We start from the raw sequence: 144,179 nt of genomic DNA on the forward strand, positions 1-144,179 counted from the left end.
ACGCCCATCCAGCCTGGATCTCCGCCCCCCCTCCCTTTTATAAATCCCTCCAAATCCTTGAACGCCATGCTCTCCGCCTTGCCTATCGCATCCGTCTCCCCTCCCCCACGCGGATCCTGTATGATCTCATCCCCTTCCCCCACCTCCTCCTTTTCCTTGAAAGGATACGGATCCTGTACACCTCCCGTAAACTTGATCCTCCTCACCCGCTCGTATCCCCGATCCTCTCCCACCCCCGCATGCTGCCGCGCCTGTATTCCCGCATCCCACCCGGTCTCCATCTCTCCACCCTCCTTACCCTCTCCCAAGGTGGCTTCCGCCAGCTCCCCCTCCCTGATGATGTCCTCGTCCCCTCTATCTACCCCTCCTATCAACTTTGATCCTACCCCACCCCCCACTTCCTGTGTCCTTTCCTTTCGGCACCCTCCCTCCCTTCTCTTCTCTTCCCTTCTCTTTCCTTTTCCCCCATCCCCTCCCTCCACCACTCTTCCCCCGGGCTTCCCCTCCCCCTTCCTCCCTCCCCCCTATCTCCCCTGCCCGTGGCATCCCTGCTCTCCCCTCTCGCTATCCCACTCCCCTTCCTCCTCCTCCTCTCTTGGCAGGTCCCCGGACTCGCACACACATAGTGAACATTCGCGCGCCGGAGATCATCGTCTTCTGTGTCTCGTGTGCGTGACGTCGTTTAGTGTTTTTGGTGTCCGCCGTCCCACTACTACGTTCACTTGTGCCGTCGGATTCATCAGTGTTCTGTGCGCCGTGCCAACGTGTTTTCAGTGTTGTTATCGTCACGTGTGAACGACTCCGGGTTTTTTTGTGTCTCTGTGACCTCTCTCTTTTGCCCGTCACTGTGTTCATTATCATTCTCCGTTCTTATACTATTGTAAACACTATGGCTGAAGAGCGGTGTAGTGTGCCGCTGACAGCCTACCTGATTTGTACAGGTATCAAAATAACAATAAAGTAAAAAAAAAACTATTATATCATCTTCTCCAGAATCGTCGTCCATATCGAGGTCCACGGACGGTGGTCGGGTCGTCCCAGCCGGCGGGTCGAACGAAGCTGTCGGGTGAGCGAGCCCCTTATAACGCCTCTTCTTCTTGATGATTTGGTTTGATTTGTACTTGGCCTCGGCTAAAACTCGGCGCCAGTCGGTAGAGTCTTGAGATCGTTATCAAGTTACGAAGACGACGTGACACAAAATAACAGTGCTGAACCGAAATGTCGGCGTGCGTGAGATATTTACTTCACCAAGAATCGTAATTGTTGTTGTGGTCTTCAGTCCTGAGACTGGTTTGATGCAGCTCTCCATGCTACTCTATCCTGTGCAAGCTTCTTCATCTCCCAGTACCTACTGCAGCCTACATCCTTCTGAATCTGCTTAGTGTATTCATCTCTTGGTCTCCCTCTACGATTTTTACCCTCCACGCTGCCCTCCAATACTAAATTGGTGATCTCTTGATGCCTCAGAACATGCCCTACCAACCGATCCCTTCTTCTAGTCAAGTTGTGCCACAAACTTCTCTTCTCCCCAATCCTATTCAATATCTCCTCATTAGTTATTTGATCTACCCATCTAATCTTCAGCATTCTTCTGTAGCACCACATTTCGAAAGATTCTATTCTCTTCTTGTCCCAACTAGTTATCGTCCATGTTTCACTTCCATACTTATCTGCACTCCATACAAGTACTTTCAGAAACGATCTCCTGACATTTAAATCAATACTCGATGTTAACAAATTTCTCTTCTTCAGAAACACTTTCCTTGCCATTGCCAGTCTACATTTTATATCCTCTCTACTTCGACCATCATCAGTTATTTTGCTCCCCAAATAGCAAAACTGCTTTACTACTTTAAGTGTCTCATTTCCTAATCTAATTCCCTCAGCATCACCCGAATTAATTCGACTACGTTGCATTATCTTCGTTTTGCTTTTGTTTATGTTCAAGACACTATCCATTCCGTTCAACTGGTCTTCCAAGTCCTTTGCTGTCTCTGACAGAATCACAATGTCATCGGCGACCTGAAAGTTTTTATTTCTTCTTCATGGATTTTAATACCTATTCCGAATTTTTCTTTTGGTTCCTTCACTGCTTGCTCAATATACAGATTGAATAACATCGGGGAGAGGCTACAACCTTCTCTCACTCCCTTCCCAATCACTGCTTTCCTTTTCATGTCCCTCGACTCTTATAACTGCCATCTGGTTTCTGTACAAATTTTAAATAGCCTTTCGCTCCCTGTATTTGACCTCTGCCACCTTCAGAATTTGAAAGAGAGTATTCCAGTCAACATTGTCAAAAGCTTTCTCTAAGTCTAAAAATGCTAGAACCGTAATTAATCGTTCGTAATCGATGTTTAACTGATTAATGATGAAATATTAAAGCCCGTATTACACGATGTGCCTGAACTGTACACCTATGTACCAACGCCCCTAACGTGCATACTTGTAACTACAGACTGGTTCACTTCCGACCTATTACACCATCCATGCAGGATATACCAAGGGCGCATGCGCAACAGCACATTGTACGCGCGAAAAGGAAATAGATGTCGTATGTCCTGATGTCTTGTAAAGTCGTTCGTTCTACCGCGCGCAACTAAAGGGCGACTGTATGATATACTGAGGCATCATACGTTCAAATTATTTGTGAACTCAAGGTTCCTATCTATAAAGAAATTGTTTTCTACCATTGTGTATTAAGTAATAGTTCTTCTCTTGTGTAGGTTAGTACTGTTCAGAATTACAGACGCAACAGTTGATTACACAGGTATATGTATATCGAAATTTACATTTATACAGCATATTGCACATGGAGGATCCACTTGTTTTTGGAGCTATTGCCCTGGCAGTGACAGTAAATCTTCGGATTAGGGCAGATTGGCGACGAAAACGAAAAGTCAGACGCTGTTGGGTTCGACCCTGACTGACAAGAAGGGTGGAAGGCAGGGAAATATATTCACTGTTAATGAAAGAACTGAGGCCTGAAGATCCGCAAGAATTTCGGAACTTCGTTAGGATGGACATGGCCTGTTTCGAGAAGCTACTGTCTATGATAGAAGATGGAAACAAAGTGTGACACAGTCATGAGGGAGGCTACCTCACCTTCTAGAGAGTAAGATTATATGGTTATGTTTTGTGGTCATACCAGCCTAGATCACTAATAAAATACCTGTGAACGACCTGTTATGGTGTTGGCTGGTTGTAACGTTACGTTTCCTGGCGAAAGGGGAATCTTTCAAAAGTCTCGCTTTTAGCCACAGAATAGCACATCCCACCATTTCAAAAGTTGTTGTGGATGTATGCACTGCAATTTGCAACACATTAAATGACCAATACTTAGGTGACCTTGTGTTATTTTTCCAAATTTGGACTATACTCAGAATTTTGCAGTCCTCGTCTGTCGCACTGGGGACAACTGCAAGGACTTTCTCCCTTTCACTGCCAGTTTCTCTTTTCTGGCATGTTGAAATCAAGCAAGAGGTGCAGTTAAATCAAACCTGAACTTTCGTATACTATAGACATTACGATACAAATCGAAAATCACCGTATAACGTTATAAGGATATTCCTCAGAAAGAAACAATTTCCAACTACCTTATTATGATACAGTTGGTCATACATATCCCTTTCCTCGTTGTATGCCTGATTTCAGACGCTTAATTCCTCTCTGCTCCATTTCATTTCTAGAATAAGAAGCTATCAATAGAAAAAAATATCCTTTCACAAACAGCTACTGTATAAGAGTCTACTGCAAAAAAATGTTTCTTTTCTTCATTTGTGAAACCTGTTTACTGAAAAATAATGCAGATCATTCCCAACGTGAAAAATCCCCAACACGAACGTCTGAAATTAGCCACTACACGCCTAACAATAACCAAACAATAAGCAGAAAGCACCGTGGTACATCCTTCTGCGCATGCGCGAATTATCGCTGCCTACTGCGCATGCGCGGATTGACGGCAGTTTAGAACTACTCTCTATTCCTGCGAGCAGGTAATGTGTCAGCTAATTTTCGTAGTTACACCCGTTCTACCGCTAGATGGCTGTCGCGATAGACCAGTACCGTTCGCGGCGGATCGTCTTGTAATATCGGCTTAATGATAAAACCAATACAGTCACATCCACAACAAATTCCCTACCTGCTAGTCGCAATTTCAAGTATCTAAGGAATCGTAACAGTGAGCTTGATATTTGAGTCAAAGATTCTACACAAGCGCCGAGCGCTACAGTCAAATATTATCGCTGCGCGTAATTATTACTCGCGCGTTTCATGTCAATAATTTGATAGAATTTTAAATCACAAATGCACGACTTGGCACGAGAGGGCGTTTTACTGCACAATATCAATCACTTCCTAACTGAGCCTTGAGAAGAAAAGTATCCCAGGTATTGGGGGGATTTAAATTATATGCTTCGAACCTATCACTGAAGTTCCATAAACCACTGGCTATTATGAATGAAAATTGTCTACCAGTGTTCGTTGCCTAAATCAATGTCTAAGTAATGTTTAGTTCAATTATCTAGTTAAAAGTCCACTTTATTCTAGTAGGTAAAAGTCCTCCGTTCGAATTCTAATGCCGTGATATTTAAAGCCAGAAGATCGTATTACTGCGTCATAATGGATCGCAATTATTCAATCTCAAAAACAATCTAAGCGCGCCTACAAGTACGAGCATTCAAATATATGACCTGCTTCGGCTAACTCTCGTAACGTAGTGACAATGCATTGAATTATAGTTAGTCATTACTCACGATTCCCAAAGACTACTCACACGGAGTATTCTTTGGGATCGTTGGTTCTACTTTGCGAATGTTAATTTATGCTAATTTTGCAATTTATTATGATTTTGATTTTAATTTTAGTGAAATTTAATCTTTCTTTCGTAGATTGCTAAATTGTCAAGTCTTAGATTCTTGATTTAATTACTTGTTATTGTCCTAATAATAGTGATAAATGGAACTTCGTTCACTTATTCACTTTTCTGGGAATTTGGGACTTGGGGGGGGGGGGGGGGAATATTTGGGTTATTGGGAGCTAATTTTTGACTTTTATTTCTCGTCCGAGGAAGTGGCATTACATCTTCCGAACGGCGGTCTGCTGCCATACCAGCATCTGCAGTCCTACTTTGTTCACGAAGACGTCCAATAGCAGCGTACACTGTCAAATGTTTGGCGAACGTAATAAAGTCAGACGTATTGTTTGATCGTATACAGGGATCTTCACGAACTGTAGGCGGTGACAAGAGACGAGGTTACAACGACCGTTACGTTTTCCTGGCGGCCGGCAGCGTATAGAGCTGACATCTGTTGGCAACGCCGAGCAACAGCGTAGCACCCAACGGCTGTATATTGGATCTCGCCAACAGAACTTTAACAGGAAAATACTGAAAGTAAAAAACTTCTCCTTATCGATATCAATTATTTATTTCAGGTTGCTTAAGGAAATTTGAATAAGTATCCATATCTGTTGACAACTTGTGAAGAGAATACTTCATACCCAGCAATATTCTTGTTAACGTGTTCATTATATATCGCAAGTATTAGTCTGCAGTGGAAAATAATCTCTTCACACGAAATTATACTGCAATTTTTGGAGGAGGTGGGCAATATAGTCCGCGTCTAAATCGAAATAGAACGTTAGATTTACGTTATGCGAGCATGAGTCCATTGATAGAGCGGCGTCATGATAAACGTCGAATTATTTGCAGCCTGTACTGCGGACGTATCTTTGAAATGATACTTACTTTCTCGTTCGACGTGCTGGATATTATGTAATCTATGACCCTGGCTATACGGAGCACCTACCTCATCATGCCTCCCCTACTATCGTAATTACGTCCACCACCCCAGTCCGCTCCCTGACACACGTGTGTTTTCCTGTCTGTCCCGGTGATTCCCAGCGCATAACTCTCCTCAGCTTTATAACAGCTCCCGCATCTAACGAACACCGGCACATCTCGTTGTTAAAAGGCTCCCTTTCAGATAGATCGGAAGCTTAGTTATAGAAGCCCTCCCGACTTTACAGAACAGCAGCCCATATCGTTTTCATTCTCTTGTTCCTTTCTCTCTCCGCCAATCATCGTCAGTTGCCGGAATTAAATAAAAAACTCAAACTTAGCTTCTTATGAATTTCATCAGCCTGTACGAAAGAACTTGCCCTCCTTCTAACAGCCGTGTACCGCAAGTCTCAAGAGAAACGGAGGGTTCCAAATGGTTGGAAAAGAGCACAGGTAGTCCCAGTCTTCAAGAAGGGTCGTCGAGCAGATGCGCAAAACTATAGACCTATATCTCTGACGTCGATCTGTTGTAGAATTTTAGAACATGTTTTTGCTCGCATATCATGTCATTTCTGGAAACCCAGAATCTACTCTGTAGGAATCAACACGAATTCCGGAAACAGCAATCGTGTGAGACCCAACTCGCTTTATTTGTTCATGAGACCCAGAAAATATTAGATACAGACTCCCAGGTAGATGCAATTTTCCTTGACTTCCGGAAGGCGTTCGATACAGTTCCGCACTGTTGCCTGATAAACAAAGTAAGAGCCTACGGAATATCAGACCAGCTGTGTGGCTGGATTGAAGAGTTTTTAGCAAACAGAACACAGCGTGTTGTTCTCAATGGAGAGACGTCTACAGACGTTAAAGTAACCTCTGGCGTGCCACAGGGGAGTGTTATGGGACCATAGCTTTTCACAATATATATAAATGACCTAGTAGATAGTGTCGGAAGTTCCGTGCGGCTTTTCGCAGATGATGCTGTAGTATACAGAGAAGTTGCAGCATTAGAAAATTGCAGCGAAATGCAGGAAGATCTGCAGCGGATAGGCACTTGGTGCAGGGAGTGGCAACTGACCCTTAACATAGACAAATGTAATGTATTGCGAATACGTAGAAAGGAGGATCCTTTATTGTATGATTATATGATAGCAGAACAAACACTGGTAGCAGTTACTTCTGTAAAATATCTGGGAGTATGCGTACGGAACGATTTGAAGTGGAATGATCATATAAAATTAATTGTTAGTAAGGCGGGTGCCATGTTGAGATTCATTGGGAGAGTCCTTATAAAATGTAGTCCATCAACAAAGGAGGTGGCTTACAAAACACTCGTTCGACCTATACTTGAGTATTGCTCATCAGTGTGGGATCAGTACCAGGTCGGGTTGACGGAGGAGATAGAGAAGATCCAAAGAAGAGCGGCGCGTTTCGTCACAGGATTATTTGGTAAGCGTGACAGGGTCACGGAGATGTTTAGCAAACTCGAGTGGCAGACTCTGCAAGAGAGGCGCTCTGCATCGCGGTGTAGGTCGCTGTCCAGGTTTCGAGAGGGTGCGTTTCTGGATGAGGTATCGAATATATTGCTTCCCCCTACTTATAGCTCCTGAGGAGATCACGAATGTAAAATTAGAGAGATTCGAGCGCACACGGAGGCTTTACGGCAGTCGTTCTTTCCGCGAACTGTACGCGACTGGAACATGAAAGGAAGGTAATCACAGTGGCACGTAAAGTGTCCTCCACCACACACCGTTGGGTGGCTTGCGGTGTATAAATGTAGATGTAGATGTTTTGTAGGGGAGTTTGTGAGGGATATATAAAGTGTAGGAGGCCTTTGGGGGGCCAGTTGTTATAGTCGAAATCGATGAGTCTCATTTTGGCAAAGCCAAGTACAACAGAGGGGAACCTGCGGTGGGATTATGGGTTTGGGGGTCTGTAGTTGCAGATCCAGAATGTGATGGTGCAGTTTTTAATGTAGTTCCTAATCGAAGAGAGTGTTGGTGAAATAAATTGAAGGTCATGTTGCAGAGGGTACTTTAGTTATTTCCGATGGTTTTTCTTCATATATGGATTTGAGGTATATGGGTTTTCAGCATCTTGTCGTCAATCATAATATTGAATTCAGATCTTCAACAACTGGGGCTTATACTAATAGTATAGAAGATTGTTGGTCAGCCATAAGATCTGTTGTAGGGAGGGGGAAACGACATGTAACGACATTACAGAGCCATTTAGATGAATATTCATGGAGGTGTCGAGTTCCCGATACATATTCCCGTTAAGTGTTTCCTTAAACGTGTTGCGCAAATGTATCCTCCAAAATTTGCTAGTTAATTTCAGGTTGGGACGGTGGTTGGGGGGGGGGGGGGGGGGTGGATTGATAATTAAGGAAAAGCGTGGGTTTGGTCGGGATTGTTAAAATATCGATTTGGATTTTTTGGGGTTGACCCATCATTCATCATTTTCTTACGTTGTATGTTTCTTCTGTGAATATTTTTTGATTAATTTTACTTCATTTCGTTGATGTAAACTTCTGGGTTTATATATTTGTATGTATCTACATCCATACTCGGCAAGCCACTTGACGGTGTGTGGCGGAGGGTACCTTGAGTACCTCTATCGGTTCTCCCTTCTATTCCAGTCTCGTATTGTTCGTGGAAAGAAAGATTGTCGGTACGCCTCTGTGTGGGCTCTAATCTCTCTGATTTTGTCCTCATGGTCACTTCGCGAGACATATGTAGGAGGGAGCAATATACTGCTAGACTCCTCGGTGGAGATATGTTCTCAAAGCTTCAACAAATCCCGTAGCGAGCTACTGAGCGTCTCTCTTGCCAATGTTTGTGCGTATGTGTGGTTTTTTGTGATGTGTTTCTTGTGTATGTGGGTGTGTGATTTTTCTTGGCTTCTTTAAAACGCGAGCTTTGATATTTTGCGGAGGAGTTGGTGTATGGTAATCTTAGTCTTTTATTTTTATGTTGTACTGAATTGGTCTATTTTGATGTAGTTCTTTGTCGTAGTATATTGTTCTGCCTTAAGTACGGGTTTGTCAGCTGCAGTACGGAATACAAATTTTGCAGTTGTTGTTTACTCCCCTTTTCTATTACTAGTATCACTACGATTTTTTCGAGTCTACACTAGCACTACTGATACATAAAATTTCTATCCCGAACTTCGGTCGAAATATACAGATCAACTGAAGTTCGGGATACTGGTGCTAGACGAAAAAAGCGACATACGTAACATTGGTATAATTTACCTACACAGATCAACTGAAGAACAGGATACAAATGTTATGTATGTCGTTATTTTTCGCCTACGCTAGCACTAATATCCTCTTCTTCTGTTGACCCCTATAGTTCAACTGAAGAAAGGGATACAAAATTTACTGTTGTCGGTTTTTTTGTTGTCGACAGCAAGACCATCATAGTTTTCAGTCCATAGTATTAGTATCGAAAGCAAAAAAGTTCTATCCCATACTTCACTTTACCTATAGGGTTTAAATGAAGTATAGGATACAAATTCTACGTCTGTCTTTTTTTTTTTCGCCTTTGCGTAGTACAACTGAGGTACAGGATGCCAATATTTTGTACGTCGATTTCTTCGTTTTCATTAGCACTAGTTTCCTAGTCTTCAGTTGACTATATAGGTCAACTGAAGTACGGGATACAAATATTATGTATGTAAATCTTTTCGCATTCGCTGGTAATAATATCTATATAAGAACAGAATGGTGGTAGTAACAGAGGCCAAAAAAGCAACAGCTGTAACAGTTGTATCCCGTACTTCAGTTGACCAATATAGGTCAACTGAAGGATAGGATACCAATGCAAATGAAAACGAAGAAATCTACGTACGTTAAATGTGTATCCTTTACCGCAGCTAACCTATACAGATCGGCTGCAGTTCGAGATACAACTCATTTAAATATCATCTGAACTTTTACATGCTAACGTTACTTCTATCCCTTTTTTCCTTTATTTTTTACAGAAGTATTAGGCCGGCCGGTGTGGCCGTGCGGTTCTAGGCGCTACAGTCTGGAACCGCGCGACCGCTGCGGTCGCAGGTTCGAATCCTGCCTCGGGCATGGATGTGTGTGATGTCCTTAGGTTAGTTAGGTTTAAGTAGTTCTAGGGGACTGATGATCTCAGATGTTGAGTCCCATAGTGCTCAGAGCCATTTGAACAATTTTTTGAACAGAAGTATTAGGACTCAAACAAGCGATTTACTTAACGTTATGTTCGAAATATTAATGCATGTTGAATATGTCTACCATCTTTTTTCTCTCTCCTGCATTCCTTTGTTTACGAACACTCGTCTTTGCTGTTAAATCTGTGTAATAAATCAGGTCTGGCAAAGTATGACGTCATTGGTCAAAGCTGACGCGTTGTATCCCGTTCTTTAGTAGTCCCCAAAGATTCCTAGATTAGATGAGATTAGATTAGATTAGGTTTTCATTCCATAGATCCGTGCTGAGGAGATCCTCGTGGATGTGGAACATGTCAATTTTTTCTAAACTGAAATAACAGTACTAATAGTATGAATATATACAATATATCATTTGTTTCTATTAAAAAAAAGTCAATGGAATAGAAGGAGTTGGCCACTAGTAAGTCTTTCGGGCTCCTTTTAAACTGATCTTTATTTGTAAATAAATTTTTTATGTTTGCTGGCAAATGATTGAAGATGAGTGTTCCTGAGCAGTGGACCCTTTTTTGAACTAAAGTAAGTGCTTTTAAGTCCTTGTGCAGATCAGTTTTGTTCCTGGTATTTTATGTATGAACTGAGCTGTTTGTTGGAAAAAGAGATATATTATTTAGGACAAATTTCATTAAGGAGTAAATATACTGAGAGGCAGTAGTTAGTATACCCAGTACTTTGAAGAGGTTTCTACAGGACGTCCGTGAATTTACTCCACAAATAATACGTATTACACGCTTCTAGACTCTGAAAAGTTTTGTTTAACTTGAAGAGTTACCCCAAAATATTATACCATATGACATTATGGAATGAAAGTAGGCAAAGTATGCATGCTTTTTCATTTTTATGTCGCCTATGTCTGCTAACACTCGAATTGCAAATACAGATTTGCTAAGGCGTTTCTGCAGTTCTGTGGTGTGCTCCTCCCAACTGAATTTATTATCAAGTTGTATCCCAGGAATTTAAGACTGTCAACCTCTTCTATCTGCTCTTCTTCATACTTTATGCATATGCTGGGTGGAAACCTCTTACAGGTTCTGAATTGCATATAGTTTGTCTTTTCGAAGTTTAATGTCAGTGAGTTGGCTTTAAACCATTTATTAATATCCATGAAAATATGATTAGCAGAGCTTTCTAGAACTACACTCGACATATTATTTATTCCGTTTCAAAGGCTGGCAGTGTTGTTTTGCATATCTTGATGATATACTCATATTTTCAGAGACCCCAGAAGAACACAAACAGCTCCTGCTTGAGGTATTTAAATGCCTTGACGAATATGGAGTAGTGTTGAACACCTCAAAGTGTGTTTCTGGCCACAGAGGTTACCATTTTAGGCCACCGGATTTCGTCAAAGGGGTCATTGCCCTTACCTGAGAAAGTAGATGCTATATTGAATATTCCACAGCCAGAAACTGCTAAAGAAGTGCGACGATTCTTGGGAGTCCTTAACTTCTACCAACGTCATCTACCTCGTGTGTCAGAATTCCAAGACCCTTTTACCGCTGTTTTCAAATGGTTAAAATGGCTCTGAGCACAATGGGACTTAACTTCTGAGGTCATCAGTCCCCTAGAACTAAGATCTACTTGAACCTAACTAACCTAAGGACATCACACACATCCATGCCCGAGGCAGGATTCGAACCTGCGACTGTAGCGGTTGCGCGGTTCCAGACTGTAGCGCCTAGAACCGCTCGGCCACTATGGCCGGCACTGCAGCTTTAGCTGGTCCTAAGGTTAAAGGCCAAATGCCAGTATTGTGGACAGAGTCGACGGAAAACGCGTTCAGCGGGGCCAAGAAAAGTATAGCAGACACAGCCTTTCTTGCAAAATGTTCAAATGTGTGTGAGTTCTTATGGGACCAAATTGCAGTGGTCATCGGTCCCTAGACTTAGACACTATGAGGTGCATTCAAGTTCTAAGGCCTCCGATTTTTTTTTCTCCAGACTGGAAAGAGATAGAAACATGTGCATTGTTTTAAAATGAGGCCGCGTTCATTGTCAATACGTCCCAGAGATGGCAGCACCGTACGGCAGATGGAATTCTACCGTCAGCGGCGAGAATGAGAATTGTTTTAAATACTTAAAATGGCGACGTTTTCCGTACTTTGAACAGCGTGCAATTATTCGTTTTCTGAATTTACGTGGTGTGAAACCAATTGAAATTCATTGACAGTTGAAAGAGACATGTGGTGATGGAGTTACGGATGTGTCAAAGTGCGCTCGTGGGTGTGACAGTTTAATGAAGGCAGAACATCGTGTGACAACAAACCGAAACAACCTCGGGCTCGCACAAGCCGGTCTGACGACATGATCGAGAAAGTGGAGAGAATTGTTTTGGGGGATCGCCGAATGACTGTCGAACAGATCGCCTCCAGAGTTGGCATTTCTGTGGGTTCTGTGCACAAAATCCTGCATGACGACCTGAAAATGCGAAAAGTGTCATCCAGGTGGGTGCCACGAATGCTGATGGACGACCACACGGCTGCCCATGTGGCACGTTGCCAAGTAATGTTGACGCACAATGACAGCACGAATGGGACTTTCTTTTTGTCGGTTGTGACAATGGATGAGACGTGGATGCCATTTTTCAATCCAGAAACAAAGCGCCAGTCAGCTCAATGGAAGCACACAGATTCACCGCCACCAAAAAAATTTCGGGTAACCGCCAGTGCAGAAAAAATGATGGTGTCCATGTTCTGGGACAGCGAGGGCGTAATCCTTACCCATTGCGTTCCTAAGGGCACTACCGTAAGAGGTGCATCCTACGAAAATGTTTTGAAGAACAAATTCCTTTCTGCACTGCAACAGAAACGTCCGGGAAGGGCTGCACATGTGCTGTTTCACCAAGACAACGCACCCGTACATCGAGCTAACGTTACGCAACAGTTTCTTCGTGATAACAACTTTGAAGTGATTCCTCGTGCTCCCTACTCACCTGACCTGGCTCGTAGTGGCTTTTGGCTTTTTCCAACAATGAAAGACACTCTCCGTGGCCGCACATTCACCAGCCGTGCTGCTATTGCCTCAGCGATTTTCCAGTGGTCAAAACAGACTCCTAAAAAAGCCTTCGCCACTGCCATGGAATCATGGCGTCAGCGTTGTGAAAAATGTGTACGTCTGCAGGGCGATTACGTCGAAAAGTAACGCCAGTTTCATCGATTTCGGGTGAGTAGTTAATTAGAAAAAAAATCTGAGGCCTTAGAACTTGAATGCACCTCGTACTTAAACTAACGTAAACTAACCTATGATAAGAACAACACACACACCAATGCCCGAGGGAGGACTCGAACCTCCGGTGGGAGGGACCGCGCAGTCAGTGCCTCTAACCACGCAGTCACTCCGCAGCCAAACGGCAATCGTTGCTGCCTTCCAACACCAATGCCCGATGGAGGACTTGAACTTCCAGCGTGAGGGGCCGCGCAGTCAGTGACATGGCGCCTCTACCCATGTGGCCACTCCGCGTGGCCCCTTCTTGCACATCCGGCTTTGGAAGCACCTCTCGCACTGGTAGTAGACGCTAGCCAGATGGCAATCGGTGCTGGCTTGCAACAATATGTAGACAGAGCCTGGCAGCCTCTCGCATTCTTTTCACGTAAGCCAGGGGCGGGCAGGAACCCTGCACATGTGCGGCGCACTTGCACGCGTGCAGTTAACAGGTGTTCCGCGTGCACACAGGGGCAAGCTGGCCACCCGCTTATCTCCCATCCCCACCATACCTTCTGTCCGCTCCTTCCTCTGCAATGCGTTTTGTTTCCTAGCTTGCTTTATTGAGTGAATGAATAAGGTTAGTAGGAGTGCTTGAAAGAAATCGTGGTTTGAAAGAGTACCTATTACCTACGATACGTTTTATTTAACTATCACAGGTGGAGTTTACAATACGTTTAATATCTGGAACAAAATTTCTACATACAGACAAACACAAACAGTGACGTAAATTTTCATCACTGATGTTTGCTCTTAACCGAGACTTATTAATTCAGCAAATGGTTTTCCAGCTCTCGCTATATTAAGGGCAGTGTTATAACTTGCACATACCGCTGGGCTATTATTGTTGTCGTCCTGAAAGCCTCAAACAGTGCTCCATAAAATGTTAAATCAGTTAGATGAGAGACATGACGAGAGAAAGTCGCAGATCTCTCGTGACAACAGCAACTACGACAAATTCAAATGCCTCTGAGGACTATGGGACTTAACTGCTGTGCTCATCAGTCCCCTAGAACTTAGAACTACTTAAACCTAACTAACCTAAGGACATCACACATATCCATGCCCGAGGCAGGATTTGAACCTGCGATCATATCGGTCGCGCGGTTCCAGACTGTAGTACCTAGAACCGCTCGGCCACTCCGGCCGGCCAACTACGACAGATTCATCTGGTATCGTCAGATCGCTCTTCTTAAGCTCAGTCAATTCCCCATCCGCTCAGAATCCGACAATAAATTGTACTCGTCCTTGTGAAATTTATTATAATGGCCTTCAATACTAAACTTCCGTTGACCAGCGAGAATACTGCCACATATTAAACATTTCGAATTTTCACGTTTTTGCACAAAGAAAAAATGATTCTCCCATTACTTTTTAAAAAGATAGCAAATCTCCACTTCTCCGTTTCTTGAAATACAACGTTCACTACTAGTGCTCGCTTCGCATCAACGTCCGCAGCTTAGCCTGGCACTGCACTGCCGCAACCTACCGGCTGTCGCCACAGCCCTGGTCGATGGCTGCACGCGAGCAGCACACGTGCAGCGCTGTGCGCTCATGAGCCGCGTGCGTTTTCCCGCCCCTGACGTAAGCTATCTCATGCTCAGCAAAAATGGAGCACATAAGACCGCGAATTGTTAGCGGTTTATGAGTCCATTAAATATTTCTGTCCATAGCTGGAAGCTAGAGTTTCTGTCATTTTTACAGACCATCAACCCCTCACCTGTGCCTTTCGGTAAAACAGGCAAATGTTCTCCGCGACGATATAATCAACTGGAGTTCATCGCACAATTCACTACAGATGTACGGCATATACCAGGGGTCTGCAAACTTTTTAGTCCGCGGGTCACATTGACTCCTCCACGAAGTCATAAGGGCCAAGATCTACCTAGTGCGATTAATGCGCCCTAGCACTCCATGATCACCGTAATGTAAGGCTAAACGAAAGATGAAATCGCAAAAATCTAATGTTGTGGGAATAGCTAGCACTGAAACGAACTAAGATTTTTATTTAATTACATAATTTTGATTGGTGGACGTACCTGACCGAAATTCTGGCGTATTTTATTCTGGCGAATTTCACCGACGAAAAAGTATGTCACTGCACATTCTGTATGTATTTTACAACCTAATCAAAAGAAAGTGAAACCTCGCTTAAGAAGCATCTTCCATAATGATTGATTACTAAGGGTAGTCGCCGAAGTGGCGTCCATTTGAAAGACTTGCACCAGACTCGTGAGTAGAATAAAATGCAAAGAATTTTTTTACTTAAAATTTTTTCGTCAAACTAGTGTGTTAACCTTTTTTTTTCTTCACTATCGCACGGAGAATGGTCTGCCTGTTTATTGTGGACAGGCACAAGTTTAACCGTGACCTTCCGCTTTGTAAAGACAGTAGTGATGGGGAGCTCGTGAATGAGTCGTTCAAATGAACGCTTCACTCCAGTGAAGTGTGAACTAACCACTCAATTTCAATGAACTGGTACTTCAAACTCTTCACCGATAACACACTCCACACTTTCTTCTAGTTCACTCACTCTCTTCCCCTCTCCCTCATCCCATTACATCGGCGTTACGTCACTCATTCTCCCTTCACTTCAGTCCCCCCTCTATTGCCTGTCGACGAATCGCGCGGTGTTTGTGGGGAACGATAGGTTTATTAGGGGTTTTGGTGGTGAGGGGCGAGGGGAAGGCAGCGTCAGCTGCTTCCTGCAGTGCTGACATCATTACCCGTGACTATTTGTGCAGTTATACTTCGCGTCTACGAGTAGCCTACACGTGGCTGCGCTTTCGGACAAATTAATATTACAGATACAAACGAAGATGCTGGCTGTGTGAGCACGCACAGCCAACATAAAAATAAAAGTTTTGTTAATAACACTGGAAGAGGGATTTTACCTGAAATCGTACCAATTACTACAGGTGACAGTTTACGTTTTGAATTTGGAGGGTTATATTATTCTCAACAAAATAAAATCTACAGGAAAACTTCTGAATAATTACTTAACGTAGATATATAGATTTTGTGACAGTGGTAAACATACTCACTCTATTTTGGATTAAATTTTAAAAGGAACATGAAATTGGACTGCATTTTGTTGGTAGCCCTAGTTTTTCAGTCCATGAATACAACAAATAATGTTTCACTTGGCAGATAAAGACTTTTTTGGGCGCTTCATGAGAAAATGTCGAGCAAGATTATATGTAATACCTTCTTTATATGTGACAGGCTTCTCTGTTTATCTTTCCTTTGTCCCTTAAATAGAAGTTAGCTCAGACGCTGTAAGAGCGTAAAACTTTGCGTGCACGTTACTGCATAGTTGGCCATCTGTTGGTAAAATTATGAAGTATTACGAACCCTTATTGTACGAGCGAGGCGAGGCGGCTGATCGGCGAACTGGGCAATTTCGCCAGGCTTCCGTACTTCACGAATGAACTACTTCATTTGAACACTTCACGGCAAAGAGTGAAATGAATGAAGCAGTTCACGGGAATCAACGAGTTCGACCCATCTCTAAAAGACAGAGGTCCGACAATGTGGCTGTGTATTGGTCGCAACAGGTCTCGAAACTCAATTGTTGGCAGTATAGTTACCACCTCAAATATTTGGCGGGCCGGATACCGGGAATGTCCGGCCAGCTAACGCGAGCCGGTTTCGGCCCACGGGCCGTAGTTTGGAGACCCCTGGCATATACCGAAAATTGACAATGTTGTTGCAGACTGTCTATGCCAGGTGAGCAGTATCATGAAGACTGTAGATTTCGCACAGCTAGCCCGTGCGTAAGAGTCCTACCGGGAACTTCGAGACTGTTTACAAGATGCCAAGTCTGGCCTTCAACTGCAGCCAGTTGACGTTCACGCTACAAACACAAAGCTATATTGTGACGCTTCAACTGGGGAAACTCGTCCGTTCGTACTTACGGCACTACGCAAGCAAACCTTCGAAAGACTACATAATTTATGTCACCCTGTCGTGAAGGCAACAATTGGGCTAATAACTAGCCATTTTGTGTGGCCTGGAATAAAAATGGGCTGTTGCACATGGGCTTGCGCATGCGTACAGTGCCAGTGCAGCAAGATTTCTCGCCATGTTTCTGCGCCGGTGGGCAAATTTCCAGACACAACAGCACGGTTTGCCCATATTCATATTGAAGCAGTGACATTTCTACTGAGACGCTAGCTACTGCACTTGTGTCACACTGGATTGCCCATTTTGGTTGTCCACTTCATATAATCATGGACAGAGGACGACAGTTCGAATCTGACCTATTTGCCCAACTAAGTAAATTTTGTGGCGCTGTGCATCAGACAACAAGTTACCACCCTGCCAGTAATGTCATGACTGAACGTTGGCATCGATTACTTAAAGCTGCCAAAATGTGCCATGAATCACAATGAACCTCCGCATTACCACTGGTTTTGCTTGGCCTACGTAAAATGTACACTACTGGCCATTAAAATTGCTACACCAAAAAGAAATGCAGATGATGAAAGGGTATTCATTGACAAACATTTTATACTAGTACTGACATGTGATTACATTTTCACGCAATTTGGGTGCATAGATCCTGAGAAATCAGTACCCAGAACAACCACCTCTGGCCGTAAAAACGGCCTTGATATGCCTGGGCATTGAGTCAAACAGAGCTCGGATGGCGTGTACAGGTACAGCTGCCCATGCAGCTTCAACACGATAGCACAGTTCATCAAGAGTAGTGACTGGCGTATTGTGACGAGCCAGTTGCTCGGCCACCATTGAACAGATGTTTTCACTTGGTGACAGATCTGGAGAATGTGCTGGCCAGGGCAGCAGTCGAACATTTTCTGTATCCAGAAAGGCCCATACAGGACCTGCAAAACGCGGTCGTGCATTATCCTGCTGAAATGTTGGGTTTCGCAGGGATCGAATGAAGGGTAGAGCCACGGGTGGTAACACATCTGAAATGTAACGTCCACTGTTCAAAATGCTGTCAATGCGAACAAGAGGTGACCGACATGTGTAACCAATGGCACCACATACAATCAAGCCGGGTGATATGCCGGTATGGCGATGACGAGTACATGCTTCCAATGTGCGTTCACCACGATGTCGCTAAACACGGATGCGACCATCGTGATGCTGTAAACAGAACCTGGATTCATCCTAAAAAATTACGTTTTGCCATTCGTGCACCCAGGTTCATCGTCAAGTACACCATCGCAGGCTTTCCTGTCTGTGATGCAGTGTCAAGGGTAACCGCAGCCATGGCCTCCGAGTTGATAGTCCGTGCCGCTGCAAACATTATTGAACTGTTCGTGCAGATGGTTGTTGTCTTGCAAATCTCCCCATCTGTTGACTCAGAGATCGAGATGTGGCTGCACGATCCGTTACAGTCGTGTGGATAAGATGCCTGTCATCTCGACTGCTAGTGATACGAGGCCGTTGGGATCCAGCACGGCGTTCCGTATTATCCTCCTGAACTCACCGATTCCATATACTGCTAACAGTCACTGGATCTCGACCAACGCGAGCAGCAATGTCATGATACGATAAACCTGCAATCGCGATAGGCTACAATCCGACCTTTATCAAAGTCTGAAACGTGATGGTATGCATTTCTCCTCCTTACACGAGGCATGACAACAACGTTTCACCTGGCAACGCCGGTCAACTGCCGTTTGTGTATGAGAAATCGGTTGGAAACTTTCCTCATGTCAGCACGTTGTAGGTGTCGCCACCAGCGCCAACCTTGTGTGAATGCTCTGAAAAGCTAATCACTTTCATATCACAGCATCTTCTTCCTGTCGGTTAAATTTCGCGTCTGTAGCATGTCATCTTCGTGGTGTAGCAACTTTAATGGCCAGTAGTGTATAAACCGGATCTAGAAGCCTCAACGTCAGAACTGTTATATGAAGAAGTCCTGCGACTTCCCGGTGAGTTCGTGAACCCACACGCAATGTCACTGGATCATGATAATTCACCAGTATTTGTCACCTGCCTCAGGGGAAGGTTGACATAGATCCACCCGCGACAAGCATCGCGCCATGGTACATCGCAAACATTCGTACCCTGTGAGCTACGATCCTATACACACGTAATGTTGCAAGTAGAGATCATCAACCCGCCACTCACACTGCCATATAATGGTCCACATCATGTCATCAGTAGATGTGGCAAAATATTTTATATCATCGACAATGGCAAGATGATTTCCGCTAATAAAGGGAAACCAGCGTTCGTCTTACTAGACTCTTCACATCTTCTACACTCTCCATATCTGCAATGCAATTAGGTGAAACCTTCGGCCACCACCAAGCAACATCCACCGGCACCATCACCGGCTCCAATTGAACGGCAAACGCGTTCCAAACTACGGATACACTTCCCGGTACGCTTCCGAGACGTCACTTCCAGCATTGTCCAAGGATGGTCCGCTTTCCCGAAGGGGGCTGGTGTAGCCATGGAGGTAAGAATAAGGGGAGATGGCACTACGTATCCCAGCCGTACTAAGTTTTGAAGCCGTGGGGGCGTGGCTTGCTGCCATGACACTCTTCAAAACATTGCCAGTGTGCTATAGCACTGCGTGTATTGCAGTCGCTAATTGCACCACATACGCATGTAACGTCATCAGATTGGTTGTTTCAAAGTTTTTGTTTAAAATAAAATCTCGCAAAGGTGAAAGTCCGCGTTTTTTCTGATTAAAAATAGTTTTTAATGTAATATTACGAATAGCTAGTCTTCAATGTAAACGATACAATTTTGTTAATTCAGTAATCAACGTGTATCACAAACTAGGGTTCTTTCTTTACTTATACTTACGATCATCTGATTGGACGAAGCAATGCCAGATTTACGAAAAGTGACGACGTCTTTTCCGATTTTCGTGACATACAAACCAAAACTTTTCAGTTGTTTGAGTTCAGAATGATGTATTGTAGCAGCTATTTACTAATGTGTAACAGACTGATTGCGGTTCTGACCAACACCTATATCTGAAGAGGTAACCAAATGATCTGTCTTTGTTGTTAATTATTCAAACAATGAAGCAGCAGATAAGTAAGTCTGATAAAATAACTCAATGTGAGTTAATGTTTAGCCAACAACCTGTCACATTGTGCACAACTTTATTCTGTTGTCAAGTGGAATATAACTGCGGAGAATCCCAAGAAATATAAATTAGGTGTTTGTTATACACAAAACAGGTACATTCAGTTTGGATAACATTGACCCTGAGGAAGAAAACAAAACTCTTTGCCATACAGTTCATACACACTTCAATACATACCCACATTTCTTCTCTTAAGTGATATGCAGCAGATCTAATATGAGACTAGCGCACTTTTTTTAGTAACTAACAAATCAACTGCAGCAGCAGCAGCACTTAAATGACATGTCTGTTAGCCAAGGCAGTATAACAGTGTTCCAATTTTCATCTGCTATGGGACTCATTTTAATATTGTAAGGAGTTCTTATTGCTTACTTACCTTAGGTTCCAATTTCTTATTTTAGTATGGAAGAGATTTCTTAACAGGGCAACAATGTCCCAGTGTTTTTAGGTAGCTTGGGCATAAACCATTCTACATTGAGCTTTGTTTATGTCATTCCCTATTTTATAATTTTCATTCTTTTAAATGCAAGCCTTTCTTGTCAAGCTGACAGGTATTTACAGTGGTACAAAATGAAATGATGAAGGGATTGAGACAGATCATGGAGCAAAACTTTACATCATAGTTTGAGAAGCGTGGAATGTCTCAATCAATAAGCAGAAGCTTCATTGCTTGCCAATGACAAAGTTTTACTAACATTGAAACTAGGATTTGCTTTTGAAATCATTGTCCTAATAAAAATATAGGCTATATATTCCTTATTCATTCATAAAAAGTATGGGAACTGGGAATGAAATAAAGCATAAATATTAGGTACTATATTCAGAGTTTTATTCCAGCAAAAAAGCTTTTGATCTGTTGTTATCCACTTTGTTGAACTGCTTGTTACAGGTATACAGAAAAATTATTACAATGTGACTTTTCAGTTAACTGCCTTTTTCACAAGATTGTGGAATTTAAAAATAACACAGTTCTATGTAAAAAAAAAATATTATATGAAATTGTAACAAAGTCCACATCATTGCTTGTTGAGAATGAAAGAAATGTCTCAGTCTCCTGACTGATACAAATGTAATACTATTTACCATTCCACATACATATGATTTATCACAGTGGTCTTGCATAAACCAGGAAAGTAGTCAAACAAACAAACATAAGAAAATATGCAATCATTTATAAAATATGTCTTACTACAGATATAAATGTTGTGGGCTGTAATTTCTGTACAACACATGGGTTACATTTCAGTGGATTAGGGGAGAGACTGCTAGAAAATTTAGTGCCCAATGAAGTTGTGAAAAACCAATAACGCTCACCTGCGAACACTACTATCTCTCTTTTTTTTGAGGGTAAACCACTGTTGGACTAGAACACAAAAAAATATAATTTGTAATGACACACAAGCAAAAACCATAACATACCACACAATGATGGGAATGTATTTCAATGTGCCAAAAATGAGGCAATTCTATTTCTCATTAATATGTTGTCAATCGTGGAAACTTAATTAACAACACTGGCTAGAACATACTACAGCATACTCTGACAAACAATGGCTAAATATTTCAAAAAGAAATGTACGTCCCATTTGGAAGCACACAGATCACAAGCTATTGCAGAACCTGTACTGCATACTGGTATGGTGGAGTATCAATCACTTGGAAACACACTACATATAATGTAATTCCAAATGTTGGTTTGAGGAAGATATATTTGAAAGGTATTACACACACACACATAAAATTATAATTGTCTGACTCCATCACACACCAGGAACAAATTTTCATAGATACACTGAATATGCTAGTACTAATAGTTTTAAGATACAGACATCACAAACATTTTGTAGCTGGTTATAACAACATAGACATAACGGAAAAGGAAGAATGTGCATCATTTATTAATTACAATAAGGTTACATTCCCAGTTTGCCTCAATATAATGAGTGCTTTATACAAGATGCCTCACACACTAGACCTCTGTGTACAAATATCAGTTACTGACCTTTAAAGAGTACTAGTTTTGTATAGGTTTTCCTGATTTTATTTTCATGCAATGCATCACTTATTCTCTTGGCTGCAGCAGGATCATATGATTGTCCAAGGGATTCTGATTTTTCATGTGGTCTGCTAACTCTTTAAACACTGGCTTGAATATGAATTCACTAAGCACTTCAGACACACATTTGGAAAACTGATTTTTCAAAGGAACTTTAGAATTACCTGTAGTATAGCACCTGAACACACTTTCTGCACACATACAGATGTCAACAACATCATTCGATGGTAAAACCAACCATCCCCTACCCTTTCTATGAATGAGAGAATAAGCAACATGGATACCATCCCCTCTCAACACGGATAAACACGGTTCACATTTTAAGGTTTTCTCTAAGTGATGCACCACAAATCCAGCTATATATACTACAACATGGACTGCCACTTTAGAGAGATAAATTCCAGTAGCAAAGTAATCGTGGTCGTAGTCAGTTGTCGCTGCACTATTTTCCGTGCTTAGTAACTGCCAGCGTTCCGAAGTGTTATTTATGTGATCTTCAACATTGGAACTGCTGAAAGAAAGAATGGGAATATCTTCCAAAGTTATACAATTCCCTCTTTCTGATCCATGGATCTCACTATGAATTAGTAGCCTCTTGTATGCTGCAACAAACTGGCGAGCAGTGGGGTTGTTATTCCAACCACCACGACTTCGGATGGCATTAAAAAACATTTCCAAGTGGTCCTGAGAACATTTGTAAAGAGGCAGAAACTTCAATAGAGGAGCATGAGTTTGTGTCCGCAATACTTTGCTATACATGTGTAAAACACTGGATATACACACCAGGAATCCAATAAACCCTGTCTTTCTAGTTGAGTCAACAACTCTCATTGCTTGAGGATTTGGACCAACAGTGAGTTCCTTGATGTACCTCTGTGCCTTTAAAAGAAATCCCTCTACAGCACTAAAATTTGCTGTATTTAATGCCTGCTTGAAACCACTTTGTAAAAGTGTTCTGGAATTGCAGACATCAAAGAGACAGTTGAAAATGCGTATAAATTTTACTGTTGCAGATGCCTGTTCAAAACCTGGGAGTTTCATATCACAACAGTACTGTATGGCATCTGCCACAGAATTGCTAAGCAGCTGAGTAGCCAGTTTCACCTTCATTTTATTTAAAAAAAAATTAAGGTGACTGGCAGTGATCTTGTTGCCTATGTGGAGCCCTTCCTTGACCTGTAATTTATGTAATAGTTCCAAAAAGTGCCAAGAAATGACACCACCTTGATCATCCCAAAGAAATTTTATATCTCCTAAAGCGTTGCGCACAAGTTTCAACATATGTGGAGGGTCTAGGAAAAATGACATTTCATGATCATTCCCTTCAACTGAAAAAGTACTTTTCAAAGTTTCACAATTGAGATTGCAGCCTAAACATCTAGCCATTGACAAATTGCTAGCTGAACCATCACATGTGACCGAAACAAATTTCACACCACTTGAATTGGCAATATCAATGCACTGTTTAATTATCTCGGCTTTTTGCTCACCAGTTATACCAGCAGTCAGGAAATACCCAACTGGGAGCTTCCGAGAAGCATTAATGGCCACAAGCATGAGCACAAATGCTTCTTTGGCAATGGGCAAATTATCTGTGTCTACAGATGCCCCCATGTCAACATAACTGTAATAGCATGTACCATCAAATTCTACATGTTGCCTGATGGCAATTTCATCAACTACCAAGCTACATGGAGTTGGAAACTTTGTTTCACGGTGACAAGCTTCTGCCGTAATTACCTTAAACGCCTCGGATGTGAAGCCAGGTGCTCCACCCACACACTGGTACCACTTTGTTAATGTTCTGGGGTGTGGCAAACATGTATTATAACAGCGCCTAATGTAATTATACGCCCTGTGGGAATAAAAATGCAGTGTTAAGGCAAAGGAGCACAGTTCTGGGCTGTATGACCTAGGTACAGCCTGTGCCCCAGCTTTCGCAGTTTGTCGCTGCAGCAAGTCTCTCTGCATTCCAGGTATGCTTTCTAGTATATTTAGTGAACTTTCATCCACAAGATGCTTGTCTTTCAGTACCTTAATGATAGCACTCAAAGAGGCCACTTTCTTCTTAAGTCGTCGCTTAGACTGCTGAAGAGTTTTAATTTGTTTTTTGTACTGATCAGTTTTTCTTATGAGGTGTTCACACTTCGTCTTCAGTTCCTCACTTTCAGAGGATGTCTTACTATGTTCTGGTGGTCCTGCAGTGTACTCAGGAACAAGAGCAGGAACTTCTTCATCCTGCACTCTGCTGACGGCAGCCAAAACTGAAGATGGAAAGGAAGAGCTCTCCTTCCGCAATGGTGGATTTCTCTTCTTGTCTCCCTAAATGAAATAAATGGAAAACATTAAGAACTGTTTTTAACAGACGGTTGAAGGTGTTACAGTCTTTGTCATGAACAGCATGTTACAGCCCACTAATTACTCCTATTCTTAGTCCTTTCCAGAAATATAAATTCTATTTTTTCCAGCAACTATTTATCTTGTTCATAAAATACTCATTACTCTAACAAAAACCGTTGTTGTGTTCAGCAGACAAATTGAAATGCCTCCCATGTGTGAAGCTACAATTAATACACACTTACCGAAAAAATATAAACTTTGAACATGTAAAATATTTCTGCTGGGGTGTCTTGTTTAACTATCACACTGTATCGCTATGGGTGCTGTCAGTTAACAAGTTCTCAATACAACTGGTCCAACAGTTAATGATATAAAATTGTCTGATATATCTAATTTTGCATTAGTGGTTGGTTCATATTCAATGTTCCACAGTAGTGGATAATGTTAACAAGAAGGCACTGCCAAAGCTTTTTAATCAATGATATCTTTCAATGGAGAATGTCAATGAATAGTGCATCAAACAAAAGAAATGTTCATTTGCTGTGCTTAACCCAAAAAACAGAGTTATATTTAACACAGCCCAAGTGTTAATTTCTGTGACTTCACTAAATAATTATACCAGACAAACTTGTTAGCTTCAGTAGTCTCATAATCTAAACAGTGACCCCGAAATTTCTTCTCAAATATTCTCTTGTGTGCAGAGGCTGATGCTCATCAAAAAGGAGCTTCATAAATTAGTTCCTACATGACAATGTGGAGAACCAGATTATCTCTTTATAACATACTGTGTAGCTGCAGAAACACTTCAGTGTTCCAGCACCTCCCCTCTTAAATTCTATATACAGCATGGAATCATTTCTAGGCAAAAGCTATGCGTAAGGACCTACTCAGGTGGAAAGTGAAATTAATGTATTCAAATGACCTGAAGGAATCCTCCCAAAATCAACATATATATATATATATATATATATATATATATATATATATATATATATATATATATATATATATATATATATATATATATATATATAAGGAAATACGGAAGCGTCCGATCCCGCCCGTCTGCTTTGACCCATGACGTCACAAATATGGCGGAAACAAAAACAAACACACACACTTTCCACAAGAAGCCTAATGACACTAACAGGACAAGCGCGGGAAATGGGGTGTTTTGGGTGGGGGGGGGGGCAAACTAAATATAAACAAATTTAGACGCCTTGCGTAGCTACAACGTGTAAGTGAAGACAGCCATGCATGAATACCCACCCACCTCCCCAGGGGTCGTAACCCCTGCAACCCATAGAAGATAAAGATGCTTCAGTAGCTGATTAGTGTTTTTTGTCTTTTTTTTAAAAAAAAATGTCACAGGATAGAACGAACAGATCAGAAAGATAAATATAATAAACTAAAACAGAAATTGGAGGAAACAGATAATTAAAATAAGTAATAAGCGTTTTTAAATTTAAAAAAAAATCACACGAGATAGAACGAACAGATCCGAAAAGTAAATAAAATAAGATAAAACAGAACTGGAGACAGCTACACTCAAACCAAACTCCACCCCGTCATGACGTCACACACGACAACACCCTTACGTCACGGGTCAAAACCGACGCGTGGGATCGGACGCTTCTGTCGACCCGTGTTTCCCAGTAGTGTAACGTAATTGAAATGTCCCAGTACGTATTACAAACAAGATGTATTTATGGAGCTTTGGAGGGAGGGTGTAGGTAACTTAGTTTTCAGTTTCTATTATTTAGCTCTAACTCCGAATGTAATGGAATACACGTGTGAAGTAAATTATATCAGTTATGTGAATATTTAAGGCAGTAGTTTGTGAACATCTCACTTTGTCTGGTCTACTGTGTTGTACACCCCATTTCCCGCACTTGTCCCGTTAGTGTCATTAGGCTTCTTGTGGAAAGTGTGTGTGTTTGTTTTTGTTTCCGCCATATTTGTGACTTCATGGGTCAAAGCAGACGGGCGGGATCGGACGCTTCCGTATTTCCAGAAACACTGTTAATTACCACCAATATTTACTGAAATACGGTACATAGAATGGCAAATCTACACAGTGTCCTGTTTAGGCCTATACTTTACGCCAGTTAATGTAGTGTTAGCTTTTAATTTGGTACATGATGAAGACAAAGTGAGTTACTCAACACTTCGATTATCGACGATACGTACGTATTATACTGAAATGTTAACTTGAAAACTAAGAATTTAATTCTTTGAATTAACATAACTTTTGCAAATGTTTTGGGTGTGTAGGGAAAACTCATGGTACAGCATTTTCTCGGAGCCTTACTGTTGAAAGGGAAGTTCGGTCTATGTCCTCTTCTCGGAAATGCTGAGAACATATAGTGCTCCATTTAGACGCACGCCAATTCTTCCTCCTCTCGGCATTCTCCCACAGAGCTTTCTGACTTTCATTTTTAGGCAATCTAAAATCATACAGGAGAAAAACACGCTATAGTACAAGTACCGATGTAGCACACGGTCATTCACAATGAAGTTGTAAAATCACACTTAACGAGACAACTTACACATGAAATGTTATTCCCTTCGATTTCGCATCACAATCAGAACGATTCGTACATCCAAACACCACACAAGTCACCATAATAGCGCAAAATCCTTCCAAGAGCGAGCGACAAGCCTATGCACACAAGCTTACAGCAGCAATGTTTTGGTCGGACTGAGATGGCTACCCTCGGCTTCACATAGCTTCGCAGCTGTGACGTCACGGCGTTTCCCTCTATTCTTATCTCCATGGGTGTAGCAACGTATGGTGTTAAGCTGGGTTTACACTAGCAAGTCGCTTGCAGAAATTATTGCTGCAAGTTATTACGATCCGCTTGCAGCTGTGTTTACACTACAACGCAAGAATTAAGCAAGATTCTTCCGCAAGTTCTTTGGCAAGAAACTTGTGTCCACAAGTTGCAGATACTGTTTACATATGCTTTCAGTACCACTACGAGTGTCTGCCAAAGTATAAAATGACAAGTAGGCATGTGAGATATGCTGCAGCTCTTGTAATTGTAATGAAAAACGTGAAAAAGAAAAAGATAAGTATTTGGGTTAGAGAGTGGATAATGAGAAGATCACAATATGGTGCCTATAATAACCTTTTGCAAGAACTTAGTATCGAGAGCATGGATACGTTTGAAAACTTTTGCAGAATGTCCTCAAATGATCTGGAGTGTTTGTTGACATTAATAGCGCCCGTCATATCAAAACGAGACACAAAGTTCCGTACTGCTATTTCAGCAAAGGAACGTTTGCTTGTCACTCTACGATTTACAGCTACAGGTGAGCTACAAATAAAATAGGCCTTTTCGTTTATTTGTGTGAAACATAGAACGAAAACAAGTTTAAATTTTAAAATCTTTTCTTTGTAGGAGACTCATACAAGTCCCTGATGTACTTGTTTCGTATTCCGGTCAGCACGATTTCTCTGATCGTACCTGACATATGTAGAGCCATTTTTGACGTATAGAAAAGGGAAAATTATTTGAAGGTATGTGAAAACACAACAATGAAACTAAATTTTTATTGAAATAAACTGCATTTTACAGAATGATATACTTATAAAAAAAAATTTCTAATGCTCATAAAATGGATAGTGACTGGCTAATTAAATATAACATGTAATAATTACACATCACCTGTTTATAGACTCCTGAAACAACAAGCGAGTGGATGCAGGTGGCAAAGGGGTTTGAAGAGAACTGGAACTTTCCACACTGCATTGGGGCATTGGATGGGAAGCATATTGTGATGCAAGCTCCAAAAGACAGTGGAAGCTATTATTATAATTATAAACATTGCCACAGTGTTGTACTATTGGCACTTGTAGATGCCAGTTACAAGTTGTTATACATGGATGCAGTGGAAGAGTTTCAGATGGTGGTGTATTCAGTACCTGTTTCTTATCTTCAGCCTTGGAGCAAGGACATCTTGACATTCCTCTGCCCAAACCACTTCCTGGCAGAGAAAAGGACACCCCCTTTGTAATCATTGCAGATGATACATTTCCAATGAGGTCATATTTAATGAAGCCCTATCCATTCCATAGCCAGCCGGGTCCGAACAGAGTGTTTAATTACAGGTTATCGAGGGCCAGAAGAGTTGTGGAAATTTTTTTTGGACACATTGCACAATGGTTTAGGATATTGAGGCATCCACTGTTACTAGGTCCTGAAAAAACTGTGACAATAGTTTCAGCTATATGTGCCCTACACAATTTCTTAATGGACAGGAAAGATGGCAGTTGTGCAAACCGAAGTAATTTTGATGTAGAGGATGTACAGAATGGTGAGGTAATAGGGGCCTCATGGAGGAATGAAGAGCAAGGAACACACAATTTAATCCCCATTCAAACAGGGCAATGTAACAGAAATTGTCACGATACTAGAGCAATTTGTGAAGAATTCATGAATTACTTTGTATCGCCATTAGGTGAAGTACCTTGGCAGTACAGATACATTTAAAATGTAAAGTGTAGACTTGGAAAATATATTTGCTGCCTGCGACTTATCATTTATAGCCTTACCATTAAGTTCAATAGTGATGTTCTTTTCTGTGGCTGGCTGCCCCAACACTCATTTCACTACATTCTATATGGCCCTAAGCATGTTTTTGGAGTTACTGATTTCTGACATTACATACATGTTCCTGGACTTTATAGTAAAGTTTCTCAGTAATTTTGAGTAATTTTCTTTTAACGTGCAACTGCAGGACCAGTTGAACACTTATTTACTTAATGTTAAATTGCAAAGATTGGCTGCAGTGAAAAGTATAAAGCCTATCAATATCTGCAAAGAAGCGTATTAGTAAGTAGTGAAATTCAGTTTAAGATCAGAAGAATTGGAGCTTGCACTACTTGACAAGAGTTGTGCCTAATTTTGTTCCACATGGCCATAATGTATGGGCACTCAATGTAATTACAGCTCCACAGAAGATAGAACATCATGTGTATGGTATGCTGTGGTGCAGTAGGGTATTCTATGAAATCAACTATTAATGAATAATATATTTACAAATTAACAATTATGATGAACGGACAAGGAATCTTCTATAGTTTGGTTTCTTTACAGAACTTATCTTACCTTTGTGTAATACCTTTAAATTGTGAACTGCTTGTTTTGTATGCTTATTCCATTACAACCCTTAACACATTTTTAGAAACAGGAGAATATTCATTCATATTCCATTTACATTATGGCGCTCTTGTCTTGTATAAAATCTCACATTTGGAGAACTGTGTACTATTTTATTTATAGAAATTGTAGATGTAGTCAGTGACAGTACAAAGTGACATAATGGCACTGGCCCAACTGCATTTAAGTTATTTGAGGAATCAAAATGTAAACAGGTTCCTCCAACATTACTGCAAATTGGTATTCACAATACTTGGCAATTTATGTTCACTATTTTGTTCTGGAAGGTAGCAATATGTAGGCAATGTTTTTTATTGGATGATAACATGGGAAATGGCAGCTAATATGTCTGATAGACTATATTTGACATGCAACCAAACATTTCAATTTTGAAATAAACTATAGTCTGCACAATACAATTTACACAAGGAGCTGTGGAGGCCAAGAAAGGACCACAATCTACCTTTGAGTTTCTTCACAAAAATTCTTTCCTTAATTGCAGTTTTGAAAATAACTATTCTGCATATAATATATTTAAAAAGAAAGATGATGAGACTTACCAAACAAAAGCGCTGGCAGGTCGATACACACACACGAACACAAACATACACACAAAATTCAAGGTTTTGCAACAAACTGTTGCCTCATCAGGAAAGAGGGAAGGAGAGGGAAAGACGAAAGGATGTGGGTTTCGTCTTTCCCTCTCCTTCCCTCTTTCCTGATGAGGCAACAGTTTGTTGCGAAAGCTTGAATTTTGTGTGTATGTTTGTGTTTGTTTGTGTGTCTATCGACCTGCCAGCACTTTTGTTTGGTAAGTCTCATCTTTCTTTTTAAATATATTTTTCCCACGTGGAATGTTTCCCTCTATTATATTCTGCATATAACTTTCACTATGAGATCCAGGTCAGGTTAGGAATTGAAACCCACTTTGTTTCTTTACAAAAATCCTTCCTTCATTGCAATTTTGAAATACCTTCATTGCAATTTTGAAATATTTTGCACAGTACAATTACAGCTTCAACAGAGTTGTGTAGGCCAAGAAACTAAGCACAACCTACCATTCAGTTTCTTTATGAACTGTCTTTCATTTGTTATTAATATAATCTTACATTTGTGGATAATTATTTTGGCACAGAATTGGAATACAACTACTTCTCATACAATCAGCATTAGTGTACCACATTTAAGTTTCTAGCTAATAATCATACAGATTTAATAAGCATTTACTGTTCCTATATGTGAAACACTTAAAAAATCAATTTCTGAAGATGTTATTTGTAAGACCTTAACAAAAGCCCAAAATGTACACATTACAGTGAGCCTAAATTCACCAATCATTACAGGTTTACTGAGCCATTTTTTTAAAGGTTGTTGAATAAACACTACATTCTGAAAATAAAATAATGTTTTATTTCGGTATCATACAGATATTCTATTATCATTATTCTATGTTTATAAAATCTGTAACATTAAGTATGCATTGACTGGCAGCACTTGTGTCTCTCACTGGTGAAACTGGAGTGGATGGTATTTCTGCACTGTCAATCTCGCTTATTTCAATGATGTTTTTCAGAATCATTATTTTCAGTTTGTTTACATTTTTTTCATTTTTTAGTGACCACAGCTCACTAGCCACATAATCTCCAAATGGTTGGAAAGCATCAATTTCCTGGCCCAGAATTTTTTCTGCCTTTTCAATGAGCCCATTACCACTTCCTTTATTCTCCTTTCTTTTTCGTTTCTTCCCCTCATTAGCAACAGGCACATCATCTCCTGTAACTATTTCTTCTTCCTGCAAAAAGTAACAAAATTGAATATAACAGCAGATCAAGGAATACAAGAGGCAAACAAATGGAACATAACTAAGTTTCCATACAGTGTCGATAGACTTCATTGGAAGCATATTGCTCATACTACAACCAAAAGACAGTTAAGGTAAATAGAATTTAAGTTCACAATGTAAAATGTGACTAATACATATTAGTTATACCATTTTGTACTATCTGTGTTAATGTTATGCGAGAACAACTATTGTGTAAGTCAGCAATCAAAAGATTGTTTTGAACATCACACGGCTTTACAAGCCCTGGTTCTGTTGGTGGTGGTATTATGAAAATAATTTATTTACATTCCCAAAAACTGGATCTACTCAATACTATGACTAATGATCTTACTGCAAATGTATAATTCAACATGGCAATCAAATTTGCAGAGACTAATATAGTTAGTTTCATGTTACGTGGATCATTTAGCATGATAAATTGTAATAATGTGGAAGGAGTCATTACACATAGCAAATTAATTTGTGAACATGTCTACATGCTGAACATTTATAAGGCGTATATATTTTTTATATCCATAAAAGTCTATAACATACAAACTCGTTAGTACCCACCACCTACTGCACATCACAGTAAAAGAAATTCTTCTACGGAAAAGGAGTTGTCAAAGAGAAACTTTTTCAGTTTCTTTTCAATTTTTTACTTTACTTTCTGTCAGACACTTCATATCACTGTGTAAGTAGTCAAAACTTTTAGTTGCAGCATGGTGCGCTGAAGACAACTTTAATGTAGAGTAATTAATGTAATTTCACTAAGGCATATATATACTGTGAAGCAGTAGTCAGAATACCCAATACCTTAAACTGGTGTCTACGGGATGATTGTGGGTGAGCATCACATATTATTCTCACAGCACGCTTTTGGACAATGAAGACTTTCTTACTTAGATATGAGTTGCTCCCAGAACACTATTCCATATAACACTGTATGAAAATATGTCAACTTACTGATTTGTCTCTCCCCAATGATTCTTTCAGTTTTAATTTTCATCAATATGGACACCTAAGAGTTTTGATGTTTCCACCCAATTCATTATTTCCTCACCATCTATTAACTTATCACTGGTGTAGTACACACCTGGATGTGCAGGACTGATTTTTTTTTTCTTTTTAAATTGAGGGTGGGAGCATTTGCAGAAAATCAGGCAACAATACTTTTAACAACACTGTTTACCAATTCTTTTGTTGAAGAATGCTTGGATTGATTACAATACTAGTCTCATCAACAAAAAGAACTAATTCTGCTTCTTGGATATTAGTTGGAAGGTCATTCACCTACATGAGGAACTATAATGCTGGAAGGAGATAAGTGTTGTGCTGAAGCATTCAGTAGAGAAATACTACACAGATACTTAATTATTGGGCTCTGAACAGTGATATTGTGCTAAACAATCATTATTGTTATAAGAAGCCTTAAAAAATATGAACCCACCCAAATCATTTCCACAAATATTGAGGCAACAGACAGTGGTGTAAAAACAAGGTTCTCAAACATCTCAAGGGGGATAAATAAATCATGAGAGTACACTATCACAGTATTTCGCAGTTAATTCTTTAACATAATACAGATAGGTGGTAATAGTCATAAAATTGAAAACTCACAATGAAGAGCACCCTACCCCACTTTTACTTCCCAACAAGGAGCTACAGTAAACAAACAAGGAATCCCAGCTTAACTTCACAGCTACTTACCTTTGTTCATAGCGAAGAGATTCTGTTAGAGGTTGTGGCAACACTACTCTCTAGAAATTTCATTGCTGAAAAATACGGCCACCGAGAATCCGAAACTATGCCAGGAGAGCCGCTTTTCATTTTCTGCAGTTTCCTAACTTCTTGAGAAAATTGGGTCTTTAAGTTGTGCCACTTTCTTTGTACCTCTTTCACCGACGTGTCGAATATTGACGAGATTTCGTTCAATGCACACATCTTCTTCATTCGATCCTTAAAGTCCCGGTTATGTACGTCCCAAATTTCGGGGTAGCTCTCCACAGCTTCAATAAAATTTTCTGTGCCCTGTTTCGTCCATTCTCGTTTATCCTCCATTTCTGAAATTTGTTGGCATATAATACGTGAGATAGCTGCATAACTGTTAAATATGAGTGTTATGCAGACGACATACTTACTATAACTTGCGCTTCCTACTTGCAGGAAATAGAAATAAAGGAAATACGGAAGCGTCCGATCTAACCCGTCGGCTTTGACCCATGACGTCACAAATATAGCGGAAACGACAATTCCAATATGGCGGATCCTAAAAGCTGCAAGTCACTTGCAGATAGCTCTTGCGTGGTGTTCACACTGGAAGCGGAAAACGTGCAGCAAGCAACTTCCGCAATAAATTGCTACGTTCGCTAATCGACTTGGCGATAAGTTTACACTCGCAACTCGCGCGGCAAGTTCCTCCGCGCAAGTAAATTGCTGCAATATGTTGCTAGTGTAAACCCAGCCTTAGCAAAAACAGATGTCAATCACCTGATCGGCTTGCGCATGTCAACAGGGTTCGAGCGCTGACCGCCAGGAGCGCTGTGAGTCGCTTTCTCTTTGCTGCGGCGCGCGCTCCATGAATTTTATAATTTGGTTTGACTTTTTAGTTTCCATGAATGTAATAATTTGTTTTCACATGTTTAGTATTCTTGTTACTGTTACCGTTTCCTCACATAGTTACCAAAAAACTGGCAATATTCGTGGCACTGGAAATGTTTCGTAATGTTTTTCCTGCTGTTATGTGAGCTAAAAATAACTTCTTGTCAAAAAAAAAAAGTGTTGGACAGAATTATATGTCGCGCGTATATTATTCTCACTGCAAACAAGAACACGATAACGAGGTCGCAAGTATAACACACGCAGGGAAACAGTTTGGCGATCACTGATTTAGACTATACATTGAGACTGAGGACCTGTACACGAAGAAATTAGTTTATGACAACGTTAAATCCATTATACTATCAAATATTTACGGACCCATACAGCCCAGTCGTGACTACAAAATTTCAATTTTGCTTGCCATTACAATTTCTATTTAGTGGCATAGCGGAAAAAAAAACCAAGATGCGTTGCCAATCTCTGAAAAGGAGATGATTAAGCATCAAGCGTTGTGTGTTGCGTCATAGTAAACCATTAAACATTATACTTCAGTTGGCAGTTATTATACCAATTAACGACGGAAACGGACATCCATGTCACATACACACAGACAAAACGAGCTACACAGAGCTTCAGTCATTGGCTTTGTTTGTTTTGGTGCCCAATGCGAAGGCGTAACCAAGGAGAGAACAGTTGGACGTAGCATAGCGAGTTTTGTAAATTAATCGAAACGAGTGGAATTTTGTTTATGTCTCGTGCTGGGGGGTCGTTGTCGCTAGTTGTTTGTGCGTGGGCTAAGTGCAGGTTAAAGTATATACTGCAATAACATATTTAATGGTGCGAAACTCCAACAAGTGCTTCACAACAGACGGAGACCTGTAGAAAATTCTAAGCCTATCGTTTGCTTGACAATGTTTTATGGCTTAGATGCGTGTATGGCTGTGCTCGGTAAAATTCAAAATTAAATTGTGATTTTTACATGTCTACCTGCAATTCGTAGTTACAGCAATTACGTGAACTGATGTGAATCCGAGAGTGATTAATCATATCAGCCTAACGAATGTGTGTGTTCGTATTGCTGTATATGCAATTTTTTCAACTCTCTGTTGTTTATCAACAGTGTCTGGGAACACGAACCGACTCCGAGAACTTGATGCTCGAGAATTCCGATCGTCGGCCGATGTGTCACTTTGCCCTATTGCCATGAAGGAAGAACCTATGAACTCTTTCTCGCCGGTTGACGAGGTGAGAATGGACACCAATTCTTTTCTTTCTTTCATTCATCCATCGCTCTAGCTCAATACTGCTAAATGCTATTCACACATATGCCATCTCAGTTTAGCTGAGTAAACTGAAAAGTAGACCTTCCTTTGACAAAGAAGCTGCACATTCCTGAAAGATATTAAGTAGTTCCTGCATATCTTCTGTTGATAGCTTAATACACTGGGATGTTTCGAAGTATATAGTTGTTTTTAATACCGAACCCTATATACAGTACATTACCATCACTACTTCAGCCATTCTCTTAGATGAAGTATGTTAAATCAGTGACTGGATTTACATAGTGTATCAGGACATGGGATGCCACCTACCTCGCAACTTCATGACTTTTTATTAGTCAAGACATCAGTTTGACGTGGATAATTCACTATCATTTCTTTCTCACTTGTGTGACATTCAAATACACCTTCCACTCTGCAGTCACTTCTTCTGGTAATTCTATGTATTTTAATAGAGAAAATGTTATAGTCACATGGAAAAACTGTTAGCTTTCTAGACTTTTAGAAATAGGTCTACTGAAATACCGTGCTGTATCGTGTTCGCCAGAATGCAGTTTTGAAATGCCTGAGTATTTCAGCATTGTCACTCACCTGAAAGCCTGGAGCTCTTGTGTCTGTATAATATGCCATGGAAGTCTACATTCATACTCTACAAACCATGAGTGCATGGCATACGGTACTTCCCATTGTAACTGCTACTAGAGTTTATCCCAATCCATTCACATGTGCAATGTGATAAGAATGCCTGTTTAAACACCACTGTGCATGCTGTAATTAGCTTGCTATTTTCTTTGAGATCTCAGTGGCACTTGTGTATAGGGAGCTGTTGTAAGTTCCTAACTTTCTGATAGCTCATTGTGAGAACTTTCACAGATTTGAGTGTGCCTCACTCTTACTTATTTCCTCCATTCGACTTTCTTTGTGTTACTAATGAATGAAATGAGAAATGATCCATCGTCTTTTTGTCGTAACAAGGCAATGACTAGGAACTTAAAACAGTACAGTCAGTAGGTGCACATAATGAACTTAATCCAATGTTATTGATATTGTTCTTGAAAACGAACCTTAAGTAGCAAGCCAAATAAATACTGTACCCATTAAACATAGCTAGACCAAAAGGGAAATTGTGCATTTAGCAGTAGTAGTTTTATTCATCGGAATTACAGATGCGTCTGATTCCACTTATCTGCTTTCATCCATGACATCATTAGTATGGCCGAAACTGCTAGTTCCAGTGTATACAATATGGTGACAATGGACTACTTATACACGTAAACAAACACAAACAAAAATAAAAATGACCACTTCCACGATAATCAGTACCTCAAAGCCCACAAGAAAACACCAAATCTGAAATCAAACACTTCCCTTGGCCTATATAGGCCAACGGAAAGTATCGATACCAATTCATAAACCACAAAACCTACAACCAGTCATCACTACCTCAAAAACCACAAGAAAGCACAAAATCTGGAATCGAACACTTCCCTTGACCTCACAAGGTCACCAACAACACACAAAACCAACTCACAAATACCAGCAACACAACCCCCCAAAGATGATCCACAAATCATAACACACACACACACACACACACACACACACACACACACACACACACACACACAAAAACCAAGCGCGCGCGCGCGTAAACACCAACAGAATAAATGACAACCAAAAAACTTCCCAACCCTACCCCCCACCCCCAAAAAAATCAAAACCAAAGAAACAAACACTAACCAAAAACGAAAAAAAAAACATACACAGCCTACAACTAAAAAAATCTACAGCAAAATGAATCCTTCACAACAAAAACAAAAATCCACAACCATCCCCCACTCACCTTCCTCCCCAAACCTCACCAACTCCCCCCCCCCCTCATCCCACCCCCTCCTGCAGAGCCACAGCCAACACCCCACCCACCCTCAAAAACCTCTCTAACCCACAACCCTGGGCCTGTATGTCTTACTAACAGCCCTTAAGAAAACCCTAAGAATACAGCACCCCTCAGGGACACTCTTCCGCCAACAGTACTCATTTAAATGAGCCTGAAGGTTGGAAGAGCACCTCTTTCCCCTCCCTATTTCAGATATAGTATTTGTACAGGCTCCACTCTCATAATTATTGAACTCTACATAGTGATTAACAACTAAATGATTGTAACCCTCCCGACCCAACCCACTATAAGACGCAAACCCATCAGAAACTACCGTACTCCCGTGTTCTTATTAATCTTGAATCAACCCCACTAACTCCCTCTTTGTACGATTTTCCACAACCCTAAACACACACTCAGAGGAACCAGACCCCGATACCACAGCCCCCACACCCATAAATGAACCACAGGCTTACCCCTCCCATACTTCCTCTTACCAAACTGTGACTCATCAGTCTCAACCTTTACTCCAGGCCCACCCAACTTACCCTGTATTTAATGTATTCTGAACAAACCTCCTGACAGAAAGAATACTGATCAATGACCGTTCGCTCACTCACACCCACCTCATGCTCGCAAAAACTGTGTGAGGACTGATAGCAAAGATGGTAACTCATCAACACAATTTCACGCATGCCCAACCTAGACTTCTCGAACCAGGTACCCCAGCGAATGGAGTGCCAAATGTCGTCACGCTGGCACCTCCACATTTAGCTGTCCCTGGTCCGAGACGCTGGAACTTTCGTTAACTTCATATGAGAGGGGACCCAAAAATAACCAGAATTTCTTTCTAGAAAGCATGTACTTTATTGTTTTCAAATACAACCTTAATCTCCTTCGAAGTACTCTCCATTAGCATTAATACATTTGTCCAAACGTTCATTCCAGTGTTCGAATCACCTTTTCAATTCGTCCTCTTTGATACGTGCTAGTACTTTCATGACATTGTGTTTTACGTCTTTCACATCTACATCTATATTTATACTCCGCAAGCCACCCAACGGTGTGTGGCGGAGGGCACTTTACGTGCCACTGTCATTACCTCCCTTTCCTGTTCCAGTCGCGTATGGTTCGCGGGAAGAACGACTGTCTGAAACATCTGTGCGCGCTGTAATCTCTCTAATTTTACATTTGTGATCTCCTCGGGAGGTATAAGTAGGGGGAAGCAATATATTCGATACCTCATCCAGAAACGCACCCTCTTGAAACCTGGCGAGCAAGCTACACCACGATGCAGAGTGCCTCTCTTGCACAGTCTGCCACTCGAGTTTGTTAAACATCTCCGTAATGCTATCACGGTTACCAAATAACCCTGTGACGAAACGCGCTGCTCTTCTTTGGATCTTCTCTATCTCCTCCGTCAACCCGATCTGGTACGGATCCCACACTGATGAGCAATACTCAAGTATAGGTCGAATGAGTGTTTTGTAAGCCACCTCCTTTGTTGATGGACTACATTTTCTAAGGACTCTCCCAATGAATCTCAACCTGGTACCTGCCTTACCAACAATTAATTTTATATGATCATTCCACTTCAAATCGTTCCGCACGCATACTCCCAAATATTTTACAGAAGTAACTGCTACCAGTGTTTGTTCCACTATCATATAATCATACAATAAAGGATCCTTCTTTCTATGTATTCGCAATACATTACATTTGTCTATGTTAAGGGTCAGTTGCCACTGCCTGCACCAAGTGCCTATCCACTGCAGATCTTCGTGCATTTCGCTACAATTTTCTAATGCTGCAACTTCTCTGTATACTACAGCATCATCCCCAAAAAGCCGCACGGAACTTCTGACACTATCTACTAGGTCATTTATATATATTGTGAAAAGCAATGATCCCATAACACTCCCCTGGGGCACGCCAGAGGTTACTTTAACGTCTGTAGACGTCTCTTCGTTGATAACAACATGCTGTGTTCTGTTTGCTAAAAACTCTTCAATCCAGCCACACAGCTGGTCTGATATTCCGTAGGCTCGTACTTTGTTTATCAGGCGACAGTGCGGAACTGTATCGAATGCCTTCCGGAAGTCAAGAAAAATAGCATCTACCTGGGAGCCTGTATCTAATATTTTCTGGGTCTCATGAACAAATAAAGCGAGTTGGGTCTCACACGATCGCTGTTTCCGGAATCCATGTTGATTCGAACATAGTAGATTCTGAGTTTCCAAAAACGACATGATACTCGAGCAAAAAACATGTTCTAAAATTCTACAACAGATCGACGTCAGAGATATAGGTCTATAGTTTTGCGCATCTGCTCGACGACCCTTCTTGAAGACTGGGACTACCTGTGCTCTTTTCCAATCATTTGAAACCTTCCGTTCCTCTAGAGACTTGCGGAACGCAAAACGCTTCCCTTTCAAGTCTCTTTTCATCCTCGGGAATAGGAAGAAGTCCGAGGGTGCTAAATCCTGCGAATAGGGCGCATGGGTCAAGGTAATCGTCTTTGTTGAGGCCAAAAACTGGCGAACGCTGAGAGCCGTGTGCGCGGGAGCTTTGTTGTGATCAGGAACCACACGCCAGAATCCCACAAAGCTGGACTTTTTGCGACAAACTTCTGCAAAGCTGTTTCATAACCTCCAGATAGAATTGTTGGTTTACTGTCTGGTTTTCAGAGACGAATTCAGAGTGTACGATCCCTTTGATGTCAAAAAAACAGATCAACATAGTTTTCATATTCGATTTCACTTGTCGAGCTATTTTTGGTCGAGGTGAGCCAGGTGACTTCCATTGTGCTGACTGTTGTTTACTTTCTGGATCATACGCATAGCACTATGACTCATCAGCTGTAATGATTTTGTTGAAAAAATGTGGATCATCTTTGTACGCATCCTTCATTTCAAGACATGCTGTAATGCGACGATCCCTTTGATCTCTGGTAAGAAGCACGAATTTTGCTACCACTCTTTGCATCCCCAAATCGATGGTCAAGATTCGCTGAATCGAGCTCCAGGACAACCCAGACAAGTTCTCGAGTTGGTCGATTGTCCTGCGTCGATATTCACTGATGAGATCACGGATTTTGTCGATGTTGTCTTTGCTTTGAGCAGTTGAAGGTCGACCAGAACGGGGCTGATCTTCAACCACAATTTCTCCCTTTTTAAACCAAGAAAACCATTCGTACACTTGCGTTTTACTAAGAGCGTGGTCTTTGTAGACTCTCTGAATGATCACAACAGTTTCTGCTGCGTTCTTGCGGAGCAAGAAACAAAACTTCACTGCCGAATGTTGTTCGTAAGAACTAGCCGTTTCCTCATGTCACGTCTGCACTGTACACACACTCAAAGAACTGCCAAAGAAACCACACTGCTCACTGTTGGGTGACGTTGCGTGGCAGAATGACTCAGCAGAGATCCTACTACAACACTCTGGCTGCGCAACCTGCTACTACAAGTACACGATGTGCAGCATTACGATACCAGTTACTTTTGGGTCCCCCTCATATACTCGCCACATATAGAGCACTTCACCAGCTTGGCCAGTAATCCAAATAGCTGTAAAAATTTGATGAGCGACATAGTAGTGTCACCCATAATTCCCCACAGCCGAAACCTGTTCAATTTATCGGTCATATCCGTTCCTAACAATGACATAAAAAAGAAATCTCAAACACGACGAACCACATACAACACTACATTACCACAGAAAAAACCAAAAATTAAACCATCAACTCACTGCACAGTATACCACTATTCTTCACTTACAACCACAACAACTGCCGACAACGTCAGCAACTCAAATGAACCCAGTACGACACTCATCACACAACCCACAAACTCCACCAGAGAGCACCAACGAACTACGACGACTCGACATCTACAAACACGTCATAAGCACACACTAAACCAATAACAATACCTTACCCGCAACCTACAGGCACGCCACCAGAGAGCATCACTGACAGCACAACAAAACATCTACAAACACACGACACTTGCAAACTGAACTTTGACCGTCATGACATCACACACCACAACAGACTTACGTCAAAGCCGACGGGTGGTATCGGACGCTTCTGGTGACCCAAAAAAACAATATCTACAATGGTGAAAAGTGGAATCTGAAATATCCCTTGACCTATATAGCTCAGCTGCAGCTACTGATACCAAAAAAACTAACACCTACAACACCGAAAAGTGGAACCAAAACCTCACCAACTCAAAAACCCAAATGCTCCATACCCACTACATGAATTGAAACAGAACTGACCTTCCATAAAAATACTACAGACGAAACAACAGAATAATTGTAGAGTAAAATTGAAATAAAAATTACTTACCAACAAAAGCCTCCGGCAATACCACCTAGGTTGCCCACAGCATGTGCACGCATGGACACACACGTGCCGCCCTCCCCCCCCCCCCCCCCCCCCAAACACACACACAGAGCTAAAAAGTCTCCTAAAACACCCACTCACAAACATCATTGCTATGCTATATCCATTTCTAATTAAAAAGCAATTTAAAAATAGATTTATTTCCACAGAACGAACACCAAACTAATGAGAACTAACAGAAACATCAAACACATACATGAAAAAAAGCCCGAATTCAACTCACTGGAATCACTTAGACAACCCATGTTACTGGACCGACTACCTAAACTCAAAACCACATTAGCACAGTGATAGTCAAAACTTAAATGACCCCAATACCACATCCACCAGCAGAGGGCACCATCAGATTCAACAATACGACATCTGCAAACACAACCAACTCAGAAACACTGCATAGTAGTGATGTCACACTCCACAGCACCATTGCGTCACAGATCAAAGCAGCCAGGTAGAATCGGATGCTTCCATTGACTCTATTCATATGTGTACCACTGTGGCAAGGATATTGGACATGGCATAGTAATACAATTTAGGAACATCAAAAATAACATAATCCGGGTCAACAGAAAGATCCGATCTCACGCGTCTGCTTTGACCCGTGACGTAAGCGTGTTGTGGTGCGTGACGTCATTACGGCGCGGAGTTTGGTTTGTGATTGTGGCGTGTTTGTAGATGTCGTGTTGTTGTTTGTTGTGCCCTCTGGCGGTGTGTTCATGGTTTTCGTTTGTTTGGTGTGTTGGGGTCAGTTTGCTGTTGCTCAGTGGTGAGTGCTGCGTGCGTGGTTTTGAAGCGGAATTTGTATTAGTGAGTTAACGGTTTTGTGTGATGGTTAATGTAATGATGATTGCTGTACGTCGGGTGAGTTTGTTATTAAGTGTATTCGGTTGTGGTTTTTTGTTCAGGAATGGATATGAAAGACCGGATTAATAGTGCTCGGTTGAGGGCTATGATGGGCGAGACACCTTTAGAGCTGATCAAATTTCTTCAGCCATTTGGCTTAATTACCGAAGTCGTAAAGTGCGGTCTGTGCTGTGAGGCAATGAAATTGGTTAAAGTTCCGGCCTCTCGGACCAGGGACGGTTACATGTGGCGCTGTAGGAAAGATGACGTATGGCGTTCCATACAGCGCGGTACCTGGTTCGAGAAGTGAAGGGAAGTGTTTGTTTGCAATGGTTTGCGGTGTATTTTGATTTTTGTATTGGGGGATGGGATCGGGAGATGCTGTTGGGCTATATAGGTCAAGGGAAGTGTTCGATCCTAATTTATGGGATCGGGAGCTGCTGTAGATGTATGTAGGTTAAGGGAAGTGTTTGTTTGCTATGGTTTGTGGTGTTTTTTGATTTTTGTAGGGGGGATGGGATCGGGAGATTCTGTTGAGCTATATAGGTCAAGGGAAGTGTTCGATCCCAATTTATGGGATCGGGAGCTACTGTAGATCTATATAGGTCAAGGGAAGTGTCTGATTCCGGATAAGAATGTGTTTTGTGGTATTTGATGAGTTTTGTGATGTCGACTTTTTTCGTCGTTTTGCGTGGCTTTGTAAGGCGGTCGGTGGCTAAATTTGTGTATATTTAGTTTCTCCCCACCCAAAAACCCCCAATTTCCCACGCTTGTCCCGTTAGAGTCATTAGGCTTTTTGTGAAACCTGTGTGTGTGTTGTTTTTCTATGTATTTTCGTGTTTATGATACGTATGCGATGTTTTTATATTCGCCATATTGGAATTGTTTCCGCCATATTTGTGACGTCATGGGTCAAAGCCGACGGGTAGGATCGGACGCTTCTGTATTTCCCATAATCCATATAAACAGCTGTGTACGTACTTACAGGTGTAGTTTGACAAGGGTTTGAGAGGTAGTTGGCCACCGTCCTGCCATTTACATGGAAGTAATTTCAGGAAATGATAGAATACATAAACCTGGATGGGCGGATGGAGATCGAGCATCCACCCTCCCAAATGCAGGGCAGTTCTCTTTAAAACAGCATGACCTCATGTGGTTCTCCCTTAGAGTACAGTGCTGCTTTGAAAATAAGTTAGTTAATAAGACTGGTGCCATACTGCTCATACATTACTCAGTACCAGTCATGAACACAATACTGACACATTGTTTTGTAGTGTAACACTACACACGCTATCCACTGCCACCAGGACCACAATGAGAGTGTTTGGTTTCGATTTTGTTTGCCGTGGCTTCCCATTTCCTGGCCTGAAAAAACTGAGTGATATTTTAAGTTCAGAAAGGGGGTAAGGTGTTGGTATTATATATTACATATCTTTGGAAGTAAGTTTTTCAGAAAAAAAAATGAAACCAAAAACAGTGCAAAAGCATTATCTGAAATGAAAGATGTTTGTTTATTGTCAACTGTATGTTGCAGATTCCACCCATCTGCTTCAACTGTGTTATGTTGTGTGACTGCATGATGGCACAGTCTTTTTGAGTGAGATCGTGTTAGTAGATAGCCTGTTGTGGTGAGCCACATTCTTGGGTTGGATGTTTATCTTTCAAAGTTATTTGTTAGCTATCTCAGCCAATGATTTGACGTTATTAGTTGAGTGTGTGAGGTTATCATTGAAAGACTTTGTGCTGGTTTGCCAGTGAGTTACATTGATTTTGTGTGTTATGTGTGATTCGGTATTATTAGTGCTGTCTGTTTCTTATGGTCAGAAATTTAATAGTGTTTTTTGCTTTTTTTGTCAGTAATGGATTAGACAAAGAAATTTATAAGGAGGTCTGTGTTCATTGCAGTGGTTGAAGATATGTTGTCCTTATTCAAGTAGCAACAGATGCTTGTGTTTCTAGTGGGTGATTTTGTTTTGTTTTGTTTCATAGGTTTTTTTGTACGATGTGATTTTATTTTGTTTTTATTCCAGTGTGAATGGTATATGTGTTGTTACATCTGTTTGGGTATATCAAATTTGATTATGATGCAAGTACTCGTGAATGTTGCTGTCTTTCCTGTTTGTGTTTGGGAAATGTGGTCAGACTGTGGTTGCTAGGTATTATGGATTTTGATTTACCATTGTTGGTTAGGTTACATTTCTGATATTAAATTACAATGAAATGAACACCCTTAGCTGCTTACAGGCGTTGACATACGTAAACAGGGACGGATGAAAATGTGTGCCCCGACCGGGACTCGAATCTGGGATGTCCTGCTTACATGGCAGATGCTCTATCCATCTGAGCCACCGAGGACACAGAGGATAGCGCGACTGTGGGGATTTATCTCTGGCACGCCTCCCGCGAATGTAGTGCGGGACAATACATTGAGAATATGGGTTTCATGGGAGGCGTGCCAGAGATAAATCCCTGCGGTCGCGCTATCCTCTGTGTCCTCGGTGGCTCATGTAAGCAGGAGATCCCGGGTTTGAGTACTGGTCGGGGCACAAATTTTCATCCGTGCCTGTTGACGTATGTCAACGCCTGTAAGCAGCTAAGGGTGTTCATTTCATTGTAATTTCATTCTAACGAGCTGCATGGTCACCGATGGTATCTGTTCTTTCGGACATGTCCGGAAGAACAGATACCATTTTAGTATATATTTCTGATATTAGATATATGATTAAGTTTTGGTTTGTTATACTGTGAACTTAGTTCTATATCGGTAGGAAAGTGAAGGTTTGGATAATGGATTTGAGTATTTTAATGTATTGCTTTTTGACCCGGCAGCCTTTATTTTAACTGCCATATAGGTCAGGTGAAATTTTCGGTACTGTCAGGTGGGGTAATTGGAAACAATTTTGAGAAGTTTTCACTATCATTTGAAGTAGTTACTAGCTTGATAAAGTTACATGAGTTACTTAATTTGGAGATATAATAGGCTGAAATATGAACTCTACTCTTGGATTCATTAATCTGTTGGTTTTAACTGACATCATTATAAGGTCATGTTTACCCCATGTGTTCCCATTTACCCCATTAGGTCAGGGGTAAATGGAAACTGCTATCTCACAAAGTGTGGGCTTGGTAAGCATTTACCAGCTGGGTTAACTTTAAAGCAACAATGCTCTATTACTTATGAACATTTTCCTGAATGATTAAAACAGTATTACAAGTACCCCAACCAACAATTACTAAAAATTATAAAATGAACCATTTTTCAAAGAAATTTATTAAACATTTCAAAATAAGCAATATTTGAAAGGAATTTATCAAAGAGGGTTAAAACTGAGGTGGTAAGTAATGTGCTCATTGTGAGGATATATAAACAGAACATACAAACACAAAAATGTATGGCTATGCTTTTTCTCCCCATTTGTCAAGAGTTTGTAGTCTGCCAGGTAAATGACTCAGCAAGCACACTAAATGAATGTTATCTCTTACTGACATTTCCACTAGTCTTAAACTGACATGGCTAGCGTGCCCATCAAATATCAAAACAGCATTTTGGTTGGATAATTAGTGATTTGTATGACATTTTTGTATATGAGGGATAAAATCTGTAGTGAACCACTGATAAAACTTAGGCTCCTCCTTCCATCCAGTTTTTGAAGCAACCAAGTGTCCCCGGACAGGTATTACCCAAAGTCCATTGAGTCTGAACTGCACCACCTGTATAAATGTTCAGTTATGGCAAGTGTCATCTGTTGTTGATTCCAAGCCTGATCCAGTAGAACAACATATTCAGGGGCTTTCCCTCTTCCCCGAGAGCTTTCATCCTCGTCGGGTCACTGCCAAACCAAAATTCATCACAACTGTAAGCAAAGCATTAGTTCACATTGTTTGGCCTACATATTTAATACAAATTATTCACCCAGAGTACAGGGTTATTACAAATGATTGAAGCGATTTCATAAATTCACTGTAGCTCCATTCATTGACATATGGTCACGACACACTACAGATACGTAGAAAAACTCATTAAGTTTTGTTCGGCTGAAGCCGCACTGCAGGTTTCAGCCGTCAGAGCGCTCGAGAGCGCAGTGAGACAAAATGGTGACAGGAGCCGAGAAACTGTATGTCGTGCTTGAAATGCACTCACATCAGTCAGTCATAATAGTGCAATGACACTTCAGGACGAAGTTCAACAAAGATCCACCAACTGCTAACTCCATTCGGCGATGGTATGCACAGTTTAAAGCTTCTGGATGCCTCTGTAAGGGTAAGTCAACGGGTCGGCCTGCAGTGAGCGAAGAAACGGTTGAACGCGTGCGGGCAAGTTTCACGCGTAGCCTGCGGAAAATTGGCTCCTGCCACAACTGGAGACCGACAGCGCCGACTTCATCTTTCAACAGGATGGTGCTCCACCGCACTTCCATCATGATGTTCGGCATTTCTTAAACAGGAGATTGGAAAACCGATGGACCGGTCGTGGTGGAGATCACGATCAGCAATTCATGTCATGGCCTCCACGCTCTCCTGACTTAACCCCATGTGATTTCTTTCTGTGGGGTTATGTGAAAGATTCAGTGTTTAAACCTCCTCTACCAAGAAACGTGCCAGAACTGCGAGCTCGCATCGACGATGCTTTCGAACTCATTGATGGGGACATGCTGCGCCGAGTGTGGGAGGAACTTGATTATCGGCTTGATGTCTGCCGTATCACTAAAGGGGCACATATCGAACATTTGTGAATGCCTAAAAAAACTTTTTGAGTTTTTGTATGTGTGTGCAAAGCATTGTGAAAATATCTCAATTAACAAAGTTATTGTAGAGCTGTGAAATTGCTTCAATCATTTATAATAACCCTGTAGAAGGTATAAACTACAAATAGATCTCTAGCATTCTTTTTGGGACTTCTGAAGTTGCTCAGGTTTCTTTAGAGGAATACAGGGATATCGTTTTGCAAAGGCCTGATACCCACCGTCACCAGGATGACCCTATTTAAATGGAGTTCTGTTTAACATATTGTTGTATCAATGACCTAAGTTCCTCTTTAGCACATTCCCATTTCTGCTTGATCAAATAAACAGTTGATCTTTGTAGTTTTAGTATATGTAGAAAGATTTTGATGATGCTTAAGGTCTAATTTATCCAGTGATACTGTCTGATCTAAAAAAGTAGTTCTAATGAAATCAAGTAAATCCTGTATATAAGGTCAGATTTAACGACTTTTTATTCTTTAACTCTGGACTCTCAGAAAAATATCATTTTCACCATTTTATTCGATGGCACATGATTAATTTTGGGACACCAAATGCTGCTTCCGCTTTCCTAAATGTGTTAACTTTATTTACAACATCATGCGTAGCCCTTGACACATCATTTGCAGTGTAACTGCAATCTGAACACTTATTAATATAGGTCCTTGGCATTTTTCATAACTTAACATGGAAGAAAACCATCCTGTTTCTTTGCAATCTTCATTCAGTCTCTGTACCCAATTACACACAGTTACAACAAGCAGTAGTTCTTATTTGGCTTGAAATTGAGTAATTTCATTAATATAATCTCATTTGAGAATGATAATAAACTTAATAAACTGTAAATATGCTAAACTTATGAATAAATAGAGGAATAAATATAATTTTCTTTTTTACAAAATCTGAAACGAACATACTGCTGGTCAACAGGAGCGTCTGACCCCACGCGTCGTCTTTGACCCGCGTCGTTGTGACGGAATCTTCTCACGAAATTCCAATCACTAACTTTCTCCTCCAAATGCGAAAATATTTTGTTGACACCGACCTACATAGGGAGGAACAATCACCACGATAAAATAAGGGCAATCAGAGCTCGTATGGAAAGATATAGGTGTTCATTCTTTCTGTGCACTATACGAGATTGGAATAATAGAGAATTGTGAAGGTGGTTCGATGAACCCACAGCCGGGCACTTAAATGTGATTTGCAGAGTATCCACATAGATGTCCATGTAGATGCAGTGAGGTGGTGCTGACCTGCCCCCACATTGGGCACTGTTCCCTCACATGTGGCTTTTTCCTGCAGTGAGAGGACTCTCGTGTGTGATGCCTGAGTCATACAAGTCAGTGTGTGCCACATTTTAACTGAGCGCTTCTTATTTTGTGACAAACCGGCAGAAGCAAATTTAGTTGGGTATCTGCCCTCTACTTTATCTGATGATGAGATGAGGATGGTGAAGCTTTGAAAATTTTGTGATATGTCTGGACTGTGGCATAAGCTTTCAGGCTGGAGATTTTCATGTTTTGTGGACTGGCTGGTTCACACACTTTTTCTTCCAGTGATCAGCCAGCCGCAGGAATCTGCTGTCTTCTTTTAATTGTTATTCTTTTCACTGCTTTCTCCCTTTTGTAACTTGTGTGTGTGTGTGTGGGGGGGGGGGGGGGGGTGAGGAGCACTTGCGCATGGTTTTATTTGCGTTTCTTGTGTCAGTACCGCAATACTATGAGATTTGTCCCCCTGCATCTCATTATATTTTATTACGGTCACTAAAGACCTTGCTGTTGTGCACCCTTAAAAACGTATCATCGTCATTGTGTCAAATGGGGTTGCTTACAGATCACCCATGTGATCCATGCTAGAATACTACTTGAGTGTGTGGGATCTGTACCAGATAGGACTAACAGTGGATATTAAATGTATACAGAGAAGGGCAGCACGAATAGTCACAAGTGTGTTTAATCCGTGGGAGAGTGTGACTGAGAATGTGAAAGAACTCAACTGGCAGACTCTTGAAGACAGATGTAAAATATCTGGAGGAAACTTACAAAGTTTCAAGAACCATCTTTAAATTATGATTCTTAAGAGTGTACTACAACCCCCTATGTATGGTTCCCATGGGGTTCCCAAGGGCAAGAGTAGATTAATTATAGCATGCCCAGAGGCATTTCAAGTGATTCATCCTGCACTCCATGTGTGATTGGAATGGAAAAAAGCCGTAGTAACTGGCACAGTTGGATACACCCTCTGCCAAGCACTTCAGTGTGTTGCAGAGCAAAAATTTAGAGGTAGATATAGATGATGAAGCAGATGCTTAGTAAAAGTTATAGTAAATGTTATCAGGATGAATGTTATGGGGTTGTACAATAGAGATGTAACTGTTTCATAATTTAGAGAGCCAACTGAAATAATTTTTATAGATTGTGTCAAGAATCAGTAGATTCAGGAAATTGACATGTTTTAATCTTTGATTGGTTGTTGTCTTCACAATCGGTTGTGTACTGGACAATGGGTGTGCAAGCTGAAACCTGTGTCCTGTGAAAATAAAGTTTTGTGAAACAAGGCAAATGATTGTTTATTTAGCTTATGCAATGTACGAGGGTAAGTCCTTTGCAAAAACATCATTTTTTGATATAGTCTCCTTGTTTTTCAACACACTTCGTCCATCGTTGTACAAGCTTCCTGATGCCCTCATAAAAGAAGATTCTCGGTTGAGCTGCGAGCCAGGAATGCACTGCTTCTTTCACTGCTTTGTCCGAGGCAAATCGACGGCCCCTTAATGCCTGTTTGAGCAGACCAAACAAGTGACAGTCAGAAGGGGCAAGATCCGGACAATATGGAGGATGATCCAGTACTTCAAATTTGAGTTTCTGGAGTGTTTCAGCAGTGTGGGCAGCAGTATGCGGATGGGCATTGTCGTGCAACAACGCAACACCTTTTGACAGAATTTCAGGCTTTAGCCTGGCAGTTATCATCTCACTGTAACGTATGCTGTTTATAGTTGTGACCCTTTCCCCATAATGTTCCAGTACTGGAGCTTGCGCATCCCAAAAAACCGTAAGCATCAGTTTTCCTGCAGATGGTTGGGTCTTGAACTTTTTCTTGCATGGAGAATTTGGATGTTTCCTTTCCAAACTCTGCCACTTACTCTCCAGCTTGTAACGATGGATCCATGTTTCGTCACCAGTAATGATCCTGTCTAAGAAGTTGTCCCCTTCATTACCATAATGATCCAAATGTTTTTGCAGATGTCCAAATGCATTTGTTTATGCAACTGTGTGAGTTGTCTTGGGACCCAAATTGCACAAACTTTATGGGACTCAAGTCTGTTGTGGAGGATTTCGTAGGCGACTAATTTGCAGATGATGTGCCAGTTTATCAATAGATATTCGTCTTTCTAAGAGAATCATTTCATGTGAACAGTCAATGGTTTCTTCATTTGTGGTGGTAAGCGGTCATCCAGCTCCTTCATCCTGCGTAACACTTGTGCGACCGTTTCGGAATTTTTCAGTACATTTGTAGACACTCCGTTGTGGCAAAACACTGTTCCTGTACTGAACTGAAAGTCTTTGATGAATTTCAGCACCACAAAAAAACAGATCACTGAACATTGCTCTTTTTTGGTGCAAACAGACAGCGGAACAGCCGTGATTAACAGCACAGCAGCGATAACGAAACTAACCTAGCAACTTGGAAATTGCAAAGATATAATAACAAATAACCAAAGCATGTGTTATCAACGTAAAATGACAATACTACCAAAATAAACAAAAATATAACTAAATTGTGGATGATAATTGACTTACCCTCGTATAAGGTTTTGGCAAGAATGCACTGTTGACTGAATTCAAATGGGAATGATTTAACTAAAGCAGTACATACAGGTCTTGTTGTTTGTTGCTGTAAAGGGTATTCGTATATTTGAGTGACGAGTGATATTGCTGGAATTCAGTGGTGTATTGCTTATAAACAATGTGGTTGAAGTTCACACACTCAGTTACTTTTGTTTGCTCTGATTTTCTGTGTTCAAATTCCAGCAGTTTGAAGTGTTATAGCGTTGGCCCTGTTGATATAAATTTATTCCCTTTTACTAACAAATAATTTTCTTGTATATAGTATCTAAATTACAATGGTAAAACAAACCTGCAACCATGTGTGATGCCCTTTTCCGTATATGTTGAACATCTACTGCTAGTCCCGTTTGGAGGAAGAGGAGGATATTAGTGTTTAATGTCATGTTGACAAAGAGCTCTTCAGAGTCCTATTTGGTATGGGTCCCACACACTTGAGCAATATTCTGTGATGGTTCACATTACTGTCTTGCAAGCAGTCTCCTTTGTAAACTTATTGCATTTCCCTAGTATTATACCAATGAACCAAAATATGTCACTTGACCGAGCTTATGTGATACACTATGTAATTAAAAGTATCCAGACACCTGGCTGAAAATGACTTACAAGTTCGTGGCACCCTCCATTGGTAGTGCTGGAATTCAGTATGGTGTTGGCTCACCATTAGCCTTCGTGACAGCTTCCACTCTCGCAGGCATATATTGAATCAGGTTTGTTTCTTAGGGAATGACAGCCCATTATTCACAGAGTGCTGCACTGAGGAGAGGTATTTATGTTCATCGGTGAGGACTAGCACGAAGTCAGTATTCCAAAACATACCAAAGGTGTTCTACAGGATTCAGGTCAGACTCTGTGCAGGCCAGTCCATTACAGGGATGTTATTGTCGAGTAACAACTCCACCACAAGCTGTGCATTACGAGCAGGAACTCGATCGTGTTGTAAGATGTGATCGCCATCCCTGAATTGCTCTTCAACAGTGGGAGGCAAGAAGCAGGCCTCTGCTGTGATAGGGCCATGCAAAACAACAATGAGAGCCATGCAAAACAACAATGGGTGCAAGCCCTCTCCATGAAAAACACGACCATGCCATAACACCACCACCTCCGAATTTTACTTTTGGCACTAGACACGCTGGCAGATGATGTTCACCGGGCATTCGCCATACCCACACCCTGCCATTGGATCGCCATATTGTGTACCGTGATTCATCACTTCACACAACATTTTTCCACTGTTCAATCGTCCAATGTTTATGCTCCTTACATCAAGCAAGGCGTCGTTTGGCATTTACCGGCATGATGTGTGGCTTAGGAGCAGCCGCTCGACCATGAAATCCAAGTTTTCTCACCTCCCACCTATCTGTCATAGTACTTGCTGTGGATCCTGATGCAGTTTGGAATTTCTGTGTGATGGTCTGCCTTTTACACATTATGACCCTCTTTCAGCTGTCGGCAGTCTCTGTCGGTTAACAGATGAGGTCGGCCTTTACGCTTTTGTGCAGTAAGTGTCCCTTCATGTTTCCACTTCACTATCACCTCGGAACCAGTGGACCTAGGGATGTTTAGGAGTGTGGAAATCTAACGTACAGACGTATAACACAACTAACACCCAATAACCTGACCACGTTCAAAGTCCGTGACTTCCACGGAGCGCCCCATACTGCTCTCTCACAATGTCTAATGACTACTGAAGTTGCTGATATGGAGTACTGGGCAGTAGGTGGCTGCACCATGCATCTAATGTGAAAAACATATGTTTTTGGGGGTGTCCGGATACTTTTGATCCCATAGTGTATTTTGTTTTCACATCCTCAGAAATTGGTGCACCTATGTATTTACATAAGTTGCCAAGATTCCAACTGTGATTCATTGATATAGTTGTCATAGGATACTAGGTTTTTTTCATTTTGTGAAGTGCACAATTTTACATTTCTGAACATTGAAACTAGTTGACAGTATTTGCATCCCTTTGATATCTTATTTGGACTTACTGAATATTTGTGCAGCTTTATTCAGACACTAGGTCCTGCTTCATTATAAATTAGTGCATCACCTGTGAAAAGTCTGAGGTTCTTATTAGTATTGTGTGCAAGGTCATTAATATACAACATTAACAGAAAGAATGTCAACACACTTCCCTGAGGCACACCTGAAGTTACTTCTATGTCTGTCTTCCATCTGCTTCCTCCTTACTGAGTAAGTCTCAGTGCAGTTACAAACATTGCATGATATGCACGTGGGCATGTAAGACATGTGAAGTGTATCTGTTAGTACCATTGCTGTACTTTACCACTGTGTGGCTCATTTTGAGGTGAAGTTAGTTTTACATTGCAGTTTTCAGAGTGACATATCATCCTTTTTTCGTGTTTCATTACAGCAAGTTATATCTTTTGCAGGGGCCCGAATGCTTCACAGCAGCAAAAGAACGCACCAAGAGTGCTGCTAAATTTCCGGTCTCGGAAGCGACAGAAACTCAGGTGAGTACCACATTCCTGTTACTGCTTCCAGGCAAAGAAAGAGAAAGAAGCCAATATGATTTTCATGCACTCTGTTTATATCAGCCATTTTTTAGTCACTAGTATCCTGAGTACCACTCCTCACATATCGGGTACTCACCTTCACTCCACAACTGCAATACCAGATCGGACACATCCAGCATCTCGACTGTACCAAATCTTTCCCCACCTCCTCCTCCTCTCCCGCCATACGTCTGTGGAACAAATCCCCAGTAACCTGTGTCTTACACATACATTCGAGTGTAGAACAAATCTTTATCTGTTTGTCTTCTCACTTTTTGTTCCTTTTTCTTTCAAATAAATAAGTTTTTGAGAAGGGTTCTACCTTGAGCAAACACAATTTTTTCTCCAATTTCACCCTAACGTGTTTCACTGAAGATCACCATCGTCACTCGGTTCACTTTATTTTCAGTGAAAACAAAGTGCAAAATTTCCACCTCATACATGTAAAACAGGATGGTGCAGCAGTGGAATATTTTATAAACCACTGAAAGCTTACTGACACGGTTCTGCTCGTAGAAAGTCTCACAATTTATTTTCTTTAATATTGTAGAAGCGGTAGATTGCTACTCACTATATATACAGGGCTATTACAAATGATTGAAGCGATTTCATAAATTCACTGTAGCTTCATTCATTGACATATGGTCACGACACACTACAGATACGTAGAAAAACTCATAAAGTTTTGTTCGGCTGAAGCCGCACTTCAGGTTTCTGCCGCCAGAGCGCTCGAGATCGCAGTGAGACAAAATGGCGACAGGAGCCGAGAAAGCGTATGTCGTGCTTGAAATGCACTCACTTCAGTCAGTCATAACAGTGCAACGACACTTCAGGATGAAGTTCAACAAAGATCCACCAACTGCTAACTCCATTCGGTGATGGTATGCGCAGTTTAAAGCTTCCGGATGCCTCTGTAAGGGGAAATCAACGGGTCGGCCTGCAGTGAGCGAAGAAACGGTTGAACGCGTGCGGGCAAGTTTCATGCGTAGCCCGCGGAAGTCGACGAATAAAGCAAGCAGGGAGCTAAACGTACCACAGCCGACGGTTTGGAAAATCTTACGGAAAAGGCTAAAGCAGAAGCCTTACCGTTTACAATTGCTACAAGCCCTGACACCCGATGACAAAGTCAACTTTGGGTTGGCAGGCCTGGGTAACCAAGAAGGCTTCCTCTAAGCGATCCATGAATAGGTTGGCGTACGAGGGGGCCATCCTGGTACCCATGGCTGTTCCCTTTAATTGTTGGTATGTCTGGCCTTCGAAAGTGAAGAAGTTGTGGGTCAGGATGAAGCTGGCTAAGGTAATGAGGAAAGAGGTTTTAGGTAGGGTGGCAGGTGATCGGCGTGAAAGGAAGTGCTCCATCGCAGCGAGGCCCTGGACGTGCGGAATATTTGTGTATAAGGATGTGGCATCAATGGTTACAAGGATGGTTTCCGGGGGTAACAGACTGGGTAGGAATTCCAGGCATTCGAGAAAGTGGTTGGTGTCTTTGATGAAGGATGGGAGACTGCATGTAATGGGTTGAAGGTGTTGATCTACGTAGGCAGAGATGCGTTCTGTGGGGGCTTTGTAACCAGCTACAATGGGACAGCCAGGATGATTGGGTTTGTGAATTTTAGGAAGAAGGTAGAAGGTAGGGGTGCGGGGTGTTGGTGGGGTCAGGAGGTTGATGGAGTCAGGTGAAAGGTTTTGTAGGGGGCCTAAGGTTCTGAGGATTCCTTGAAGCTCCGCCTGGACATCAGGAATGGGATTACCTTGGCAAACTTTGTAAGTGGTGTTGTCTGAAAGCTGACTCAGTCCCTCAGCCACATACTCCCGACGATCAAGTACCACGGTCGTGGAACCCTTGTCCGCCGGAAGAATGACAATGGATCGGTCAGCCTTCAGATCACGGATAGCCTGGGCTTCAGCAGTGGTGATGTTGGGAGTAGGATTAAGGTTTTTTAAGAAGGATTGAGAGGCAAGGCTGGAAGTCAGAAATTCCTGGAAGGTTAGGAGAGGGTGATTTTGAGGAAGAGGAGGTGGGTCCCGGTGTGACGGAGGACGGAAATGTTCCAGGCATGGTTCAATTTGGATAGTGTCTTGGGGAGTTGGATCATTAGGAGTAGGGTTAGGATCATTTTTCTTCGTGGCAAAGTGATATTTCCAGCAGAGAGTACGGGTGTAGGACAGTAAATCTTTGACGAGGGCTGTTTGGTTAAATCTGGGAGTGGGGCTGAAGGTGAGGCCTTTGGATAGGACAGAGGTTTCGGATTGAGAGAGAGGTTTGGAGGAAAGGTTAACTACTGAATTGGGGTGTTGTGGTTCCAGATTGTGTTGATTGGAATTTTGAGGTTTTGGAGGGAGTGGAGCTGGAAGTGGGAGATTGAGTAGATGGGAGAGACTGGGTTTGTGTGCAATGAGAGGAGGTTGAGGTTTGCTGGAAAGGTTGTGAAGGGTGAGTGAGTTGCCTTTCCGGAGGTGGGAAACCAGGAGATTGGATAGTTTCTTGAGGTGAAGGGTGGCATGCTGTTCTAATTTGCGGTTGGCCTGTAGGAGGATGCTCTGACATGAAATATTGTCCTTGATTCAGAGTCATGTAAAGCTTTTTGAAAGACAAGATTTTCGGCCTTGAATGTTACCTTTACTTAAAAAAAAAAAAGCATAAATGAAAGTACATGGTATTAAAATGTACACTACGTAATCAAAACTATCCGGGCACCTGGCTGAAAATGACTTACAAGTTCGTGGCACCCTCCATCGGTAATGCTGGAATTCAATATGGTGTTGGCCCACCCTTAGCCTTGATGACAGCTTCCACTCTTGCAGCCATACTTTCAATCAGGTACTGGAAGGTTTCTTTGGGAATGGCGGCCCATTCTTCACAGAGTGTTGCACTGAGGTGATGCGTCAATGTTAGTAGGTGAGGCCTGGCACGAAGTTGACATTCCAAAACATCCCAAATGTGTTCTATAGTATTCAGGTCAGGACTCGGTGCAGGCCAGTCCATTACAGGGATGTTATTGTCGTGTAACCACTCCACCACAGGCTGTGCATTATGAACAGGTGCTCGATCATGTTGAAAGATGCAGTTGCCATCCCCGAATTGCTCTTCAACAGTTGGAAGCAAGAAGGTGCTTAAAACATCAATGTAGGCCTGTGCTGTGATAGTGCCATACAAAACAACAACATGAAAAACTTGATCACACCATAACACCACCGCCTCCAAATTTTACTGTTGGCACTACACACACTGGCAGATGACATTCACTAGGTATTTGCCATACCCACACCCTGCCATCGGATCGCCACATTGTGTACCATGATTCGTGTCATCCACACAACATTTTTCCACTGTTCAGTCGTCCAATGTTTATGCTCCTTACACCAAGCAAGGTTTTGTTTGGCATTTACCGGCATGATGTGTGGCTTATGAGCAACCACTCGACCATGAAATGCAAGTTTTCTCTTCTCACACCTATCTGTCATAGTACTTGCAGTTGATCCTGATGCAGCTTGGAATTCCTGTGTGATGGTCTGGATAGATGTCTGCCTATTACACATTACGATCCTCTTCAACTTTCGGTGGTCTCTGTCAGTCAACAGACGAGGTCAGGCTTTACGCTTTTGTGCTGTACGTGTCCCTTCACGTTTCCACTTCACCATCACATCGGAAACAGTGGACCTAGTGATGTTTAGAAGGGTGGAAATCTCACTTACAGACGTATGACACAAGTGACACCCAATCACTTAACCATGTTCGAAGTCCGTGACTTCCACGGAGTGCCCCATTCTGCTGTCTCACGTTGTCTAATGACTACTGAGCTCGCTGATATGGAGCACCTGGCAGTAGGTGGCAGCATAATGCACCTAATATGAAAAGCGTATGTTTTTGGAGGTGTCCAGATCCTTTTGATCACATAGTGTATAACCAGACTTAAGTTTCAAACCTGCTCATATACAAGAAAAGCTTGTGAGTCGATAGAATTTTGTCTTTCACAAAACTGTCAATTTATAAGCAGAGCATTAGATGGTTGTAGCAGCTGGTTGACAGTTCCTTGCATCTCCCGTGCACTAGCGTCTTGAATCAAATGTCACATTATTGATTGAGTGAGATCGATACCATATTGAGCACTTCAGCTTATCAGATAGTCTCGAGGCTATTCAAATGTAAGTATTGTTTGCTAAGCCCTTCCTTTGTAATTCTTCAGAATAAATTTGTACGACACTTTGATTGTCAAAGCTTCATCTATAAAAGTAAGACAACCCCTCTATTGGTCTATTAAACAATGTAAAAACATTGACCTCGACAGCAGTATTCTAATTTGTGAATATAAAACGAGCCCATATTTTTTGAATGACAAATTGACTCTTCAGTATTATTATGAAGCCCCACTTTTCAAAAGCTTCTATTCCTTTTTTGTCTGAACCTCTTATTTTCCACATCTCACTTATGTACAAGGCTACAATCCAATCTTCTGAAAAGATCACCATCTATCCTACTTTACAGAGCAGACAAGCCTCTGAACCCTGTAATGAGTCGTGGGCATCCAACCATTTAGATCTACTAGTAGTTTCACATGAACATTCAATCACCTTTGCCGTTTTTAAGATACTCGTTCACTGGCTCTGTGTATAATAATAATCTGCCTTCTGCCGAACTGCTTATCTCACTGGATTTTCCCATTTGCCACCCATATCTTCACTAGGGTGATCCCCCATCAATCTCTAGTTTGCGTACATATTTTTGCTACTGCAGCACATGCTCACAATGCCACCACATGGCTACCAGTGTCGGGATGGGAAGTGGTCATAATGTTTCGGCTTATCAGTGTATACTGGCCGTGTGCTATGCCCATTGTACTTGTAATGTCAACTTGCTAATAGTGTCTAGTTAGATGTAAGAGATTGTGCTAGGGTCCCTATCTTGCCACATGAAATAAATGTATTAATAAATAAGTAACAAATATAATAGAGGGAAACATTCCACGTGGGAAAAATATATCTAAAAACAAAGATTTTGAGACTTACCAACCAAAAGCACTGGCAGGTTGATAGACACACAAACAAACATACACACAAAATTCAAGCTTTCGCAACAAACAGTTGCTTCATCAGGAAAGAGGGAAGGAGAGGGAAAGACGAAAGGATGTGGGTTTTAAGGGAGAGGGTAAGGAGTCATTCCAATCCTGGGAGCGGAAAGACTTACCTTAGGGGGAGAAAAGGACAGGTATACACTCGCACACACCCACCCATATCCAACCGCACATACACAGACACAAGCACAAGCACAAGCACAAACATGTCTGCTTTTTATGAATAAATTTACTGTATATATATATATATATATATATATATATATATGTGTGTGTGTGTGTGTGTGTGTGTGTGTGTGTGTGTGTGTGTGTGTGTACACACTCCTGGAAATTGAAATAAGAACACCATGAATTCATTGTCCCAGGAAGGGGAAACTTTATTGACACATTCCTGGGGTCAGATACATCACATGATCACACTGACAGAACCACAGGCACATAGACACAGGCAACAGAGCATGCACAATGTCGGCACTAGTACAGTGTACATCCACCTTTCGCAGCAATGCAGGCTGCTATTCTCCCATGGAGACGATCGTAGAGATGCTGGATGTAGTCCTGTGGAACGGCTTGCCATGCCATTTCCACCTGGCGCCTCAGTTGGACCAGCTTTCGTGCTGGACGTGCAGACCGCGTGAGACGACGCTTCATCCAGTCCCAAACATGCTCAATAGGGGACAGATCCGGAGATCTTGCTGGCCAGGGTAGTTGACTTACACCTTCTAGAGCACGTTGGGTGGCACGGGATACATGCGGACGTGCATTGTCCTGTTGGAACAGCAAGTTCCCTTGCCAGTCTAGGAATGGTAGAACGATGGGTTCGATGACGGTTTGGATGTACCGTGCACTATTCAGTGTCCCCTCGACGATCACCAGTGGTGTACGGCCAGTGTAGGAGATCGCTCCCCACACCATGATGCCGGGTGTTGGCCCTGTGTGCCTCGGTCGTATGCAGTCCTGATTGTGGCGCTCACCTGCACGGCGCCAAACACGCATACGACCATCATTGGCACCAAGGCAGAAGCGACTCTCATCGCTGAAGACGACACGTCTCCATTCGTCCCTCCATTCACGCCTGTCGCGACACCACTGGAGGCGGGCTGCACGATGTTGGGGCGTGAGCGGAAGACGGCCTAACAGTGTGCAGGACCGTAGCCCAGCTTCATGGAGACGGTTGCGAATGGTCCTCGCCGATACCCCAGGAGCAACAGTGTGCCTAATTTGCTGGGAAGTGGCGGTGCGGTCCCCTACGGCACTGCGTAGGATCCTACGGTCTTGGCGTGCATCCGTGCATCGCTGCGGTCCGGTCCCAGGTCGACGGGCACGTGCACCTTCCGCCGACCACTGGCGACAACATCGATGTACTGTGGAGACCTCATGCCCCACGTGTTGAGCAATTCGGCGGTACGTCCACCCGGCCTCCCGCATGCCCACTATACGCCCTCGCTCAAAGTCCGTCAACTGCACATATGGTTCATGTCCACGCTGTCGCGGCATGCTACCAGTGTTAATATATATATATATACACCTAAAAACAAAGATGATGTGACTTACCAAATGAAAGTGCTGGCAGGTCGACAGACACACAAACGAACACAAACATACACACAAAATTCAAGCTTTCGCAACAAACTGTTGCCTCATCAGGAAAGAGGGAAGGAGAGGGAAAGACAAGAGGATGTGGGTTTTAAGGGAGAGGGTAAGGAGTCATTCCAGTCCCGGGAGTGGAAAGACTTACCTTAGGGGGAAAAAGGGACGGGTATACACTCGCACACACACACATATCCATCCACACATATACAGACACAAGCCAACTTGTATATATATATATATATATATATATATATATATATATATACACACAAAATTCTAGCTTTCGCAACCAATGGTTGCCTCGTCAGGAAAGAGGGAAGGAGAGGGAAAGATGAAAGGATTTGGGTTTTAAGGGAGAGGGTAAGGAGTCATTCCAATCCCGGGAGCGGAAAGACTTACCTTAGGGGGAAGAAAAGACAGGTATACACTCGCGCACACACACACATATCAATCCACACATATACAGACACAAGAAAGATGATGAGATTTACCAAACAATAGCGCTGGCAGGTCGATAGACACACAAACACAAAAATACAGACATGACTGCTTGTGTCTGTGTATGTGTGGTTGGATATGTGTGTGTGTGCGCGCGAGTGTATACCTGTCCTTTTTTCCCCCTGAGGTAAGTCTTTCCGCTCCCGGGATTGGAATGACTCCTTACCCTCTCCCTTAAAACCCACATCCTTTTGGTCTTTCCCTCTCCTTCCCTCTTTCCTGATGAAGCAACTGTATGTTGCGAAAGCTTGAATTTTGTGTGTATGTTTGTGTTTGTTTGTGTGTCTATCGACCTGCCAGCGCTTTTGTTTGGTAAGTCTCAAAATCTTTGGTTTTAGATAAATAAGTAACAATTTATTTGTGTTGCAGATGTTTGAGTTTGTGGCTGTCAAACAGGAATGGGTCGAAGATGATGTGAAGGATGATGACTGGGATGAAGCTCAGGTTGGTCTTCACACTGTTGAGAGGTTTGTGGGCGCTTTGCCCCTCCTTGGTTAATCCATTAATGTGTGTTTTCTGTTACAGGGGCCTGAGAACGCAGCTGTAGAGGAAGATGGGATTCACATCAAAACACAGCCATCTGAGTGGTGCATATTGGAGGTAGGGTAGCTGGGACTATAGTATTTCTGAGTGTTTTCTTGAACAATCATCATCATCATCATCATCATCATCATCATCATCATTATTATTGTTTATCGTATATCTCCGAATCCAAGATGAGGCCATTTCCTAGAATTTAGTGCACAGAAGTAGGGTGTCATGTTGCATTTGCGGCATATGATGAGGAGTTTTTTTTCCTATAGAACCTAAAGCTTCCATTAAGCTGTAACTCTACTCTTTGCCACATTTGCCTCTTTTACCGTGAACTTATGCATGCAATTTCAGCATTGTTTGTACGGTAGCAGGAAGTGTTTCTTGTGGCAAATTTTTTTTATCAGTTGCGTTTGACTTTGCAGATTGCACTTCTAAACCGTCTAGTAAAGTGTGTAAAGGATCGTAGCATAGAACAACTCACAGGGTTGTATATTAATGAGTGTATAGACAATAGTAACAGCAGACTTTTTTCAGATGATGCAGTTATCTATAATGAAGACCTATCCGAAAGAAGGTGCATAAATATTGCCAGATCTTGATAAGATTTTGAAGTGGTGCAAAGACTGAGAACTTGATTTAAATGTTCAGAAATGTAAAATTGTGCACTTCACAAAATGAAAAAAACATGGTATCCTATGACTATAATATCACCGAGTCACCACTGGAATTGGCCGTATCTTCCAAATACCCGTGCGTAACACTCTGTAGGGATATGAAATGGAATGATGATTTTGGGGTAAAGCAGGTGGTAGACTTTAGTTTCTTGGTAGAATACTGAAGAAGTGCAATAAGTTTAGAAAGGTGGTTGCTTACTCATCACTCGTGTGACCCATCCTAGAATATTACTCAATTCTGTGAGACTCGAACTGAATAGGACTAACAGGGGTTATTGATCATATACAGAGGAGAGGAGCACGAATGGTCACAGGTTCGTTTGATCCACAGGGGAGTGTTACAGAGATACTGAAGGAACTGAACTGGCAGTTTCTTGAAGACAGACATGTTAACAAAGTTTCAAGAACCAGTTTTACGTGTTGATTCTACGAATATACTACACTCCGACTCGCTCACATAGGGATCGTGAGACTAAGATTAGAATATTTACTGTATGCATGGAGACATTCAATCAATCATTCTTCATGCACTCCATATGTGAATGGAACAGGAAGAAACCCTAATAATTGGTACAATGGGGCATAACCTGTGCCTTGCAGTTCACAGTGGTTTGCAGAGTGTAGATGTAGATGTAGGTTCAACATAGAATTTTTCAAAGGGATGCAGGTGTTACTATTATGCAAATTTCAGAATCTTGCCTGTTTGGTATTCAGCAGAAACAAACACTTGTGTGTCGTCGAGGAAATGTGGAGTCACAGAAGCCAGTGTTCAGAGGTTGTTAAAGGATGAAGGACTTCTAAAAAAACACAAAGCATCGACTGGGAAAGCTTTCGGTGGCCCACAGAGTGGATGTTGTGAAGTAAACTAGTCCCACCTGTTACGTGGTAGCTGCACAGATTTGCTGGATCACCATCTGAGAGTGACATTGTAGGACTTATACTTAAAACGAATAGCCAGAAGCTGCTTTTCTAAAGTTCAAAATTGGAAGTTTACCAATCTTTAATCGCATCTTTAAGATCCTTCCAATGATGACCAGTCTCTTACAGTCCGTAATTTCTGCAAACAGATAAGTAGTATGGACACATGCAGAGCTTAATTGTTCTTGTGTTGTCAGAAAGTAAAAGAACACACAGTATGGATGAAGTGATCAAGGGACGTTTCACACGCCATTAACCCTCAAGCAGGCATGCCATTTTTTGTGATATGAGCGGGTGCAAGACGCATTTCGTACACATTTAAAGAATATCTGTCTTCATGTTACCGAGGTAACCATGAGTAAACAAAATCACAGTTTAATGATAGTTCAATTAAACATTGATGAAATAAATGTACATTACAAGCACTAAATCACTGTGTAATTAAAAAATAATAAAATAATCTTTCATTGTATCGCTTTGATGCCATGTACGAGTCTTACCTCACAGTAATGTCACACTTGAACCTTTAAACAGTAGAGTTAATCAGGTCACATCCAACCGCTTATTAGATTGCTAATTACCTCATATAAAACTGCCTCATTGTGGGTTTGTGCCTGTTGCTCGGAATCTGAGTCATTTTCTTGCACAGATCATACATTTTTTCTCACCTAGCATGCCGTTTATTTTATATTACTGCTGTTCACAATGTAGCATTGGGTTAGCTGAAGCAGTAATGAAGGTATAGGAATGGGCTCACAGCTTTAAAGCAACAATGGAAAGGTACAAGACAGTGTTGTTTGTGGAATGACATTTTCACTCTGCAGCGGAGTGTGGGCTGATATGAAACTTCCTGGCAGATTAAACCTGTGTGCCGGACTGAGATTCGAATTTTGTTATCCTTGCTTCCAAGAGTGCTAGTTCTGAAAGTTTCTCAGGAGAGCTCCTGTAAAGTTTGTAAGGTAGGAGATGAGGTAGTGGGAGAAGTAGAGCTGTGAGGAAGGGTTGTAGGTCGTGCTTGGGCAGCTCAGATGGTAGAGCACTTGCCTGTGAAAGGCAAAGGTCCTGAGTTTGAAACCGGCACACAGTTTTAATCTGCCAGGAAGTTTCTGTGTTGTTTGTGTTGGTGCACTTTATATGAAGGTGTGCATGCTCAAGGGTTAAGTAGAAAAAGTCACAGGACTGTTACTGTAGTCACAAATAGTGTTCAAATGACCCAAAACGCACATTTTGATGTCCATTTCTTGTAATTATAAAAAATGTTTTCTCAGCATGAATTAAAACGAAAGGAGAGGCTACACAAATGGTTCCCAGGGCTGGTCTAAAATACAGACTAGCTAACCTAAAGCTGTATCACATGAAGACTAGGAGTGGAATGAACAGAATGAGCTATAGCGGGACTCACTGAAAATGGCGTGAGCTTTGGCCTTATGAAGACTCGCTGCAGGATGTCACTGAACTTCATTAATTTATAACTGCTCACAAATTCTGTATGTCAGAAAGTTCATCTTTTATTGGCTATTGATTTTGTCTTTGCGTGTGTGTGTTTATCATGGGCCGCATTTATTAAAATATGCGGTACTAATTTGTGCTTACACAGTTGGGAATAATGGGTTTATGACCACAGGATCCATTTAGGTCATAAAAATTTAGTAATTTTAAATTTAGTAGTTTGTAATTAAGGCTGCCACCAATAAATTCAGAAAAATCAAGTGGTCAAAAGTATATCAACAGATTTGGGAAATTTACAGTTGTGTGGCTATAATTAGCTCTGAAAGTTTGGACCAGGTGAAATCTTTAACTAGCAATTTCTTTTAAACTGACCGAGCTTAGGTCAGTGTAAATACTTTACTAAAAGAAGAAAAATAGCACTTCCATTTGAAAGTGGTCTTTCCTTCCAAATTTACCTATTAGCTCATAAGATTCTTCCTGTTGCTAGATGTACGAAATTTTATAATTGCAATAATTTTCTGTTGCCATGATTTCTAATGAAGCTAATTAGCTCATTGAAACCAGGACAACAAACTAAATTACCTGAATAATATAGTTCTGTGGAGGCAATCCATTTCTATCATTTTGATAAGAAGCACAACATGTGCTTAATGTATGAACTTCAACATAGTTATCTTTAAAAGAAAGTTAGTGAAAATTTAAGTAGAATGGTGTGCGTCAACCTAGTCACCTACTTTGTCACAATGTTTTGAAAGTATTGAAATGGAAATAGTGGCATTTGTGCATGATAAATATGAAGAAAGAATGGCAGTTTCCACAATGTCATTTGAAATAAAGCATGTGAATTGCTACAAGAACACAGTGTTCAATTTAAAGTCAGCTCCAGGTGGCGTACGAGGGCAGTTCTACGCAATGGACTCGGGCCGTGATGTTGAACATCCCTTGCTTGACGTCTTCCAACATTGTATGTGCAGAAGTTGATTGAGTAACAGCTACGCATCGTGAGACTGAAAAAGGAACACGCTTACATCTATGGGCAAATGGGAAACGCTGACAAGACTCCTTTTTGCTTTGACAACCATCCAGTACAACAGTTGAAGAAAAAGGCAACAAAAGTGTAGCGGTTTGCACTGCGAGCAATGTTATTTTTCAATGCAGTGGAAAAGGTCAGATGACCAACGAGTCAATTACAGATTGTTTATCCTCGGTGCTTTCAAGGGACATCTGACACCAGCAGTGAAGGCGGAAATCCTGAAATTAAACACAAATCTTGCCATCATCCCAGGTGGCATGACTTTGCAATGAGTGTTAGATGTGGTGGGGAATAAGTCACGCAGCATCTGGTTACTCGAGGTGGTCAGGCGTTGATCTCTACCGGGAAGTTGATGAATCCTCCAGTATCTCTAACTGTGGAATGGATACGGACTGTTTGGAGGTGCATATCTGGTGCATCAGTTGTGAATGGGTTTAAGTGATGCTGTGTGACAAATGACTAGATGAGAGTGAAGAAGATATACTGTGGGAAGAAATTCAAGGTAACCTTGACACTGCAGATTCTGTGGATTATTTCATTGAAGAGGGTTGATCGTCATCAGTGTCTGGCTAAGGGAGGTCTTTATCTGATTTTATTTACTGTATACTGGTATCTGTATTGTCTCATTCAGTTACCTGTAATAAGGTATTCATTTGTAAGTTTCCAAAGTGAAATAAAAACCTATTACATGTACACATGCTTTTCTGTAATCGCTTGCAGAACAGTTGCATTTCTGGATTTGGAGGTATATGGTATTATTATTTTTATTAGGTGTGGCTGGAACACTATTGCATCACAGTACATGAAAATAGACATTAAAATTCTGTGCAGATTTTGTTGTTGTTGTTGTTGTTGTTGTTGGTAATGGTGGTGGTGGTGGTGGTGGTGGACGTCTTCGCCGTTGTCATCGTCATTGTCGTTGTCATTGTCTTCAGTCCAAAAACTAGTTGGATGCTGCTCTCCACACTGCTCTATCCTGTGCAAAGCTTTGAATGACTGCTGTAGCCTTCATCCATTTGCACCTGTGTACTGTATTCATCTCTTAGTCTCCCTCTGTGATCCTAAGAGTCCGATGGTGACTGATGCGCAGTGACCAATTTTTGTCCAAAGCACTGGACGCGTTTGTTTGTTTGGAATGGGAGAGCAACATTGCCCACTTTCGGCCGATCAGTGATGCGCCACGATGACAGAATCGAGCCACACACACTGCAATTTTCCTCAAAAGATTTTACAGAAACATTTGGTAAAAAAATTAATTTTTGCATTACTTACAGCTTTATATGTCAGCTTCATGATAATGTGGCCATAATTTCATTAATGGTCATAGTTATTGTGATATTTGCATTTAAGTAAGACACTGAGAAAATTTGAAAAAGTTTGCAATGGAAAGTATGAGTTGCTGTGATTTTGCGTTTGGTGCTTATTAAATAATATGTTCTGCATATGAAATTTACCTAACACATTGAAGTTTCCATTACATTTTGGTGAAGTTGCGTATCTGTCATCAGTCCAAAGAAAATTGATGTGATGACGCATGCCAGCAATGAAGCCAGAATGAAATATCCACAACATTCCTCATATTTCATAAACACTTTTAAGATATTGCCATATGATTTTGGCAAATAATAACATGCAAAGAGGAAGGTATTTTGCAATATGGTTATTATACAAAACCATGTTACTCCACTAACTACAGTCTTTTTCGATGAAAACTGTAATTTGTAAAGGCCATCGACAGTTGTCGAAATGAGAAATGCTGATAGTTTTGGGACAACATAAGTGAGAACATTAGACATTTATTTTTGTACCGATGATGTGCTTTTCAATAAGCTATTGACCTTACTTTTCCACAGTTCTTCTCTTAATAAATCACTCTTGCAGAATTCTTTCGTAATTGCATCTGCATGACATTTTAATGGGTTGGTATTGTGTAAACTCCATTGTGCTTCGGCAAAAGAAGCAAATTTTAACATGGCAATAAGAGAAATGTTGGTATTACTTAAAATTTGCCACTCATGGTACTTCCCTGAAAGTTACAATTGATTAACAAGCCAGGCAAAAATAAATCATTGCTCTTGTTGCATTTTCTGGGTACTAACCAAAGTAGAGATGACAGTAGATCTTTTTGAATGGTCACCATACAAGTGTGTGCGTGGAGGGCCTCCACTTGAAATTTACAAAAAATGTTAATGTAGGGTTCAGTTTGGAATGGCACTTCCTCTCCAGTGCTCGATATTTCCCCTACAGCGCCTTCCGGCAATGCTCACCACTACCCGCTGCTCTCCCCACTTGGGCCACGCCGACTGCACATCTACCGGGCCACGTTATTCTGCACGCACTCTACTCCCCACACTTCCCTCCATTACTAAATCGACTGTGTTAATGTACAAAAATATAAACAATTAGTTATACCTGACAATGATAGGGAAAGGATAGATATCTACTTGCCAGATAGAGAAAACTTTGACTCACAGACAGGCACAGTGTAAAAGAATGCTAGAAATATTTCATCTTTTGGACAAAGTCCTTCAGAAGTAGAAAACCCACACGCATTCACATGAGGACAACTCATCTACACAGTGCCACTGTCTCTGGGCACTAAGGCTACACCTAGACAGCGGCCACATGTGGGTGAGTTGTTCTTGTGTGAATTTGTAGGAGTGCTCTACTTCTGAAGAAGCCTTTTGTTCAAAAGCCAAAATTTCTCAAGCATTCTGTTTCATTGTGACTGTGTATGGCTCGACACCTCCACTATGTGGTGAGTGGAAATCTTTCCTTTCCATATTGTTTTTATTACCTGTTGGACTTCTCATAATAATAATAAGAAGTCTTTCCTTCTGATACCGTCTGGTAAGTCTCCCATGACCCGGGGTTCTTTGTGACTTTTCTAAATTCTACAATTTTCCTAAACTCTCCAGTTCCTTTCCCTTCACCTGTCTTCCTTCCCCTTCAACCCTAGTGCCAGAAGAAGAAGCCATTGACTCTGAAAGCTTGCATAAGTAAAACTTTTTTATGTGTGTGTTCTCCTGCTGCTACTTGGGAAGTAGATTTTTTTTATCTATCCAATTACGATATAAGGAGCGTTCAAAAAGAAATGAGCCGGAGGCATAATTTGAGAAAACAATACCTGTATGTATGTTGACTCTGGCTGTTGAGACACATATCCCACTGTGACACAAGGTGGTGACTGGCTGTCTCATAAAATTCCCAGGGCTGTGAATTAACCAGTTCCGCACACGTACAGCCAGACGTCATCGTCCGAGGTGAATCGTTTGCCCCTCAGAGGGAGACTGAAAATGGTGTAATCACAGGTAGAGAGGTCCGAACTGTATGTAGGATGGCCGAGAACCTCCCATTTGAATTTCTGCAGGAGTGCCCTGACTGTGTTGGCCGTATGAGGCTTTGCATTGTCGTCTAGGATTGACCCCATTGGTGAGATTGCCTGGTCATTTTGATTTGATCACTCGCGAATGGTGGTGGAGGTTTGCGAGCAATGCTGGCCATTCACTGTTGTCCCGTGCTGCAGGAAGTGAATCAAAGGGGGCCATTTTTGGTCCCTTAAAAAGGCTCCGAGGGGCAAACGATTCACCTCGGACGACAATGTCCAGCTGTACGTGTGGAACTGGTTAACATTGCAGACATGGGAATTTTATGAGACAGCCATTCACGCCTTGTGTCACAGTGGGACAAGTGTCTCAACAGTGAGGGTCAATACTTCTAACTTGCAGGTACTGGTTTCTGTAATTATGTCTCCGGGTCGTTTCTTTTTGTACGCCCCTTATACATTGTCAAAAATTTATATTTTCATTAATAGTTTATGATACCCATGTGTTATTTCTTAATTTATACTCAGACAAAAATTATTTTGTGATTAACAGACGGCAGTGATGGGGAACAAAGTTGACAGCTCATACACAGTGTCCCACGCACTTACATGATCTATAGTTACGTCCACCGAAAAAGTAGCAAGTTGTATAGTGACTGTTGCTAATGTCTTTGTGGGTAGTGGTGCGATCAGTGCTTCTGTAGGTACTGCAATGCATTAAGATGTCACAATCACACATTGTAGATGAATAAAAGGAGTAAGATGAGTATTCACACACATTACAAAGTAACAAAATATCTACATAAATGAAGAAAATTGTAAGTGGTGAACACAACTGACATTTTGGTAACACTAATGGCTGCATTCCAGTTACATCTGAATCACTTTCAGTATATTCTGTGTAGTTACAAGAATTGCTGTCAGAATTTAATGAAATAACAAGTTGTTCTACGTTACTTCCCACTTTTACCAGCGCAAAATTGTTGTCGTTCCATAACCCTTAATTTGAGCGTATATGAGGTTAATGGAACTGACATGGCAGTGATGTGACTGAAGTCTGAGGAGCCTAAGGCCATATCTTTTTGCCAGCTCATCTATAACATATAGAGATGAAGATGATTTATCCTGAATCACGAGGCCCAGTAATTCATCCTTTCTGTAGTTGTATAGTGTTGGAATGTTTTTTTCTTTTTTTAAAAAATTGTAACTGGTCATTAATGTTTCATTTCTGTAAGTTACTGTAGGTGCCTTATCAAGGATAGTCAGATGATAACTATTGTTGAAGGTTTGCTCAAGTTTTTTGTGGGTTGTTAATAAGAGCAAGAGTTGCAGACCAATTTACAGATTCCAATTCTCAGTATCTTTAGCTGAGACAAACCTTCATTGCATTTCAATACAACTGTTGACAACTTATACCGAGGAATAATGGTTTATACAAATTCACTGCTTTTTACATTTGTGGATGTAGAAATAAACAAAACAGTTTTATGTTGATGAAAATGCTTTACTAATTAAAATCAGAGCTATTAATTTATAACAATGTTAGTACGAGAACATAGTTTTCTTAGAGAAAAATAACAGTAAGCTTAGGAAGAAGGTTGATGTGTCTGTGAACTCACAACATTTCCATTAACAGGCCAGTGTTTTGCTCATATACTAATGTGTAAAAAAGACAATTTTGTTTAATCTTGTTACAATATGCTGTAACTGAAGACCAACTTAGATTGCGGATTGACCTATGTGATAAAGTGCATAAGAAGCAGAAAAACTAAACATTCATTCAGCTTAGTCACGGGGCAACTTTGACTGTGGTGCACAGTCGTGTACTGCAAGTATAGAAATTATTTTACTCCACTTAGTAGTGAGATATGGCTCTCATCCCACCCAAGAAAACAATTTCAGTATGATAGCTGCATTTTGTGTACAGTATCATTGACCTAAAGTCCACTGGATGTAAAGCGACCATGTTTTTTTATGCAAGCTCTCCAAATTCAGTGCTGTTAATTTCTTAATTTCAAAGCATCATAATAACTATGACCACTAAATAAAGAAAATCTGTGGCATCAGACTATAAGATGCAAGAGATTTCAAGCTTTTAACCAAATAAAACAAAGGAAAACCCAGGATGGAATGTAACAATATAATGAAAAGGAGAGTTGCTGCTCACAGTATAGTGGAGATGCTGAGTTGCAGATAGGCAAAACAAAAAGACTGCCACAAAATAAGCTCTTGGCACAAGGCCTTTGTCAAAAATAGATGACTGAGACACACATGATCACAGTCTCTGAATTCTGCTGCCAGAGACTGTGGTCATATGTATATGAGGTGTGTGTGTGTTTTTTGTCTATCTTTGACAAAGGCCTTGGGCCGGAAGCTTATTTTGTGACAGATTTTTGTTGTACCTATCTGCAACTCAGCATCTCTGCTATATGGTGAGTAATAACTATCCTTTTCACAATTGTTTTTTAACCAAATCATTTATTTGTGATCATGTAATGGACACTGCAAATCTGATATTTTTCTTTTCAATATTTTTGTGCAGAACCTAAAACTTTACCAAAGACTAAAGTGCGCGTCATTTATGACAGCGGCCGAGTTTAGGTTAGTTCTGCACATCTGACGTCTCAAAACACAGTCAGAGCTCGACTGCAGTGCAGAGCACGCATGAGTGTCTTCAGTTTTAGAAACGTTCAGTCATAAATAAAGTAATTGAACATAAGCAATGTCTTGATAGCAGACTTTCTTTTATAGAAAGTTTGGAAAAAGATTCTTTATACCAATTACTTCATATTCTATTAATTAACTAAACCAAACAAGCAATAAGCCTCCTAATTCAGGCGATAGCAAGGAAAGGTGATTGTATCATTCTCACTAACCGCTTTTTCGCAATAAAGAACAGCGGTAATTGTTTATTTCCTGTTGTACTTCGACAAAGCGTGAGTAATTCATAATCATACCAACAGTGTTTGTCGGTATTTTGCGTCATATTTTAAAGTCCTCTGGGATATCTCTTGAATGATGAGCTGTGTTAACATAATGGTTAAAGCGTTTGCCTGCTAAGTGAAAGGTTCTGAGTTCAAACCTTGTTTGTTGCTTAATATTTTCTTTATTTAAAAACAATATCAAAGTGTCTTACTTCATGAATTTTATTCGTTTGAATGTATTTTTTTGGTATTTCTAGTGGCAACTAAAATCGACCATACGGAAAGTATACGCTATGGACTTTTACCTCTGCAAACTCTTCAAAATTTCATGCAATGGTTTACTACATCTAATGCTGCAATGGTTTACTACATCTAATGCTGCACAATAACTGCGTTGAACATCGAAACAAAATTAAGTCATTTATGGGGGGAAGGTATCAGTCAAGAAGATGTGTAAAAATCAAATTTTTGGGCCAAATAGTTTTTGTGAAATCGAATGATAAAGTGTGTCAAAGCAGTCGAAACACCATGTGTCTCCACAGGCGAGCAGTGCAGTGGTGACAAAATTGCTCACAGCGCAGAATGCGGGGAACACATCTCTGTAGCAGCGAAAGGGTTAATGCGGTCGTGGGGGCTTTACTTCATAAACCGCATGCTCCCCCCTAAACGTAAGTTTGCGAACTATGCTATATTATGGCTCTGCTTCTCTTGGCACGTGCAACTGGCAATGCAGCAATCTCCCACGTCTGGGCAGGCATGCGCGAACTGCCAAGATAAAAGAATTGAACTATAATTTCAGCAGCAGATGTACTTCCACCTTATTTCCATAATAATATTGTTATAGTGACGCAACGCGAAAATCACTGCGTATTGGCATTTCCGTGTCTCACTTCCCTCCCTTGCTACCAGCCACACCTGTTCCCCTCCCAAACCCAGCAGGTGTGTCCACATCACCTAAAAAGGTTTGTACCAAGATAGCAGCCAACACAGCGAGCTTGTGGAGACTGAGATACAACTGTGATTGGCTGACACCTGGCCCTAGCTATCAACTCACTGCAATGTCAATCATAAAATAACATTAATTGAAGTATAGTCTATGCATCCTGTAATTTTTGGGTTTATTCACCCTTTTACGTGCCATAGCATGTTGTACTACCGATATTTGACAAGTCCTGGATATTGTGGCGCGGCACATTACTTTTTTACTGCCCTGCCAGTGTCCAGCAATGTTCATTTGTCTAGCTAAAAGCTGTAGTAGAAAATACTAGACCACTACTGTCTATTGCAGGTCGCAATGTACGTAGAATTGTCCGGTAAACAGGATGTGGCTAGCTACTGAAATAAAAGTTTTAACTTGGCAATGTAAATTTTCAGGTGTATTTTTTACGATAAAGATCACAGTTAATACTGCCAAGTCCGTACTAAGTGGCAACACAATGTAAAATTCACACGCACAGCACAATCATACACGTGGCCAGTTTATGGTATTTACACCCGTTACCAAAGTTAATAGAGTTCACTGGATCGTTTAATTATGAAAATGCTCGCTCAAATGTTGTGCACTCTGCTCTACACGTAATACCTGTTCCAGTCTTAGATCGCACAACACGCCACGCGGTTTTAACTAACAGTCGAAAGCAATAATTTTGATATTCCGTCCAAAATTCCACACGACTTCCACTATACTGTTCACTTAAATACACTTTGTACTACTTCACGAACTTGTAATTAGCATTTTTCCACGATTTTACAGTACTTTCGTCGGAGCTGCCTTCAATGAGATGTTACTAGTTCGAACCCTCAGCCCCGACCGACGTAAATCACACTAAAGGCTTTGTTCCCAGCATAGATTGGCGTGAGCCTACATTTTTCTGATTGGCTGATATCACAAACGCAAATCAGGTTGCAGTATTATCCCGTGCTAACCCGCACTTTACTTCAATGACCAATCATTGTAAAACATTTCTTTCTATGGCAATTGCTAAATAAATAAATTTAGAAAAGTATCAAATATAAAATTACTCCTTCTGAAATTACCGGTTAATTTGTGTTCTACTCACGATTTATTAGTACCATAAACTGACTGTACATTTAATTGTATGGTTTAACTGGTACTTCGTGAATAAACAAAATAATTTTCATTTACTTCTGTTCTTCTTCACTCACACAACACTCACACTGCTAATTACTACACATATAAAACAATTATAATTATGCAAATACATTAAATATTAATCAAACATAACTTTACCACATTGTTTTGACTACGACTGCTAGCACTGTCCGTCAACTGCTGACCTCTGCCACCTACTAGTACAACTACATGCAGCTCTGTAACTCAGGTCTGTGTCAGCTGGTGACATCTGTCGATGACTCATGCCTATAACAATATCGTCCTAACACGTGAAAGGAGTGATGCGAAGGCGCTACGCCTCAGTGTGTGTCCTCGGAGTCTTTCGTGGTGGCATAACTGACTAAAATCTTCTCGGTTTTCGAGCCGCTCGAGTTCAGATAAAATTCTCGAACTTTCGATGGCTAGCTCCGCCATCATCGTCAGGAGTGAAACTACTGACTGTAGGGGCTGTGACTATTTCTCGCTTATATACCTATGATTACGGCCGCTGGCACTAGTCAGAGAGGGCCAAAATGACGTGTGCTTGGTAGGTGAGTTGGGCAGCTCATAGTAGCTCCGGCTCCTTGCGGGACTGGATGGTGTAATGTGGCACGAGGTGCCAGCACCAAGTTGCAAATCTGGAGTTTGACCCGTGTCCAAGTTGTACACCTTGTTCACGTGAAATGTGCAATAAGCAATCACATCACTTGTAAGGGATCCGTGATCCCACGAACATAGATGCTAGTATCCGACACCCAGGTCGTAGCAGAGAGGAGTCGATTGTTGAGTGCTGCAGAAGGCAGTGAGATAAGTGTCGAGTGCGGAGTAGCTTTGGTGTGTCAAGCGAGCGGTGGTGCTGGAGAGACAGGCAAGAATGGTGGTCGAGTGAGTTGTAAACGGTAAAATTCACCGGAGTATGACGAGTGAGCACATCCCCCTGATCGTCGTGGGGTTGACCTTCACTAATACCGATTCGCGATTGATATGAAACTGAAAGTGACAAGTGCCGAATTACGTGTTTCGCGTCAACCGCGTCGGCCAGCAACAACCATGGATTGCAGTGAGGATTGTTGTGAATGTTAACATCAGCATTGCGAGTGACAAAGTACTGAAAATCAGGAACCAATAAAAAGATATAACTGTAATTAGATGTGTAAGTCGAAGGTAGCAACTGCCTCAGAATTTGTGTGTTAGTAGGAAATATACAGGGTGTTACAAAAAGGTATGGCCAAACTTTCAGGAAACATTCCTCACACACAAATAAAGAAAAGATGTTATGTGGACATGTGTCCGGAAATGCCTGATTTCCATGTTAGAGCTCATTTTAGTTTGGGCCCCATGTTCTTCCTCCTACGCTCAAAGGAGCACGTTCTCATGATTTCATACGGGATACTCTACCTGTGCTGCTAGAACATGTGCCTTTACAAGTACGACACAACAAGTGGTTCATGCTCGATGGAGCTCCTGCACATTTCAGTCGAAGTGTTCGTACGCTTCTCAACAACAGATTCGGTGACCGATGGATTGGTTGAGGCGGACCAATTCCGTGGCCTCCACGCTCTCCTGACCTCAACCCTCTCGACTTTCATTTATGGGGGCATTTGAAAGCTCTTGTCTACGCAATCCTGGTACCAAATGTAGAGACTCTTCGTGCTCGTATTGTGGATGGCTGTGGTACAATACGCCATTCTCCAGGGCTGCATCAGCGCATCAGGGATTCCGTGCGACGGAGGGTAGATGCACGTATCCTCGCTAACGGAGGACATTTTGAACATTTCCTGTAACAAAAGTGTTCGAAGTCACGCTGGTACATTCTGTTGCTGTGTGTTTCCATTCCATGATTAATGTGGTTTGAAGAGAAGTAATAAAATGAGCTCTAACATGGAAAGTAAGCATTTCCGTACACATGTCCACATAACGTATTTTCTTTCTTTGTGTGTGAGGAATGTTTCCTGAAAGTTTGGCCGTACATTTTTGTAACACCCTGTATATCAGTTCATACATCGCAACCTTTATGGTCCTTATTAATATACAAATTTTCAATCATTCCACTATTCAGTCTCGGAACAGCCGCACTCGGTTGAAATACCTCCGAAACCACAGCCGAAAAAAAAAACCGATAGCCTTTCATCCATTAAGCACACGGTCAAATAATCATAATAATTAACTGTTTGGCAGCTTTCATAAATTATACAAAACCCAATAAAGAATTTAAACGGGGGTGTTTCACACTACTATTAAAGCTCTCCAGATGTGCAGTGGCTTTCACTGTATCACCAGGATACTTCACGATTACAGCAGTGATCCAACCATTACCGTGAGAAGCTGGATCATTGTTTATAACTGTAAAGTTCACAACACACCTGCAAAACTCGGACTGACCTTGTTGGGTCATTTGTGTTCCCACCTCACTACTCGTAGTAACTTCAGCGTTATTAATGGCGTTATACACTGTCGCCTGAGAACTCCTAAACCTGAAACTTCCTGGCAGATTAAAACTGTGTGCCGGACCGAGACTCAAACTCGGGACCTTTGCCTTTCGTGGGCAAGTGCTCTACCAACTGAGGTACCCAAGCACGACTCATGCCCCATCCTCACAGCTTTACTTCTGCCAGTACCTCGCCTCCTACCTTCCAAACTTTACAGAAGCTCTCCTGCGAACCTTGCAGAACTAGCACTCCTGAAAGAAAGGATATAGCAGAGACATGGCTTAGCCACAGCCTGGGGGATGTTTCCAGAATGAGATTTTCACTCTGCAGTGGAGTGTGCGCTGATATGAAACTTCCTGGCAGATTAAAACTTTGTGCCGGACCGAGACTCGAACTCGGGAAGGTAGGAGACGAGGTACTGGCAGAAGTAAATCTGTGAGGATGGGCCATGAGTCGTGCTTGGGTAGCTCAGTTGGTAGAGCACTTGCCCGCGAAAGGCAAAGGTCCCGAGTTCGAGTCTCGGTCTGGCGCACAGTTTTAATCTGCCAGGAAGTTTCATATCAGTGCACACTTGACTGCAAAGTGAAAATCTCATTCTACTCCTAAACCTCATCCTATAATGTGGCATCTCCGTTCACCTTCCAGTGCTGTTGCATACGAAGCTGCACGATGACTGACGCCATTTTTCCAGATAATGTTGAAGTTATTATGAGTAGTAAAGTGGAAGCACAAGTGATCCAGCAATGCCCGTCTGCATTTTGCAGGTGTGTTGTGAACTTTACAGTTACAAAAAATGATGCAGGTTCTCATGATAATGGTTGAATCCCTGTTGCAATCGTGCGGTATCCTGGCAATACAGTCAAAGCTGTTGCAGGTCTGGAGAGTTTTAATGGTAGTGTCGTGATTGCTTATTGCACATTTCAAGTGAACGAGGTGTACAACCAGGACATTGGCCAGTCGTATATTATGTGTATGGCACCCTTTGTTGTTATGACCAGGAATCATTGTGAAATAAATGTATAAGATTCTGTTGTTGTATAGTTTAAAGGAGATGGAGTTTCTAAAAAACATTAAAGTTTCTGGTGATATTACCTTCTATTATTGAAATTGAAATAAAGTACCTTTCGTTTCTATTTATCTCCCATGAGATCATTAACACCCTCCCCCCCCCACACACATAATTGAAATAAAGTACCTTTCGTTTCTATATCTCCCATGAGATCATTAACTCCCCCCCCCCCTCCCCCCCTCCCACATATGCTCTACACATTGATCTTGCCAAAAGCCGAGAAGCAATACTTCTTGATATTGTGGCCCTCTGTAATTGGTGCCAGCAATCTTAATAGTAGATATATAAGTGGGAAATAGTATCCGCCCTTCCAGTCAGTAGTTTTACTCCTGACGATGACAGCGGAGCTAGCCATAAAATGCTCGAGAGTTTTATTCGAATTGACTTGGCTTGAAAACTGAGAAGATTTTATTAAATCCTGCATATTATGTTTTGTACAGAAATGGGCAATCAAGTGATGTGTTAACTCATAAAATTTATGCCCTAATGCATAGGGAGAAGGGGGAGAGGGGAGAGAGAGAGAGAGAGAGAGAGAGAGAGCATGAGTGAGCGAGGGTGGGGGGGATTTTTCCTCTAAACTGAAGGGGGAGTCCATTTCCAGAGAGCCACTTAAAAATTTTCTGACTAACATTTTAATAGTTTTTTTCTGTTTGTTTACCTGCAATAGAGTAAGTTACAATATATGTGTCATCTGTTACATTTCATAAAAACAGAAATATGTAATGCATATCTACAGAAGAAGAACTGATGAACAAATATTACTTCCACAGTTCATTAGGAAGGTGGTTATCAAGGATGAGGAAAAATTGGAAAAAAAATTATGTATTATTTTTCATTTACACACAAAAATCTTACCACAAGTGTTTAAACATTTGCACACTAACATGTATAAGATAATTCCCTATCTTTTGTAGGCAAGCACTATCAGAACTAAAACACTTTGCAAGGCTTAGGTAAACAAAATAGTTTTTAAGTAAACGAGATAATTTGTAAGTACATCAGTTGCTTTTGTTAAGAAGTTTATAAGTGGAGTACAAGTTGGCAACCAATAAATCCTTTAGGCTATTCTTGCACTAGTTTTTATTGCTAGCGATTCTTCTTACAATTGATGGCAAGATGTGGCTGAATAATGGGCACCTTTCTGAATGAAAGTGATTTTACACATAAATATGAATTCGTTCTTACTCCCTTCACCTGTGCTATGCACTGAGCTACTGGTTTGAAAGAGAAACATATAACTTTTGACAAGTTTCATTAAGCCATAAGTAAAAGGTGTGTCTCAAAAGCTCAGTGAACAGTGGCAGAAAATAAAGGAAACAACAATTACAAACAAAATACTTTTAGCGGTGTTCAAAGTAATCACTATGCACTACAACACATTTCTTACATCAGCTGTAAAGCTGTTGGAAACTGTCAGCAAGCACTTGTTACTGAATCACTCGAAGCACTGTGGTCATGTGTTGGATATCTGCAACGTCTATAAATGTTCGTGAACAATAGTGCTTGCACTGTCTTTGCTTAATTCCAACTCATTCTCAAAGACGGCCACTGATTATCTGCAGGCATCCATAGCATTTGTGTCTTTGCAAAATGGAGCAGTGCTTTAACACGCAGTTTTGCTTCAGATTAGCGAAAATGGCGACGGGGACTCGTGGAATACTGTGTCAGTGTACGGTGTTCAAGTAATGACTAAAAAGTGTTTGTTTGAGTGGTTTAAAGGCTTTAAAGATGGGGATGATAGTGTTGAGAATGACCCGCCTTCGGATCGGCACCCACAATCCCAGGCAACACCGAACAAGTGCAACTGATTCTTGCATACAGTTGGCACCTATCTTTGAGAATGAGATCAAAACAGTCGAAGATAAGCAAAGACAATGTAAGTGCTATTGTTCACTAACATTTGCAGATGTTGCAAATATCCAACAAGGCGTGACAACTGTGCATAAAGTGATTCCGCTAGAAGCATTTACCTACAGTTCCCCAACAGCTTTGCAACCGATGTCAGAAGCGTGTTTTAGCTAACGGTGATTACTTCGAAGACCAGTAAAGTTACTCTCTTTTTATTTTATTTCCTGATGTCATTCACAGAACTTCCTAGAAGCACCTTGTAGACTAAGAAGCAGTAGTTGGTATTCCCAGATCTTAGCACGGGCTGCTGCAAAATGTTCTTGGGTTACCCAAGAAATAACTTGCATTGCAGTAGTAGAAGTAGTCTTTTCCTGTGTTGCGTAGTGCAGCATTGCGAGTGCTCGACTGTGTAAGCCTGTTAGCATTAGCAGTACTACTGGTTATTGGCATTTGTGTGTTTCACACACTGGAACAGCAAATATTGCAGAACCCCCCCCCCCCCCCCCCCTTCTCTCTCTCTCTCTCTCTCTCTCTCTCTCTCTCTCTCACACACACACACACACACACACACACACACACACAGAGAGAGAGAGAGAGAGAGAGAGAGAGAGAGAGAGAGAGAGAGTGCCCTTTTTCGATATTCTGCATACAAACAGGTGTGAAGGTCATTTCTGGGCATCAGTTTCCTATAGCAGTAAGATGCAATTCTCAGAGAAACTCAGGAAAAAAAAGAAAAGAAAGAGAGAGAGGGAGATGTTTCTGTACCAGTAAAGAAACGGAGATTGTGGCAATAACCACAAGTAGGAGTATCATAATATTTTTGTAATTGGTTACCATACTCTGGTATAGCAGTGCTGTGTTGATGTAATTTGCTTGCTTTGCAGATCAATGTTAGCTAATTCTGCACTAAAACTGTTCCAGGAACCTGAATCAGCAGATACAACAGTGGGCAATGCAAGGTAAGATGAACTATGTTTGTAAGACATAGGAAATTCTCTTCACAGGAGGTAACTTTTAGTCAACACAGCCATGAAATGATTAGAAAGTACGTTTTTCATCATTGTACAGTGCTGCCTTTTGTCACAAAAATAGCCTCATTGGACAGTATATAGATTGATTAAAAAAGAAAGAACAGATTTCAGTTGTTTATTACAGACAAACTGTGAAAGATAGAAACACATCGCACATGGTACTGAACAGAGAAAGGTTCAAAGTTATGTGTTCGCACACACACTATACTATACACTCAATGCGAGCACCGTATGTTGCTCGAGAAATATTGAAACTGTAGTCCATTTCATCTTGCACACAAATCAACAGGTCTCTGTTCATTGAACTGATAGCTTCAACAATCCGATTCCTCAGATCTTGAAGAGTAGCTGCCCTAAGCAGGAAAAAGACTCAGTGTTTTATGTATTCCCACAGAAGAAGATCACAAGGTTGAGATCTGGTGACCTAGGAGGCCAAAAGCGATGAACGAAACTTTGTTGTCCTCTTCTTTCAGTCACTGTGGGGCAATGGCATAAGGTAGCACTGCACCTCACGGTGAAAGTGAGCTGGTGCACCGTCGTGCTTAAAAATAAAACTGTTGGAATTTTTGTAAAGTTGAGGAGACAACCAATTTTGCAGCATTTCCAGGTATGCCATTCCTGTCACAGTATCCCCTGCAAAAAAAGAGAGGTCCATGAACTTTGTGAACAGAATCAGCACAAAACACATTCAGCTTCTGTGAGTCTTTCACGTTCGAGGACAGCACCAGGATTTTGTGACCCCCAGATTTCTACATTATGGCAGTTTACTTTACCTAAGGTCTATTCGTCCAAACAGATGAGTTGTTAGGAAAAACTGTCCTATACTATATCCTGAAGAACTGAAATGCAAAATTCCTACTTCCTGTTATGGTCGGCGAGACACAGTTGCTGCAGTACCTACAACTTGTAAGCCTTCATATGCAGACTTAGTTTTAGAACACGGCACGCCATTGTTTGCAGTAATTGAACTTCATCTACATCTACATCTATGTCTACATGATTACTCTGCAAATTAACATTTAAGTGCTTGGCAGAGGGTTCATCTAACACAATCATACTATCTCTCTACCATTCCACTCCCGAACAGCGCGCGGGAAAAACGTACACCTAAACCTTTCCGTTCAAGCTCTGATTTCTCTTATTTTATTTTGATGATCATTCCTACCTATGTAGGTTGGGCTCAACAAAATATTTTCGCATTCGGAAGAGAAAGTTGGTTACTGAAATTTCGTAAATAGATCTCGCCGTGACGAAAAACGTCTTTGCTTTAATGGCTTCCATCCCAGCTCACGTATCATACAAAACGAGCTGCCCTTTTTTGCACCCTTTCAATGTCCTCCGTCAATCCCACCTGGTAAGGATCCCACACCGCGTAGCAATATTCTAACAGAGGATGACGAGTGTAGTGTAAGCTGTATCTTTAGTGGACTTGTTGCATCTTCTAAGTGTCCTGCCAATGAAACGCAACCTTTGGCTCGCCTTCCCCACAATATTATCTATGTGGTCTTTCCAACTGAAGTTGTTCATAATTTTAACACCCAGGTACTTAGTTGAATTGACAGCCCTGAGAATTGTACTATTTATCGAGTAATCGAATTCCAATGGATTTCTTTTGGAACTTGTGTGGATCACCTCACACTTTTCGTTATTTAGCGTCAACTGCCACCTGCCACACATTACAGCAATCTTTTCTAAATCGCTTTGCAACTGATACTGGTCTTCGGATGACCTTATAGATGGTAAATTACAGCATCATCTGCGAACAACCTAATAGAACTGCTCAGATTGTCACCCAGGTCATTCATATAGATCAGGAACAGCAGAGGTCCCAGGATGCTTCCCTGGGGAACACCTGATATCACTTCAGTTTTACTCAATGATTTGCCGTCTATTACTACGAACTGTTCTGCCCACCTCGGGGGCTTCTGTGGGCTCCTTGTGAACGCATCTCGGATATGTTTGACATTTTCATCAGATGTATGTTGCCAGCCAATGCTCTTCCCTTCGCATATGCAAACAACTTCCAAGAATTTTATATGCCAGTCGTAAATCTACGCGTGCAGAAGCGGCTTCTTGCCATATCGATGGCAGAATGTACGCTGAACTCGAACTTCATGTAAATTTTGACACACAAAATGATTTCTCTGGTGGTGTAGTTGCCGTGCGGCTATAAACTAACAACAGCTCAGATGTATCAACATGTTGAAACTTCCAGTATCTGGTGACGTGCATAATGTTTTTCTATGTTTTGTAGCTTGTCGTTAACAAAGAATTGAAATTGTTCTTTATTTTGAATCGCCCTGTGTTATTCACCTCATTAAAATAGCGCACTGCTCTCTTTGGAGTGCATCAGATGGTGCAGAATTGATACCAGATGGTCGTGTGACCCTCCAGCTGTGCCGGTCGATTGTCAGAATCAGGGCAGCAAGATGAGCCACAATGGAGATGTGACACAGTGGCAGAGAGGAACTACTGTCGCTGGGTGGGATCGTGACCACACCGTGAATGAAGTTGCTCGATTTGTTCTACATCTGTATCTATGTACATATTCTGCAGCCCACCGTACGGTCCATGGCAGAAGATACCTTGTGCCACTGTTAGTCATTTCCTTTCTTGTTCCAATCGGAAACAGAATGAGACAAAGACTGTCTATATGCCTCCGTACAAGCCCCAATTTCTCTTGTCCTATCTTTGGGATCCTGTTGCAGAAGAAACATTAGTGGCTGTAGAATCGTTCTGCAGTCAGTTTCAAATGCTGGTTCTCTAAATTTTCTCGCTAGCATTTTCCAAAAAGAACATCGCCTTTCCTCCAGGGATTCCCATTTGAGACCCTAAAGCATATCTGTAATGCTCGTGTGTTGTTTAAACCTACCGTTAACAAAGCTAGCAGTCCGCCCCTCAATTGCATTGCTGTCTTCCTTCGATCGACTTGGCGCAGATCCCAAATAATCGAGCATTGCTTGTATGTGGTCTCCTTTATGGATGACTCAGACTTTCCCAAAAGTGTTGAAATAAACTGAAGTCGACCATTTACTTTCCCTACTACAAATCCTTAGATGCTCGTTCCCTTTCGTATCGGTGCAACCAGATATTAAATGACATTGCAGAGTTGGTTCTGTATCTGGACATAATGGGTTTGTTTTTCCTACTCATCTGCATTAACTTAAATTTTTCTACATTTAACCCTTAACTACTATCGACCGTCTCTCAGACCGTTACTAATTTTTGTGTAGAGATATTTCTCACACCCCTGCAAAGCCAAATGGACTCTTCCATGTACCTTCCTATCGGCTGTCGAGCTACACGTGGCAGCATTCTTGCATTGTTGCTGCTCTTTGTTTTGTAATTATTAGCCTTGAGAGGTCTCACAGACGCACCATAGTGTTTGTGTGCCACGTTTTTATTGCATGCTACTGTTTCTCCACGGCGGGGAAAGCTGGGTCTTCTGTGCAGCGTGTGTTATGTGAGACAGACGTCTTCACTTGCAAGACGAGCCTCAGACACCGAAAGAAGAATTCGAAAATTGAAAAACGTGCACCTTTTGCCCTCCTCGTCTGAAGAGAAAAACTAGGTATCCGTGTCAACAGCGTGGTGTTTTGATTTGTTTGAAGTGTTCCAGGAAGGTCTGCGTGAAGTGTTTGCAGGTGGAAATTGACTAAAGTATGATTCAGTGGCACATGAGAACAAGTATTTAGTTTTTACTTGTAATTTTAGAAGTAAAATGGTGGCAAAGTTTCTTCACTCGTAGACTTACGGACTGAAATATTTGCTCTGCATTTCAAAGTGAGTCGTAAACTGAAAGCTGACCTCGCACACAATTTATCGTATGTCATGTCGGATTTTTCCACCTAGTTATATTGCCAATTTGTACTATAATCCCTCTGATGAAAATCTGTGTGTGAGTAGAGAGCTAACTATTTGCTGTTATTTTCGTAACTCATAAAATAAAAATATACTCCAGATGTCGCTTTGTTTTAATTGTCGAAATGTTTAAAATAACGCAGTGTTTTTTTTAAAAAAAAAAAAAAAAAATTTCTACAAAACCCACCTCTAAGAAGTGTAATGAATGACTGTAAGTCAAGAAACTATATATATTCAGCAAAATTCTGATTTGATATACACTCCTGGAAATTGAAATAAGAACACCGTGAATTCATTGTCCCAGGAAGGGGAAACTTTATTGACACATTCCTGGGGTCAGATACATCACATGATCACACTGACAGAACCACAGGCACATAGACACAGGCAACAGAGCATGCACAATGTCGGCACTAGTACAGTGTATATCCACCTTTCGCAGCAATGCAGGCTGCTATTCTCCCATGGTTCGATGACGGTTTGGATGTACCGTGCACTATTCAGTGTCCCCTCGACGATCACCAGTGGTGTACGGCCAGTGTAGGAGATCGATCCCCACACCATGATGGCGGGTGTTGGCCCTGTGTGCCTCGGTCGTATGCAGTCCTGATTGTGGCGCTCACCTGCACGGCGCCAAACACGCATACGACCATCATTGGCACCAAGGCAGAAGCGACTCTCATCGCTGAAGACGACACGTCTCCATTCGTCCCTCCATTCACGCCTGTCGCGACACCACTGGAGGCGGGCTGCACGATGTTGGGGTGTGAGCGGAAGACGGCCTAACGGTGTGCGGGACCGTAGCCCAGCTTCATGGAGACGGTTGCGAATGGTCCTCGCCGATACCCCAGGAGCAACAGTGTCCCTAATTTGCTGGGAAGTGGCGGTGCGGTCCCCTACGGCACTGCGTAGGATCCTACGGTCTTGGCGTGCATCCGTGCGTCGCTGCGGTCCGGTCCCAGGTCGACGGGCACGTGCACCTTCCGCCGACCACTGGCGACAACATCGATGTACTGTGGAGACCTCACGCCCCATGTGTTGAGCAATTCGGCGGTACGTCCACCCGGCCTCCCGCATGCCCACTATACGCCCTCGCTCAAAGTCCGTCAACTGCACATACGGTTCACGTCCACGCTGTCGCGGCATGCTACCAGTGTTAAAGACTGCGATGGAGCTGCGTATGCCACGGCAAACTGGCTGACACTGACGGCGGCGGTGCACAAATGCTGCGCAGCTAGCGCCATTCGACGGCCAACACCGCGGTTCCTGGTGTGTCTGCTGTGCCATGCGTGTGATCATTGCTTGTACAGCCCTCTCGCAGTGTCCGGAGCAAGTATGGTGGGTCTGACACACCGGTGTCAATGTGTTCTTTTTTCCATTTCCAGGAGTGTATAAAACAGAAAAATGCAGTCTGTGAGACCCCTCCATAGTAATTGTGTTCCTGTGAATGACCATAGTAGTTAAGGGTTAAAGCTAGCGGTCATTCATCACATCAACTAGAAATTTTATCTAAGTCATCTTGCATCCTCCTACAGTCACTCGATGACGGCACCCTCCCTTCTGTCACGGCATCACCGGGAAACAACTTCACACTCTGTGCGCCAAATCAGTTGTGTAACAGAGAACAACAGTGGTCCTCTCACACTTCACTGGGGCACTCCTGACAATAGCCTCGTCTCTGACGAACGGACGCCATTGAGAACATTGTTTCGAGTTCTGTTACTTAAGAAATGATTGAGCCGCTCCCATATCTGGTAATCTATTCTGCATGCTCACACCTTTGTTAGCAGTCTGCAGTGTGGCACAGTGTCAAATGCTTTACGGGAATCTAGAAATGTGGAATCTGCCTGTTGCCTTTTATCCACGATTTGCATGTGAGAGAAGGGCAAGCTGCGTATCACATGAGCGACACTTTCTAAAACCGTGCTGATTTGTGGATGAAAGTTTTTTCATATTGAGGATTATATTCAGACTGAGAGTACGTTCAAGAATTCTGCAGCAAACTGACATTAAGGATATCTGTCTGTAATTTTGCAGGTCTGTTCTTTTACCCTTCTTATAAACAGGAGTTGCCAACACTTTTTTCCAGTTGCTCAGGTTTTTGTACTGCGTCAAAGATTCGTGATAAATACAAGCTAAGTAAGGGGCCAATGCCGCAGACTACTCTCTTTAAAACTATACTGGAATGCCACTCCAGACCCGGTGACTTATTTGTTTTCAACTGTTTCAATTCCTGTTGTACACCAGGGACATCTATTACTGTGTCCTGCGTACGAGTCAGTGTATTGACATAGGCTCTCCAATGTGTCAAAAAGGAATGGTGAACCAATCAGAGCCATTTAATGTCTTAACAAGGGAACCTCCCCATCGCACCCCCCTCAGATTTAGTTATAATTTGGCACAGTGGATAGGCCTTAAAAAAGGTCCTTGGTTCAAGTCTACCCTTGAGCGAAAAGTTTACTTACTTTGTTTTTGCAAGGTATGATCTGTCCGTTCGTTCATTGATGTCTCTATTCACTGTAATAAGTTTAGGGCCTGTGTTTCGCGACAGCACAGCAAAACCGTGCGATTAGTAGACGAAAGGACGTGCCTCTCCAATGGGAACCGAAAACATTTGATCCAGGAAAACACGTCTGATATATTCTATACAACACTGGCAACGGCATGTGCGTCACATGACAGGAATATGTTGTCGACCCACCTAACTTGCACACTTGGCGAATGCGTAAAAAGATTCTTCTACCTTGCCCAATTTAGGTTTTCTTGTGGATGTGATAATCATTCCCAAAAAAGTGATGAAAACATAAGAGTGTGTCACATAAACTGCAACAAATGAATGCAACAGTTTCACAGTCGCACAGTTTTCTCTGTGCTCTGTCAAAACGTATGTTTTTAACGTTTTCAAATTTTTCCCTGCGTAGACCGTCAAATCCTGCATATGTCCAAGCAAATCTGAACACGTCCTGGAATTTTGGAGAGTGAAATTGATTATGTGTGAGTGCCTGAACTCTGATAATTGTCTGAAAATAAAAATTAAAACTTTTTACTGGTGGGAAGACTTGAACCAAGGACCTCTAGGTCCGTAGCTGCTCACGCTAACCACAGGACCACGGTGCTGCTGAGCTTACACTGTCCTTGATGCCTTGATGTTGCATATGTTGCCCACGGACTACTCAGTTTGTATATTTTGCTTATTTTTTCATAGTTCCACACAACTTCTTCCTGTTTTCTCGATTAATCTGTGTTCAGTTTTTCAAGGCCTATCCACTGTGCCAACTTATAACTAAATCTGAGGGGGTGCGATGGGGAGGTTCCCTTGTAAGAACAGTGGTTGCAAAAATATCGTAACAGACAAGGACCAGAGATGAGTGTTGTGTATTATCAGTGATAATCGGTTCCATACATGACAGAAATTGTTGCTGTCAGTGAGTGCACAGCTATCTCTACCAGTTTCTGAGCAAATATTGTTAAGAGAAATGCACACAGTTGTGACTGTTCGCCTTCGTTTTTTTCTTCGTTCGTTGTCCTCGAATCGACGTACTGGTTGCTACACTGGCTGCAAAATAGGTTGTGGAAGTACATCTACTGTCTACTGTAAATGATGTAGCTGACAGATGCACAGTTGTGTTTCACAGTCTCTTACTTTCACTGTTCACAACCCAAAGTTACATGGCCAGTGCACTATAGTTTAACTTTTGATAAGTGTCATTGATAGTTTGCAGGCGAACATCCACATACTGGTACAATAGTTTACTGTTGAACATCTGTGAGCAATAAAACCCTCACAACACAGTTCACAGTCTTTCAAATAAATTGAACAGGCACTGTCATTGCTTTAACACACAGCCTATTGGTGTAACACCTACTCCACTGTTAAGTTGATGTATTGTTGTTGTTCTAACCAACACAGGTTCCTCGTCTGAAACTCGGCCGTGGACTGACTGTCTCGTGACCACTTATTTGTTTAAATGATGAAATTAACGTATATAGTTATGCAAACAATACTTTTAATGAAACTGGAAATTAAATTTGGAATTAATTAAGGGCTGGCTTTGCTAACATGTTTCCGACTAGAGCCAAATAGATACTTTAAGAATACTAGCATTTCATCTTCCAAATGTTTACAATTCTTAGAGAATTTATATTTTTTAATATGTCAACAATAGAATTTAAGTTACGAAACAATTAGTGATTTCGCCCTATAATAAAAGATACTAACTAGTAATAGTCAAAATAAATTAGAAAATCAATTACATACCTAAAACTAAGCACAAAATTAGATCTGTTGTTATATTCTCTAAAACTGAGGGACAGTCTTTCTCTTTTATGAAAATGCAGATTATACTCACTTATGTTAATGATAATTAATTAAAAAATGAAAAAAAATGAATTTTAAGGAGGCAGATTGCAAAACAAGAGGGGAAGTAAAAATTATCCCAGCTTGCTTCATCACACAGTTGATACAAGGAGTCGACCACATCATAAAAGGCCGTTGCTCAAAGCAGTACGCAGAGTTGGATGCCTTCAGCGAGCCAAACAACGCAGAAAATAGGCAGTAGCTGACCAGAGGCACATATTGTGACACGACAGGTTGTGATTTTCCCTGCTCTTGGATGAGGTTAGGTGTTGAGTGCATTGTTGGCTGGGGGGAGATGTTTATCTCGCATCATGTGTGAAGGGTTGTAGCTCAGGCCAGAGCTGGTTCTGTAGTATTGTGGGAGCGTTTTGTGTACCGTGACTTGAGTGCACTTATGAATTGAGGCGGTTATCTTGACAAGATGTCAGTAAAATATGAAATTTCACCTCCATAATAATTAAAATAAGCACAACATGGTGGTTGTCATTTAGGATTATCTCACCAATGTACAGCTAGAGCTCTAGCATCACACACTTAGCTTGAGCTAAGGAAAGGTCCTGGCTAACAGGGCACTAGGAGTATGTGCCGGGAGGGTGCGCTATAATGAATGAAACTTTGTCTTGCTAAACTTGCTTTAAATATTAAAATTATAACATTAAAACCAGATCATAATTAGTTGTGTGCATATTTGAAGTTAGTAAAATGGCAACAAATAATAGCTTACGATGATGATGATTGGTGTTTTAGGGCGCACAACAGCGAGGTTATCAGCGCCCGTTCCCAAAAGTTCAATTCCGAGCCAAAATAATAGCTTACCACCTATAAAAGGTCATCGTGTTAAAAACAAATTACCTATAATAGTGAGTACCGAGTTTGTTAATATATACCTTTTCCCCAGGATAAGTCCACTGTTAAGTAAGGAATAATGCTGAAAAGTTGTTTTTGCTGTAAACAATAGCCTGAGACAAAAAGTAACCTACTCTATCAGAACAAGAAGGTTGTTTCACAAACTCTGGTGTTTATAAAGTTACATGTAATGCCTGCCATAGCTATTGCGTACGACAGACAGGGAGACCGTTTATAGTGAGATATAAAGAGGATCTGGCAAGTAAAGCTGGGGAAAATGTGTACAGTTCTATGAGGGTAAGTCAATTATTAACTGCGATTTAGTTATATTTTTGTTTAATATGGTAGTACTGTCATTTTACATTGACAATGCATGCTTTGTTTATTCTTTATTATATCTTTGCAATTTTGAAGCTGCTATGTTAGTTTCATTATGGCTGCTATGCTGTTAATCGTGGCTGCTCCACTGCACCAAAGAACATCAACATTCAGTGATTCGTTTTTTGTGGCCGGAAGGCATATCAGAGGCCAAAATTCATCGAAGACTTTTGGTACGGTATGGGAACAGTGTTTTGCTGCAACGGAGTGTCTGCAAATGGATTTAAAAATTCTGAAATGGTCGCACAAATGTTACGCACAATGAAGGACCCAGACGACAGTTTACTGCCACAAATGAAGAAACCATTGAGCGTTCACGTGAAATGATTCTCTTAGACAGACAGTTAACTATTGACGAAGTGGCACATTGTCTGAAAATTAGTCACAGTTCTGCTCGCGAAATCATCCACAAAAGACTTGGGTTTCATAAAGTTTGTGCAAGATGGGTCCCAAAACAACTCACACAGCTACATAAACAAACACGCTCAGACATCTGCAAAAAACATTTGGATCGCTATGCTAACGAAGGGGACTACTTCTTAGACAGGATAATTACTCGTGACGAAACATGGATCCATCGTTACGAGCCGGAGAGTAAAACGGCAGAGTATGCAACGGAAACATCCAAATTCGCCGTGCAAGAAAACGTTCAAGACCCAACTGTCTGCAGGAAAACCACTGCTTATGATTTTTTGGAATGCACAAGGTCCAGTACTGGAATATTACGAGAAAAGGGGCACAACAACAAACAGTGACACATTGGAGAGCCTATGTCAATACACTGACTTGTACCCAGGGCATAGTAATAGATGTACCTGGTGTACAATAGGAATTGAAGCAGTTGAAAACAACTAAGTCACTGGGTCTGGAGTGGCATTCCAGTTCAGTTTTAAAGAGAGTCGTTTGCGGCATTGGTCCCTTACTTAGCTTGCATTTATCATGAATCTCTGACGCAGCTCAAAGTCCTGAGCAGCTGGAAAAAAAGTGCACGCAACTCCTGTACATAAGAAGGGTAAAAGAACAGACCTGCAAATTTACAGACTGATATCCTTAATGTCAGTTTGCTGCAGAATTCTTGAGCATACTCTCAGTCTGAATATAACAAATTTCCTCAATACGAAAAAACTTTCATCCATAAATCAGCACGGTTTTAGAAAGTGTCGCTCTTGTGATATGCAACTTGCCCTTCTCTCACATGATGACATGCAAATCGTGCATGAAGGGCAACAGGCAGATTCCACATTTCTAGATTCCCAAAAAGCATTTGATACTGAGCCACACTGCAGACTGCTAACAAAGGTACCAGCATATGGAATAGATTACCAGATATGGGAGTGGCTCAATCATTTCTTAAGTAACAGAACTCGAAACAATGTTCTCAATGGCGACTGTTCGTCAGAGACAAGGCTATTGTCAGGAGTGCCCCAGTGAAGTGTGATAGGACCACTGTTGTTCTCTGTTACACAACTGATTTGGCGCACATAGTGTGCAGTTGTTTCCCGGTGATGCCGTGACAGAAGGGAGGGTGCCGTCATTGAGTGACTGTAGGAGGATGCAAGATGACTTAGACAAAATTTCTAGTTGGTGTGATGAATGAAAGCTAGCTTTAAATGTAGAAAAATTTAAGTTAATGCAGATGAGTAGGAAAAACAAACCCATAATGTCCAGATACAGAACCAACTCTGTAATGTCATTTAATATCTGATTGCCAGACTGAGACTGAGATTCATTGGAAGAATCCTAAGGAAATGCAGTCCGAAAACAAAGGAAGTAGGTTACAGTGCACTTGTTCGTCCACTGCTCGAATACTGCTCATCGGTGTGGGATCCGTAGCAGATAGGGTTGATAGAAGAGATAGAGAAGATCCAACGGAGAGCAGCGCACTTTGTTACAAGATCATTTAGTAATCGTGAAAGCTTTACAGAGATGACAGATAAACTCCAGTGGAAGACTCTGCAAGAGAGACACTCAGTAGCTCGGTACGGGCTTTTGTTAAAGTTTCTAGAACATACCTTCACTGAGGAGTCGAGCAGTATATTGTTCCCTCCCAAAGAGACTGTGAGGATAAAATCAGAGAGATTAGAGCCCACACAGAGGCATTCCGACAATCTTATTTCTTTCCACGAATAATACGAGACTGGAATAGAAGGGAGAATCGATAGAGGTATCGAGGTACCCTCCTCCACACACCGTGAGGTGGCTTGCGGAGTATGGATGTAGATGTAGATCGGGCTTTCCCATTTCTCGCAAGCAATCACGTTAACCACTTCGTCTACCTATACGTACTCCCTGTACCGTCCCAAACCTCCTCTGTCACACTGTCAACCTCCTTGTCTTGAAGTCCACTAAATTCGTCACTTAATGCTTGTAACATTCCTCAGATTAACACAACAAGGAGAATGAGACAGCGAGGAATTGACACCGTTATTGTTATCATCTTATGCCCGCAAGGATTGCATTACATACTTTCATGACCGACAGAAGAGACAGCGTTGAGCTGTATGACATACTTTGAAATTTAGTCAGCAAACAAATTCTGAAGTATAGTGTACAGGTGTGGATCATCAACACTTGTTGGAAGGACCGAGTGTGGACACTGAAATAACAGCATTTTGGTCAAAGAGAACAGCATACAATTCAGTATATGGAATACTTGTGAGGATGGTTTTGTAAGTCTGGTAAATTTCCTCCAAAGAGTGGAACATTTTCGTTGTGCCTCCACGATTGTTAAGCTCGATTATTCAAAGGATCGTAAAAAAAAAAAAAAAATCAACAGTGGACAATGTCCAGTTCATTGTTGACAGCCATGTGAATTGGTCAATGTGTTGACTGTGATTGAAAATGGTGAAAACCGAATTTCGCGCTGTTGTTTGGCATTTTTATTGGAAGGGCTGGACTGCTGCACAAATCAGAACAGGATTCGATGAAGTTCGTGCCGACTCTGCACCATTATTTTAGACCATTTACCTTTGGATTAATGAATTTAAACGTGATCAGACAAGCACCGAATACGAAGCGTGCTCTGGCAGTCCAGTTAGGTCACCACAAAAGAAACCATTGACAGAATTGATGACATGGTAATGTAAGACTGTTGAATAAAAATATTTGAGATTGCTGAGACTGTAGGGATGTCGATTGACAAGGGGAACTCCCCATCACACCCCTGTCAGATTTAGTGCTAAGACAACCCAGTGGATAGCCCATGAGAAATGAACACAGATTGAGCATTAAAACACGAAGAAGATGTAATGAACCATGAAAAAAGATGCAAAATCAAAACAGTGAATGGTCCAAGCTCAAGATGTGCAACATAAAGAGAACTGCAGGGATCACTGCATCTTGGTTGTGTGTTCGCGATGTCGGAATGCAAAGGGGGAGATCCGTGTTCGAATCTCCCTCGTGCCCCCTATTTTTTTCTTCCCTCCACAATTATGAACTGCCTGTCCAGTCATTGATGTGTCTGTTCATTGTATTCATATTTGTGTCTGTTTTGTGATTTAATAATGTCTGTTTGCAACAGCTAGGGATAAAGAAGGCAACTCCAGACATACGTACCTCCTATGTGTTCTACAGAAATATCACATGTTGTGACTTTTGTGTTCCGTTTTGGAAGTTGTTGAAGTTCTTTATTGTAACATAGTACACACTCGTTTACTTGCTGTTTTCATTTCTGTGAGAGGTCGCTCTTCATCACACTTACTCGTAGCGATAATGTATTCTTACCACATGATTTATATTCTATAACCAGTGTATAATATGACAATAAACAACAGAAGGAAAGCAGACACGTCAATGACCACATGGAAAGTTCATAATTTCATGAAAAAAAATAAGGCACGAGGAGATCTGAACACGGATCTCCTGCTTTGCAGTCCAACACCGTAAACACATGACGACGGTGCAATGATTCCTGCAGTTCTCTTGGTGTTGCACAGCTTGAGCTCGGACTGTTCACTGTTTCTGTTTTGCTTCTTTTTTCACAGTTCAGTGCACTTTCTTCCTTTTTTCATGCTTGATCTGTGTTCAGTTTTTGATGCGCTATCCACTGGGCCATTTAAGGAGTGACGTCTTGGGGGGGGGGGGGGGGGGGGGGGGGGGGATTTCCCCTGGCGAGTGAGTGCTTAATATTCTGCACATACAATTTGCTGTGAAAAAGCTGTGTTTGAGGTGGGTGCACTGATTGCTCACAGTAAATGAAAATTGCATTGGGCACAGCATTTCAACACAATATTTGACGATGTTTAATTATAATCTGCAAGACTTGTGGCACTCGTTTGTGACTGTTGTTGAAACCTGGATCCATCATTACACAACAGAGTCAAAATGGCAGTCAAAAAAATGGACGAAGTCTGGTGAAAGTGCACTCAAGAAGGCAAAGACTATTTTGTCAGCTAGTAAGGTGATGGTCACTTGCTCATAGATTACTTGGAAAAAAGGCAGAACCATGCCTGGACCCTGTTATGCTTCATTGTAGATTTGTTTGAAACTTTCATTGCTGAAAAAAAAATTAAGGTTGGCACACAGAAAAGTGCTCTTTCGCCAGCATAATGCACCATATCAAACATCAGTGATATCAATGGCAAAAGTGAATGAATAGGGATTTAAATTGGTTTACACCCTATTCAACAGACTTAGCACCCGGTGACTTCTTCGTGTTCCCTAACTTGAAACTTTGGCCTGCTTGGACAAAATTTTTCCTCAAATGAGTGAGTGATACTTGTAGTCAATGAGTATTTGACAGAACCTGTTTTTCCAAATGGGACGAAAAAGCTGGAGGATCACTGGGCCAAGTATATGTCCCTCAAAGGAGACTTTGTTGAGAAGTAAGGCGAGTTGTTTATGAAATGAACATTTTTCCCCCCTTGCTTTTTTTACCAAACTTATTAAAACAAAAAGGGGAGGCTAGGTGGCCAGTGGCTTAGTGGGGTCATGTGCTCTAGGAGAGAAAGCGTTCTCTGAGATCAGTGGCTGGTGTGTGTGTATGTGTGTGTTGTGTCTGTGTGTGTGTGTGTGTGTGTGTGTGTTTGTGTGTGTGTGTGTGTGTGTGTACCCAATCGTTGCTCAGTCCAATTTTGCCACTTTCCTGGATGATGATGAAATGATGAGGACAACACAAACACCCAGTCATCTCGAGGCACGTGAAAATCCCTGACCCCGCCAGGAATCGAACCCGGGACCCCATGCTCGGGAAGCGAGAACGCTACCGCGAGACCACGAGCGGCAGACATGTCCAAACTGTGGGAACCACACTTAGCCAAGCAATACCAGGGCAAACTACAAAGCAGCCTTCCTTCTGTAGCTCGCAACATGGAGCGAAATAGCTCGTAATAAATTCCCTAACTTCATACGAAGGAGTGACCACCTGTACACCCTTCACCCCTTTCACAGATATGGTGACTTGCATTGTTTACAAAAGATTGTCATCCACTTCCCAGAAAGGTGGCTTTCCTAGTGAGCGACTATTGGAGGGTGTAGTATTACATACTGTATTGTTCATCAGTAAACCAGGCTGTTTTGTTCACATTGGCAAAAAGTAAAATCCTTCAAGAAAGAAGGAGAGATATTCAGTAGTAAGTGGGTTTGTTTCTTGGCCTTAAGTGGGGTGAGGGGGGTGCTAGGCCACATTTTTTATAATGGTGGACCCGCCGACACGTGCAGTGCCCTGTTGCTGTTAGCAAACAAATTTATAAAGCCAGTACAGCTAGTGTCGCATTCCAGTAATTTGATCCTGACCTAGAAGTGTGTCACTATTACAAAACATGACAGAAAAAAGGAGTGTCAGTGACTATTAGACTGCAGGCCAGCAACACAGCACGACAACACAAAACAATATTCGACTATGTGTACTTTGTCCACACATAAGGAAACAGAGGTGAGGGGCTGTAATCGGCCACAGGGTGACACAGCAGGGTACTTTGCATACGGAGTAATGCTCTTTAAGTTCCTGGGTGACTTCTCAGCTAAAAGAATGAAAAAGAAAAATAAACCTAAACGACTATGCTGGGGTGGTTATTGCCGTAGAGCCAGGTGTACTGTTAATTCAGGGCTTCTCATGACATGACACTCAGAGGGTTACAGATGGCAGAAAAGGCTACAACAGGAGGGGGGTGACATGACTGTGTATGCATCTCTCTTTTGTTAACACGAACATGGGGGTCTATCTAACTTAGTTCTGGTGAGCAGATTGACCAAGAAAGAAGTTTTGTTAAGCTCTCAGATTTTCAAATTCAGCAGTGACTTTTGCAGCTGTCCTCTTATATTTTGTCACAATCCTCTTCAGCATCGTCTGCCATAAACATTCGGCATGCACTCTCGTCCATTTTGTGACTTAGCGTACGAACAGTTCCACTTTCGCTGCACGCGGTATAAATCTTTGATGCGGTACCTCTTAAAACACCAAACCCTTCGCTCCCTCGGTTACAGAAGCACCCGTCATATAAACAACAATTTGCGTGTGTTTTAATTCACTTAGCTCTCACGTAATGCACTCGTAACTGTACAGAAGAATGTTCTGACCACAACTGATGCTTGTAACAATATTGAGGACATTGCGCAGGAGCCATTCGTGGTCTAATATAACAGCGCAACCTGCAGGCTCGGCTAGCATCGGCATTCGTGTCCGATCGTGCATTTGTCGCAGTGTTTCCACATTTTTGTCTGACCCCTGTACATCCATTAAGTACAGAACTTTGCCACACTCTGATTCGTAAAATGTTTAATTTTAGCATCTAATTTAGATATGTACTTTTCGTGGAAACTAATTTTGCACACCAAACAACATTGCAGGAGCTGTACTGAATGATTTCTGGATATCGTGGAACACGGCAGGTGCTGTTGTCTGTGACACTATGGATCTTGTGATTGAACTGAGCTAGTTGTGTTATGAAACACCTCAGTTTGTGGAATTGCTAATGATTTGTATAGAGTTTCTCATTTCCCAAAGGTGTCATATGTGTGACCATGAAAAATGTTGCCATTGCTACATTCAAGATTGCAGTGAAGATAAAATTTTGTGAAGAATAATCAAAGTTGAGAAATATCTATGTAAAATCAAATGACAATGCAGAGGTTGAGGAAATAAATTACATACAGGGTGGTCCATTGATCATGACAGGCCCAAATATCTCACGAAATAAGTGTCAAACTAAAAAACTACAAAGACAAAACTTGCCTAGCTTGAAGGGGGAAACCAAATGGCGCTATGGTTGGCCCGCTAGATGGTGCTGTCATAGGTCAAACGGATATCAACAGCATTTTTTAAAATAGCAACCCCCATTTTTTATTACATATTCGTCTAGTACGTAAAGAAATATGAATGTTTTAGTTGAACCACTTTTTTCGCTTTGTGATAGATGACACTATAATAGTCAAAAACATGTGGCTCCCAATTTTAGATGAACAGTTGGTAACAGGTAGGTTTTTTAAATTAAAATACAGAACATAGGTATGTTTGAACATTTTATTTCAGTTGTTCCAATGTGATACATCTACCTTTGTGAACTTGTCATTTCTGAGAATGCATGCTGTTACAGCATGATTACCTGTAAATACAACATTAATGCAATAAATGCTCAAAATGATGTCCATCAACCTCAATGCGTTTGGCAGTACGTGTAACGACATTCCTCTCAACAGCGAGTAGTTCGCCTTCCGTAATGTTCGCACATGCATTGACAATGAGATGACGCATGTTGTCAGGCATTGTCGGTGGATCACGATAACAAATATCCTTCAACTTTCAGCATACAAATCAGCATACATTGCACCATTTAGATTGCCATCAATAAAATGGGGGCAGTTATCCTTCTTCCCATAACGCCGCACTGTACATTAACCCGCCAAGGTCGCTGATGTTCCACTTGTCGCAGCCATTGTGGATTTTCCGTTACCCAATAGTGCATATTATGCCAGTTTACGTTACCGCTGTTGGTGAATGACACTTCGTCGCTAAATAGAATGCGTGCAAAAAATCTTTGATCATCCTGTAATTTCTCTTGTGCCCAGTGGCAGAACTGTACACGATGTTCAAAGTCATTGCCATGCAATTCCTGGTGCATAGAAATACGGTGCGGGTGCAATTGATGTTGATGTAGCATTCTCAACGCCGACGTTTTTGAGATTCCCGATTCTCGTGCAATTTGTCTGCTACTGATGTGCGGATTAGCCGCGACAGCGTCTAAAATGCTTACTTGGGTAACAGCATTTGTTGCAGGTCATGGTTGGCGTTTCACATGTGGCTGAACACTTCCTGTTTCCTTAAATAATGTAACTATCCGGGGAACGGGCCGGACACTTGGATGATGTCATCCAGGATACCAAGCAGCATAGATAGCACACACATTTTGATCACAATAGTCATACATCAACACGATATCGACCTTTTCTGCAGTTGGTAAACGGTCCATTTTAACACGGGTAATTTGTCACGAAGCAAATACTGTCCGCACTGGTGGAATGTTACGTGATACCACGTACTTATACGTTTGTGACTATTACAGCGCCATCTATCATAAAGCAAAAAAAAGTGGTCCAACTAAAACATTCATATTTCTTTACATACTACACAAATATGTAATACAAAATGGGGGTTCCTATTCAAAAAATGCAGTTGACATCCATTTGACGTTGCCTGTCGGCTACTGTCAATGCCCGACCACCCGTCTTATCGTTCCTTTTTTGATGACTCTCTCGACCGTCAATACGGGTTGTATGTCTCTGCCCTGCTACCCCCTGGAGTTCGCTTTCGTCGCCTCCTTCAACACCTTAATTTTTCACTCCCTGCAACCTTTCGAGTGGGCGAGAGCCACACGCCACCTTGGCTCCAGGCTCAGGTCCGCGTTCACCTTGACCTCAGCTCGCTCCCAAAAGAGGTTACCCCCGGTTCGGTCTACCACTCCTGTTTTGTGAACTTCGTTCGAAGTTCATCAATATGACTTTCATTTATACAGATGGCTCTAAGACCAATGACGGGGTCGGGTGTTCTTTTATTGTCGGGGCACAAAGTTTCAAATACCGGCTCCATGGCCATTGTTCGGTCTTCACAGCTGAGCTCTTTGCTCTCTACCAGGCTGTTCTTTACATCTGCCGCCACCGACATTCTGCTTATGTCATCTGCTCCGATTCCCTGAGCGCCATCCAGAGCCTCAGTGATCCGTATCCGGTTCACCCTTTCGTGCACCGGATCCAATGCTCTCTTCGGCAGCTGGTGGACGTCGGTTCTCCGGTTAGCTTTATGTGGGTCCCTGGCCATGTCGGTATCCCTGGGAACGAAGCTGCAGATGCCGCGGCCAAGGCTGCGGTCCTCCGGCCTCGGACAGCTTCTTGTTGTGTCCCTTCATCAGATTGTAGCAGGGTTATTTGTCGGCACATTTTATCGCTGTGGCATGCCGATTGGGCTGCACTTACAGACAACAAGCTTCGGGCCTTGAAACCTCTTCCCGTGGCATGGACGTCCTCCTCACGTCCTTCTCGGCGGGAGGAGGTAGTTTTGGCCCGGTTAAGAATTGGACACGGCCGGTTCAGCCATCGCCATCTGCTGACGGCTGCGCCGGCGCCGTTCTGCCCATGTGGGCAATTGCTGACGGTCCGCCACATTTTAATGTCCTGTCCGGATTTTAACACACTGCGTCTAGATCTTAACCTGCCATGTACTTTAGATGCCATTTTAGCAGATGACCCACGAGCAGCTGCTCGTGTTCTTCGTTTTATCAATTTGACATACCTCTCTAAGGACATTTGATGATGCTGTTTTTTAATCCTATGCCTGTCAGTCTGTCTTTTATCGTGTTTTCCCTTTTAGTTGTTGTTTTAAACTTGTGCCTCACGGTGCATTCTTAACGTATTCAGGGCGCTAATGACCATTGAAGTTGTGTGCCCTAAAACCACAAAAAAAAATCCGTTTGACGTATGGCAGCACCATCTAGCGGACCAACCATAGCGCCATCTGGTTTCCCCATTCAAGCTGGACTAGTTTCATTTTTTGTAGTTTTTTCATTGAATGCTTATTTTGTGAGATATTTGGCCCAGTCACTACCAATGGACCACCCTGTATATGAAATATATGTATCAGGTTTTATATTGGTGTTGTTTATTATGTTATGCAATACTACTGAACATTCACAGTTACATTAATATGAATATGAAATGTGTTACCATTACCAGATGTTTTAATGCTGTCTTTTCAATTTTTCAGGTTTATCCCACAAGGCCAGGATGGTTGTACTACTGGCAGATGTGCCACCATACGCACCAGAACTGACGAGATACCGTTTAGTGACAGTAATCGCAGTGGCAGCTGGAAAGAATCTGACAGGAATAAAAGCAATACGCACCTACTCTCAAGACAGGTAGTGGACTCGGAGAGGCAGAATACCCATAAAGACAGCTATTCTACTACAAGTACTGTGTTAAGTGACAGATTCTGCAAGGATACCTCTGACGCAAATTCGAACTGCTACCAGGTAAATGACATTTGCGAGAGGCTCTCCCCCTCGACGAACGACAGTGTCGCCGGGCAGCCGTCACTTTCGCCTGACGAACGGGACGTCTTCACGTGCGACGTCTGCCGGGAAGTGTTTGTCGACAAGAGGATCTTGAGGACCCACATGCAACAGCACCTGCTGAAATGCGACATCTGCCACAAGACCTGCCGCGACGCCAACGGCCTCGAGGTGCACTACCGGACGCACACGGGCGAGCGGCCCTACTGCTGTGACACCTGCGGCCAGACGTTCTCGCGCAGTGATCAGTTGAGGCTGCACTCGCTGCAGCACACGGGTGAGCGTCCCTACCACTGCGATACCTGTGGTAAAACATTCTTGCGCAGCGATAACCTCAGGCAGCACACGCTGCAGCACACGGGTGAGCAGCCCTACCGCTGCGATATCTGCGGCAAGGCGTTCTCGCGCAGCAATAATCTGAGGCAGCACTCGCTGCTGCACACGGGTGAGCGGCCTCACGAGTGCGGCGTCTGCCACAAGAGGTTCACCAACAGCAGCAACCTGGCGCAGCACTCGCGCATCCACACGGGTGAGCGACCCTACCGCTGCGACTACTGTGGCAGGTCATTCACACAAAGCAGGAACCTGAAGGTACACCTCCGTATGCACACGGGTGAGCGGCCGTACCGCTGTGACACCTGCGGAAAGTCATTTACGCGAAGTAGAAGTGTGAAAGTACACCACCGCCCGCACACGGGTGAGATGCTGTACGCCTGCAACGCGTGTGGCAAGGTGTTCGTCAGTGGCGATACCTCGCAAAAACCTGGGCGTGTCCAAATGCAAGAGGAGTCCTGAAACTGCATTGTCTTCGAGAAGCACTTTGCATGGAGGACGAGTCTGAATACGGGTTCGTGCCTCCGTACTACCAGAAATACCACCAGAGATGTCATACCGACAGAGTGAAGATGAGTTTTATAAACTTGCCGTGCATCTTACAATTTCACACTGAAACATCCCCATTCTAATTATTACTGTTGTAAGAGGAATTCTGTTATAAAGTCAAATCGCACCAAATTAATTATTTACAGCAACTTCAGGTAGAATGTGAAGCCTATTTGCAGGTTTAAATTTTTTTAGAACATAATGTGTCACATTGTTATCAAAAGTACGTAACTTGTATGGTTCAAATGGCTCTGAGCACTGTGGGACTTAACATCTGAGGTCATCAGTCCCCTAGAACTTAGAACTACTTAAACCTAACTAACCTAAGGACATCACACACATCCATCCCGAGGCAGGATTCGAACCTGCGACCGTAGCGGTCGCACGGTTCCAAACTGTAGTGCCTAGAACCGCTCGGCCACTCCGGTTGGCTAACTTGTATGTTCAGTCCTCGTGTAATATTAGTGGTCTCGTCTGCTTTACTACTGAAAACAAAAGTAAAGAGTACTGTCTATTTTGAGTATTACAGCATCTAATTTTGTGTTGTATAACTGGATAATTGTTAAATAAAACTCAAATAGCACTTTAAAATTCACTTCCACATTTATTGCTTTAAGCTTCCACAAAACCCTATTCACATAGTGTTCTGTCGTAAATACTTGAACTGAACTGCCAGTACTTTTACTGGTCTGCAGTGTACACTGGTGGCAGGTACGTACAGATTACTCATTTGGCAGAGACAACCACCTAAGCGTAAATATAGTTTTAATGATATAAACCAGTACATTCATTACTGACTGTAAAATTTTTATTGATTTACAATTGAAATCATCCTGTAAACATGACGTGGTGCCCATGATAAAATATAATTTCAAATTCTGTATTTAAATTTAATACATCGTAAGTGTTCTTAACAATTAATTTTACAAAATGTTCAATCTAAACATAATTAAATTATATTTTCTCTTTCGACCAATTATAGTGGTTTCTTATTACAATTCATATTATTTTATATCAATTCTGTATTTACTGTTTTTACTGAAATTGGTAAATATGGCATCTGTCTAGTTTACAAACAGTCATACAAACAAGTTTGCTAAATTTGGTTATAGATTGCAATAAAGTATTTCGACATTTGCATTTGTTTACATATTGGAACTGATCAGGGTTGGGTGATACACAAAACCAGTGTATTGTGTACAACAGTACCTCCATCACAGTCTGTTTCATTACAACACCGTGAGCCCTTGGGCAGCGCTCTTGTCATCGTGCACATTGATTGGTTGGTTCTGCTAACATGGTTCAATGGACTTCCATAGGTTTAACCCAAAAACTCTGAAAATAAAATGCTCCAGAAAACCACAGTGGCTAGAGTGATGTAGTTTTCTGTGGAAACTGTGGTTAGGCGTCGTGGCTAACAAATGCGACTCGGCTCAGTTGCCTCCTTACAGAGACAAAGTGGAGACTAAGTTTCACATGCAGTGTTCCTCGGTGACATGCCAAGATTTGAGATGCAGCACTTAACTGGGGAGGGATACGCATTCTACTTTTGCATTAAAAAAACTGAGGTATGATATCCTGCCATGAGTTTATGGCTGACACTAGATGATACAGGAGGACCAAGGAAATGTCAATGACAATGAGCCCTTTAAAAATTCATCAACATCCGAAATTCACAAAAAATTGGAGAAACTGCAAAAACTTTTAAACAGAGATCAATGCTGAGTGTAAGAATGATAGCGGAGAACTGTAGTATGCTGAAATAAAACATTTATCACATTTTGAGAGACGAAATAGAGATTTGAAAGGTGTGCAGATGTTGTTGTTGTGGTCTTCAGTCCTGAGACAGGTTTGATGCAGCTCTCCATGCTACTCTATCCTGTGCAAGCTTCTTCATCTCCCAGTACCTACTGCAACCTACATCCTTCTGAATCTGCTTAGTGTATTCATCTCTTGGTCTCCCTCTATGATTTTTTCCCTCCACGCTACCCTCCAATACTAATTCGGTGATCCCTTGATGCCTCAGAACATGTCCTACCAACCGATCCCTTCTTCTTGTCAAGTTGTGCTATAAACTCCTCTTCTCCCTGATTCTATCCAATACCTCCTCATTAGTTATGTGATCTACCCATCTAATCTTCAGCATTCTTCTGTAGCACCACATTTCGAAAGCTTCTTTTCTCTTCTTGTCCAAACTATTTATCGTCCACATTTCACTTCCATACATGGCTACACTCCATACAAATACTTTCAGAAATGACTTCCTGACATTTAAATATATACTCTATGTTAACAAATTTCTCTTCTTCAGATAGATGTGCAGATAGAGGGTCTCAAATAACTGACCGACGAACGGAAGGAAGTCCATGTGCGGAAGTGCTGAGAATAATTGGAATTCTGTGAAAGTAACCATAATTTTTTGGGCAGAGTTGGGACAGGTGACAAGATACTGGTTTTTGAATGACAAAGCAGTGAGTGGCGCTCGGTATATCACCTCACCCGAAGAAGGCACACACGAGCAAATCTGGTGCGAAGCTAATGCTCATTGTCGTTTTTGACACCAAAGGAATGATTCACAGGGAATTTCTGCCTCAAGGACAAAAGTTAATGGCCAGTTTCATACTCAGGTTTCACCCAGGTGTAGGGTAGGGTAAAACGCTCAGGTAAGAGACATCACAAACAGGATTTAGCATCGCGGCACTGCACCGAGCAACACTGCCCTTGTTGTGGAAGAGTTTCTCATCAGGAACAGACTGCCTCAGACACTGTACCACTGTGGTGTGCGTACTGTAAGACCTTTGGTACACACACCATCAGATTATTTGACTTGTCGCTCTAACGAAGTAGGCGAGTGTCAGCAATATGTCTCATGGTCTTATCGTGGTGCGTTTATCTTCTGCCCTTAGGTCAGACGATAGAAATGCCATTTACACGCTTAGATTAGCAGATTGACGGTGACCAACTTTAAACAGAACTTGATTAATTTTCACACACATTTATTAAAAAAAACAACAAGCATAAACATTACGTAACTTGATTCTGGACGCTATTTACAATTGACAATCTGAAGTTCCTTTGGTCTTGGTGCGTTAATCTTATTCTCACATATCTCTGATACTTGACGAAGTATTCATTTATCTTCATGGCTATGTACAGGAATATGGTAATCTTATTAGGCACAGACTGAAACTTTACTATAGACTGGTGCAGACAAATGCAGACTGACTAATCGGAGGTCTGTACACTTGTTATAATACCTCGCGCGTTCATGTATCACTGTGTGAGTGTGAACCGCGAGGAGAAAAGATTCTATGTTAACAGCAATCTCATTGGCTGCGTTACATATTAATACGCGGATTGGCGGAAGCAGAATTTGGTCCGTCTCTAAGGCAGTGCCATCTCATAGTGCGGAGATGGACGAGCACTGCGCCTGCTCTGTTGTGCTTAGCGGGGCGCGCTCTAGTGGGAAAGTTTTGTACGCGCTGACTATGCGGAACTATGTACACAACAACCACCCTGACTTCTTTTTGTTTCAGAGGATGAAAGACGAGGTTGAAGGTGCACCCTCACGAGATATCAGGGGTGGGGGGGAGGGGGGGGGGGTAAAAAGAGGCTTCGATGTCCTGTCTGGAAGACATTCTCAGTGATACCTTCCAGGGAGTCTGTGTGGACTGGATGAAGCATATGCATATATGAGGAAGGAGTGTACTTTAAAGTTTTTTAAGGCTTTGTACGTTAAAAAGCAACAAACTTTAAAGAAGTTATTCTTGAACCTTTTGGGACAGAATCTGTAAACCTGCCGTGCATCTTATGACAGCTTCGCATCGAGCGAGCACTTTGACAAGGTTACAGCCACTGTACATGTTGCTGTGGAATGCTTGGCGGCCAGTTGATCCCCATGATGGAATTCAGTAGACTTGCACAATCATCAACATGAAAACCAACTTTCTGTATAACAGAGACAGTGTACGCAGGGGTCCATAGCTGCTGTGAATTCTGTGAGGAAACTAATTTTCCATTGTCGGCTGTTGTTTTATTTGGAAAATAAACTGTTATTTCATAATGTAGTAGTTAGCTATTTTTGCCTGCTTGTGCATTATCAAATTACACCACAGTAGATATTACATATATAGCCTGCTGTATTCCACATATCAATGCTGCGAATGCAACATGTGATGAATTCAGTGTATATATAAAAACCAACCCATATGTGGGCTTTGTCACTGCACCAGCATACGTAACACGTTAAGATATGTTGACACGCATCCAATTTCCTTTGAAGATGCTGACTGCTGAATGTGTCCCTCCACTTTAATGGTATGTTGTATGAAACTTCCTGGCAGGTTAAAACCGTGTGCCGGGCCGAGACTCGAACTCGGGACCTTTGCCTTTTGCGGGCAAGTGCTCTACCAACTGAGCTACCCAAGCACGACTCACGCCCCGTCCTCACAGCTTTACTTCTGCCAGTACCTCGTCTCCTACCTTCCAAACTTAACAGAAGCTATTCTGCGAACCTTGCAGAACTAGCACTCCTGAAAGAAAGGATATTGCGGAGACAGGGCTTAGCCACAGCCTGGGGGATGTTTCCAGAATGAGATTTTCACACTGCAGCGGAGTGTGCGCTGATATGAAACTTCCTGGCAGATTAAAACTGTGCTGCAGAGTGAAAATCTCATTCTGGTACTTTGTATGTTGGCACAGTGATAAAACTCACGTATGGGTTATACTTTTTCCATTTTACATATGGACTTCACATTTAGATAGTAGCTTTATAGTGCCCAAGGAGGTGAAATTAGTTAAATGCTAAATCATGAAATTCATTCATCCCCATTATGGTTGGAGGAAGGCAATGGGAAACCACCTCCGCTAGGACCTTGCCTAGTATGGCGATGCGAGTCTCCCACATTGTCCCGTACGCTCCTCGGAGTATGGGACCTCATAATCATCAAATCGTGAAATACAGTGACTATTTTCAAAATAAGCAACATACTACAAAGGAAAATGACTACCCTCAGGAAACTCCAAAGTTAGACAATATCCCTATGATGTTTTTGTTGTGGGCTTCAGTCCTGAGACTGGTTTGATGCAGCTCTCCATGGTACTCTATCCTGTGCAAGCTTCCTCATCTTCCAGTACCTACTGCAGCCTACATCCTTCTGAGTCTGCTTAGTGTATTCATCTCTTGGTCTCCCTCCACGATTTTTACTCTCCACCCTGCCCTGCAATACTAAATTTGTGATCCCTTGATGCCTCAGAACATGTCCTACCAACCAGTCCCTTCGTCTTGTCAAGTTGTGCCACAAACTCGTCTTCTCCCCAATTCTATTCAATACCTCCTCATTAGTTATGTGATCTACCCATCTAATCTTCAGCATTCTTCTGTAGGACCACATTTCGAAAGCTTCTATTCTCTTCTTGTCTAAGCTATTTATCGTCCACGTTTCACTTCCATACATGGCTACACTCCATGCAAATACTTTCAGAAGCAACTTCCTGACACTTAAATCTATACTCAATGTTAACAAATTTCTCTTCTTCAGAAACGCTTTCCTTGCCATTGCCAGTCTACATTTTATATCCTCTCTACTTCGACCACCATCAGTTATTTTGCTCCCCAAATAGCAAAACTCCTTCACTACCTTAAGTGTCTCATTTCCTAATCTAATTCCCTCAGCATCACCCGACTTAATTCGACTACATTCCATTATCCTCGTTTTGCTTTTGTTGATGTTCATCTTAGATCCTCCTTTCAAGACACTGTCCATTCCATTCAACTGTTCTTCCAAGTCCTTTGCTGTCTCTGACAGAATTACAATGTCATTGGCGAACCTTTAAGTTTTTATCTCTTCTCCGTGGATTTTAATACCTACTCCAAACTTTTCTTTTGTTTCCTTCACTGCTTGGTCAATATACAGATTGAATAACATCTGGGATAGGCTACAACCCTGTCTCACTCCCTTCCATACCACTGCTTCCCTTTCGTGTCCCTCAACTCTTATAACTGCCATCTGGTTTCTGTACAAATTGTAAATAGCCTTTCGCTCCCTGTATTTTACCCCTGCCACCTTCAGAATTTGAAAGAGTATTCCAGTCAACATTGTCAAAAGCTTTCTCTAAGTCTACAAGTGTTAGAAACATAAGTTTGCCTTTCCTTAAGCTTTCTTCTAAGATAAGTCATTGGGTCAGTATTGCCTCACGTGTTCCAACATTTCTACGGAATCCAAACTGATCTTCCCCGAGGTCGGCTTCTACCAGTGATTCCATTCGTCTGTAAAGAATTCGCGTTAGTAATTTGCAGCTGTGACTTATTAAACTGATAGTTCGGTAATTTTCACATCTGTCAGCACCTGCTTTCTTTGGGATTAGAATTATTATATTCTTCTTGAAGTCTGGGGGTATTTCGCCTGTCTCATACATGTTGCTCACCAGTTTTGTCAGGACTGGCTCTCCCAAGGCTGTCAGTAGTTCTAATGGAATGTTGGCTACTCCCGGGACCTTGTTTCGACTCATCTCTTTCAGTGCTCTGTCGAACTCTTCACGCAGTATCATATCTCCCATTTCATCTTCATCTACATCCTCTTCCATTTCCATAATAGTGTCCTCAAGTACATCGCCCTTGTATAGACCCTCTATATACTCCTTCCACCTTTCTGCTTTCCCTTCTTTGCTTAGAACTGGGTTTCCATCTGGGCTCTTGATATTCATGCAAGTCGTTCTCTTTTCTCCAAAAGTCTTTCTAATTTTCCTGTAGGCAGTATCTATCTTACCCCTCATGAGATAAGCCTCTACATCCTTACATTTGTCCTCTAGCCATGCCTGCTTGGCCATTTTGCACTTCCTGTATATCCCTATAGACAGCTGAAATTAGCACACCTCATATGAAAATTCACTTTCTAAAACATTTGTCTCTAAGCATGACATGGGACTCAGCATAACTATTGGTAATGTACCACCGGTCAGAAGGAAAAAGAAATGAAATACAAAAATCGCACATTTAACCAGTAAACAGACACTAGGATATGGCAAAACACTACAAAAATGGCAAAATGCAAAAGAAAATATCCTTAATATAATGAAAACAATGTACAAAACTCTCCAAAAATATATTTGGTAAGTCACTACACTACACAAGAGTGTATACAATACACAATATACAATGAAGAGCCAAAGACACTGGTACACCTACCTAACATCGTGTGGGGCCCCTGCAAGCACGTAAAAGTGCTGCAACACAATGCGCCGTGGACCTGATTGGTGTCTGGAGGGAATTAATACCGTGAATCCTGCAGGGCTGTCCATTAATAGATAACAGTACGAAGGGGTGGGGAGATCTCTTCTGAAGAGCAATTTGCAAGGCATTCCAGACAAGCTCAACAATGTTCATGTCTGGGGAGTTTGATGGCCAACGAAAGTGTTTAAACTCAGAAGTGTGTTCCTAGAGCCACTCTGCAGCAATTCTGGACATGTGGGGTGTCGCTTTGTCCTGCTGGAATCGCTCGAGGCCATTGGAATGCACAATGGATGCAGGTGATGAGACAGGATGCTTATGTACATGTCATGTGTCAGAGTCATACCTAGACGTATCAGTGGTACCGTACAACTCCACCAGCACATGCCCACACGATTACAGAACCCCCACCAGCTTGAACAGCCCCCTGCTGTCATGCAAGGCCCATGGCTTCATGAGGATGTCTACATCTACATCTACATTTATACTCCGCAAGCCACCCAATGGTGTGTGGCGGAGGGCACTTTACATGCCACTGTCATTATCTCCCTTTCCTGTTCCAGTCGCCTACAGTTCGCGGGAAGAACAACTGCCGCAAAGCCTCCATGCCCGCTCGAATCTCTAATTTTACATTCGTGATCTCTTCGGGAGGTATAAGTGGAGAGTGAGCTACACCGTGATGCAGAGCGCCTCTCTTGCAGAGCCTGCCACTCGAGTTTGCTAAACACCTCCGTAGCGCTATCACGCATACCAAATAACCCTGTGACGAAACGCGCGGCTCTTCTTTGGATCTTCTCTATCTCCTCCGTCAGCCTGACCTGGTACGGATCCCACACTGATGAACAATACTCAAGTATAGGTCAAACGAGTGTTTTGTAAGCCGCCACCTTTGTTGATGGACTATATTTTCTAAGGACTCTCCCAATGAATCTCAAGCTGGTACCCACCTTACTGACAATTAATTTTATACGATCATTCCACTTCAAATCATTCCGCATGCATACTCCCAGATATTTTACAGGAGTAACTGCTACCAGTGTTTGTTCCGCTATCATGTAATCGTACAATAAGGGATCCTTCTTTCTATGTATTCGCAATACATTACATTTGTCTATGTTAAGGGTGAGTTGCCACTCCCTGCACCAAGTGCCTACCCGCTGCAGATCTTCCTGCATTTCGCTGCAATTTTCTAAAGCTGCAACTTCTCTGTATACTACAGCATCACCCGCGAAAAGCCACACAGAACTTCTGACACTATCTACTAGGTCATTTATATGTTGCGAAAAGCAATGGTCCCATAACACTCCCCTGTGGCATGCCAGAGGTTACTTTAACGTCTGTAGACGTCTTTCCATTGAGAACAACATGCTGTGTTCTGTTTGCTAAAAACTCTTCAATCCAGCCACACAGCTGGTCTAAAGAGTCTCTATACCTGTACACATCCATCCCCTTGATACAATTTGAAACGAGATTCGCCCAACCAGACAACATGTTTCCAGTTATCAACAGTCCTATGTCGGTATTAACGGGCCCAAGTGAGGCATAAAGTTTTGTGTCATGGATCTTCGGCTCCGAAAGCCTATATTGATGGTGTTTCGTTGAATGGTTCGCAGGCTGACACATGTTGATGGCCCAGCATTGAAATCTGCAGCTATTTGCAGAAGGGTTGCACTTCTGTCAATTTAAACTATTGTCTTCAGTCGTTGCTGGACCCGCGCTTGCAGGACCTTTCTCTGGCTGCAGTGATGTCAGAGATTTGATGTTTTATCGTATTCCTGATATTCACAATACACTTGTGAAATGGTCGTATGGGAAAATCTCCACTTCATCGCTACTTCAGAGATGCTGTGTCCCATCACTTGTGTGCCAACTACAACACCACGTTCAAACCCACTTAAATCTTGATAACCTGCCATTGTAGCAGCAGTAACTGATCTAACAACTGCGCCAGACACTTACCTTGTATATAAGTTGCCGACCGCAGTGCCGTATCCTTTCTGTTTACATATCCCTGTATTTGAATACGTATGCCTATACCAGTTTCTTTGGCGCTTCAGTGTAATTGTTATGCAATCCAGATTTCAGCCTTATGCCATTTTTAAGTACAAAAACTTACTTGTATGTCAATCAGACTGGTATGAAATGTACGTTCTTGCCGTGAAAGCATCTGGTCATATAGGCCAGATCTGTCATTAGCAAAATTGAGAACATTTCTAAAATTCCTGCTTCATACCATTCTGATATCTTTTGACATACAGGGTGTTTGAAAAGGTCTTTACAACTTTTAAAATTCATATAAAGTAATTCATAATACCTACAGAGGTGATTGTAGTGTCAATTTGTAGGGAAATACGTAGTTCGCTAGTACCGAATGGTACTGTAAGGCAGTTGCACTAAAGATGGCTGCATTCACTTGACCCGAGCGTACTAGCTGTGTGTTTTGGTGTGAAGAATTGAAGTTGGTGACAACAGTTCACCTTAATTTCTGTACAAAGTATGCCAAAGATCCTCCTAGTAGGCCTACAATTTATGAGTGGCATAAATGTTTGTAGGAACAGGGTGCTCGGTAAGACACGGGAAATCATCAGGTCGTCCAAGCACATCTGACAACGTCGTGAGACAATGCTTTCTCAACAGCCCTATGAAATCGACCCAGCACACATCTCGCAAACTGCAGATCCCACATATGACTGTTTGGCGTGTGTTGAGAAACCGTTGCATTTGAAACCGTTCAGATCGATGATCATACAAGCAATAGAAGATACTGATAAAATTGCTTGCAAGAACTTCTGTGCAGATATGTTAAATCGATTATATGAGAATTAACATTTCTTGGACAAAATCATCTATTCTGACAATTCGCATTTTCACTTAAGTGGGAAGGTTAACACACACAACTGTAGGATTTGGGGCAGTACACATCGAGCATTGCAACTGTTTGTGATAGTCCTAAACTGAATGTTTTTTTGTGAACTGAGCAAGAACAAAGTGTACGGCCCCTTTTTTTTTCTGTGAGGGAACCGTCAATGGGATAGTGTACCTGGATATGTTTCAACAATTTTTGATACCACAGATTGATGAGAATGATCAAGAACAAAATGTTCTTAATGCGAGATGGTGCACCACCCCACAACCTGGCTGACATCCGGGATTTTCTCAGTGACTGCTTCCAGGTCAGTGGATTTGCTGTGATGGGCCAGTTGCATGGGTCCCAGGTTCCCCAGGTCTGACAACACTCGTTTTTTTTATGGGGGTTCATCGAGGATATCATGTTTGTACCTCCTGTGCCGGCTTCTCTACCTGAACTTAGAGCAAGAATTTATGCTGCCACTGAGCAAGTTACACCTGCAATGCTACAGCGAGTTTGGAAAGAAATTGAATTCCGATGGGATGTGTGCAAAATAACCAACGGAAACCACATAATAGGCAAAAAGTATCATTGCCAGTCATTTCACTTGCAGGAATTTCATCGTTAGACTGAAGTCACAAAATCAAAGAAATTTGTTCCTGAGAGAACATAACATCAAATATTGTAGAACATACTCCTATTACATGAATACGAAAGAATAAGGATCTGTTACAAAAGAAAAGATGAAAAAAATACTAGCATGTAGCAGGACACAAATCTACTTACTTCAACACCATAATCACGTCTGTAGCATCAACTCAATTTCGTGCAACTCTGAGCATTAGTATAGTTTACTTAGGATCTCCCAAAGATCTGTCACCACGAATATGTTGTTAATTGATATTTAGTTGTAACAAATCATACCAAGAGGGATGTTTGCGATAAATCTTCAATGTGCCATTTCCTTGAAATAACATGCTGTCATAACACACAAGTTACGATATAGAGACAACAAAATACACTCCTGGAAATTGAAATAAGAACACCATGAATTCATCGTCCCAGGAAGGGGAAACTTTATTGACACATTCCTGGGATCAGATACATCACATGATCACACTGACAGAACCACAGGCACATAGGCACAGGCAACAGAGCATGCACAATGTCGGCACTAGTACAGTGTATATCCACCTTTCGCAGCAATGCAGGCTGCTATTCTCCCATGGAGATGATCGTAGAGATGCTGGATGTAGTCCTGTGGAATGGCTTGCCATGCCATTTCCACCTGGCGCCTCAGTTGGACCAGCGTTCGTGCTGGACGTGCAGACCGCGTGAGACGACGCTTCATCCAGTCCCAAACATGCTCAATGGGGGACAGATCCGGAGATCTTGCTGGCCAGGGTAGTTGACTTACACCTTCTAGAGCACGTTGGGTGGCACGGGATACATGCGGACGTGCATTGTCCTGTTGGAACAGCAAGTTCCCTTGCCGGTCTAGGAATGGTAGAACGATGGGTTCGATGACGGTTTGGATGTACCGTGCACTATTCAGTGTCCCCTCGACGATCACCAGTGGTGTACGGCCAGTGTAGGAGGTCGCTCCCCACACCATGATGCCGGGTGTTGGCCCTGTGTGCCTCGGTCGTATGCAGTCCTGATTGTGGCGCTCACCTGCACGGCACCAAACACGCATACGACCATCATTGGCACCAAGGCAGAAGCGACTCTCATCGCTGAAGACGACACGTCTCCATTCGTCCCTCCATTCACGCCTGTCGCGACACCACTGGAGGCGGGCTGCACGATGTTGGGGCGTGAGCGGAAGACGGCCTAACGGTGTGCGGGACCGTAGCCCAGCTTCATGGAGACGGTTGCGAATGGTCCTCGCCGATACCCCAGGAGCAACAGTGTCCCTAATTTGCTGGGAAGTGGCGGTGCGGTCCCCTACGGCACTGCGTAGGATCCTACGGTCTTGGCGTGCATCCGTGCGTCGCTGCGGTCCGGTCCCAGGTCAACGGGCACGTGCACCTTCCGCCGACCACTGGCGACAACATCGATGTACTGTGGAGACCTCACGCCCCACGTGTTGAGCAATTCGGCGGTATGTCCACCCGGCCTCCCGCATGCCCACTATACGCCCTCGCTCAAAGTCCGTCAACTGCACATACGGTTCACGTTCACGCTGTCGCGGCATGCTACCAGTGTTAAAGACTGCGATGGAGCTCCGTATGCCACGGCAAACTGGCTGACACTGACGGCGGCGGTGCACAAATGCTGCGCAGCTAGCGCCATTGGACGGCCAACACCGCGGTTCCTGGTGTGTCCGCTGTGCCGTGCGTGTGATCATTGCTTGTACAGCCCTTTCGCAGTGTCCGGAGCAAGTATGGTGGGTCTGACACACCGGTGTCAATGTGTTCTTTTTTCCATTTCCATGAGTGTAGTATGCAGTCTAATATGGTGTCTCCGAAGTATGAATTGAGGGATGTCACATGACCTGATCCGAATGCCAGTTTCAGTTTCCCTATTTTAGTCATTTGTACTCTATGCTCTCTCTCTCTCTCTCTCTCTCTCTCTCTCTCTCTCTCTCTCTCTTCACACACACATTTACTCTTTGAAAAGAGAACAGCCACAGTCCCCCTTGTAATGTGTGTGTAAATAAAGGTACATGTGCATGTTTCCATAACGATCAGGCTGTGGTGGTATTGTACTAATGAATTTCTGCTCTTCAAGTGAATTTCCTGTTTGCCAAATAATGGAATGCAATTGACAGGCACTGAGTTTCAGGAATAGCATCTACAAGGGAGCGTTCTTTTTCTTAAATAAATGTGTAACTATTTGCAAAAGTACATCAACTGAGTGACCACCCATCCTCAGAAATTTTCAATAATCATTTGGATCACTTTTCCTTAGCTCACTTAGTAAATTTTCGTGTATCAGTCTTCCTCTCTTTGTATACCACTCCTTCATCCATCTACACTTTCTCTTTTCCATACAAGAATGCGAAGCCAGACTGAGAGCCGGATAACAACTGGCATCCATATCCGCCATGTTTACACACTCGGGACTTGACATAATATCGATTCACTACCTGGAGCCTATCGTCAATATATTTCACAATGTCATTGTGCCATATTGTTATTGTGGTCTTCAGTCCTGAGACTGGTTTGATGCAGCTCTCCCTGCTACTATGTCCTGTGCGAGCTTCTTCATCTCCCAGTACCTACTGCAGCCTACATCCTTCTGAATCTGCTTAGTGTATTCATCTCTTGGTCTCCCTCTACGATTTTTACCCTCCACGCTGCCCTCCAGTACTAAATTGGTGATTCGTTGATGCTTCAGAACATGTCCTACCAACCGATCCCTTCTTATTGTCAAGTTGTGCCACAAATTTCTCTTCTCCCCAATTCTATTCAGTACTTCCACATTAGTTATGTGATCTACCCATCTACTCTCCAGCATTCTTCTGTCGCACCACATTTCGAAAGCTTCTATTCTCTTCTTGTCTAAACTATTTATCGTCCACATTTCACTTCCATACATGGCTACACTCCATACAAATACTTTCAGAAACGACTTCCTGACACTTAAATCAAAATCTATACTTAACAAATTTCTCTTCTTCAGAAATCCTTTCCTTGCCATTGCCAGTCTACATTTTATATCCTCTCTACTTCGACCATCATCACTTATTTTGCTTCCAAAATAGCAAAACTCCTTTACTAGTTTAACTGTCTCATTTCCTAATCTAATTCCCTCAGCATAATCCGATTTAATTCGACTGCATTCCATTACCCTCATTTTGCTTTTTTTGACGTTCATCTTATATCCTCCTTTCAAGATACTGTTAATTCCGTTCAACTGCTCTTCCAGGTCCTTTGCTGCCTCTGACATAATTATAATGTCATCTGCAAACCTCAAAGTTTTTATTTCTTCTCCATGGATTTTAATTCCTACTCCAAATTTTTCTTTTGTTTCCTTTACTGCTTGCTCAGTATACAGATTGAATAATATTGGGGATAGGCAACAACCCTGTCTCACTCCCTTCCCAACCACTGCTTCCCTTTCATGCCCCTCGACTCTTGTAGCTGCCATCTGGTTTCTGTACAAAATGTAAATAGCCTTCACTCCCTGTATTTAACCCCTGCCACCTTCAGAATTTGAAAGTGAATATTCCAGTCAACATTGTCAAAAGCTTTCTCTAAGTCTACAAGTGCTAGAAACATAGGTTTGCCTCCCCTTAATCTATCTTCTAAGATAAGTCGTAGGGTCAGTATTGCCTCACATGTTGCAACATTTCTACGGAACCCAATCTGATCTTCCCCAAGGTCGGCTTCTACCAGTTTTTCCATTCGTCTGTAAAGAATTTGCGTTAGTATTTTGCAGCCGTGACTAATGAAACTGGTAGTTTTCACATCTGTCAACACCTGCTTTCTTTGGGATTGGAATTATTATATTCTTCTTGAAGTGCCATATTGTTGATATTTTAGATGCACCTCCATCGTGGATGTCGATATAGGTCATAACAGCAAACAAGTCATTCCTAGTGTGTTCTTTGAAGCGGCCAGAGTTGTTATGTGCTGTGATACGAGGTGGAGTGCACTCAGAACGACATGGCCGGTTGATGTGCAATCGACAAGGCACACATGGGGAGAGCAGTGGGTAGTGGTAGGGGTTGTGGGCAGGCACTGCAAGAGAAATGTAGTGTGTTGGATGGGAAATGCCATTCTAAACTGAAGCTTATGCTCGCATTTTTTGTAAACATTAAGTGGACCCCCTCCATGCCTACACTTGCATGGTGACCATTCCCAAAAAGATCTGTTGTCTCCTCTGCTTTGATTAGTGTCGAAAAAGAATTCCATTGAAAAAAAAAAAAAAAAAAAAAAAAAAAAAAAAGAAGAAGAAGAAGAAGAACAAAAAAAGGAGAAATGAAAAAAGAAACAGCGATTTATTTTTGTCTGATTTTTAACCATTTGTAGCCTTGAGAGAGGCGTCATGATTGGTGAATTTTGAGTGAAACCTGAGTTTCTCTTGTTGCCATGTTAAAATTTGCTTCTTTTACCAGCAGTGTTTACACAATGTCACCTCACTAATGTATTGTGCTGACACAGGCATAAGAGAATTCTGAAACCATGGTTTATTAAGTGAGGGACTGACGAAACGTAAGATCAATAGCTTATGAAACAGCACATCCACAGTACAAAAATAAATGTGTAGTGTCTTCACTTATGCTGTTCCAAGCCCCACATCATTTCTTGTTTCTAAGCTATTGGTAGCCTTTAAAGCTACATTGTTTCGTCGAAAAAGTCTGCAGTTGGTGGAATACTAGAGAAGGGTAATGAAGTTTTTTGCAATAACAATGTGGCAAAATACCTTCTTTGCTTGTTATCATTTGGCAAAATCTCATTTCAGTATCTCAAGCCATTTATAAAATATGCTTTTATCGCTGGCCTGCACGATTGGAAAGAGGTGTGCTACATCAAATAAATTTTCTCGAGAGTGGTGACAGAGGCCCCCACCCGAGTCTAAAGAAAAATTCAATGTGTTATCTAAATTTTGTATGTGAAACATGTTATCTAACATGCTCCAAATGCAAAATCACAGTGACCCCTACCATTTCAAACGTTTTTGAGTTTCATGCAGCGTCTTACTTGAATGCAAATATCACAATAACTATCTATAAAATTATTTAAGAAAGACGGCAGGGCTTGCACCTCAATTCTGTCATCACAGTGTATCGGGCAGACAATGGTGGCCTCTCCTTCCAAACAAATAAATAAATGCTTTGGACAAAAACTGGTCACTATGCACCAGCCACCATATTCTGTGCAGAATCTACTGGCACAAGTTGGTTTTTTTTTTTTTTCCGTAGAACTTGCTTTTGATGTGATAAAACATTTTTTAAGGAAAATCATTTTAAGTAACAAGTGAATATTCACACAAGGTGAACTCCACTGTTCCTGGAAATTTGTTATGTTCAGGTCACTGCTGAAGCCATTAATTAATGGCCTGTTGAGAGCTAAGGCAGCATTTGGGACACTACCACTTGTGTTTGTGTAATGGAGACATGTCTTCAGCAAGTGAGTAATCTACAGTCTGATTTTACAAGTATGCAAGTGTGTAGCTACAATTTGGTTTTGTTTTACTGAACAAATAATTGATAGCATTAGTTGGTCACATTTTCAGCCAACAGTTTTAAATATTTATAAGCAAGTGTTTGCTGAAATTTTTATTACAGATTGAAGTTACTGTATAGTCTTCCATTGCCGCGTGCCGTTTTCAAAGTTTCTGCAGTCTGACATTTATTGTAATGGTTGAAAAAAATGGAAATCTGCAGAATGACCGAGATTCACAGGTTTTGTATATTAAGTTGATTGTAGCAAAGATGAAAGAATTTACTAAGCGCCATAGATCAGGAAAATTCGTAACCTGTTCTATAGAAATCAGGACGTTAATAGACAAAGTTTCTACAAGATTAACAGTTAGATGGTACGTATAGGTTAGAAGAGCCCCACACACGAGTGACAGATCATAGCGATCCGTTACATGCAATATCGCCCGCAGTCGGTCACTCGCCTTGACAGCCGACAAACCAGTGATTTGCCAAGCAAAATCAGTTATACAAACGTCACGGAATATATTACATTTTTCACTGAAGCCAAATGAATTGTGTGGGCCCAACAGCTTTCCAGTGTGCCAATACAATTCATTTTATGTTTATTAGTCCTCAATTCCTTTGTGTTCGTTATTTAAAGTTCAAGTGCAAGTATTTACACAGTTTATTCACTATGTCTACAGCACATAGTGTTCTGTACCTGGTGGGAACCCTTTTTTATTAAACTTTTTTGGTGAGACTGCTCAATCAGATTTCAAAGAGAACATAGCTATATAGATGTTTTAAATAATAATATTTACTAACATTCCCAGCAGTAATGTTACATGTTCCATTTTTAAAGAAATTTTGCTCAAAACATATACTTTTTAAGTATTATTACAATCTGTTAATTGACTAACAGTATGAGTCTCTGACTACCAATGCATTCTGTGAAGACCACACATCAATAGCGCTTTCCATTTCCACAATACTTTCGTTGCACGTTGTAGGTATAGTTTGGGTTTGGTTGGTTAAGAGGAATTATGCCTTTTTGCCTTTTCCTTTGCACGGTGGTGGTTGGGGAGCAGCCCCACAGCCATCGTGAATGTGAAGGTGTGCAGAACAGTAACAAAACAGTCATCTGTGTACTCTCTACCACTTCCTTGCGCATACCATCTGATATGTGTTACTTACTGGAATTAAGGAAAATGTGGAAGGGAGGACCCACCAATATAACTTTCTTTTCACACAACCTGTTTATTTAACAACATATAAACTATGTTTTACAGATAATCGAAGCATCTAACCATAAAATTTTCTTTAACAAAATGAACAAATTTGCAAAATTCTTTTGACCTTAAACCTTAAGTTGAACAAGCTTTTAGTCTTTGCAAAGAAATCTGAAGTGCTGTATTGCAAAATAGCAAACAATATGACAATGACTACAAGATGGCTGGACCTGCAGCCCACCCATTATCGGATGAAACAGCGGTGTTTATTACCGCGCTGGACAAAGTCTGTCTTATGAAATCCATTCTGCAACACATGAAAACTATATAAGCACCATTGATGACTAGAGTGATTCAATTATTCAAAACAAATAACTTAACTTTTAATTTGGAAACTGTATGTCGGAAGGTTCGGGGTTAAGATGCACACCTATGCTTAAAGGTTAAACACGTTAGGAAACAATATGACAATGATAAGGCTTACTTCAAAGCAACTGACCTCTTAATTTCAATCAGCAACCAAGATGAGACTGGATCCCAACTCGTCCCTTCTGACAATTTTATTTTGACTAAAGCTCTGGTGACAGTTGGCTGTTAATATTTTCAAAGTTAAACTGATGGTCAGTTATTAAGACCGCTCTGAAGGAACATCTTAAAACGTTACTTGGGAACACTTATTACAAGAGAACTCACTCGGCAGAACCACAAGATCCACCTAAAATACACTAATAATGACCTGGTCTTTCAAACACAGAAAGAAACAGCATAGTACAACAGGTTGTTCAGATTATAACTAATGACTGAGAAATGCAGTTACAGTCAAAGAATTGAACTGGTTAACAGCTAAATCTAACCACAAGGTCCCTCCTTTTGTTTAACGGCAACCTGTGCCTTAGTACAATTGTTCCAGCTGTATTTACAACCGAGAGCTGATTAATTATAACATTAATGATAGCGCACAAACCAGAAAGGAAAGACAATATGATAGTGGGACAAATTTTCAATCAACAACAAGTGTCTTAGTACAATACTATATTTACGACCAAAGAATGGACCATGGTCACTGAGTGGTGCCGATGAAAGCCAGGGAGAAGGGGGCAGCCAGGCCACAGCGGTCGTCTAACACGAATGTTGCCAACTGACTGAATGGATTTCTACCTGCTGCTTGTAGTCAATTCTGACCCCGGTGAAGAACTCTGGTATCTTCGCTCTGCACAGGCCATCCTTGCGCAGCTCGTGGCTTCGGCCGCTCGCACCACCTCTTGTCGCGACACTACCACCAATCCCCAAAATTTGTGCCTCTCTTTGGGGCCAGCGTGTGTGTGTGTGTGTGTGTGTGTGTGTGTGTGTGTGTGTGTGTGTGTGTGTCCCTTTCGCAACCCACGGTTGCTTCGTCTGGAAAGACGGAAGGAGAGGGAAACACGAAAGGATATGGGTTTCAAGGGAGAGGGTAGAGAGTCATTCCAATCCCAGGAGTGGAAAGACTTACCTTAGGGGGGAAAAAGGACCGGTATACACTTGCACACATACACACACACACACACACACACACACACACACACACACACACACATATCCACCTGCACATATACAGACACAAGCAGACGTGTGTGTGCGCGAGTGTATACCTGTCCTTTTTTTTCCCCCTGAGGTAAGTCTTGCCATTCCCGGAATTGGAATGACTCCTTACCCTCTCCCTTGAAACCCACATCCTTTCGTCTTTCCCTCTCCTTCCCTCTTTCCTGATGAAGCAACTGTTGTTTGCGAAAGCTTGAATTTTGTGTGTGTGTTTGTTAGTGTCTCTATCAACATACCAACGCTTTCGTTTGGTAAGTTACATCATCTTTGTTTTATATCTCAAAAAGCAAAGACCTTGTAAGGACACAACTCACAGATACCAACTCTTCCTCATAGACATTGTCTATGGGCCTCAAGAGAGATAGTCGGTACTACACCTGAGCCGGTGGTGCCATACAGAACAGACTGTTAATTCAATGGCGCCTCTGCTCACCGTCGTTCTGACATGCTGGCAGTCTGATTGCGACACCTACTGCTAGCACAAAAGAACTGTGGCTGCAGTGAGACTGCCCAACGCCAGTCCCCGACTTTTCTCAGGACACCCTCCCTGCCTCCCACCCAGTGGTGGGTAAGGCTGGGTTTACACTAGCAAGTCACTTTCCAAAAATGGTTGCCAATCGAAGTTGGATGGCTCCAAACGATATATATTGAACGTATGATAGTAAATCGATTATGGGAGTCTCACAGCGCGCGTTATGTTTCAATTTGTCTTTGCAGCAACCACAAAAGAAGCACTTGTAAATTCAAAGGAGACGACTTAACTCACTCGTCGGCGGTGTTATCATCTTGTAACAGTCCGTGTGATGTATAAGGTACAAGGGTAATTCCTTTTTTCCCGTAGCCGGGGTAAACACTGCCAATATCGCGCAGGAATATTGGCAAAGTGTCACGTGCGTCAACATTTCCCCCCAAACGCAAGTTGTGGAAGTACAGTTACTAGAAGAAGTATAGTTCGTCCCTCTGTACTTACCATGGTAGACTTGACAGACTTCCACATCCGTTCTATATTCTGGGTGTGGACACTGGCGTCATCCGAAGAGACGAACTCCAGAGAGTGGCTCACGAATTTGTGGTCGAACCCTTCAGCTTTCAGAGTCTGGCACGACTTTTGTTCCAGGCAGTATGAAGTGTTTTATGAGACTCACTAAAGTCGCCTTGTCTCGGGACAATACCCTCACAACGAAACACCTGCAGGACACACTTTCTATCCCACCGAAAACCCAAATATGATCTAGTTCACTTTTACAAGGTCGTCCTCTCTGGGTCTTTCGTCTAGCAATATGACATTTGTCTACTTCTACTATTTTATTTGGTCCACCAATTGGCACATTGTCATTTGTCACTACCACGTAACACACTTCTCGGCAAAACCCAAAATAGTCACATACGGTATTTGCCGATAAGCCAGTTTCTGTGGCTTGCAACGTGTAATCTCGAATCCAACACGACACAAGGATTACGCTCGTCTGAATCGATGATTTGGAGGACTCGAACCACGTATTTTTACTGATGCTGGTTCGCTTTCCGCAAAGTCCGCAATGAAATTGCAACGGAATCTGTGCCCACACTTCTCTTATGAAGTTTTACAGACTTTGCAGCACCACAGTCAACACAGTCCCTCCTTTCCTCGACCGGCAGAAGTCCATATACTCGGCAAAAATTCAAACATTTATCTATGCTGGATACGCACGGAATTAGAGTTTTGCATGTCAGACAATCCGCAGAAGAAATATGAAAAGAGGCACACATTACACTCGCTATCAACAGAAAACCTTGAGGGTTTCGCAATCATATTACAAATAATTACGGCGGGAATGTAATGTACACAAACTGAAGAAACAACGGAAAACCGATAAAAATGACGATCAGAAATAATTGAGCATAAGACGCATAACGAGACTTCCATAATCGATTTACTATCGTATGTTCGATATGTATCGTTTGGGGCCCTCCAACTTCGATAGGCAATCATTCTTGGAAATTACCAGTGGTGCACAGCTTAATTGCAATGGAGTCTACCATTTTCTGCAGAGGGAGGAGACTCTCACAGCCTGCTGATAGCACAGAGGCTTCCGTAAACGGGCAACCCCGTTTGTCAAATGAGGCCTCGTCTAGCCGGAGATTCGTCAAATGAACCAGTACCTGTACAAACAAAGTTTGTCAGTTTAGCCTCACTTTGAAACAGGCACTGTTCATGTTTGTATTTTGACAGAAGCGAGAATGCCCAAAAATGCAGACAAAGCAGTCCTGGCATTGACTTTGGCACTGTGTTTAAAGAAGAAGAGGAAAACAAGACGATGGTCCAGGGAATGAGTTAAAGTGAGAGGGGGATTTATCAATGAATATCTACTAAAAGAAATATTACTCTTAGAACCTGATGATTACATCAACTTTCTTTAAAAGGAGAATGAAACTTTTAAAAACCCTTGTAAAAGAGGAAATTTGTCTGTCAAATTCGCTCTTACTTAGCCACAGATTTGTCAAAGAAGCAATATTGTAATAAAAAATATATAATTAAAAGGAAAAATTGAATTAATTGATTGCTAATTCTGCATGTATGAAATTGTGTTACTCTTCACTCACTTTACCTTGCATTGTTTCCTTTTCTATGTCCATTACTATATGTATTTTAATTATACTTGTCGTCTTCTGAAAGCTATTCCTTCTGTTAATTTTACAAAATATGACCGTGGTCTTGTTTTCCTCCACTTCAATTGTAGATGCAGGCAGCCATCTCCAGGGAACACCAGTGCCTATCAAGATGGTATAAAATATGAAGGAATTCTTCTTAACTTTTTTCTATTTCACTTTAATAAAAATACTTAATACTTTTATTAAGTCATCTCTTATTCAGAAACACGTATGATACAAAACACTCATAGCACATCATACACGGAGCAGTACATCTTAACAAAACTTCTACGTACGAGAGAGTGAAACAAAATCATGTCAAAAAAGTCACTTGTCTACACTTTATTGTGCATTCATAACTAATGTCTTTGCTGAAGCTTATAGTTGGTCTTTGATTCTGTTGCTATCGCTGTTTCAGTTTTTAATAAATTTTAACTTTACCATACTAAGGGGTCTTTCACCATGTACCTACACAATTGCCCCCACACTGAATATTGACATGGGATGGAGACGTAGTGTTTTTACATGTGCATAACTTATATTTACATTTGCCAATAGTGGTAGATGCCCTTTATTTGACGATGTCTCTTTTATTTAATAGAATGGATATGTCAGCTTATCCTATGTATGTTAAGGTTCTACAAGAAATGAAAATTTGTTGTGCCAGTGGTAAATGGCCTTCCTTGTTGGTGGCTTCTTACTGCACTTGGTTCTAAACATCCGTTGAACAAATGTAGAACACTTGGTTTTTGCCGAACAACACACAGAAAGCTCGCTCCACACCGGAACTCGCCAAGTTTGCGACTAGCGCTGACTATCGGCAAAATTACCGAACTAAAGCCCATCTCACACAGAGCGAGATTCGCTGCAAGTTTCCTTGCTGGCTCGCACGACGGCTACCTTGCGGGCTCCGTCGTCTGCTAGCGGGCTACCTTGCTGGGAACCTTGTAAGATTTCCAGGATAGGTCCGGTGCTATTTTTCTTGTAAGGTTCCCTGCGTGCTACCTGCGTTGGCCAATCATGAGACGTTTCGTTTGTGACGTCAGATGCGGAAAGCTTGAACGTTTTCCTTACTTGAACAGTGTCCAATCATTCATTTTCTGAATTTGCGTGGTGTGAAACCAAAGTCGAAGGAGACATGTGGTGACGGAGTTACGGATGTGTCGCAAGTGCGTTCGTGGGTGCGACAGTTTAATGAAGCAGAACATCATGTGACAACAAACCGAAACAACCTCGGGCTCGCACAAGCCGGTCTGACAACACTATCGAGAAAGTGGAGAGAATTGTTTTGGGGGATCGCGGAATGACTGTCGAACAGATCGCCTCCAGAGTTGGCATTTCTGTGGGTTCTGTGCACACAATCCTGCATGACAAACTGAAAATGCGAAAAGTGTCATCCAGGTGGGTGCCACGAATGCTGACGGACGACCACACAGCTGCCCGTGTGGCATGTTGCCAAGCAATGTTCACTCGCAACAACAGCACGAATGGGACTTTCTTTTCGTCGGTTGTGACAGTGGATGAGCCATGGATGCCATTTTTCAATCCAGAAACAAAGCGTCAGTCAGCTCAATGGAAGCACACAGATTCACCTCCACCAAAAAAATTTCGGGTAACCGCCAGTGCTGAAAAAATTATGGTGTCCATGTTCTGGGACAGCGAGGGCGTAATCCTTACCCACTGCGTTCCAAGGGGCACTACGGTAACAGGTGCATCCTACGAAAATGTTTTGAAGAACAAATTCCTTCCTGCACTGCAACAAAAACGTCCGGGAAGGGCTGCACGTGTGCTGTTTCACCGAGACAATGCACCCGCACATCGAGCTAACGTTACGCAACAGTTTCTTCGTGATAACAACTTTGAAGTGATTCCTCGTGCTCCCTACTCACCTGACCTGGCCCTTAGTGACTTTTGGCTTTTTCCAACAATGAAAGACACTCTCCGTTGCCGCACATTCACCAACCGTGCTGCTATTGCCTCAGCGATTTTCCAGTGGTCAAAACAGACTCCTAAAGAAGCCTTCGCCGCTGCCATGGAATCATGGCGTCAGCGTTGTGAAAAATGTGTACGTCTGCAGGGCGATTACGTCGAGAAGTACCGCCAGTTTCATCGATTTCGGGTGAGTAGTTAATTAGGAAAAAAAAATGGGAGGCCTTAGAACTTGAATGCACCTCGTATTTCTCCCTGATATTGCAAGTGATAAATGTTTAATAACAGCTGATATCCATCAAGCATTTTGCTCTTGCCCATCGATGCCAGTGACCTTTGATTCCATTGACAAGGATTACTGCTGTAACATTCAATAACTGCAACGTTAATTGTCTGTTCACTTCTCTACCTAACTCCCTCGACATGGATTCAAGGATGATACGAAGTGCAAATGTAGACAGCAGTTCTCTGATACAAGCTATCACTCTGCAGCTGTTTCGAGAAACACGGTAAGCTCTGTACATATTTCCGGTATTGACAGAGCGCCAATACTCACCTTCAGACGGTCAGTACATTATCGCATTGTCGATATATTGACAGCAGTATTGAACGTGTGAGTGCTCCTTAATAATGCACTGAGGCTAGGGTGACCATATTTTCTTCGGAAAAAAGTGGGACATTCATACATTTTCTTGGCCAAAAACTGGAACAATTTTTATTTCTTGTTAAATATCTCTTTTAATGCTAACATCTCTTCTTCCTCTGTAAATATAGCCTTCACTGATATTTGTGTGTGTGTCTGTGTGTGTGTGTGTGTGTGTGTGTGCGTGAACAAAATTAAACAAAGAATGGAAAGACTGGAAAGAAGTACATTTCAAGTTTTCAGAAAAATACTTATTAAGAAATGTAACATTTATAACACAGAATGTAGAAAGACATACAGTAACAATCACTACAAAAAAAGTTCTTAGTGAATACAAGGAATTTATGGTTTTGTGGATTCCACAGTGCAATCATATTTCTTCGAAGATGAAATTTCATTCAGCAACTCAGGTATGAATAGGAGTTAGTGCAACTGTATTTACTGAAGTTTAAACAGGTCAGTAAAATACACTTAACGCTTCTCACCGTAAATCTATTCCTCTCATCTGTCCACTGTGACGATAGTAAGCTGAAAAGTCTTTCAACATTTGCATTGTGGGCAGACTGCGCTATATTAAGCGATTCTCTGAACTGTTCATTACACTGGCTACACCATTTTTCATGTGCCATCAACTGATTCCATCGTTCACTGTCTGTTTCAACTTGTTGTTTTACAAAATGACTGTATAGGAATTATTTCATCAAATAAGAGGCTGTCATTTACTAGAATGCCCTTTTCATTTAGCCACATTAAAGTATTTTCAACTGCTGGCCATTCTGGTGGTTCTGTGAGCATCATCTATGAGAATACAGAAAACTCAGCTATTCCCTGTAACCATGAGGATAAATAGTCTACTGAAGCATAATAAAACGTTGATACTGCTATTTCAAATTTCTTAACAGACTGGTCATCACAATCATTCAGCAGTTTTTTACACTTAGTAGTACAAAATGTTCATGTTTCCTTGGATTTAGACTTGTCAAAGCTTTTTTTAAGACTGGTAATACTTCACATATGGAATTATTCTGTTTCTCAATGCTCAGAATGGATTGTTGGAAAACACTCATTTGTGAATGTACAAAAAGGAAATAACATTCATTTATAGGATTACTGAAAAAACTCTTTAAGATTGCAGGGCACTTTGAGTTAGACTGTGACTAAAAGTAAGATTTCAAAGGTTCATACATTTTCAAGATCCTTTCATGTCTGGCAACACTGAAAGCCACCTTGTTTTGGAAAAGGGAAGTAAATTTTTGTGACACCAACAAATTCACAAAATTCAGTGAGTTCTGCAACACGAATAGAATAAAATATGAAAATGGTTGTACAACTTCATGACAATGCAGTCAATGACAACAGGTAAAACATCACAAGCACTTTGAAGTGTGTTATGAACAACATGTGCTGGACAACCTACGCCAACAATGTTAAGAGTTTTTAATTTTTCTTTCAGATGTGTGAAAACATTATTACCCTCTTTCTTCATTAATCCCCCCCCCCCCCAGAAAAAATTACATTTAGTATTGTCTGCACCAAATGCAACACACTTTCAGATGATACTGAATAACTGTACAACATGAGAAAGATAATTGGAAATTGTTTCGGACTTTTCGTTCTGCAATTCATCAAGCTCAAGGAATTTCGTCTGCCCTCACTTACAGAAAAATACTGAACTATCACAGGAAAAATTTTCTGATGCCCATGGTTGCTAGCATCAGTAGATATTGAAAAGTATATTGCACTGTTTACAGCAGCTATTACCTGTTTCTGGGAATGCGGAGCTATAACATTGTTGATAATTGCTTCACACTTTGTTCTTCCACACGAAACATTTTCTGCAATCTTAGAATCAGGAATTTTTTGTTTTGTTTAGTTGAACACTGCAGTCATTAAGAACGATGGCTTTGGTGGTGTTCAACAACATGGAATGACAGGGTTCCTTCTGCTGCAGCTACGTTTTGTTTTTCTGTTCCTGTGTATTAGAAGTTACAAAATATCTCGTCATTTTTTGCGAGGAACCTGCCGATCGAAGATTCTTCCTGTGTTTCTGTGATTCCGTATGGTGCTTGAGATCTGCAGCACCACCACGAGACACGAATATAGCACAGTTACGTACGTTACGTTTTGCTGAACAGTCATTGTCTGTAGCCGTGAAGCAAGGAAAATTTCCTCTGAAGCTCTTCCGAAAACTCTGATTTTCGTTTCGGGATCGCCACGACGTGCTAGCACTTCACGAAACTGAGTGCTGAATGCTGACAACAGTGGCAAGCAAAAGCAAAGAAAATAAGAGTACGCAACAATTATACTGCTTAAGCTGTACATTATCAGGGGGTACCAACGTACGGAATGTCAGTTGATATTTTATGAAATCGACTCTCAGAGAATGTTTTAACTACTTTGTGAATGTCTGAAAAATAATCCTTGAAAATCGGGACAAATTGCTTGTTTTTAAAAACAAGTCAGGACAAATTTTTGAGCCTCAAAAAACGGGACAATCCCGATTAATCGGGACGTGTGGCCACCCTTACTGGAGCACAGACGTCTAAAGCTGGCGAAATGAGGGATGCTACCGATAGATGGTTCTAGCAACAAGCCTCCATGATCCTTTGCGAGTCCATGTTGTTGTTTTTTTTTGTGGTGTTGCTGAAGTCTGATCAACTTCGTTGATTTTTACTTCTGTAGGGAATGGAAGGGGTACAAATTTTCTCTTTATTTATTTATTCTTCTTTCAGCTTTAGTTTGGGCACACAGAAGGGTCCTTTAACTCGCTGCTTTTGGTGTGTGTTTGAAAACATGTGTGGAGAAGTGCTAAAGGACGATATGTCCTTAAATTATGGAGAATTACGTAGGGATATCATGTACGGAGGCTCAAATACTATCGCCTTCGGTACTTGTTTTTTTTTTTTTTTTGTGGTGTTGCTGAAGTCTGATCAAATTCGTTGATTTTTACTTCTGTAGGGAATGTGGTTGCGTAAGGGTTCTACCACACCTACTGTGGTGAGTTGTGCTGTACTGTCACGTATCATGTCCAACTTCCGAAATAAGGAACATGCCTTCTCCTTGACCTTGTCTGAGAGGTAAGATTGCGAGTCCAGGTGTCTCGGGTCACGCTCAACTACAGGATCAAACGATAGATGACTCTACGGTCACGTACCATGATCCTTTGCGACGCCTGTAATACGGAGCGGCTAGGAAATTCCAACTCCTGCTTATTCTATAGTCAGATCTATGAATGATAACTGTTCGCACAGATCGAGATATGGACGGGGACTGCACTGTTTGCTGGTTTCAAGCGACGATTGCCGTAAGCGCATACACGTGCTCTGCGCTAGAAAAAAGCGTGTTTGCTGCAAATTATGATTCTCACTTGCCTGTGCGAATTTGTTGCTTATCTCTACCATCGACCGTGACAACTCGTTCACTGTTGTGCGTCCTTCCACAGTGTTGCGAACACAAATCATGCTGTCGCTGGGTGTGAATTTTATATCTCTTGCGAACAGAACCCAGACTGTCGCCGTGTTTTTTTAATTGTCTGTCTATTGTTTTTCTGCTTCCTGTGTGTTTTATTAGCATCATCCACCCTGTGTTTTATGTTTTAAGCTCCAGAGTTTTCTGCCATTTTACCTTTAAGTCACCGATTTTATCGTCAACTGCTTTTTAAAACAAATTCTGTAGGCTGAAGAGCGGCGTAATAAGCTGCTGCCAGCCCGCCCCCTTTAGGGGGAATCGAAACTCAATAAAGGAAAAAAATTGACAACTCGCAAGAAATGGAATAAAAGTTTACGAAATAACTCGCTACGGTCGCGTTTAATGCTCACGACGGCAGCTACTTTCACAGCAGAGATCTGAGAACAGTGCTGAACGCATGTTGGTTGTCGGAGAATGCGTGACGTAGATGCGCAGAACAGGCTTGACCCTAACTATAGTGAAAAAATCTTGCAAGGAAAGGTTTCCATCCTAGTTCCGCCACACAGTTTCGACCTAAATTCTGTAGAACTGGTCTGGAATCTTGGAAAGAATAAGATCTGTAGTTGTAATGCATAGAGCATCTCACTGACCAACCCGAAAAAATAAAGGCTGATGCTTCTGCTGTTAACAAATGTGTCACAAATCCTGAATCAAGCCTTTCGACGTAACGTAAACCGTTACGTTAGATATTTTTCTTCTAAGATAAGTCGTAGGGTCAGTATTGCCTCACGTCTTCCAACATTTCTACGGAATCGAAACTGATCTTCCCCGAGTCCATCCTAAAGTGGGATATTCATTGAAAATAAACAGTGCACACTGACGACGTATGGATGATGAGGTGGAGCTCTGTCAACATCTGAATGGAGAATATTGTCAAACCGTCAATACTTGACGTCACACGTTCAGTATGTACTGGGAATATTTTGAAGACCACCAACACTGCTCGTAAATATTTCTAGTATTGACGATGCAACCAATGCGCGCCCTCAGACAGTGTATTGATCGTTTGACAATATTACCGAACGTATGAGGATCCGTGTAGGGAACTGCTTCACATAAAATTATATCAGATGTTTTTTCTCCTCGCCTAATGAAACTGGCGACGGCATGGCTACAGTACTGAAATGATGATAAAGGGGAAAATAGATTCTCTTTCCGTTTATGGCACCAGTCCGACCCATGGTTAGAGCAAGCATATCTAGAGCGAGAGGTCCTTGGTTCGAGTCCTCCCTGGAGTTAAAATTTTACTTTCTTTATTTTCGCAAAGTTATGATCTGTCCGTTCGTTCATTGACGCATCTGTTCACTGTAATAAGTTTAGTGTCTGTGTTTTGCGACCGCACCGCAAAACCGTGTGATTAGTAGACGAAATGACGTGCCTCTCCAATGGGAACCGAAAACATTTGATCGCAAGGTCATAGGTCAACCGATTCCTCCACAGGAAAACACGTCTGATATATTCTATACGACACTGGTGACGGCATGTGCGTCACATGACAGGAATATGTTGTCGACCCACCTAACTTGCACACTTGGCGAATGGGTAAAAAGATTCTTCTACCTTGCCCGATTTAGGTTTTCTTGTGGATGTGATAATCACTCCCAAAAAAGTGATGAAAACATAAGAGTTTGTCACATAAACTGCAACAAATGAATGCAACAGTTTCACAGTCGCACAGTTTTCCCTGTGCTCTGTCAAAACATACGTTTTTTACGTTTTCAAATGTTTTCGTGTGTAGACTGTCAAATCCTGCATATGTCCAAGCAAATCTAAACATGTCCTGGAATTTTGGAGAGCGACGTTGATTGTGTGTGAGTGCCGGAACTTTAATAATTGTCTGAAAATAAAAAATTAAACTTTTCACTCGAGAGAAGATTTGAACCTTTTTTTTGTAACCATATATATTTATTTAAATATATTAACAATGATACATTTAAAAAAAGTCATTTTATTCTATTAATCTATTATATTCCTAGTGATGGTTAATATTACTGTCATTTTATATGTTTTCGTTTTTATATTTTCCTTTTTCGTTTTTCTCTTTTTGTTTGTTCCTTAAACCCTTTTACATGGCCATTTGTCGTCTTTTTTTTTTGAGGGGGTAGACATTGCAGGACAGGCATAACAGTTTATATTTGACATCGATGCACTGATTTTGAGTTTATGTTTCTGTATGTGATGCACTTGTGATGCCACAGGCACATTGTGTGTTCTGGTTTGATCTCTTCCTCTAGTTACACTGTTAAGTGGGACAGTATGAAGGAAACGTCACCATGATAGGTGGAGCAGAAGTGGAAGAAACTTTTTTTTTTTACATATACTACAGAATATACCTAAATTGAAGAAGAGAGAAAATTGTTGTCATATTACATAAGAGAAGCAGAAAGGATAGTGTGAGTAATCAATAGAATTTTATAGGCATAAAGTAAAGGAAATCATTTTAAAAAAATATCTAATAGTAATAATGAGTAGTTGGCACTTTCCACTAAGGAGCACTTTGTGTCATTTCATTTTTTTTTTCCTTTATTGGGTTTCGATTCCCCCTAAAGGGGGCGGGCTGGCAGCAGCTTATTACGCCGCTCTTCAGCCTACAGAATTTGTTTTAAAAAGATGAAGATAATAAAAAATAATAACAGTTGGCGATAAAATCGGTGACTTAAAGGTAAAAATGGCAGAAAATTCTGGAGCGTAAAACATAAGACACAGGGTCGATGAAGCTAATAAAACACACAGGAAGCAGAAAAACAATAGACAGACAATTAAAAAAAAAAAACACGGTGACAGTCTGGGTTCTGTTCGCAAGAGATATAAAAAGCACACCCAGCGACAGCATGATTTCCGTTCGCAACACTGTGGAAGGAGGCACAACACCAAACACCCACTTAAACACTGCGCTAAAAGTTGGCAAAAATACGACATACCACACCCGAGAGCAGGTGGGGGGAAACTGGTCAGATGACGAGAAAAAGGGAGGGGGCCAAGGAGAGGAAAAGTGAAGGGGGAGGGGGGAAATGAGCCAATGGAAGAAGAGGATCCATAAGAGGGGTCGGGGTGCTGAGCAGATGGGCCAGGGATTGGGGAAGGCAGAGGAGGGGAGTACAAAAGGACTCGGGGGGAGGGGGAGAGAAAGGAGATGATAGGCGGGGAGAAAACACAGGATGGAAGGGGGGAGGAAGAGGGAGCCCAGGGAAAGGACGGAGGAAAGGAGGGGGGGTTGAGGATCAGAGTTGATAGGAAGGATAAATGGAGGGAGAGAGGGCATCATCCGGGAGGGGGAGCTGATGGAAGCCACCTTGGGAAAGGAGATGTAGGGTGTAGAGATGGAGGGTAGGGGACTGATTTCACTAAGAAGAAACACTTTATACTACTATACTTCACTATTTGATGCGAGAAGAGAAAGCACTTTATCTTTTGTGTTGCACTTGTTCACTATCACTGCACACGTTATTCTTGTGGTGAATGTGGTGAGGTGGCTGGTGGCGGTGCTGAGGGTCACAGGCTGGGAAGGACTCTGGCGATTGCTGTCTGCAGTGGAATCTGCAGGACGTTTTTGAAGTTCTCGTGGTATCACCTGTGCTGCTGGGCCGTCTTGTTCTCCTCCCAGAGGTCTATCAGGAAGGCCAGCTGGTCGGTCTGCCTCCTCGCTACGATGGCGTGTGCCGTCATGGCGAGGATCCAGAGAGTCGCCAGTCGCTCGGGCCGTGGAAATGGGTTGCAGTCTGGGGCGGTGATTGCTTCCACTGTGGTGCTTCCCGGCGCCGTTATGTTGATGTGGGCCACCATCTGCTGGCACGCTTCCCAGATGCTCAGATGTCGATGGCATTCCCGCACGTGAATCGGTGCTCGAGGGTGTCGGTCATGCCACATACGTCACACTTGTCACTTGCGACGAGTTGTATCTCCGCCAATCTTTGGTTGGTTGGTACCGTTCTGTTAATTATTTTGTACCATGTCTCCTTCGCATGTTTAGACAACACGTTTTCCGAGACGTTCCCCCATATTTGTTTCCAATTGTATTGCGGGAGTTTTTGTTCAATTTTGTTTTTTGCCGGCTTCCCCCTGAGGGCCCAGTATATTCTCTTGGCTGTTCTGTCGCTGGGGTTCGCCACGGTGTCCAGAACGTAACTGTTGTTGGCGCAGTGCAGCCTGACGTGTCGCATTCTGAAGGGAATGTGCCTCGTGTCAACCGACGCTTCTTGTGATGCGGGCTTGTATCTTCCAGTTATCTTGGCTGTGACGCTGTCAGGGTTTTTGTCCTGGATGGCGAGCGTTCGTTTCAGTAGAAGGGCTGCACATTTAGTCTTTATATCAAGTAGACCTAGTCCCCCTTCTTTCGTTGGCAGCGAGCACGTTGCTCGCTCCACTTTGAATATATTTCGACGCCACATCAGGTAGTACACTGCGCCCCTAAGTGCTCGCGCAGTTTCTGTCGGGATGCTTATGATTTGCGCCAGGTACCATGCTATTTTGTACCACTGCCTGTCTGGTTTGAGTCGTTGATTCCCTATCGGCAGTAGCACTGTTTTTCTGGGGTGGGTTTGGGCGCCTGACGCTTTTTGGAATGTATTCATGATGGTTTCTACTCTCCCAATATCTTCCTGGTCTTCAATAAAGATGCCTAGGTCGTCAGCGTAGGCTATACATGCTACTGCTTTGCCTCCTACGGAGAAGCCTCTGATGTCGTTTGTGAGTTTCCGAAGCAGCGGGTCCAGTGCTGTAGCGAATAGAGCCATTGACAGTGGATAGCCTTGCCTCACGGATCTGTCCAGTTTTATCAGTTTTGTTTCCCAACTATTGATTATTACTGTCGATCTCGCCGTACTTAGTATCTTCTGGATGATTGCGATGAATTTTTGCCCAAACCCGAGTCTGTTTAGTGTCTCTACGAGATATTTGTGGTCGGTCCTGTCGAAGGCTTTGTTGAAGTCCACCGAAATTATGGCACCTGCGCTTCTGGTGGTGGCTGCCTGTGCTGTTATGTCCCTGTAGGTGCATGTGGCGTCAAATATATTTTTCCCTGGTACCGCACATGTTTGCCACGGTCTGATGACTTTCCTCATCGCCGATTTCAGGTTGTTTGCGATGCATTTCGCTATTATTTTATAGTCGGCGTTGAGGAGCGTAATCGGACGAAACTCTCCAATGCGGCGGGCGGCTCTCTTCTTAGGGACGAGTGTTACGGTCCCTTCGGTCAGCCCAGGTGGAATTTCCGCCCCATCGAGTATCTCGTTCACATTTCCGTGAATTGCCCTCCCAGCACGTCCCAATATGCGAGGCAGAACTGGAGCGGGATGCCGTCGGCGCCGGGTGCTCTTCCTCTGGCGCTGGTCCTCATCGTTTCTTTGATGTCGTCCGCGTCGACATTTTCTGTCAGCAACGCCCTGTCTGCGTCTGTGAGCACGCTTCTCGTCTGCTGGAGGATTTCAGCAGTTGCCGCGTCGTCTGTCGCTTCTCGACGGAACATGTCTCGGAAATAGTCCTCGATGTGTTTTGTTAACTCCGTTTTCGTCGTGAGCGTCTTTCCCTGCTTGTCCTGAAGCTCACTTACGCACTTTCCTGCGCCTCTCTCCCTTTCCCTATTCAGGTGGTGCACGGTGAGTGGCTCTTCATCCACCTCGCCGTATGTTTTACTTCTGGTGAGGACGCCTCTTATTTGCTGTTTCTTTATTTGATTCTCCTCACTCGCAGCAGGTATTGCCGGTCGTCTGCTGGTGCGTCGAGTGCGTCTTTCAGGCACTGCTGTTAGAACTCGGCCGTGGTTCGCCTCCAGAATGACTTTTCCGCGCTGTATCTCGTCAACAGGCTGCGCATTGTCGGCTCCGCTCGTGCCAGCCACCACTCGGTCGTGCTGCTGTAGCGTGCGGGCTGTGCCACGCATCCTCGCCACGTTTCCACTATTTGCTTGCGCAGTTCCGCGTCCTGCAGGTGTTCCGTATTTACAGGGTGTTTCAAAAATGACCGGTATATTTGAAACGGCAATAAAAACTAAACGAGCAGCGATAGAAATACACCGTTTGTTGCAATATGCTTGGGACAACAGTACATTTTCAGGCAGACAAACTTTCGAAATTACAGTAGTTACAATTGTCAACAACAGATGGCGCTGCGGTCTGGGAAACTCTATAGTACGATATTTTCCACATATCCACCATGCGTAGCAATAATATGGCGTAGTCTCCGAATGAAATTACCCGAAACCTTTGACAACGTGTCTGGCGGAATGGCTTCACATGCAGATGAGATGTACTGCTTCAGCTGTTTAATTGTTTCTGGATTCTGGCGGTACACCTGGTCTTTCAAGTGTCCCCACAGAAAGAAGTCACAGGGGTTCATGTCTGGCGGATAGGGAGGCCAATCCACGCCGCCTCCTGTATGTTTCGGATAGCCCAAAGCAATCACACGACCATCGAAATATTCATTCAGGAAATTAAAGACGTCGGCCGTGCGATGTGGCCGGGCACCATCTTGCATAAACCACGAGGTGTTCGCAGTATCGTCTAGGGCAGTTTGTACCGCCACAAATTCACGAAGAATGTCCAGATAGCGTGGTGCAGTAATCGTTTCGGATCTGAAAAATGGGCCAATGATTCCTTTGGAAGAAATGGCGGCCCAGACCAGTACATTTTGAGGATGCAGGGACGATGGGACTGCAACATGGGGCTTTTCGGTTCCCCATATGCGCCAGTTCTGTTTATTGACGAAGCCGTCCAGATAAAAATAAGCTTCGTCAGTAAACCAAATGCTGCCCACATGCATATCGCCGTCATCAATCCTGTGCACTATATCGTTAGCGAATATCTCTCGTGCAGCAATGGTAGCGGCGCTGAGGGGTTGCCGCATTTGAATTTTGTACGGACAGAGGTGTAAACTCTGGCGCATGAGACGATACGTGGACGTTGGCGTCATTTGGACCGCAGCTGCAACACGGCGAACGGAAACCCGAGGCCGCTGTCGGATCACCTGCTGCACTAGCTGCGCGTTGCCCTCTGTGGTTGCCATACACGGTCGCCCTACCTTTCCGGCACGTTCGTCCGTCACGTTCCCAGTCCGTTGAAATTTTTCAAACAGATTCTTTATTGTATCGCTTTTCGGTCCTTTGGTTACATTAAACCTCCGTTGAAAACTTCGTCTTGTTGCAACAACACTGTGTTCTAGGCGGTGGAATTCCAACACCAGAAAAATCCTCTGTTCTAAGGAATAAACCATGTTGTCCACAGCACACTTGCACGTTGTGAACAGCACACGCGCACCCACAGACTGCGTTGTCTTCTATATCTTTCACATCACTTGCAGCGCCATCTGTTGTTGAAAATTGTAACTACTGTAATTTCGAAAGTTTGTCCGCCTGAAAATGTACTGTTGTCCCAAGCATATTGCAACAAACGGTGTATTTCTATCGCTGCTCGTTTAGTTTTTATTGCCGTTTCAAATATACCGGTCATTTTTGAAACGCCCTGTATATACGGTCCAGTCAGCTTTTACCATTTTTGTGGTGGTATCTAAATTCAGTGTGTGTTGGATGCAGAAGGCGCCACGAATCTTCTATTTTCAGTCGTCGGATCAGTTCTTGCAGTTCTGGGCACTTGTTTGCTACAGGTATTTGGTCTTCAGCTGCGGCGACACAGTTAAAATCTCCTCCAATGATGATGATGTTATTGTTCTGCATCAGCAGTTCGGCTACTTCTTCATTATAGAAGGTGCTTCTTGCTCGCTTGTTGTCTGTGCCAGAAGGTGCGTATATGTTGATAAAGAGCGTCTCTTCTATGTTTAGCGCTATCCCTCGGCCACTTGATAACATTTTAGTCCCGCCAAAGTCGATCCCGTTCCGTACCATTATTGCCGTACCGCACTGGGATTCTGGGTCTATATTTGTGATTGCCGCATATCCTGGTATCCGGTTTATTTTAGTCGTAACCACTTCTTGCAATAGTGCAACGTCTGTTCTTCTATGGCGTAAGAAGTCCGCGAGGGCTCGAATTTTTAAAGATGTGCTCATTTTATTTATGTTAACCTCTCGTTCCGCAGCTGCTCACGCTAACCACGGGACCACGGCGCTCGTAAGCTGACCGTCTCCTAGATGTTGCCTACCTTGCGCATGGACTACTCAGTTTGTATATTTTGCTTATTTTTTCCATAGTTCCACACAACTTCTTCCTGTTTTCTCGATTGATCTGTGTTCAGTTTTTCAAGGCCTATCCCTGTGCCAACTTATAACTAAATCTGAGGGGGGTGCGATGGGGAGATTCCCTTGTAAGTTACTCGTAATCTCTCGTTGACTTCGAGAGCCTCTCTCATTAACGGATCTTCCTTCTCCGTTGTATCTCGTTTCAACATTAATAACTTGTTGTACTGGTACGCTGCAAATCCCATTGGGAAATAAAATTATGAAATCTTTCGGGTGCATGATTCTGATCGTCAGTAAGAGTCAGTTCCATGTGAACGTCTACGCCATTATCTGTATGAAATAAAAGACACTATTATAAATATATGTTTGCATGGAAATACATGTTATTAGTAATTGGACAGTTACCTAATAGTTCATACAATCGCTACCATTGTCGGTTGTAGCTTGGCACCTTTTTAGCATGCTTGTCACGAGATTTTCTGCATATTCTCTCCGTAACAATCTCCATATTGTACTGACTTTATATGACAGCTGCTTCAAAGTATATATTGGCTTTCCTTTAAGCTTCATCTTAATAATACGAACAAACGTTTACAACCGACACTGCAGACCAATCCGGCGTGAACACGCCACTGTCTTGTTTCTAAGCTGGACAGAGCCGGGTGTGGTGTTTCAGATCATTATCTTCTTAAAGCACCCAGTTTGCCGCGTTCGAACCAAATAGCTTCTTCACGGACCTCAGAATACATTTGTGATATAGTGATAACTAATTTTTTGTTGTCGTGCACATTAGCCCTGTCTCCAATAAATCATCCGTGTTTCCAACCTCTAAATATCGTATGACCCACTTCGCAACGAATGCTTTGACTTTCTAAGAATTTTAACAGCAGTTCTATTTGAAAGCTTTGGTCCCTTTACAAGGAACACTGCTTCGTGACGCTTCAGATATTTTGCACTCATTTCAAACTGCAACCGACTAAACAAAACATTCAACTCTCACATTGTTTACCTTTACACTGTGCAAAACAGATGGCCTCGGGCAAGTGCAGAAAGGGCAACAGCCTCAACGGGTGCGGGGCAAAGTCAGGACATGCGGGGACCAAGCAGCAATCGGTATTGTAATTGTAAACTGTCGAAGCTGCGTTGGTAAAGTACCGGAACTTCAAGCGCTGATAGAAAGCACCGAAGCTGAAATCGTTATAGGTACAGAAAGCTGGCTGAAGCCAGAGATAAATTCTGCCGAAATTTTTACAAAGGCACAGACGGTGTTTAGAAAGGATAGATTGCATGCAACCGGTGGCGGAGTGTTCGTCGCTGTTAGTAGTAGTTTATCCTGTAGTGAAGTAGAAGTGGATAGTTCCTGTGAATTATTATGGGTGGAGGTTACACTCAACAACCGAGCAAGGTTAATAATTGGCTCCTTTTACCGACCCCCCGACTCAGCAGCATTAGTGGCAGAACAACTGAGAGAAAATTTGGAATACATTTCACATAAATTTTCTCAGCATGTTATGGTCTTAGGTGGAGATTTCAATTTACCAGATATAGACTGGGACACTCAGATGTTTAGGACGGGTGGTAGGGACAGAGCATCGAGTGACATTATACTGAGTGCACTATCCGAAAATTACCTCGAGCAATTAAACAGAGAACCGACTCGTGGAGATAACATCTTGGACCTACTGATAACAAACAGACCCGAACTTTTCGACTCTGTAAGTGCAGAACAGGGAATCAGTGATCATAAGGCCGTTGCAGCATCCCTGAATATGGAAGTTAATAGGAATATAAAAAAAGGGAGGAAGGTTTATCTGTTTAGCAAGAGTAATAGAAGGCAGATTTCAGACTACCTAACAGATCAAAACGAAAATTTCTGTTCCGACACTGACAATGTTGAGTGTTTATGGAAAAAGTTCAAGGCAATCGTTAAATGCGTTTTAGACAGGTACGTGCCGAGCAAAACTGTGAGGGACGGGAAAAACCCACCGTGGTACAACAACAAAGTTAGGAAACTACTGCGAAAGCAAAGAGAGCTTCACTGCAAGTTTAAACGCAGCCAAAACCTCTCAGACAAACAGAAGCTAAACGATGTCAAAGTTAGCGTAAGGAGGGCTATGCGTGAAGCGTTCAGTGAATTCGAAAGTAAAATACTAGGTACCGACTTGACAGAAAATCCTAGGAAGTTCTGGTCTTACGTTAAATCAGTAAGTGGCTCGAAACATCATGTCCAGACACTCTGGGATGATGATGGCATTGAAACAGAGGATGACAAGCGTAAAGCTGAAATACTAAACACCTTTTTCCAAAGCTGTTTCACAGAGGAAGACCGCACTGCAGTTCCTTCTCTAAATCCTCGCACCAACGAAAAAATGGCTGACATTGAAATAAGTGTCCAAGGAATAGAAAAGCAACTGGAATCACTCAACAGAGGAAAGTCCACTGGACCTGACGGGATACCAATTCGATTCTACACAGAGTACGCGAAAGAACTTGCCCCCCTTCTAACAGCCGTGTACCGCAAGTCTCTAGAGGAACAGAAGGTTCCAAATGATTGGAAAACAGCACAGGTAGTCCCAGTCTTCAAGAAGGGTCGTCGAGCAGATGCGCAAAACTATAGACCTATCTCTCTGACGTCGATCTGTTGTAGAATTTTAGAACATGTCTTTTGCTCGAGTATCATGTCGTTTTTGGAAACTCAGAATCTACTATGTAGGAATCAACATGGATTCCGGAAACAGCGATCGTGTGAAACCCAACTCGCATTATTTGTTCATGAAACCCAGAAAATATTAGATACAGGCTCCCAGGTAGATGCCATTTTCCTTGACTTCCGGAAGGCGTTCGATACAGTTCCGCACTGTCGTCTGATAAACAAAGTAAGAGCCTACGGAATATCAGACCAGCTGTGTGGCTGGATTGAAGAGTTTTTAGCAAACAGAACACAGCATGTTGTTCTCAATGGAGAGACATCTACAGACGTTAAAGTAACCTCTGGCGTGCCACAGGGGAGTGTTATGGGACCATTGCTTTTCACAATATATATAAATGACCTAGTAGATAGTGTCGGAAGTTCCATGCGGCTTTTCGCGGATGATGCTGTAGTATACAGAGAAGTTGCAGCATTAGAAAATTGTAGCGAAATGCAGGAAGATCTGCAGCGGATAGGCACTTGGTGCAGGGAGTGGCAACTGACCCTTAACATAGACAAATGTAATGTATTGCGAATACATAGAAAGAAGGATCCTTTATTGTATGATTATATGATAGCGGAACAAACACTGGTAGCAGTTACTTCTGTAAAATATCTGGGAGTATGCGTGCGGAACGATTTGAAGTGGAATGATCATATAAAATTAATTGTTGGTAAGGCGGGTACCAGGTTGAGATTCATTGGGAGAGTCCTTAGAAAATGTAGTCCATCAACAAAGGAGGTGGCTTACAAAACACTCGTTCGACCTATACTTGAGTATTGCTCATCAGTGTGGGATCCGTACCAGATCGGGTTGACGGAGGAGATAGAGAAGATCCAAAGAAGAGCGGCGCGTTTCGTCACAGGGTTATTTGGTAACCGTGATAGCGTTACGGAGATGTTTAACAAACTCAAGTGGCAGACTCTGCAAGAGAGGCACTCTGCATCGCGGTGTAGCTTGCTCGCCAGGTTTCGAGAGGGTGCGTTTCTGGATGAGGTATCGAATATATTGCTTCCCCCTACTTATACCTCCCGAGGAGATCACGAATGTAAAATTAGAGAGATTAGAGCGCGCACAGAGGCTTTCAGACAGTCGTTCTTCCCGCGAACCATACGCGACTGGAACAGGAAAGGGAGATAATGACCGTGGCACGTAAAGTGCCCTCCGCCACACACCGTTGGGTGGCTTGCGGAGTATAAATGTAGATGTAGATGTAGATGAACCGCACTGATTACAAATTCGAGAGCAGTACCAGAGATGTCGCTGCGAACGTTACATTTAAAATTATGGCACACACTATCTCGTGGAACTGACTCAAGTGTTCTCGGACCCCATTTTCTGTTTATCGCTGTCTTCTGTTGTTTGCTAGCTGTAACTAATATAACTGTAACACGCGCTTTCTTTCGGGTGTTCGACATCTTTACCTTGTAAAACTGCCTTGTCTGCCGATGTGTTTGTCGCTGCGGCTCGCCTCAGCTGAGGCATATATATATTAAAAAAAAAAAGATCAGACGATCATCAGAGGGTTGGATCCCCTCATTCGAAGGCGTCAGATTGCAAAGCCTGGGCTACTCTTAGGTTGGAATCTCCATCTTCATCTTCGAAGATTGTGTCCGTCCGTCCGTCCGTCTGTTCGCCGCCGCTGCCTGGTCACCGCCGCCGTCGCCGCCGGCGCCGTCGCCGCCGTCCTGACCCTGGTCTACGGCCGTCTTCGTCTTTGTCTCCATCCATCTTCGTCTTTGTCTGTCCCCAGTTTGTGTCCTTTCCTTTTCGTTCTGTTCGTTATTGTTTCTGCCTATCGTCATGTCCGCCCCAACCACCCCTACCACCGCTACCACCACCGCCATAGTTTATACTTCCCCTTCCGTCGCGTCCACCACTATAACTTGGTGTGCCCAGACCCACCCCCTCCTTCCATCCCTCCTCTTCTCACTCTCCCTTCACCCTCGCTCTTTGTCGCCCCCTCTCCAGCTTCTTCCTCCCGCTCCTCTCGATCTGATCCTTTCCCCCCACTCCCCCAGCCTGTCACTGCAGCTCCGGCTCGGGTGGTGGCCCGTTGGGCCACTGTCCATGCACAACTCTCCCCGTCGCCTTCGCAATCACCGCCGCCGCCGCCACCGTCGCCGTCGCCGTCTCCGTCACCGTCACCATCTCCGGCGCCGCCTGCTGCGTCCACGCCGGGACCTGTCCCTTCCCACCACCTCCCTGTAGCTCCCATCCCTCTTGTCACCACCCGCCCTTCTGCCGCCGTGAAGCGCCCTAGTGGCACCGCCACCTCCTCCGGCCCCAAAAAGGCCCCGCCCCGTCCTCCTTCCCACCCCCAGGGTGCCATGGATGTCTCCCCTCCTGGCCCTGATCCCTCCGCCTCTTCCTCCTCCTCCTCCTCCTCCCCCCATCTTTCTGCAAATACCTCCTCTCCCGTCCCGATCCTTCCCTTCTTGAGGCCCAGAATCTCTCCCTCCTCCTCCGCCAACACTTCCCTTGTGCACCCATCTCTCTCCTCACTCCCAGACGCGATTCCGTTCTCATCTCCTCCCCCAGTCCCACCCTCCATACTGACATCCTCTCCCGCCTCCCCATCAACCGTTTTGGCCCCAACACCTCCCTCACCCCTGCTCCTTCCCCGTCTCCTGCCCGCCAACCCCAACCTCCGCGTCGCCCACCAACCCTCACCGCCGTGATCACTCGGCTCAGTCCGTCGATCACGGAGGAGGAGGTGTTGACGGAACTCAAGGCGCATCCCATGCTGGAGGTGCGGGCCGTCTGCCGCATTTTCAACTCGGCCGGCCCCACCCGCCTTATGCGGGTCTTCCCTGAGGACGCCCCCTCCATTGACCGTCTCCTGAAGGACGGTGCCCTCCTCTTCAACCAGCGTTACAGGGTCGACCCCTCCCGTTCCCCTCCTCAATCCCTGCGCTGCCAGAGGTGTCTGCGCTATAACGCGCATCCCACAGCTGAGTGCCGCAAGGCCCCCACCAGCCCGCATTGTAGCCAAGCGCACTTCCTCAGGCAGTGCCCTAACCTCCAATCCCCTCCTTCCTGTAATACCTGCCATCTTCCCCATCCCACCTACTCCCAAAAGTGTAAAGCCCGATCCCCTCCGACCACTCCTGAACTCACCGTCCCTGTCCGTCCTCTGGACGCCCCCACCCCTCCTGGAAATTCCCTTCGTCCCCCCCCCACCGCTGAGGACATCATCCGGTTCCTCACCATCGTCCTCCAGAATGTCCATCCCTTTCAGCGCCCCCACACCCTTCAACAGGTATCCCTTGCCGCCCGTTCCATTTTCCACCTCAAAATGTACGCCACCTATTCCAACAACCAGGCCCATTTCACCTTCTCCCGCCTCGTCTAAATCCCTGTCATGGCGTGACAGCAACGTATCCTTTTCAACAACATCCACTCCCTACCCGCCAACTAGAACCTCTTCCTGCATACCCTTGCCACCCACCGCGTGGATGCCTTCCTCCTTAATGAAACCTTCCTCCAACCCCACCACACCGTCCACACTTCGCCCTATCTCCTCCACCGCTCCGATAATCCCCTCCCAATTGCGCGTGGCGGAGTTGCTATTGGTCACCGCCGCCAGATCCCCGTTCGGCTCCAACCTCTCCTCCCCGATCCCACCGAACACCTGATCCTTAATCTCTTCTTCCCCGGCCTTATCGTTACCTGCGCCACCATCTATGTCCGCCCCAACGCTCCTATTCCCTTCGACTTCCTCTCCCACGTCGACCGTACCTTCTCCTCCTACGTGATCGCCGCCGACCTCAACATCCATAGTCGTTCCGCTGCCCAGTTACGGCGGTGGCATCGGTTCCTCTCGACCCTTCAAGGCAACCTCATCCCCATCCCCCAGCACACCCGTCCCGAATCCAACTCCACTCCCGATGTTATTCTCTCCTCCCCCAACCTCCTTGGTCGCATAACGGTGGATGTCCTGTAGCCTATTGGTAGTGACCATCTCCCTGTCCTCCTCACCATTTCAGGCGGACGTCGCCCCTGACCCGACCCTCGTAATTACCCTCCCCCTAAATACGTCCATGACTATTCCTGTGCCGACTAGACTGCCTACCAGGATACCCCCTCCACCCAGGTCGATAGCCACCCTTTCACCTACCACCACCCCGATGATGTCACCCATGCTGCCTCCTTTCTCCAGTAGACCTTGCCTGAGGCCGTGAAGGGCAAGTCCCTACTGTCGCCATCCACCCCACCATCCTACCTTACCCCCACAGGCCGTCCTCCTCCTCCGTGAATCCCGCCGTTTCTACCGTGCCACACGCGTGACCCGGACACACTACGATGCCACCGGCAACTCCAACGACACATTCGTAATTTGCTCGCGGCTAAGAAACGCCTTTACTGGCGACAGACATGCACCCGTTTCTGGTCGGCCTTCCGTCGCCTTACCGGAACTAAACCCTCCCCCTACTATCCTCTTCTCCACGATGCTCACCCCTTCCCTGACACCCTTAGTAAGGCCAATCACTTTGCCTCCTACCTCTCCGATGTATTTTCCATCCCCGATGATCCCCAGTTCGATTACTCCCTCTTCCCGGGTATCCGCGATCAAACTGACTCCTCTGTTCCTCCCCTCTCTCCTGGTTTCCAGTACTT

General features: G+C 42.5%; 2 protein-coding genes and 1 non-coding gene across 3 annotated transcripts; 1 reads left to right on the forward strand and 2 right to left on the reverse strand.

The window, feature by feature from the left end:
• Window positions 1–31,268: 31,268 nt before the first annotated feature.
• Window positions 31,269–33,823, reverse strand: LOC126108231 (uncharacterized). The gene is made up of 3 exons (XM_049913462.1): window positions 33,791–33,823; window positions 33,543–33,712; window positions 31,269–31,619 (listed from the first exon to the last, which is right to left on the reverse strand). Exons 2-3 carry the CDS (start codon window positions 33,708–33,710, stop codon window positions 31,269–31,271), a joined length of 519 nt encoding a protein of 172 aa, XP_049769419.1. The 5' UTR covers window positions 33,711–33,712; window positions 33,791–33,823.
• Window positions 33,824–34,965: 1,142 nt separating this feature from the next.
• Window positions 34,966–101,687, forward strand: LOC126108584 (zinc finger protein 391-like). Its single transcript, XM_049913880.1, has 7 exons — window positions 34,966–35,198; window positions 35,371–35,495; window positions 53,641–53,721; window positions 61,296–61,370; window positions 61,452–61,526; window positions 80,164–80,201; window positions 99,908–101,687. The coding sequence occupies exons 1-7, from the start codon at window positions 35,162–35,164 to the stop codon at window positions 101,007–101,009; spliced, it is 1,533 nt and encodes a 510-aa protein (XP_049769837.1). The 5' UTR covers window positions 34,966–35,161; the 3' UTR covers window positions 101,010–101,687.
• Window positions 101,688–105,450: 3,763 nt separating this feature from the next.
• On the reverse strand, window positions 105,451–105,525 carry Trnal-caa (transfer RNA leucine (anticodon CAA)). The gene has a single exon. It is a non-coding gene; the product is annotated as a tRNA-Leu (tRNA).
• Window positions 105,526–144,179: the final 38,654 nt, after the last annotated feature.

The sequence above is a fragment of the Schistocerca cancellata genome, chromosome 11 (assembly GCF_023864275.1).
Source record: "Schistocerca cancellata isolate TAMUIC-IGC-003103 chromosome 11, iqSchCanc2.1, whole genome shotgun sequence".
Classification (NCBI taxonomy): Eukaryota; Metazoa; Arthropoda; class Insecta; order Orthoptera; family Acrididae; genus Schistocerca; species Schistocerca cancellata.

Excerpts from the sequence above, each read along its gene's own strand:
- LOC126108231 (XM_049913462.1), bottom strand. The coding sequence starts at position 33,710 with ATGGAGGATAAACGAGAATGGACGAAACAGGGCACAGAAAATTTTATT. Across the intron at positions 31,620-33,542 it reads TCGACACGTCGGTGAAAGAG|GAAGAAGAAATAGTTACAGG; the intron begins GTACAAAGAAAG and ends TACTTTTTGCAG.
- LOC126108584 (XM_049913880.1), top strand. The coding sequence starts at position 35,162 with ATGTTTTATGGCTTAGATGCGTGTATGGCTGTGCTCG. Across the intron at positions 35,199-35,370 it reads TGCGTGTATGGCTGTGCTCG|TGTCTGGGAACACGAACCGA; the intron begins GTAAAATTCAAA and ends GTTTATCAACAG. Across the intron at positions 80,202-99,907 it reads ACAACAGTGGGCAATGCAAG|GTTTATCCCACAAGGCCAGG; the intron begins GTAAGATGAACT and ends TCAATTTTTCAG.